The 144,179-nt window shown below is 41.2% G+C and overlaps 4 protein-coding genes across 8 annotated transcripts; all 4 read right to left on the reverse strand.

Annotated features, from left to right (window-relative positions):
• Positions 1–13,752: 13,752 nt before the first annotated feature.
• LOC121345313 (regucalcin-like) lies at positions 13,753–19,610 on the reverse strand. Its single transcript, XM_041422093.1, has 6 exons — positions 19,445–19,610; positions 18,813–18,995; positions 17,393–17,608; positions 15,796–15,927; positions 15,000–15,154; positions 13,753–13,803 (listed from the first exon to the last, which is right to left on the reverse strand). The coding sequence occupies exons 1-6, from the start codon at positions 19,608–19,610 to the stop codon at positions 13,753–13,755; spliced, it is 903 nt and encodes a 300-aa protein (XP_041278027.1).
• An 8,195-nt stretch (positions 19,611–27,805) lies between these two features.
• On the reverse strand, positions 27,806–39,532 carry LOC121345314 (regucalcin). Of its 3 annotated transcripts, none has more exons than XM_041422095.1 (7): positions 39,084–39,532; positions 38,589–38,784; positions 35,908–36,090; positions 34,429–34,644; positions 32,837–32,968; positions 28,942–29,096; positions 27,806–28,210 (listed from the first exon to the last, which is right to left on the reverse strand). In XM_041422095.1, the coding sequence occupies exons 2-7, from the start codon at positions 38,749–38,751 to the stop codon at positions 28,160–28,162; spliced, it is 900 nt and encodes a 299-aa protein (XP_041278029.1). In that variant the 5' UTR covers positions 38,752–38,784; positions 39,084–39,532; the 3' UTR covers positions 27,806–28,159. The 3 variants fall into 3 exon arrangements, with proteins under 3 accessions (XP_041278029.1, XP_041278030.1, XP_041278028.1); XM_041422096.1 differs by lacking the exon at positions 39,084–39,532 and adding an exon at positions 39,044–39,071; XM_041422094.1 differs by lacking the exon at positions 39,084–39,532 and adding an exon at positions 38,993–39,068.
• Positions 39,533–47,591: 8,059 nt separating this feature from the next.
• Positions 47,592–110,147, reverse strand: JADE3 (jade family PHD finger 3). Of its 3 annotated transcripts, none has more exons than XM_041422144.1 (11): positions 109,801–110,147; positions 78,424–78,483; positions 77,209–77,291; positions 66,650–66,807; positions 64,625–64,815; positions 62,112–62,323; positions 59,316–59,483; positions 53,922–54,038; positions 53,000–53,473; positions 51,161–51,278; positions 47,592–49,685 (listed from the first exon to the last, which is right to left on the reverse strand). In XM_041422144.1, exons 2-11 carry the CDS (start codon positions 78,470–78,472, stop codon positions 48,799–48,801), a joined length of 2,457 nt encoding a protein of 818 aa, XP_041278078.1. In that variant the 5' UTR covers positions 78,473–78,483; positions 109,801–110,147; the 3' UTR covers positions 47,592–48,798. The 3 variants fall into 3 exon arrangements, with proteins under 3 accessions (XP_041278078.1, XP_041278079.1, XP_041278080.1); XM_041422145.1 differs by lacking the exon at positions 109,801–110,147 and adding an exon at positions 92,609–92,648; XM_041422146.1 differs by lacking the exons at positions 66,650–66,807; positions 77,209–77,291; positions 78,424–78,483; positions 109,801–110,147 and adding an exon at positions 65,644–65,762.
• A 9,632-nt stretch (positions 110,148–119,779) lies between these two features.
• RP2 (RP2 activator of ARL3 GTPase) lies at positions 119,780–133,830 on the reverse strand. The gene is made up of 5 exons (XM_041422136.1): positions 133,669–133,830; positions 124,256–124,921; positions 122,506–122,620; positions 121,223–121,308; positions 119,780–119,915 (listed from the first exon to the last, which is right to left on the reverse strand). The coding sequence occupies exons 1-5, from the start codon at positions 133,804–133,806 to the stop codon at positions 119,832–119,834; spliced, it is 1,089 nt and encodes a 362-aa protein (XP_041278070.1). The 5' UTR covers positions 133,807–133,830; the 3' UTR covers positions 119,780–119,831.
• Between the last annotated feature and the right edge of the window lie 10,349 nt (positions 133,831–144,179).

Genomic DNA, 144,179 nt, shown 5'->3' on the forward strand with positions numbered 1-144,179 from the left:
TGTATTTTACCCACTAGGTGTACTTCTGAGAAAGGAAAGTGCTGGTGCCACATTCCTAGTATTGCAGCTTGAAAAGAGATGGTGAGATTATTTAGTTAAAGCTAACAAATCACTGCAGGGCTGGGTGAAGGGGAAAACAATGGTTCTAAAAGGATAAAAGTTTTCCTGAGAGCATATCCATAAGGCATCAAAACATGTGAAACTTGCTCTTCACCCAGCAGACCTCAGCTGTTGTGTAAGCAAAAAATCCCCAAATGATTTCAGGCTTGTAACTATTAGCACGAGGTTGAGAAATGCAAGTTTGTTTGCTCTTATGGTCTCAACTCCCTTTGCTCTCACAGAGTTTAGGAGAGGGTAATTTAAAGGAAATATAGGATACAACTGTACAAGACCATTTATGCAGAAGTCTATGTTCTTTTTCATTGCCTTGCTTACTGGAGTGTAAGAGAACCAAAACCAGTGATATGCTTGTGTCAAAATGCTGGTGTACAGCAGGAGAGTGGTGTGCTTGCAGCTTACCTGTGCTCAGTGTGGGCTCTCTGTACCACCCAGATTCACCCTGATGCCAAGCATTGGTGGTCAGGATGTGGTTCTTCCCTCAGGTCCTCCTGTGTGGGCTTTCTATCAGTGTTTTCAAAAAAACCCAAGAAACAGTGAGGCAGACAGACAGACAGACATACAGAGCTGCTATCTTAATGTCACGCGTTAGAGTAACCACCCCAGCTGCAGAAGTCCCCAGCTTGTGCAAGACCTTGGCATGATAATTGTGGCTAAGAGAAGTATTTGCACAATCTCCAGTTACTATTTAATCCAACACCTAGGGCAAAATGTCAGGCTATTGTCTTGCAAAAGTGCAGAGTGATGTCAAGGGCTGTAAAATTTCTTGTACAAGCTTTCTCAATTCAGGCTCAGAAAAATACAAATAAAAACATGACTCATATTCTGACAGAGCAGCTGAGGCTCAACCTCCTCTTTGAGCAGCACCTGAGCAGGCATGTCCCTTCATATTCCTGTCCCTCTCAGCTCAAATAGGCAGGTCTCCTTCCAAAACAAAAGCCAACCATTTTGCTCACTATGTAAGAAACAAGGGCTGGGGAACTTGTTTCTTTCTCCACTCTGCTTTAAAACTTATTTCCAAAGGTTAGCCCACAGGGAACAGGCATAGCTTCACTTTGAAACAGACTGACAGGAGTACTAACAAAATATGGATTCATAGATTTTCCTACAGTTATTCAGTAAGCCTAGAAGTCTCTAGGGAATGTCTTAAATACACAAGTCGTGCAGGTGCCCCCAGGCAACTGGAAAGGAGTACAGATGTCTCCTAGACTGTAAATTCTGAGGTATTTAGTCCTTGTGTGGGCAAACAGTAAAGGAAAGCTCCTGGTACTAGGACAGCCATAGTTCACATAATCATGTCCCACTGTTATTCCTCCCTGCACACAGTCTTCAGTTTCCCGAGAGTATTATGCTCCTTAGCAGCGTTTTGATTGCTTTACCCATCAGTTCTTTGTATCACCTGGAGTTTCATCTGAACCAAACCTGGCTTGCACCTGGAAGTCATTCCCATCAGAGGAGGATCAGAGCCAGAGAGCAGGGGCTAGAGAGCAATTTCTAGAGAGTAAGTCATTGCATCCCAAACCAAAATCAGAGGGACTACAGCCTTGAAATTGCCATTTCTCTCCACCAGCTTCCTTTAATGCTTCTGGCAACTAGCACCCCATCTCCAGGAGAGATGCAGCTCTAATGGGAGCTACTTGGTCACTGTTGCTTCAGGGGTTGCAGAGAAAGTCGCTGTCACAGGCCAACAGTGTGTGAGCAGATGTGCCTGATGCTTCCTGTTGGCTCAGGGTGTTGTGGCAGTACAGAGCAGGCTGGAGTCAGGCAGGGGCATACTCTCCATCACCAGCCAGAGCATCTGACAGAGACATTGCACACACTTTTTCTTTACATCTCAGCCTTATGTTGCCACAAAAGGACAGACAGCCAATACCTGGTCCAACTCAGAGCCTGCTGGTACAAAAGAAATCATCCAGCTCTTACAGCATATTTAAAACGTAAGATTGAGAGTTTCTTTAGGAAATCAACACTGTTTGTCATTATGCCCAAGAACTGTGGATTGGTTAAAGAGTCATAGTGCTAGATTCAATGTAGCATTAGAATGTGGCTTCATCATGAACTGATTCTGCCTCAGGTCTTGTCCCAGATGTATCATCTATTTTCTGGAGTATCAAATTCAGTATTTAAAAGGAGTTTCAGTAAGAAAGGATGATGCCAGCAGAGGTCAGTGCATCACTGTTCTCAACCTCTTTTATCTTATCTGGTAAAAAAAGTTCAATTTGCAGATTATGAAGCTTCTTTAAGGGGGAAGTGTTTTAAAAAATATTTATAAGTAACATGTTTGAAGAGGAATCATTCTAGTTGCTAGCTCATCCTGAGAATTATGATAGAGGAAGAATGAACAACAAAAACTCTCTACTTTAAAAAAAAAGAAAGAACATTTATGAATCTAGCACTTACTGACATCAGTTTTTCCTTCACCCCTTAACTACACAAACATTTAAAGCAGATGCTGAAAATATATTAGAAGTTTATAAAATTATCCTATGTGGTTTTAAGTATAAGAGAAGTTACTAACATTACAGGAAATCTCCCTTATGAACTACAGTTCACCCTAAGACACTGTCTTTGCATAAACAATCAACTGTACATGGAAATAAGCGGTTAAAATTAATAAAACCAATTGTTAAAGAGGTTTGCTATCTGCTCTATTGGGAAGTCCCTAGTGACAGATTGTAGAAAATAGCTACTCGTTCTCAATGACCTACTTCTTATGGAAAACCAAGAGCAAATTCCTAGGATAGCCACCCTAAAACCACCCTTGCAGCTTTGATGCCTGCATGCCAAGCAGAGATCATGTACACTGAAGAAGTGGTAAGGAGCTGACTCATGTTACTCCCACTCACTCTTGTGAAAGTGGATGCAAGCAGACCTCATTGGCATTGGCAGAGATGGGGAGAGTGCAGCAACATCAGCAGCAGCCCGAGCAGGAAGGATGGAGTCTGAAGGCTTGCTATCAGCTTTCCTGGGCACTAACCTTTACCGTCCCCTCTCTCAGCAGTTACTCCCCCTAATTCCAATTACTGCAGACCCCATGTCACCAAAACCCACCAGGTGTTAGTAAAGTAGGAGGCAGCATATGGGGCTCGGCTGGGGCTCTTCAAATCTGCTAAAGGGATCTTAAACAATCTGGTGTGTGCATCAGTTACTCAAGAGTGTTGAGATGATAATGTTGATGTCTCTCCAGCTCTTCCAGGAAGATGGTCCTTGTGTATGTGTACAAAGTTTTGTCTAAAAGGCTATGCTCAGGGAAGTTGTGATGATAGCACAAGGAGTAAGGGGTACAAATTTAAAGAGGGGAAAATTAGGTTAGATATTAAGAAGGAATTCTTTACCATGAGCGTGGTGAGACACTGGAACAGGTTGCTCTCGGAGGCTGTGAATGCCCCGACACTGTCAGTGCTCAAGTCCAGGTTGGATAAAGCCTTGGGCAACCTGGTCTAGTGGAAGGTGTCCCTGCCCATGGCAGGAGGGGGCCAGATTAGATGAGTTTTATAGTCCCTTCCAGCCATTAACATTCTGTGGTTCTGTGATAAGTTGTAGGTACCCCATCCGTCACAGTGTTCAAGGCCAGGCTGGGTGTGACTTGGAGTAACCTGATCGACTGGGAAGTGTCCCTTCTCACGGCAGACGAGGTGGAATGAGATGATCTTTAAGGTCCTTTTCAACCCAAACCCGGAGGTGTAATGAGATGATCTTTAAGGTCCTTTTCAACCCAAACCCTTTAATGATCCTCTTATCAAGTGTCCTTGGTATCCTTTACACCCCACTCTCATGCCAGCAGTGCAATGGATATAACAAGCTGCAGAGAGGGTTATTAATTGGGAAAAAGAAAGCTCTTATCAAATGAGGGGAAACAAATTGAGCCATGTCAGGCTCCATCATCCCTTAACAGAGATGATTCCTATGCCAAACTACATAAATTTCCTTCTGAGAACTGAGCTTGGAAAAGCCTTCCAGGCACTGGGAAGGTAGAAGTGACTACTGCCACTACACAGCCTCACCACCCAAAGGCACAAGCCTATGACATCACTCAATGAGCTCCCAGGTAACATTTTCACCTTTTGATCAGTGCTACCAACATTTGAGGGACAAGTCCAGGTCACCAGAACACAGAAGGAGGATTCAACTCAATAAGCTTCACAGATACCTGCAGCAGAGACATCTACTGATGCACTACCCAGCTAAGCACAACACAGCTAAGACTCCTTTTGCAATCAAAGAGAGTAATTAATCAAAAGTGTGCAGTTCATCAGCCTCTAAAATGAGTCTGCTGAGTTAAACCCTAAAGCTGCCTGTTTCTCTTGACCACATAGTGAAGAATTTGTTGGTTTCAAAGCAATAACCTTTTATTGAAGGTTATCGAGATTTGGAATTGTGTCTTCCAGTGAAAAGAGCTCTGGCCCAGGCTGAAGATTGGCAGAGTCTTCAACAAGAGCACACTGCTGTGGGTAGTCACCCCAGGAGTAATGTCTGCAAAGTATTTGTCTGCAAAGTATTAAGAGATCCCAGACTGGAAGACACAATTCCAGATGCCAAATTGTTCCAGGCCAGCAAATATACAAGATAGCGCAGTCAAGTGTGTCCATAGTACTCTTTTTTAAAGCCAAAGTCAGTCTGTCTGTTCCCTGCTGTGCAGAATCTGGCAAAGCATTTGGGAGGTAGCCCAAAACCCACCCACCCATACAGCTTGCATGAGTCTTGTTTTGGTGCAGGAGGAGAACACAACATCAACACCAACTGTTTCTTTGACTTTCAGGTTGTCAATACTGCAGCACACTACACAAACAAACTCCATAAACTGGTGCTTTATGCAGCTCAAACAAGCTATAATCTTAGATAAATTTAATCTGCAGCTCTTTCAAATGGTGCCCGCTGGGGATGAACAGGTCCATGGCAGAATAAAGAGGTAGCTGCCTTGCTGACATGACATGGCATGGCACAGTTTTTAGATCCAGTTCTGCTGCAGGAAGAAATCACATAGATTTGATAATTTCTTATAGGCTGCTGTTCACATCCTTGTTTTCTTTCAGTACTAACAAATAATTTGTTTTGTCAGTTTTTTAAACCTTTTCTGAATACAAAAAATTAAATTAATTTTTTAAATTAAGCTAGTGGCTGAATCATACCCTAATCTTCCTTTCTCCTTATTTAAAGACAATTGCTATCTTTTTCTTCCTGAACATTTCAAGACATTACCTGCCTATAACATGTTCTCAGGTAAAACATTATTATCCAATATTCCTTGTGAAGTTCTTCAATATCTTCATGAGGAAACTCATAATCACTTGTTGACTTGAAAAACTCTAAATTTTTATTTTCCCGTTCAAAGTTAACATCTTTACTTACATTGCTGGTATGGACTATAATATCCTTCAATTGAAATTGATCATTCTTCTAATGACAGAGGCAAAAAAATATTACAGAATTTTACCATCTGAGTATCATCTAGAAATATCTTTTCCTCTCTTCTGAACAGCTGACTAATCCATCCTTGCCTTCACCCCCCCCCTCTGTTACAACTGCACTTCTAAAATTACATTACTATACCTCTTGGTAGATGCATCTTGTTTTGAGCTTTTATTTTTTAAAAGTTTGTTCCTCTATCTTCATGTTATACTTATCACTCATCCTCAGTAGCCTGACCTAGTTTCTGCTTCCAGCTTGATCCTTTCTTGTGTTTAAGGTTCATGCACAGTTCATGCTTTAATCAAGCTGATCTCTTACTGCAATTTCTTTTTTCATGGTAGGGTAGTATATGCGTTTGGATGGATATTGTGTTATTGTGTGTATTTTCTGTAAAGCACTAACCCTTCAACAGCTTTTATTGAAGTCTGACTTGTGTCACTCAGCTGCTATTCCTCCATCTTGTACTGGAATAATCATGAATCAATTTTCTAATAGCCACTCTTCAATGGACCTTCCAGCCTCAAATTCTTGTCTATTCCTCACAATTGTCAATGAATACACAAAAATCTCTCCTTTACTCACTCACTTTACTTCTTGAATCAGAAATATTTTTCCAGATTAAATCAAAAATTTTCCAAGCAATCTACTGCATTTCTTTCCAAGCAAATATTCTTCATTATCCCCAGTAACCTTGTGCAACATATAACAATCTTTTTTTCCCCGCAATTCTTTTCTGTTTATGCCACAAACATTGGGAATAAGATGCAATTTGAAGGTCTATCTTGCATTCAAAAGCCAAATTTTGCGAAATTTATGGCTAGCACGTTTTGTTTGATAAGAACACAAAGGTCAATTTCAGGATAGCTTCAGTCATCAAGAGCACAACCCAGAGCACTTGAGATCTTGCAAGTAAAGTCATTTCATGTGCTACTGATGTGGCATCAGAGAATGAATATGTCTAGATATGCACTTGCATGCACTTGCTTCCAGTCAATCTGGGGTTTGCCTACAGGGTTGAAGGCTCTGAACACTGGAAATCAGTGTAAAGATTTAGGAGTATGCCTAGCTGCTGGCTGCTCATGTATGTCCTGTTTAAAGTTAACATCACTGAATTACAGGAAAGGGAGAATACTGATGAGACCTCTTGCATTAAAAGCATGCCTTTTCCAACACAGCTGGACATTCCCCTGAAAAAATGACATTTCTTTATATCAAATTCCCCAAATATACCAAATGTAGGTAATTAGTTTCAGTCCTATGAGCAGAAAGAACATTAAATATTTGTATATATATATACATGCCCACACAATGTAAAAATAAGGCAATTCTATAACACTAAATGCAAACTCCATTTTATTTAAACAAGCATGGAGTTTTTTATAGTTCATAAAAATACAGCATAAGAATAAAATAGTCATATCATGGTATTATATTTGTCATGTACCAGCACACAGGCCAAATGTCCATAGAAGAGGCAGATGTGGAATTCGTCATTTCAAATAATTACTAGTCAAACATAATGCAAATGATAAAACATAAAGCTTGCAAGCTGAAATTATATCCTAAGCAGACTTCAAGGTCCTAGGTGTTCTTCAGGCAGAACACAAGGAAGTGTTTCTTCCTTTCCCTACTGTATGTGTATCACAAATAGGCTTTATAGTAGAGCCCAGAAAGAAACCTTATTTTCTCTCAGATCATATATGGGGCTTGGGATCATACCTTAGCATTTCAGCTTTCATTCTACAACAAAGTGTTTAGGAATTCTGAATATTTGATATGTAAAATCAACATCTTTATTTCTGTCTGCATCTGTAAAGATCCAGAATGAAGAGATTTGAAAAGCACAAATTTGCCCCTGTGTCATTATAAGGTCTTCTTTTCAGGACTGGTAAATCCATTATTTTGACCTTCTAAGTTTAGACAGATTAACTGAAGAAGATTTTTAAGTTCTAGATACTGTGAGGGCCATAGAACTTATGAGCATATAGCCACCTGGTACCCATAAATCATGGAGGCCTCACCAGCTCACTCTTTAGGGTAAACACTTCTGTCAGGAAACAGAACAATGGGAAGGATGAGAGAGATGAGCTAGTGTTTTCCAGAAACTATTTAAACCAGCTCAATAACAGGTATCTGCTCTTGTCTTAGGGAAGTGAGATGGGCTTATTGCTAAAGGAATAGAACACTTCAAACTGAAATGGCTCCTTCTGTGCTGAACACAGAGAAACCTCTCCTTGCAAGTGCCATCAGGAACAAATTCATAAGAACTTAAGAGTTAGCTTAGACTTAACTAAGTTAGGTGAAGTTGTCTTCCATCAGTAAGAATCTCCTTCCTTTAATTGTGCTGATACCTTAAGTGTTGTGTTATTCTTCAGTTGCCTGCTGCATTGTGTGGCAAAGACTGTAGGTGCATTTTCACCTGCTGGGTCATGGACACTTGGTGTCTCTGCTGTTGATTTCTGATTCTCTAATGGCCACAGTGCAGGATCACTGTATTTATCAGAGTGGCTACTGGGAAATGACAGGTTTACAGAGACTATCTTTGCTGCATATGTGAGAGAAGTACACTACAAGAATGCAGTGCGACATAGCATAGGCAGATATATGGTACTGAGGTGGGGGTGGCTTTCCTGTCCTCGTGGAGTACCCCCTAGTCCTATAGTCAGGGGAGGTAATGCTTGTGAAACTGATGTCTTTACATCAAACAGGTAAGAAATCCTTCATCACAGTTTGAGGCCTCTTCTTTGTCACAAAGAATGGTGCTGGTTAGATCATTTAATCCAGTTTGGACTGAGGTGGGTCAAGAGATGCAAAACTTAGCAGAGGTGGCAGTTAAAACCCCTTTCTTTTAAAAAAGATGGAAAATGTCCACTAAAGTCTTATTATTCCCCTTACCAGGTTCTTATATCACAGATAACACAAACATTCAGCACACAGGTAGTACATGCAGTACAGAATGAAGGAATATTTTAGCACTGTCTGGGGATGGTTACCCTCAGGCAATGTATCACTGGAAAATCTTGTTGTCTGGCTAGTATTAAAAATTATATCAATAAACATTTTCTCCAGCCCTGTCTGACTATTGTATGCTGATCTCAGAGTTCTGCCTTTAAGGCACATAAGAAAGGTTTGAACTTATACCCTCCAGCATTACTTGAATCTTCTACTTGAATCATTGACCTGGTCTGGTCTTGTAGCTTAAAAAGAATCAAACGTTGCATAAGCAGAACACTTACAGGAGATCTTTGACCAATGCCAAGTTGATTTTAGTAGAGACGGTCAAAAGTATGTAATAAATATGGTTTGTATACCACACAGAGATGTAAAAATAAAGGAGCTGGCCCACATGCAAAGAATTCTGCCTTTGTTTTATTTGTGATTTGGGGTTTTGGTTGTGTCTAATGGTTCAGCATTTACCTGTTGGACCAGTCTTCCTCAGGTAAATGAATCAGCAATAAAAGGAAGAGGGTGTTTTGAAGATGTCAAAAAAGCTCCAATTTATCAAAAGTAAGCACTTAGTTATTGACATTACAACATTTAAAAATTCATTTCACTTGGAGTAGATTTCCCACTGGAGGCCTTCAAAAGCATCTAACATTTCTCCTACATCTAGGAAAAGAATTTATTTCTTTATTTATTATTAAAAATATATTTATTTATCTTTTTATTTATTTATTTGTATATAGAGAGTTACTGGGGGATTCACTAGGCATGCAGGATGAAGATACAAGTGCTCGAGCTATATAAATAGGTCTCCATGCACTAGCCTTCCTTTGGGAAAGCAGAATTAGGGAAAGGTTTTTAAGAGGAAACAAAAACAGCAAGCTAGCACCATTGCAGAACAAAATAATTTTCCATTATTCTATTTCTAAGCTTTCTTGTCACTAGAAATATTAGTAGGAAAGCAAAAAACTGAAGGTGAAATAAATATCTTTCCAATGTTAAAGACTAAAATTGAAATCCTTAATAAAGATTTTACATCTTCTTATTTACACATTCTTTATCTGAGGGCTTGCAAAAGCTCTCATTTCTTCTCTCATCTCCATGTAAGAAACAAAGCACCCTAAATTTTTCCTAATAGTTTCCCAAAGTTTTTTGTTAATGTTTGTGTGGGTTTTGTGTTAATGTTATAATACAAAAAAGAAAGACAACTATTTTGTCAGGCTAGTGTACATCAGCAAAGGAAGAGCTGACAAAAAACCACTAAGCCTTGAGGCAGTTTCTGTAGTGGAAAATAAATGCTTGGCCTGAACACAACTATAGAGATGTAATGCCAAAAATTAAGTAACTCCTCTCTTTAAAGCCCCGGAGAGTCATTGGAAAGCTTCCCCAAATTTCAGATTACACTGTAATTTAATTTATTCCTCTTTAAAGCCCCGGTCATTGGAAAGCTTCCCCAAATTTCAGATTACACTGTAATTTAATTTATTTTTCACTGATTCTGTGGCGGGTAAATCACTGAACTGCCATTGAGGAAATGGAGTTGGTTTCCTGCTCCTGACACAGATTATCTGCAAGACCCTGGATCAGTCACAGTGCAGTAGCCAAGAGCAGCCCTGCCAAGAAGGGCTTGAGGCTGCTGGTGAATGAAAGGCTGGACATGAGCTGGCAATGTGTTCTCACAGTCCAGAAAGCCAACTGTGGCTGCATCAAAGGCAGGCTGTCACAACCTGTACAAATCAAAAGCTTTAAGTTCCAAATTCTCTACATATTTTTATTCCAGATTGCTGCATTTTAAAAACAAAGTTAATTAATGCCTGGTTACTAAAAGGGAGCTCAGACCAGCTTTTGCTGCAATTAGGTAGAGAATTTTACAAAACCAGCCAGTCACCAGCACATTTTTTATATTCACAAGGTGAAGCATGGAATGGCTAACTTAAAATACTGTTAGTTTAATATCATCCAGTGTGGTATAGGTTAAATATAGATAAAACATGATAAACACTTATGAAAGGCAGGATGTACAGAGCAATCTCTTAAAATGGAAGCCAGCTCCCATCAGTTTGTGCCATATTGTTGACTAGCTTGTTTATTTTTTTTTCTGTAGGTTACCCCTGGGCAGGAGCATGTGGGGTAGGGCTGACCCTATGTAGGGCTGACCCTATGTAGGGCTAACCCAAGTTCTCAGCCACTGAGAAACCACCTCAGAGTGTGTCCTCAGCAAGGACTGTGGATACCATATTGTTCCCTATATGCACAAAAGGAACTAACCCACTCCTGTACCAGCTTCCTTCATGCCTTCATCCCTTGCCTCAAGGCAAAGGCCTTGGCCTCACTTTGGTGAATGGAGTTTGGAGAATAGCCCCAACATAGTTTTTAATTAGCACTGTCTTTTAGAAAGCAAAATCACAAAATGGCAACTTCTGAAATCTGAAGAGAAGCAAAGTAGTGGGCCTTTGGGGAGCAGAGAGAAACTCATCTATCTTCAAGCCTTTTTTGGTTTGAGAGGTTGTGCTACAAAGAGAGAGTTCCCAAAGCACCCAGACCTTGGAATCTGAGAGCAACATGCACCATGTCTCCCTTTAGAAATGGAGGAAGGAGTGGCTAGAGAATAACAAACCAGCAACTCCAGCTTGCATGCCTGGGAAAGCTCTAAAAAAAATACATTTCAGGGGTAATAAGCATTTCTCAAGTGTAAATTGTTTCAAAATTATCTACTTTGCTTTTCTGGAAGAGCAAAGGACCTACTAAGTAGGCAATTTTGCAAGTAACTGGGTATTTTTTGTTAAATAGAGTATCTGCACTCACTTCCTATTTTTTTTTTAATTAAAGGTTAGGACACTCGACTTGCCTCCAAACACCCTGCCGTCACATTCCTCTCCAGATGGGGTAAACAGGAAATCTTGCATAATTCTCCATGTTCCTTATACCAGTTTGGCATTGACATGGTGCCAAAGGGCATTTAGCACCTTTGCTCTTAAGAACCCCCAGCACTTTAATTACTATTGGAATTATGACTTAGGAAGAAAAACAACAGCCTATTTGTTGAGCAAACATGACAATAAGCTGAATGTTTTATTTCTCAATCAAGTTGTCTCTGTGCAGCTCCATGGGCTCACCTCCCTTCCAGGGCAAAAGGTAGGAGTGATAGGTCAAGCCCCTTCATCTTGTTATACAAATTATCTGATCCAGTAGCACAGGAGCAAAGTGCTTGCTAATGATGTAAAGTAACCATCTACAACAAGTGTCTGAAAAACACCTAAAATGGGTTTTAGAGTAGACTTCAGGTAACTGCATTGAAATAATGCCCTTTGGAAAATCCTGTTTGTGGCCAAGTATATTCAATAGTACTTAGGGTATAAAGCTCCCTTCCTAGTCCTCTGGATCTCAGATTTCTTTCTGGACTGTGGCCCAGTTCAACTGAGGGGTCAAATATACCACCTAACCTTCTCCTGTCACCTTTGAAATGGGCAGAACATTCTCCTAGGACATGTGGCTTGACCTACTCCATGACTGATCAGATCTCAGCACTAGATCTCTTTCTTTTCAGCAGGCCAGAAGGCTACCATGTAAGAGAGTTGGGCAATGTGGGTATTTTTAAAGGGAAAAATCAACCCAGTTTGGTTCTTTCAAAACTGTTGTGAGGGACCCCAGCTAGGAGAGGGGTGCTGGGTTTGGAGAAAACAGCTAATTTTAGAGGCAACCTGCATACAGCCCCATGGAAACTGTGTTTAATATTTCTGCATGGCTAACCACAGTTCCCCTGCTCCTCTGTGCATGGGTTATAGGGGGAGATTATCCTCATGAGGCACTGAGAACTTTCTTCCTACTCACACATAGTGTCTGAGGGCTTTGAATAGCAGGGGTGAAAAGGTCAAATACCTCAGAGGAAGACACTGAAACATCTGGTCTGGTAAATGATGCCTATTATTGCCTTCTATGCAACATTACAAAGTGTCAGCATTAAAGATCTGAAAATGTATTATGTGCTGTGTCTCTTTCCAGGCAGCAAAAAGACAGCAAACTCAATGCAAAGGCTAGATTTCACTGTGTATCTACAGGTCTCGAGTGTTCTGAAATCCTGAAAGGATCACAGTGTTTCAGTGAGTACAGGGTAGAGCTGGGTCGTTATTTAAAGAGCCTCTAAAAATACACCTTGATGTTGTACTTTCTGTAGGAGAAAGGAGGGGAGGATCTAAAGGGAAAAAGGAGAAAAATACTTGAAATGGGAGTGGTTGAGCACCAGAAGAAAGGGGAACAAGACAGTGAGGCTGTGGATACATTAAGGCTGTAAAGCAAAGGGAAGTTTGTGGTTTGCGTGCGTGTGTGTGTGTGTGTGTGTGTGTGTGTGTAAATATCACCCCTGAAAGGACAACTCCACCAAGCATCCCTGTTTGGTATTCCAGGCTGTCCTGGTGGCTCGCAGCCTGTGTGTGCACTGACTGTGTGTGGTCAGTCAGTGCTTTCAAGGTAACATCTTGAATGCAGAGAAAAAACATCTGTAAGCATTTCTTTAAATGTAGTTGCATAGTTTATTTTCAGCAGCCTAAGTGGTGTCCTAAAGACAGGACAGCCTGAAAAAGGCTAATGAGGATGTAAAAATGGAACCTGGATACTACAAATAGGTCTGATTATTTAAAAAAAAAAAACAAAAAAAAACCAAAACACAAAAACCAAACCAAAACAAAACAAAACAAAACAAAACAAAACAAAACAAAACAAAACAAAACAAAACAAAACAAAACAAAACAAAACAAAACAAAACAAAACAAAACAAAACAAAACAAAACAAAACAAAACAAAACAAAAAAAAAAAAAAAAAAAAAAAAAAAGCCAAACACCAAAAACAACCTCAGAGGAATCCTGCAGCAGAGGAACAGTCCAGTTCAAGACACCACTCTTTAAAATGTTTATTAAAATCTGCCATATCATTGCTGGTGCATCACTGTAACATGAGGAGTCAGATTCTGCTTTGGGATCTGCACAGACTTGAAAATCCAGAGCTGGTCATCAGAAAGTTCAGCAAAACTACGCTTGAGCATTTAAAGGTTTATGGAAAGTCACAAAAGCTATCAAGGTGTAACACAGATTAACTTCACCTCTCTAACCTATTGCATCAAGCCACAGGCCCACAGAGGAAGAAATATCTTCAACTCCAAAAAAGCACACTCACAAATGTGGGCTTAGAAATCTTCACACAAATAAATTCTGTAGTTCATTTGACTTCTTCCAGTCAGATTTACTACAAGATGGAAGCATTTCTTCTTTGCTCTTTAGTGTCAAGGTTCAAGCAGCATAGAAATTCTGTGGGATCCCTTTCACACCCAGGCCTGTTATCTGTTTTAAAAAAGTAAAAATTAAAAGATAAAAGAAAGGAAACAGATAAATCTCCAAGTGAGTATAATGAAAGCATTCAAACATTGCTGAACAAATATCATAGCAACAGACTACTACGTGAGGGTCCCCTGCTTCAAGAGAAGCCCAAAAGGAGTCATTACTTGGAGTTCTTCCAAACTCTTTAAGATCACTAAGATTATCAAGCACTACTCAATAATTTTGCTAATTTAAATGTTATCTGTGGCTCTTGCATGTAGTCCTCATCTTCAAAACAATTCATAGTAATTTTTAACATGCTTTGCCCACACAAGACAAATGTGAGTTTGGAAAACACCAATTCCCTTGTGGAACTGGAGAACTCGAGAACAAAACCAAAAAAGACACTTATTTAATCCTTCTGTAGGCTTCTAAAATGTGCTGCTTGAATATACCAGTTCTCAGCCATGAGATCTCTGCTCTAAGCACTGCTTTCAACAGGAGTGTCCCGGATCCCAGAATAGATCTGCATCCCTACTGTAACATGTCTTCATCCTGTGGCCAAACTGATAAAAGAGCTTGGTCTGGGTTGATGGCAATTGCTGAGTAAGAACTGCATTTTATTCTCCTGATGTGCTTTTTGCTAATGTAGTGAAAAAATGAAGAGAGAAACAAGTTTCAGATTCAAGAGCCCAAGACAAAAAAGTTTTTTAAAAAGCAGCAATCCTTTTTAACAGACAAAAAAAAATCCTAAAAGTTTTTGGATTGAGATGCAAAATTTTGCCCTGGTAAATTTAAACATTTTATTTTTAAAGGAGAAATATGTTCTGTAAGCATTTAGATTTCCTGGCACAATTAAAAACTGAGAAGTAAGAGAATGAAATTTGTAAAAGTGATTAAAGTATAGTAAGAGATAAAAGCAATTCCTTGCAGTGTATTACAGAACACGTTATCCATATGGCAGATCCATACCCACTCACAGCCTTCAGATCCTGACCAGCCAACTTTGGCCAACCCAGCCATCAACATTGTAACTTGTAATTTCTCCAAGTCTTCCTTCCAAGTGCATGAGCAGCTCTGCAAAAGCAGCTGGGCCTGGCTGGGGGACAAGCAATGCACCTGGAGCAGCTCATGAGGTGAGTGGGATGAGCAAAGGGGGCCGGGGCCAGAACATGAGGCTTGGCAGGTCTGATGTACACAAAGAAATAAAATCTGCTCACCTTGAAAATCTCTCCTGCATGAGGTTCCTTGGCTAAGGTGGCCTCATCCAGTCCATCGTATGCAGAAGTCACATACATTTCTGAGTAGTCTTTTCCACCAAAGCAGCAAGAGGTGATCCTTGGAGTAGGAAGCCTCACAGTTTGGATTCTTTTGCCTGGGAAAAATGTACAATTGTTTTCTAATATTCATTTTTTTAGGAAGTTTGTAATTATGAATGTACTGTCAGTACACATGGCACAGATGTGACATTTACTCAGAAGACACCTCACCTTCAGACAGAGACCACATCCTAAAGGACAGTTTGTGGGGAAATCAAATTATTTCATCTGCCTCATTTCTAACTATTTTTCAGGCTCTCCCCCACATCTTCAAGGCTTCATTTACTTTTCTCAAAACAAAGCAGTACTGTGTGTGAGGTCAGGAAGGGCAGGGACACCTGGCTTTGGATGGATGTTGTTCCTTAAAGCATTTTCCAGTTAAACATTTCAACACTAAGAAATTTTATACGCAGCATTTTGTGGTTTTGTGTTTTTTTTTTTTTTTTTGGACAGTGATAATATTAGGAAGAGTGCACAGTTCATCAGCAAACCATGGGAGCAGGAGTATCTGAGTATCTGACACTGGAGACAGCACAGGGAGCTGCATTCTTTACATGATCAGAGCCTGAGCCAGTGATGTCCTTGGCAATCCACAAGGCAGAAATGGACAATATTTTTCACCTTATCTCCCCTTCAAAGCATTCCTCCTGCTGCCATTCCCCTCACATTTATATGCACAAACTGGTGGAGGCCTTACCTGTCTCTGGGTCGATGCGAATGACTCTGCCGCCATCAATACAGGCCACCCAGAGCTTCCCTTCTACATCTATGCACATCCCGTCAGGCATTTGCTCCTCCTTTTCCAGATGGTACAAAAGCTTGGGGCAGGCTGCAGGAAGAGTTACAAAGCTGATGTTATGTGGGCTGCTACCCATTCTGTATCAGATCCCTGTCTAACCCCTTCCATGCTCTTGCAAACAGCTACGTTCATTTTCTGTGAGAAAGACATGACGTACATCACACCCACGTTCTGCAGATGTGTTGAAAGCCTAATTCAGCCTGGCAGAAACAAGTCCCCAGCACAGTCATTTCAGTCTGGCATTGTACCAAATTAGTGTTCCTGTTATTTTACCAAGAGAAGAGAACAAAATGCCCCCATTTCTCTTGTTAACCCACCTGTTGCCTGCCACAACACAACTGCTGCAAGTGCAATAACTTTTCCTGGATTTTATTGGTCATGGCAGCCTGGATATATCACATAAATAATTACCTGGGTTTAAACATTGGTGATAAGCAATCTCTCCTAGCTAAAGATCAAAAACTTTACTTTTTAATGGCCAACCAAGCAACCAGTTTTGGTTAAACCTGGATACCAACTCATGGTCAGGGATGCAGTGCAGATATGTTGGTGAGCAGTCAGGTCCATGGAGCAGGGCCCATGGGTCAGGGATCACCTGCTCTGACCCACCCAGCACCTTCTGGTCATTATGCAACCCAAGAATAGACAGCTGTGAACATAAAGCCAAGACTACAAATCTCAATAATGTTGCTTTTTTATATTTGCAGGGGGAAATGTTGCATTATATCCTCTTTTGAAATCTTATATCCTAAAATCTGTAGAAAGAGATATTCTCAACAAAATAAAATCTGAGTGAATGCAATTACTTTGTGTGATTTTCATCTGTGATTACCCAAAGTCTTCACTCTTTAAAGTACAAAGGCAGTTCAGCCATTTAAATTCCTGTGGAGTATATCAGGCCGATACAGCATGAAAATATTTCAAAGAGTCTTGAAATTAGGTTAGATTCATTTTGCTTACACTTAAATTTACTTCCTTACAGATGTAATAAAAAATGTTTATCCATAAAATGAATTTAAGTTAAATTTGAAAACATCTTAATTTCAGAAATTTGTTGGGAAAACTCTGTCACAGTGACAGCTTAATCCTCCAAATACCTTACTGTAAAATACATACATGCATGTTCTCCACTTGTATTTATGGAGCTAGTACAATCAAAGGAATTCCAGTAGATGGCACTCAAGAATAAATACCATCCTAAAAGCTGTTTCTCATTCTGCAGTGTAAATGGCTTCTTCCCTGCAACTCCTTGAACAGGTCTAAGTATGAGCCATCTCTCCAGATGAAAGAAAGCTGAAAGACTGTCAAAAGTTTGTTCACCAAATACACCTTGTGAGTAACCAAATTTGAGGAACACCACATGTTCCAGCCAGCTGACAAGCTGTAACCAGCAGATATGAGATCTGTCAAATAAATCGCTGGGTGTCACAGGCTCAGGTCTTGCTGCAGGCAGAGCAGTGGCACTACTTATCAGCAAATTTAAAAGCACGTGTACCAATCTTTCCAGTGTGCACATCATAGCTGAAGGCATGGACAGCGTATGACAGGCTGTCAATGTGGAAGAAGGTCCTGTGGTCCAGGGACCAATCCAGACCATTGGAGATGTCCAACTGGTCTAGCTGTTTTATTACTGAATGGTCAGGGAAGAGGGTGTAGAGAGCTCCTTGCTGCCTCGCTCGGACCCCTGGTGCTGTCTCTTCAGCCATCGTACCTGAAATGGAAGTGGGAGCACTGGTTAAAAAGTAGAAGTTTGCTCCTCGTGTTTGATCAAAAACCTTCTCTAATGTTACCAAGAGGTCCTAGGGAGAACCACAGGATTGTGATTTTTTATTTTCCTTTTCTTCCTAAAAAGAAAATATTTTTAGGAAGAAATTCTTTGCTGTGAGGGTGGTGAGGCACTGGTTGCAAAGAGAAGTTGTGGATGCCCCAGGCTTGAAAGGGTTCAAGGCTAGGCTGGATGGAGCTTTGAGTGATCTGGTCTCCCTGCCCACAGCAGAGAAGTTGGAACTAGATGGTCTTAAGGGTCCCTTCCAACCCAAACCATTCTATGATTCTACAATTCTGCAATCCTTTAGTGAAAGGGACTAATAGGTCCTGTCAGATTGATGAGAAAGAGCAAAAGGAGCAGATCAGGGGCAGCTGCCTCCCACAGAGCAGATCCTGGCTGTTTCTTCATTGCCATGATGTTTAAGTCATAGACATCAAAGACCCAAAGGGCCACCAGGACACGCCAGGGGGTTGAGTTTTTGCTCACAGCAAAAGTCAAGATGCAGGCAGGCATCAATCATATGCTGTTTCTGTTGTTGCTCTTTGTAGGCTACTTTCATAATTTAAATGGGCTGTGACCATTAAAATACAGGTGCACACCATGTGCCTGAGAGCATTGTTCTAACAGTTCTTGAACTCTGTCGGGCTTCATGCCATGACTGCTTCCCTGGGGAGCTTGTTCCAGTGCCTGACCACTCTGTGGGTGAAGACCTTTTACACAACCTAAACCTCCTTCTTGCCTTCAGGAGGCTGAGGATCTCCCCCCACATCCTTGTTTTTCACAGGCTAACCAAGAGAGGCTGCACATAATGGGTGCAAACTGCAGCTCATGTTCTGCTCTAGAATGTGCATCCTTCTCTACATCTGTAGAAAAAATTCCCCCTCCATGAGCCCTTCATTGGCTTTTCCATGAAGGCAGTTGTTTGAAAAACACCATCCACCAAGTATGAGAACCTTCCTGTCAGATGGCCTTGTCGACAGCATCTGTCCTCAGCTAGGTCAGAAGATGTAGAGTCCCCTGTCCTCCTCCACTGGGCAGTAACCAAGCAGAGCATTTACAAGACAGGGAATAAATAAAAATGCCTTATATAAAAAACACTACAATTAGTTTCCCTTTGCTCCAGGGGAAATCTCTGCTAGGAACTTACCAGCAAAAAACCTCCCTTTTGGATCCACTTTTCCATCATTGAACCTGTTGTTTGGTTTATCCTGCTCGAGCTCGAGGATGGTGGTGAGTGCCTGGGTGTCCCAGTCCAGGAAGGCAAACCTGGTCCCCAGGGCAATGACATAGCCCCCACACTGCCGTAGAGCCACCGAGCCGACACGGGCATCTGTGGGTGAGAGAGAACAGAAGATGGAGGGTAGCTCTGGGGCCATCACTCAGCCCTCACCGAGGGCATCTCGGCTTTACTGGGACATCGCTGGCCAAGAAAGGCTGAGCTGATGCTAAGGTCTTTCTGCCCTGGTATTGTTAGCACATCTCGCTGGCTCTATGTTCCATGGATTTTTCCACCTTCCAGGATGGCATAGCCATTAGGACTGTACCTTTTTCTCTGCAGGTCCCAAATGAAACATGCATTCCCATTTAGGCTTATCAGGGGCAACATGTGCATTCTGCTCGGCTGGCCTAGGCCACACTGTGCTGAGCGACACATTGTGGGAAGACAGGGAGTGTGGTCCCATGGAAAGTAAGACAGACCACAAACCTGCAGGACCCCTAGAAGGAGGAGTGGATGGGACAGACAGATGTCAGGATGAAGCAGTGAGTACAGACTCTTACCCACAGACACGCTCTGCACCTCATTGGTGACTGGGCTCCAGCGGCAAACTTTCTGTGAGTTGATGTCTACGTAGACAAGTGCATTCTCCCTTTCTTCCCAGACTGGGCATTCTCCCATCCGGTTCTTCTCCTTCACAACAGACTCAATTTTGATGGAGGAAGACATGGTCTGAGGGGAAGTTAATAACGCATGTAATTAAAAGCTCTCATGTGAATTTTTTCATCCCTACAATATTGAAAAGCAGAGATTGTAAATAGCAAAGCACTCAAAATCCCACATGACAAAGTAATTTAGGAGGTTCTTATGACATTTCCATGGCCTCATGGCTGGAACTGAGCTTGAGGTGCCAAAGCTTCTCCTTACCAAAATTTCTTAAACCACAGCTGTTGATGAGGCACCTGTCTCCAGGCACAGGAGTGCTGGGGCTATAGCCCTAAGCTGGAACCAAGCTGTTGTCTGGTGATCCATGATCCTAAGGGTCCCCCTGACCACAGGGAGGGATCAGAAGGCAGCAGCACCAATGAGTGGTGGATCAATCTTTTTGTGGAAAATCAAGGCTCTGCCCTATTAACACAAGTGAATTGATTTCCTCCACAGGAAGACATTTACACACCCACAGCACCGACTCCACTTCGCCACAGAGGCCACTGCACAACAAACGCCTGTTCCCACACCAAGTCAGTGAGAATATGCAAATACTGAGGAAGGCTCCTGCCTTTGAAATTCTACTGCTTTGTTTTCCCTCTAAGATTTCCCCTTCATCATCCCCCTCAGCGCTCCAACTTCATCTCCAACCCCTGCTGCACACTCGGAATTTTGCCCAGTGCCAGGCTGTGGGGTGCAATTACCCCAGTTGCTGCTTGGGGGGCCAAAGCCACCAGTGAAGCTCCCATTTCATATGCCTGCTTCTGCCAGAAGTTCATGCTCTGTCTACCCTGTCCCCATTGCAGCAGGGTGCTTGCAGGGACATCAGTCAATCAGCCACAGCTGGTTGACACCCACACATGGTGTACAACCCACCAGTTTTGTGTCCAATACCCACTGATGTACTCCAAAACACAGATCCTGTGACTGCCCTGACCTTGATGTGGGGTGGGAAATGAGCAACAACCTCCACCATTCAGGTCTTACAAAAGAAAGGGGCCCACTCACTGCCTCAGTCACCCCTGATGGAACTGCCTCCACTGCTGCACCCACTGGCCTCGGCACATTTTTTCCACAGATTGGAAGATAATTCTTGGGAGGCAGCCAATCCATGACATAACATCAGTCCTAGGGATTACTGTCTTCAAGTGGGTATTGTTTCCTAGTAGGTGAGCTGGCGATAAGGTGTACAAATAATTAATTAGCATTAATGCACTTCAAAATACGTGGGAAGAGCCAGTCAATCACTGTGAGTGGAAATGCCAGGGCTGAGGGACATGGGGTCTTTCCTGCAATGAGTCACACCACCAAGGTAAGGTTCAAACAACCCATCTATCAAATATATCCTTCTCCCTTCCAAAATACACTGGCCACAAGAGGCTGGGCAGCAAGATGTTCCACACAGGAAAATAGCATCTAAAGCATTAATGAAGATACACAGCAAGATGCCAAGTTTTAACCTCCAGAAACCTGTTAAACAGTGCTTGAGCTGGAGGAGTGAGTTTCTTGTGGGTTGAAGCTTTGTGTCATGTGGCTGCCATATGTGGCACCCGAGGCTTGGAGACACAATGCTGACTTTATTGTATCATGGTCTGGGAAGCACAGAGCTGTTCTCACCCCTGTGGTAAAACAAGAGTTTGGCTGCAGCCTGGCAGCAGTGTGGTTCCTGCAGAGGCAGAAAGCCTCCAGATCTGCAGCAGCCAGTGTGTATTTGTCTTGTCAGCTGTTTCATTGACCCAACCGAGCCTTATTAAACCTTTCTTTTCCCACCAGCTTCTGTTTCATTTACATCCCCCTTGTCAAACTTCTGCAACACCAGAACAGGGGCCTGGCAGATAAGCCGTGGTGAAATACTGATTCACAGACCCATCCCACACGTCACATGAGGAATACACAATCACACCACTGCCAGCTGTTTCACAAGGCATAGCCAGGGGAGAAACCATCCTGCCTGCACCAGCTGGCTGCTTGCCCCTCCCCTGTTCCCCCAGCGATGCTGCAGAGACCTGCCCTGTCCCATGGGCCTTCCCTGACTGCACATTCAGCCACAGCATCCTTCCCCTCTGCCAAAGAAATAACTCCCGTGTGTCACTCCATCTGTGGAGGTTTCCATACTGGTGAATATTGTGGCTCAAATCATCCTCACCCCTACCTGTTTCTAAGAAGAGAGCAATTAGAACGGAAAGTCTGTGTTTTGCTAGCTGAGGTTTCACTAATTTTTACAAGAAGCTGAAAATGGAGGCTTTTAACAGGAAGCACCATCCAACCCATCTTTTGCCCTCCAAAATAGTCCCCACAAGCTGGGAGGGATTCAGCTCTGGTCCTATCCAGACCATGTCCTTCCTCTGCTCAGTGCTCTGCTCATTTCCTGCCATGCCCTCCCTGCTGATACCCCACGGAACTATGCAGCAGTAACATTTCACCAAATACAACACCTCAGAGGGAAAAATGAGGGAATGACCCCCAAAAACCTGGTTCAAAATATCCCAGGATAATCACTCCCCAGGCATCCTGCCACCTGGGCACCTTTATCTGTGGCACCTTGCATCCTGCTAGGTACAGCACTGACCTGTCAGAGATGAGCATGCAAGGAAAGAGGAGAAATTCCACACAAAAAATCACCAAATACTTCTGTGTTCTCCCAAAGCAAAATCCTCGCAGAAAAAACCAACACATTCACCCTGCCTATACCCGCTTTCCAACATTTTGTTGGCTTTGCAGCCTCCTGAATTCATGCACAAGGTGCCACTGAAACATTTTCCACATTGAATTGTTACACTGTTTAACTGGTAAAATTTACCAGATTTTTGAGGCTATAAGAAAATTTTCCTGTTAGGAATAAAAAATTAATGTAAAAACATCCTGTCTTTCTAGACCTCTGTTCACATTCCTTTTCAATCATCTGTACAGAAGTTGGTCATTTCAGTACCCCTAAAAAGATACAGGTAAAATACAAATGAATGACTGGCCTTAAAAGCTTTTTATGCTGCTTCCCTCCCTCTCTCCCTCCCATGCAAACACATCTAATTCCATTTTAAACATCAAACTGAACCTTCAAATAAGCAGGCAGACAGCTAAAACTTTTCATATACAGTCAAGCAACCATCTGCATAAATCAGAGGATTTTAAGAACCCTTTTCCCCTCAGTCAAACAGCTGAATATCTTTACCAAGCTGGAGGACACTGCCAAACTCTGCAGTTCATCACACCAACGCACCTGCTGAGGAAAATAGTGCAAGACCTGGCTTGGTGACTCTTTTCCAGCACTGGTCCAATGAAACTGGCTGCTGTTTTCAGCACGGTTAAAAATGTGCACCAGTTGATGTTATCTGCATGGAGCAGGTAACCCTTTACATTTTGTATTCAGTCAGCAGTCACATGAATGATGAGGCAGGGACCAAAGCCTTTCTGAATGGTCTGGTTTGCAGTGCCAGCAGCAGGACATGTGATAGAGAAAAATCCTTGCTCAGTATTTTTCTCATGTCAGGAGAGCGCGAGAGGGAAACTGAGGCATTGCACCATTCAGTTGCCCAAGGGCTAGCCCAGTCTTCCAAAATTTAGGGTGCTGAAAAGGGAAGGTTAATGAAAGATGCGAGGGAGGGTTTTGTAGTACTCCGATAAGCGAAACAATATTGTTGTGATTAAGGCTTATTATTGTCTTTAAGACTTGGCTCCTACTCCCAGCTGTGCCACAACCTTCTTGTGTGTGAAGTCACAGGGCTCCTCACCTGGAGCATGCAAAGCCTGATCCCACTTTGGCAAAAAGCTCCAAGCTGCTGCCTGTAGCCCACAAAGGGAAGGACTTTTACCTGGCAGTTTCAGCAATTACCACGGATGCTGCAGGATGGGGGTGTCTTGCCTGGCTTTTATTTTCTTCCTTCTTGGGCGTTTGCCTTCTTTTTTTGTCTGTGGGAGGCAAAGGTGGAAGATGCCAGGTGCCTTCTCCCACCAGCCCTGCTCAGCAGAGGAAGGTGATGGCAGGGCCAGCAAGGTGGGGACAAGGCAGGCTTGCCATGGGGACAGAGACCAAGCTGGGCAGAGACCAGAGTGACCACCAGAGTTCTGGTGACAGGGCCACACTCAGCAAGGGCAGAAGCCACTTGGGAGAAATTGGCCCCAATCCAGCATGGAAGAACAATGTATTTCTTTATTCATGAAAGACTTGAATGAACTTTGTAATTTGATGTTCAAATGATTCACAGGATGAACATGCTTCCCTGATAAGCAAGTAGACAAGATAGATGTATTATCCTACCATAGTCACCATCAATCCACACTCAAGAGATTAAAAAATGACAGCCCTAAGATATAGACAAATTCAAACATTACTAGGGAAAAAGCCAGATATATTTCCAAGTCAAACTCCTTCCAAAATCACTGTATTACAGACAACGTGATTCTGGGTGCCTTGAGGACCCTTCTGAGATTTCCTTGGCCTCCAATGGCTCCATCTCATCTTGGCACAAACCCTCAGTCTCTGCTTGCTCTCAGAAAAAATATTATGTTACTCTCTGCTTTCTTTTTCATAACCTAGATGATAACTTTGAAGGGAGGTTCAAGTAGAACAATATGCATGTTTTTCACAGCATTTTCAGAGACGTATTCAAAAGGAAAATTCTGGATTATGATAATTTTCACTGAAAATTAATTTTCATCTGAAAAAAAAAAAAGCCTGAGAAATATAAGTTATCTTGTTTTCTGCAAAATATTTCCCAAAGCATTTTCTCTAAATGGATTTTGGAAGAGAAAACCACATTTTCCACACAGCTTTTCACTTCTGGTGACCCAAGTTCGCCATCGCAGGCTGCAGCAACATAAAACCAAGTGAGGCAGAGGGACAAAGGATTCACCTTGCTGCAAATGAAAACACCAAATGTGCAGCTTGCTGGGTGAGCAGCTTGGATGCTGGATCAGCGGTGGCACAGGAAGAACAGCAGCTGAGAAAATTATGCCAGAACACGTCTCTCTAATTTATTTACGTGGCTGCAAATGCTCTGGGGATGCCCCTGCCACACTTTGCACCATTTCTTATACCTACCCTGACCACTTCTAGGCTACCAACACAATTACCACATCTCCCACTCTGCCATTTCAACATCCCACATCTGCCTTTCCAGAAGTCAGTCACTTTAGGAAGAGACACCTCTCAAAGGTTTTGTGGTGTTGTTGATGAGTGGTGCAGCTCTGCAGTAGCAGGTGTGTGTATTTGCTAGCCAGCCAGCTTTTCTATTAATTGTTTCCACAACATAAAGAGCCTGGCCCTGCCATGCACTTTGTTTCCAGTGTTGCTGGGTTGCAAAGCAGAAGTTTCTAGTGGCCAAAGGCAGCCACGCGCCCCTGTACCCCTGGCTGACACCCAGCCACTTGTCTCCTTCTGGTGTGGTTTCCTCTCTCCTTTCCCACTGCTTTGCTGTCCTCTGGTGCAATTCTCACCCGCTGCTTTTTGTAGTCCCTACTTTTTATCAACATAGAGTAATCAGGAGAATATCAAGGCATTATCGCACCACATAATGTGGTATTTAAATAATTGTAATTGTCTTCTGTTCCCCACAGGCATGTGCTCAGACAACAGCTCAGAATTTGTTCTTGTGGCTTTGCAAACATTTAGTAAATCCATCACTTCCCTTTTTTTCCCCATAACTCTCCAAAATATACTTGTGTTACTTATTCCCCTTGAGGGTCCATCCCATCATTCATCGCTCTAGAAACTCAACTTTGCTTGTTATTTGGTTGTCCTAATCTCTTAAAAGTTTTTATGCACCTTTGCAGCTCTCGGAGGGAGAAGTCTCCCTCTAACAGGCAGAGTTAACAAAGACACTGGCATTAAAAACCCCGAGCAGGTACAGGTATAGCTACTCACCCCAGTGATATCCCACTTGATAGCGTGGTCCAAAAGTGAAGCCAAAGCTTATCTTTTCCTGGCTTCACCCTTTTGTAGGAAGGGCCTGGTCCCTCCCTTGTGCTCGAGATGGGAAGAACTGGAGCTCCCCAGGCAGTCAGTGCCGCCTGCTTTTATTTCAGCAGAGCTATTTTGCCAGCAAAGGATTACAAGAGCTTTCTCCAGCTTGGTTGCGAACAACTACGCTTCATCTATGACTATAGATTTTGGTCATGAGGGTGAAGAAACCCTTCAGGGCTCAGCAGCTGCTCCTCCTGATACAGCCTTTCCTGTCACTGGGCTCTTGCTCAACCCTAATTGAAATCAGTGCTGATCTGTGATCAAAGAGGTGAGCGCCATTAATAAGCAAGGGATTAAACAAAAGTCAGGAAGCCTTCCTAATTGAGGGAACCGGCAACGGCTCAGCTCCAGTTTGCCAGATCCGGCACTCTGTCATGGGACTCGAGTGAAAATACGCCGGCAGCACCAGTTTGGGCTCCCGGGGCTGGAAGCAGCTCCAGCCTCTGCACCGCAGGCTGCGCTGAGACGCGCTCCCAGGGCATTTTGGCAGTATTAAAAACACAACTCTCCTGGCAGAGTTGGCTCTTCCTGCTCATGTGAAGCCCAAGAAACCTGTGCAGCAAAGCCAAGTAGGTGCTTTTACTGAAGGGGGAGGTGGTATTCATTTGTAAAATGTCTGCAGCAGCTTGCTTTACCTGCCTCTGCTCTCACACTCCCAAAGCACAAAGAAGCGTGTTATTCAGACATCTGCCCAGTGCCACCCATGCACAGCATGGAGAAAGAGGGGCTCCAGCAGCCCTGTCCTCCTCCCTGTGTCTCATGGGTGCCTCCTGACTAACTCTGATAAACTAATCTTTGACCCAATTTTTCATGCCTGTACAAGCTATTGCTCTCACTTTTCTAATGCAGCAACAACATAAAAAAGATTGGCCTGTTTTTTTGTGTTGTTCTGGCAATCACCCTACTGCCAGGTGGTTTGAGGGTGAGCACAGGTACAACACCTCCACAGCAATGGCAGAGGGGGCTTATCTGTGCTTATGCCCACTTATTTTCTGCTGCATCTCTGGATCTCCATTAATGATCAACCACAGCAGCCCAACAGCATGGTTCCAGAGCTGCAGGTATCACCAGGTTTGTGACTTTAGTGAGATCAGAGCCCTAAATTTGCCACATTCACCATCTCCCTCAACTCAAGCTTTCTCAATACTGTGCCTTGAGTAGATTTTAGATTGCGCCTTTAGATTGCCTTGTAGCAGAAAATAAATGAAGGATGTGGACAGTCCAAAGAACAAGGCCCAGCTTCCTTCATTGCCTCACGCTCATCCACACTGAAGTGGGGCTGCTTAAATCTCCTTTTTTTTTTTTTTTTTTTTTTTTCCCAGCTGCCAAGACAGATCCCTGTATGATTTAAAGAGGAAAAACAGTGATGTGCACAAAATAATCTGAACCCTAGGATCAAAGCAGCACCGAGGCCTTGGTGGGCAGCTGAGTCACCCACTGCACACTCGAGGGCACAGCCAACACAAGATGATCCATCACAAACCAACTGCAGAAATGGCAAACCATTATGTGCTGACTCTTGGAGCTACCTGGAGAGAAAATGCACTGCCACAGGCAGTCACTTGGTGGGTTACCCTCACACAGCAGGATGGAGACACACAGCTATTCCACCTGCAGGTGTATGTGTACTAACAGGGGAACATGTAACATTCCAAGAGCAAAATTCTGCAGTGTAAAATCCAACTGAGATACATCACAGTTGTTGCAGCAGATAACAGGCCTGAAGTTAAAAGCAAAAATGCAATCCCATGAGTAAGCTTTCATTCACAACAGGTGGTGTGAAGAAATTGCAATAGATCTTCCCTTCACATTTGTAAAAGCAGTGGCTTTTTGGCCATATTGGCCTGCCTTGCCTCTCTGTGCTCTGGGGGAGGTTGGTTCTGGAGGAGGTAGGTGCAGGCTGTGCTTTATGCACAAATGGCCAAGAACGCCCAGTGTTTTCCTGTCATCATGGATGTCCTCAGAACAGGCCAAGATCTTCAAAGGATAGAAAAGGACATGGCTCTTGACTCCAAAATTTTGGGTTTATATTTAACAAAATGAGCAACATGGTAACAGGCACGAGGGAGAGAGTGATAAGTTTCAGCCAAAGTTAATTTAAGCACAGCCACAGGTGAGACCTGTCAGAAGGATGCTGCAAATGCAGTGAGAGGTATTAATGTTTCAGTTGTTGAGAACATCATAGGACAAACAGAGTTACAGTTAAAAGGGCATTTTATGAGGAACTTTGAAAATATGTAAAAGAGACAGTACAACTAGTTTAATCAGTAAAACAATATAGCATAAGTTGCAAATGAGACAGAAGAATACTCAATAAAACTATATTAAAATATTATTTAATCATAAAATATAATTACAACAGTAGCTTATTAGGATGAGAATCTTTTTAGCACAGGAGAAAAAGCATCATCATGTATTAAAAGTAAGTTTAAAGGGAGAAAAAAGATCAGTTTTAAAATATTCCATGTATTTCAGTAGTTTTTCATCCTTTCCTGATGAAATATTATAATGGTGTCATGGTTTCCAAGCAAAAGATGCTGAACACCAGGATAAGACCTTCCGACTTGTGTCGCTTACATCAGCCCTCTCCAATCCATTCTGAGGAATGTATTTAACCTGCAAATGGATACGGTGGGACTCCTTTCACCCCCAGTCCTGTTATCTGTTAAAACACAGAGAGAAAAAAAAATTAGAGTGATAATTCACCATTATTAGACCCTTGGTTTCCTTACATAACTAGACATGCTTTAACTTAGAAAAGGACTGCGTCCTCCAGCTTGACATCCTACCATATTTTGCACACATCAGCTCATCACAGACTGGAATTTCAATGCATGCTCTTTCTCTAAAGCTCAGTAATCACAGGCCAGAGTTCATTCCCCAAAAGCCTCTTCTCTTAGATACTGCTAAGCCTTAATTCTGCAGTTCACAATGTAACCTTCGGCATGCACACACAAAGAGCAGGGCTTTAAAACAAATCCTGGTGGAACAATTTTTTAAAGAGATAACTTCGTGATAATTAACTAGAAAGTAAATAAAAGCAGATGCTTTTATCTGCCACTGATTAAGACATGTAAGTATTTACCCATCCTTTTCATAAATAGAAAATGCAAACAGTGTTGGGAAAGGGAGAAGTATAAAGAGATGATTGCACAGAAAATTTGCACTATCAACATTAGTACAAAGTTTAAACCCCAAAATATCTTCAAATCTCTAAATGCATTTAACTTTCTGCAAGAGGAACAAAAAATACAAACAACAGCTTAACAAACATGACCAACATTCTAACAACTTTTTCCAGCTTCCCACCACTGCCAGCTGGAGTTCTGCTACCTGAAAAAATCAGGAGTGAAACAATAGTCTTCTAAAATGCAATTAGAAAGTATCATTCACCTTGAAAATCCCACCAGCCTGCGGTTGCCGTGAAAGCCACTCTTTATCCATCCCATCACTAGCAGAAGTCACAAACATTTCTGAATAATCCTTTCCTCCAAAACAGCAGGAAGTTGTTTTGTCTACGGGAAGTTTCACAGTCTGGAGTCTTTTTCCTGGAGGAAAACATGCATGATGTTCCCTGTTTGTCAACTTAGAACAAGAAATTTAAATAAATTATCGCAAATAACCATCGTAGAGCTAGATGCTCTGCAAAAGTGGGTACCATGTCTAGGGGAGGTCCCATCCTGACTGATGAGCACCATGACAGGGAGAAACCAGACTTCTGTGAACCCTGTTGCTGATGATGTATCATTTGGCAAGTTTCAGTTTCAGGTATCACCAACAAATCCCACTTCAATCCCAGCTTGTCCTCTAATTAAATGCTAACATCCACAGCACAAACACGTATCTGAGCTCATCATCTAAGCTGTCCATGGAGTCAATAGAAATGGAATAGAATTCCTCTCTAAAACAGGTCACATGAATCACGCCCTAGACCTGCTGACTTTTCTACTTTTAACTACAAAGGCAGCCTGGAGCGAGCAGACCTCGTGTGGCGTTACGGAGGCGTACCTCCTGCTACACCTCTACTGCCTGCGGTTAAGGAAGATTAATTCCTAGAAGTTTTTCCTGAAATTTCACCAGTCTTTCAAATCAAGCTTGCATAAAATACGGATCACGGGACATGTGAAATGTTTATAAAAAACCTAACGCTACCATAAATAATACTACATTTATTATGCCAACAAATAACGACAGTCTTAATGATGGTAGTGAACAGATCGCCTTTAGCCCTAACCAGAAGGCTGTGGAGACATCTTGCAGCAGATTTTTCCAAAATTTCTGCTAATCCTGGGCAACAACAGCCTATTCCCATTATGCTTATCTTATGTACCTACAAGTGAATTTCTCTTTCTAGAAATATGCACATGAATTTCCTTACAAAATGTGTTTACTTCTCTGTTCTCCCAATTCCATGTGCAAAGGGCTTGGTCCCCCTTACAGCACCTAACTTTAGTGATGTGTTGAAATAGCAGGAAAGTAACTTCAGTGCTGGGAACTCTAGAAATTGACTGACACCAAGTCTGGGAGGAAGGAATTCGGAAGGGCATACAAAAGGAAAAAACACAGACTGTAGGAAAAGAGGCATGAGCCCCAAAGACAAGGGGATAGGACCTGGTTGCACTGGTAGAGTGCTCTCAGTGGATAACAGCCTGAAAGATATCATTTACAAAGCTCTGAGGTGTCTCCCTGGAGGTTCAAGAAAATCTGCACCTGGATCCTCTACACTTTTTCTGGAGTATTACTCTGTGCTTGGTCTCTATAGAAGAGACAAATGTAGCAAATCTTTTTGACACTATAAAAATCAAAGGATATTAAAACTAATCATTAGGAAGAACTATAAAATTTTAATGGCAGTTTAGATTGGACAGTAGGAAAACTTTTTTCACTGAAAGGGTTGTCAAGCATTGGAACAGGCTGTCCAGGGAAGTGGTGGGATCATCATTCCTGGAAATATTTAAAAACTATGTAGATGTGGTACTTAAAGTCATGGTTTAGGGGTGGACTTGGCAGTGCTGGCTGATGGTTTGACTCCGTTATCTTGGAGGTCTTTTCCAGCTTTAATGGTTCTAGGATTCCAATTTAAAGAATAAAACTAGCAGGTCACTAGGTGACCAGAAGCTGTGACAAGACTCGGTAGCATGTACGCTGGACACCCCTTGAGTCCTTTGCAAACCCCATGGGATCAGCCATCAGCCTTTCCCTGTCACACATCCTCAATCTAAAGGCAGCAACCATCTCTGCTAAAGAAGCCTAAACCTGAAAAGCTGCTTCATCCTGAACCTCAAAACCTCCACTCAGGAAAGACGCCAAACAAACAAGTTTCCTGGTCCCATTGCCCTAAAAACAAAGTCCAGGCTTGGTTATCATTGAAACCTGAAAATCCCTCACGTGGTTGAGATGAGCCCTTATTGGTGGATGTATCTGCAACTGGCTGACAGCCATTCAAGCCACCCTTAATGGCTATTGTGCATTTAAAGAGGCTCTCATAGAATTCTCTTTAAACCTGACTGGTTTATCTCCCTAAGCAATTACAATCCATTCAGAATTCAACAAATTTCAGATTTTAGATATTACTTCAAAATGATAGCACGAGAGGGCAGGTAAGCATGAGATATTGACAAAAAAAGGTGGCTCTTTTCGACATGGACACTTACCCTATGAAACTTCACAACACTGTTCTCTGCAGGTGCTATGACATGGGTGAGGGGGAGACAGAACAGGTTCATGGAAGAGAAGTACACTGAGAAATTCACTACCAACACATCACTACCTCATCCATCTGTGAGCACAGTTAAAGACTGGGAGTGCATTAGGGATATGTACTCTGCCATCAATGTTCTTGCTATCCCTACACATCTGCTTATGGACACTATTGCTTCTAGCTTTCCCATGTGAAAACACCTCCAAAGGGAGAAGGAAAAGGAAAATAAGTGAAAAAATAAAGGAAAAAAAAAAGGTCAGGGAGAAAAAAAAAAGTCAGGCAGGAAAAAGGTAGAAACAGCGAACCACAGAGGAAAAATTATTGAACCTACTACCCCAGGAGGGTATTCAGAGGGCTGGTGGATGTCACCAAGGGTTGCTCTGCCCACCAGAGTGAGAGGATGTGGGTCCAGAAACAAGTCCCAGCATTGCTGGCATCTCCCAACTGGAGCTTCCTTCTCCTAGGGCTGGGGTGCAGACCCTGCAGAACTGGAGAAGTTCTACAGGTTGGCAAGATTTTGGATGGGCAAAAGATCAAAAGGTGAGGGGGAAAGCAACAGTGTCCTGTGGGACTTGTAATAAAATCCAGTAGGCTGCCCAAAATAATACACTAAGCTGAAGAAACAAGACTCAGAAATGGCAGAGGTTTCCAGCAGAGCCAGAAGCAAGGCTGGTGCACGTGTGCCAGGGTCTGCTACGTGCTGCACACAAGGCACTGGCGCCCCTGAATCCACAGTCCCACAAAACCCCAAGCCTTCTGCTAGGCTCCAGATGTATCCCAGTGCAGTTGCTCTTCTGCTACATGATGCAAACTCGTGCTGTCTGGGATCTGACAAAATCATGCTCTCATTCTCACCCAGCGGCCCCTTGCAGCCAGTGCGGTTCAGCTTCCCTTAAGTGCTTTACATGTGTTTTCCACCCAGAGTAAATCATCCCTGGCACATCACTAGAGTCCAAATGAGAGCAGCAATGAACAACAGACTCAGACAATGGGCACACCCAAGACATTACTGTGGGAATGATAAAATCCTGTGGAATTCATTAAACATTTTTTAATTATTTAATTGCAAAATTGATCATGCAAGTAACTTCCAACAATAAAAAAGATGTTGCTGGCATCAGTGTGCCATGGGACTTGTAATAAAATCCAGCAGGCTGCCCAAAATAAAACACTAAGCTGAAGAAACAAGACTCAAAAATGGTTTTAAGTCATCTTTCCCATTTATCAATGGGATAAACACTGGTCTTAATTTTGGAGGATGCAAGAGGATGCTAACTCAAACAATTCACAAGCAGAATGATGGTCTCCTTAGCAACTTTATCTTTTCCAACATGATTATGTCATGTGAACAGATGCTGGGAGCAAAGGAGACTTATTTACAAAGGTAATTTTTGAGAGCAGGAACATTAAATTGTTTGAAATAACAATTAAGAAAGAAAGAAAGAAAGAAAGAAAGAGCACAGAAAGAAAAAGATACACCATTTCTGTGAGGTGAGAAAAACCGCACCCCTCATTCCATGTTTTTATTTCTTCTTTTGTTTTGTTTTGTTTGACACAAAATTCCAGTCCACTTTTGTAAGGACTCACCTGTCTCAGGGTCAATGCGAATCACTCTCCCACCATCATAACAAGCCACCCAGAGTTTGCCTTCTGTGTCAATGCACATCCCATCAGGAATGCTCTCCTCTTTTTCCAGTTTGTATATACTCCTACGGTTGCCTGCAGCGTTAAAAAACCACAGAACTGAGTGAGACAGTTGTTAAAATTTTTATCAGTCACAGCCCAGCAGAGTTATTTGTACTATTATTTTCAAAAGCTGTGCTGAGGCCCTGAGTTTTTTTCCCATGAAAGAAACAGATTGTGTCTGCTGCCCTGTTTGTTTCCCCGAGACAGTTGTTTCTCAGCATGAAAGCCTGTGGACCAGTTTCTATCCATTGAAAGTATAATCCTTTCTGGCATTCATTTTCTAGTGCACCACTAATGCTCCCTACTTACAATATTAAATTAATAACTGAATAAATAAATGTTAGATATATTAATAAAATTAATTACTTGTTTTAAAAGCAGTTTGAATCATTTCAAGTATGGGTTGCTCCAGTTGGAGACTTTTCAAACTGTTTGCTGGAACGTGCCAATAATCACTGTTTCAACACAAAACTGACCTTCAGGTCTGTAAACAGAGCACTTACATAAACACAGAGTTCAGGGGTAAAGCATCAATTTCAAAGGCATGCTATTGACCAAAAAACAAACAACTCTATCTGAACTTTTATCCACTCTTAGTAAAGAAAATTCAACCCAACTTTCCAACATTATTTATTTTATGCTCTGACAACTTCAATGTTTCTCATATGCAGCAATATTTTTAATGAGTTTCCTTTTTGCTGCTGGGGATTGTCAGACTGCCCACAGAAAGAGCGAGCAAGAATGAGTGAGAGAGAAAAGTACCCTATTTCCTAGTGAAAAATTCAGTTGTAAGTCAAAGCAGAGAGACATTAGGACAAGGTGCTACATCCAAAATTACTTTAAATTCAGAGTTTTAAAACTAAACATCAAATTGGCTGGGCTCTTTTAAAGCAAAATACTGCAGCCCATGTACTCAAAATCAAATTACTAGTCCAAGTCACCGGAATTTTTCTTTTGCCCAAGCTTGTAGAAGCCCTTAAGGCTTTGTTGTGTTTTAAATTAACTAAGGAAGCTTTGAGTTTCTGCTACCATTGTTGCCTTGCTCTTTCTGCAGAATCTTCCTTTAGTATTGCTTGTATTTAAAAAACAAAACAGGGTGAAGAGCGAAAAAATATCTAGAGAAGCTGGCAGAGGTTTTGTGGAAGACTACAAGCTGCTGTCACTTTGTCTGTGCTGCCAGCAACAAGAAACACGCAGCCACAGGAAGAGACAGATGAGATACACTTTGTCCTTTTTACTGCAAGATCAGATACGCCTTGTGTTTAGTAACAGTAGTAGAGATTACTACTCAAACTGCCAATTTAAATAGTTTACAGCATTACCAAACGACCCTGACTGGTTTGAGCCAGGAGCCTACGCAGGCACAGACAGAGGTTAATGTGGCTTCTCTTCATCCCCCAAAGCTCTGATCATCTCTGTGTAATAACCAGAGCAGAAACAAACACCACAATCTTTAGGCACAAACAATTGCTTTAGAATACAACCATTCATACCGATTTTTCCACTTTGGAGGTCATAATCAAAGGCATCCACCGAGTAGGAGAGGCTGTCAATGTAAAAGAAGGTTCTGTGATCCAGCGACCAGTCCAGCCCATTGGAAATGTCCACCTGGTCAAAGTGCTTCACCACTGAGAGGTCGGGGAAGAGCGTGTACAGGGAGCCCTGGCGTCTCTCCAGCACGGCAGGACGAATCTCCTCTGCCATTGTACCTGTGCAGAGCCAAAGGGGAAAAAGCAGTTCAGAGCAAATGGGCTCTCCTCCAGCTTTGGGGGCAGCCTCTCACTGCAACGGTGATCACACTGCCAGCGCAGAAGCGGGGGGGCTTCTGAAATTTGAGGAAGAAACTGAGTTAAAAGAAAAGACTTCCAAAGTGCTTGCTTTTTGCAGAAGGTGGCAAAACACGGCCTTTGTTCTTTTGTTGAACATTTCTGCAGGAGAAATGGTGTGCAGCGTGATTCCTGCAAAATATTTTATTCAGTCACTCATATATTAAGACAGGTGTGGCCAGCATTTAACTTACAATAAATCTTAATGCCTTGTAGAGCTGAGAGAGTGGAAAAAAATTACCTCCTCCCTCAGAATGAGTCTTACACTAAAGCCTCTTTTAAAGCAAATCTCATCTTTACACGTTGAAGTTGGCAGCTGAGACTGGCTCTTGAGAGGCTGGGTAAATGCAGGTTAAGTTAGGTCTCTGGACTGAACAACACAGCAAAGCACAGAATGGTGTTTCAAAAATCAGGAGGACAGCATCACAGCTGAGGCTGGAGGGCACCTCTGGACATCACCCAGGATCACCCCCTGCTCAGAGGTGGGGTTTCCTCCCACCAGTGCTGAGCATTGAAGAGCTCCATGGATGAAGACTCCATACTCTCTCTGGACAACCTGTTCCACTGTCTGCTCATCCTCAGTAAAAGAGTTTTCTTATGTTCATACGAAATTGGCTGAGTTTCAGTTTGTGCCCACTCCTGCTCTTTCAGTGGGCATTACTGAGCAGAGCCTGGCCTCCATCTCTTTTACTCCCTCCTCAGTCAGGTACTCATACACACAGGTGGGATCCCCTGAGCCTTCTCATCTCCAGGATGAATAGTCCCTTAGTTTTTAGAAATAATATTCTGAGTTACAGAGAACAAACCACACAATATAATAAATTTCCCACTGGAAAAGTATTTTCTATTGGCACCCTTCCAGTAATCAAAACAAGCAGCTGACAGGAAAGAGGCAAGGCCAGTATCTTAAACTAGGCAGGCTCGGTGTAGTCAGCCTCTTTTTAACAAAACAGTCCAGATTAGATAGTGCCCAGGTGATATAAACAAATTTGTACACGGATTTAAGCTCTGTTTGAAGAAAACAAAACAAAAAAAAAATCCCCACCCTTTAACTATGAAGGAAAACTTGCTGCATCTACAAATGATCACTGCATCTTATCACCAAAACCAGCAAGCACCAGAGAAAAGAAAGAGACTGCAGCATACCTGCAAAATACCTCCCTGCAGGATCCACCTTCCCATCATTGAATCGGGTGTTTGCTTTATCCTTGTCCACTTGAGTAATGGTGGTTACCAGCTCCTCTTTCCATTTCAAAGCAGCAAACCTGGTTCCTAGGGTGATGACATAATCCCCAGACTTCCGGAGAGCCACGGAGCTCACAGGAGCATCTGGAAATGGGGTGAAATTGAAAAGTGAGACATTTCTTTCCTGCCCACTTTAGACATGCCAACTGAACTCAGCAAAACCACAGGCAAGAGAAACCACCCACTTTTCTACCAACAAAATTGATGTTTAAATACATAGAAACAGATTATGTCATGGAACTCGAGTATTACCACTGCTACCACGAGTTATAATCACCACCAGCACCTAGTTGTGCTAGGTGCTTTATTGAAAAAAGTAAGCATAAAAAGGGGACAGGAGCATATGCTTTGTACAATAGCTTACTGTGTGGGTTCTCCTCTCTCCAAGGGAAAAATCAATACCACAAGAGCTCTAGAGCAACGGTGTTTATTTAGCACAGCTCCTGTGTAAATGAGCTGTGAAGTGATGGAAGCAGAGTATCCCTGCACTGGGACAGGAGAGACACCCCCATACCACACTCTGCTGTGCTGCTCAACCTCCAGCAGCACCAAAAACACACCAAGGAGTGGGAGAGCTTCCCAAGAGCCAAAACAGAACAGAAAACTAGTTCACACTCACTTTCCATGATTAGCTTACACTCACTTGAGCTATTACGCACAAAACCTCAATTACAGGTTATTATAAAGGAATTAGTAAAAAAACCAGTGAGTGCAAAGACAACATTTCTGTAAAAGCCTACAATCAGATGCAATCTAAGGAACAATAACTTCAGGCAGGGCAAACAAGTCTAGCATATTTTCTATAAATGGGACTAATTACTAATTTTTTAATTTAAAACTGAAATATTTGTTGTATTTATGGCTTTGCAGGAGTATAATTAGGTAATACTTTCACAAACACTTATAACCACCAGCAGCCACCACTGGGTGACAAGAGGAACTGCTCCTTTCCAGCTGTTTGCTCAGGGCTCAGGATGCCCCTTCCCTTTGGAGCCCTGGCAGCAGTACCACCGTGACAGAAATCGGAATTTGTTCGCAGCACTGGAGATGAACACCCGACTGCAAGCTCAGCTCTAGCTGAAAATGCCTGGGCCCATGGCTTAGCAGAGTCCTTCCTCCTGGGCAGCGCCCAGGGCACTCCTCCCAGCCTGGGGGGAGCAGCCCCCAAGCACAGCTGTCCACCGGAGGTGCTGGACATCCAGGTGCCCCTGCAGCCACAAGAACGGCTCCACACCTTCCTGACATTGCACCCCAGAGGAAAGGGCTGCACGAGGACACAGCCACCCTGCTGCTGGCTGCACAAACCCAGCACGAGGAGTGCCTCAGCCCATGCACCCAGCTCAGTCTGCTGTGACCCCAGAGGGCATCTGCAGGAATTGATTGATTTGCAGCACCATCTTACGCCCAATATAAAACTGAACATAAGGTCTCCCCTCCAGGCCCAGTTATGCAGCTATAGTGTTCCCCCTGTAAAGTTATAAAGGGCATTTGAAGTTGTTTCTAAGCATGGCATTGTTATAATTCCCTTAATAAAAGCTTTAATAATTAATAATTTCTCTTAGTTTCCACTTTGGAAGCCCACTACTACAATATTATGGCATTCTTTGGTTGTTTGGGGGTTGTATTTTTTTCTTTTAATCATGGCATTTCCAAAGACACAGCTATTAATCATAACTATTTTATTACTAAAGAGAGGAAACAATTAAAAAAAAAAAAAATGGAGCTACTTCAGCTGCTGTCCCTTCCACCTCTCCAGAGAGGCCACAATTAAAAGACTACACCTTTGAGAGTAAATCAGTTTGGGGGAAAGGCAGGGAGAAACACACTCCCTCAGCTAAGCTAAGAGGAATAAGTTTAGGAAGCAACACTTCCAAAATCACTATCAGGCCTTCTCTCATCTTGAAATTGACAAGTACAGTAATTTGAAAGGCAGATAAACCCAGATCAGTTTCTAGTGAATAATCCGAACAGCTTATAGGTAGGCAAAATTGATTTTCACCAAGTGCTATTGAACTTGAGAAAATAATAAATTGTACTGAACCACTTAAGGAGCGGTCTCCCAACACAAATATTTACTCTATCACATCCAGCAGTAAATCTGCAACCCTTTTTTAATGTGAGTTAGCACATCTCTTCCTTTATGGAAAAAATACTTGAACCATTGAGACTCTAGCTGGTGACACCACTACCTTAAAGAAGTATCAACTTCTTAAAGCATTATTGGAAATCGTCTTTCAATACAGAAAATGTTATGAGCATTGATCATTCACATCAGAACTACTACAGACACCAACAGAAGAACTTTACCTCTGGGACAAAGTATGAATAAAAGAGAGCGAGCTGAGGACAACTTACAGGGAAAAGAAATGGATCAAACATAACCCAGTACTAAAATATGATAAGGAAAGACCCCAGAACTAGGGATGCTCTGTATCTAGTGTCTCCCAGTGTGCTGGCGCCCGAGGAAACCCAGGTTGTAGGGAAGGGTCTCCAGATCTGAGCGCCGTGCAGCTGCCGAGGGACACAGCCCGAGTCCCAGCACGCAGCTCCCGCACACAGAGGCTTTTCCAGCGGCTCCTTACCCACGGGAATGGCCTGTGCTTGCCGGGTGAGCGGGCTCCAGCGGCACACCTTCCTTCCCGTGATGTCCACGTAGAGCAGCGCGCCCTCCTTCTCGTCCCACACGGGCGACTCCCCGATCCTGCAGCGCTCCTTGGCCACGCACTCGATGCTGACGGATGACATGGCCTGTCGAGGGAATCGCCACTGCGTTACGGCCTGCGGGCAGGGAAAAAAAAAAAAAAAAAAAAAAAAAAAAAAGGGAGGGGGACTATTAAAAGAGAGGGGAGAAATGAAATGGGGTGCGGGCGGGCGCAGGCAGGCAAAGGCCGCTCCGCAGCCGCCCGCCCCGCATTCCCGGCTGCCGGGGCGCAGCGCGAGTGCCGCCGTGTCGCGTACCCAGCGGCGTGTGCCTGCACCCACCCACCTGCCGGGACCGCGGACAGACGAGGGGCAAGGATCAATACCAACAACTCACAACAACACGGAAGCGCGCCCCCAGCACGCCCCGGCCGTACCTATTCCCGGCAGGAGCGCTCCCGCCGCCGCTCTTATAGCGGGCTGGGAGCCGGGAAGCGCCGCGCCTTGGGTACCCCGGCAGGGGCGGGCTGGCCCGCCGGGCCCTGCGGGATCCTCCTCTCCCGCACGGCCAGCGCCAGGAGCTGCCGTGCCGCCTGTCCGAGCAACAGCGCCTCGGCACCCCTCCTCCAGGAGCTTCAGGGCTTCCAGGAGCTGCAGGGAGGGAAAAGAGGGAGAAGAGCTTTCTTTCCCACTACGGTGGCCAAGTTGCTCAGCCGCTGGAGAGGCTGATTCCCCCCTGCCTTCTTGCTCTGGTGTAGGTGGCCGCAGAGACCGGCCCCGACTTCCAGCACCAGGGATCCTTCACAGCTCCTGCAGCAGCACCTTGGTTATCCAGCTATCCCAGGCCCTCAGCGTGTCCTGTCCTCTTTTAGTCCCCGTTCTGTTTAGTCTCAAAAACTTCCAAAGGCAGGAGGCAAACAGCTGGCAACAAAATTTTCAGATAGAGTTGTCTGTTGCACGTGGTTATCTCTGTGCTATGGCCACTACAGCTCCCATGCCTCAAGTTTAAAGCAGTGGGTACTTTTTTTATCCCAGGTCTCCTCTTCAGCACCCCATGACATATTGCCTTTTGACTTGGAGTTGGTGATCCCCACAGGGATCAGTGACACCAACTGGCTTCAGTCCCACTGCTCCAAGGCCTGTGTGTCTCCACCTGGAAACTCAGGAGCACAAGGCAGGCGTGAGCTGGCTCGCCGCTGTATCCCACAAACCAGAATTAACTCGGCTGCTCCAAAGCTCGCCTCTTCCCCACGCAGACTCTGGTTTCCAGTTGGCTTCCCTTTACTCAAGGGGCACTGCACACCAGTGATCCCACAGCACCCAGCAGGGTCTTTCAGGAGAGAGAACCTACACAGCTCCTCTTACAGATTTTATGTTTTTTATCATACACCCTCCTTGCAGCAGTTATCTCCTGTTGAATGTTTTTATTTGATTATCTTTAAAGTAGGTGGTCACAGCCCAGGCTTCACTTGCTAACTTTTATTTCTATTACTGGTATCTTTGGAAACTTCATGGCTATATTACCTTACCAACATGTGTTTCATGTAGGCTTCTTCTGATGGAGTACTGATGTGATACTCATTAACTTATTGTCACCTTATCTGAGCAGTTAGACTTCTATTTTATAGGCTTCCATGGTATTCCTTCAGTGTTTAGCATTGAATTAATTTCTCGTTCTGTCCTACTGCTTCATGTACAACAAATAGCAGGATTTCATCAGACCCAAGGCAAGCAAATTATTAGCAACAAACAACAAAGAGAAACTTCCATAAAAAAAAGTGCCACATCTCTCTCCTTTTTTTCCATACACTTCACAACATGGAAAGAAGATTCAGAAATTAAAAAAAAAACAAACAAACAAACAAAAAAAAAAACAACAACAACAACAACAAAAAAAACAACAACAACAAAAAAAAAAACAAAAAAAAAAAACAAAAAAAACCAAAACAAACCCATATGCAAAGAATCAAGGAATTCATTAAGTACAATGAAGAACAATTATTGCTTCTTACAAAGCTTAGCCACATTTACTGCTCTCCCATTGTTTTTGCACACTAGAAGGCTATTTGGGATACAATGCAAGAGCTTACTGAATCCAGCAGCAAGAGGAGATACACCCTCAACCCACCTCAGCAGTCTCTGTTCCTTGCTGACTTAAGCATTTGCCAGCATGGTTTGGAGGCATCAAAACAAGCTGTGTGCTGGCACACACCTTGGGAGAAAATAAACAGCTTCTGTAAGCACTGGGTTACAACACAAACTCTGTGACATGTATTTGGAGCTTGGATCTCTAGTTAAAGCTGTCCCATGTGTCTTCTCTGTATTGGCTAATCCAAGCTTGTTGAAAGGTAGAGCAGGGAGGAATCCATGGTGGGGTGCCTTCACAGAGAGCATCAGATAAAGTCTTCTGCCAGTACAAGTTCACTGTGGGAGAGAAGAGCACAGAAGAGGTGGCTGCCAAAGATTGTACTGCCTTGTGCCTTCCCACTGGGAACTTCCCTCTATTGCACTGCAGCCAGAGAGTCTACTGTGTGGCCAAATCTGACTGATAGGGAGCTGACACAGCACCTCTGTGGCTTCCACAGGACACACTGGTAGCTTAGCATTTGTTCCACATGGTGGGAGGGAGCAGGGAAGTGGAATTCTTACTTATCTACAACTACGAAGAACACAAAGCGGAGATCTGTGATGTGGGAGGCCTTGTAGGGTGAAGTCACAGCTCTCTCCCAGCCTGCAGATTCCCTCAGCCTGCCAGAAGCCATCACATTTCTTGCCAGTCAGGAACGCTCAGCAGGTCTGGAGAACAGCCCAGAGCACCACAGCAATGGAAAAATCCCCCCACCCTTAACAACTGTAGGCAAGAAGAGGTGCTGGACTCTTTCAGGCACTATAGAGACTTGGTTTTACTTCTGCTCATTCCTGCAGTTGTTCTCGTCTTCTTTTATGAACCTGGTCCTGCTATTTCTTCATCTTTAGAGCAATCCTTGTCTTTTTTCCTTCCTTACTACTGTGAGGTCTCCTTCCTTATCCATGGCTGATATGAAGTGCAAATGCTGTGTATCAGCTGTCTGTACCCCAAGAGCTGCCTCTGAGTCTGTCAGGCCATCTTGGCAGAGGGGCAAGGTACAGCTGAGAGCGGGGACTGTGCCAAGGGCCGTGGAGCCCAAGGAGCCACCACCTCAGTGCAAGCCTGTTAAATCCATTAGGGCAGCCGGAGTGGGCATGTGGGAATTCTCCCCTAGCAGGTAATACTGCATTTGGGGGTGCACAGATGGAGGGACAAGGAAAAAGCACTGAACAAGAGCAAAGGTAGAAACATGAAATCACTCACTGCCATCAGTTCACTGGAAAGGAAGAGTTGGCACTGCCATGCACTTGTTTGCAGCCAAGTATAATTCTTGGAACTGGCTTGTGTATCCAGATCAAGTTTTATTTGTTAGCAAGCAACAAGTAACTCCAGGAGAGATCAAACTGCTGAGAAGTTTCAATTGTTTACTTGTCTGGATGATCACAGCTGCGTATTTAAACACATTAAAACGTTTGCCAAAGTACTCCATTTTCCTGTTTGCAGATGTCTGCCTGGGAGAAGGTGGCACCAGCAGATTTGTGCCCATTGACTAATTTATGTGTCTAACACCACTGTCACACAAGTTAATGCAGAATGGATTAAGAATCTCAGGGAATCTTTTCTACAAAGGATTGCACCAAATCACCAGGAAGTCATATTGAAGTATTTAGCCTTTAAAAACAGTTTTCACAAAAATGACAAGCATACCCGTTACTTATTACAGTTTATTACACAGACTTCTTTCAGCACAATTCCTTCTGTACAGGCCACAGGCCCATGAAAAAGCATCTCACTTAAGAATACAATGCTTAAGCAAATGTGTGACCCTTCCCACTGCAGCTAGTCTCCCCAGTGCTTCATGAACATCCTCACACTCTCACACCTCCAACTTCTTTGTCATGGGAGCACCAAGAACTGCAGGTTTCTGCTGCCTGGAGCTGCCTCACAAATCTGGAGTTCCCAGCCTGAGCCTCTCCACTTTGTACTGGGAGCAGTTGGGCAACAGGGTGCTTCAGAAAGCATTCTCCAGTGGAGCACAGCCAAGACACTTTTCATTAATGCCTTACTTTTCTGGTCTTTGCACCCCATGTGACCTGGATTTGCATTTTGATTGCCTCAGGATATTAAAAAAAGAGCATTGATATGTGCTACAGCAGCTGCAAAATTATAGTCACAACAGAGGTCATGCAACAGAGCCAGGACTTGAGGGAAAGGCAGCATCTTTCATTCAAATAACTGATCTAGCAACAGTGCTTCCAGTGTTTGCAGCTTACAGGCATGCAAATCCTTCTTCTGGCCAAATCAAAATTAAATTTCAAATTAACTGCAGATTTAGGGTGACTTCACAGAGCTTTAATTTAAGATGTTCAACCAGACAATTTGAGGAGTCTGGTTTATGTACCAGCTATTTGTAACGAGTGTAAATTACAACTTGCTTATTAGTATCTCCATCACCTGGCTCATCCAGCTTTTCAGCCTCTGTGCTTCCTTTAGCAAGGAGAGATGTCTGGTTTGTTGGATAATGATTAAATCAGGAAAAGGATGAAACAATGCCCTATCTTCATTTTAGAGGGGACAACAGAACAATAGCTGAGCCAGTTTTAAGGAGGGAAAGGGCTTTAATCAGCTTCCATTCAACCAGATGCAAATGGAGCCTAAAATGCCAGTGACAGGGGTTCCCAAACAACTCAGCACCACCCTTCTGAGATAAGGAACTACAAAGGAATGCAACCAGACACCACAGTTTCAGGTGAAGTGGGTGGGCTAGCTCAGAGGTGTTTTTCCCTCTCAGATGACCCATTCCCTCACCAGGGCCTGCATTTCCCAAGGTATAACCAGAGCCATTTTCCCAAGCGGCATGTAACACTTTTTACAGGTACTACTCTTGAAGTCTGTCATAAGCTCAAGAGCTCTCAGATGATCAGATTTCTTGACAGCACCTTCCTTTTATGTTGCTGTTGAGCTAAGTTCTAAATCCTTCTCAGAACACTGGCCCACCAGTTTCATGAGCAGAACACTGGAACTATCAAAATACAACTCGTGTCCTGCTCCCCAGTGCTTCTTCCTCAGGATGGGGTGGGTGGGGCAGCATCTGAGGAAAAATAACTGAAACTGGAAAAAAATGTCTTCAGGATGTTTAAGCCAAAAGAAACCATGAAGGTGCCATCACGGAACCTACCCAGAGATTTAAAACAATGTATATCAGATAAAGCAGCCAAGGTGAGGCAGATACCCAACTCCAAGTCTGCTGAGAAAGCAGTGGAAGGCAGGGAAGGTCTGCCCAACCTGAAACAAAAGAATCCCAGAGAAAGGGCAGGGCAAGGTGGATCCAGGAGGTTGTCCCAGACAAAAGAAGCCTACTGGAAAAAGAAAGATTATCTGGAAGTTGCATACACAGAGGCAGGGAAATTAATGCACAAATATGCGAGGCTGCTTCTCCTACAACCACATGGTCCCACAAATTTATCCAGGCTCTGCAGAGGGGTGAACTTGAGGAACAGAAATAGTCATGCACATCCGCTATTTTCAAACAACTTACCCAGCTGCCATGTAACCTTTTATTTCGGAAGTCTGTGCTTGCAGTCACTTTAATCCACCTGTCACATCCCACTAGATGCACTCACTTGGTTAGGAGCAGAGCCTGACAGCAGTTATCCCAGAATCATCTCTACAAGAGGTAAATACCACAGAGTTTCACCTCAGGAGTGGCAAAAGTGTTCAGCCATGAAGCTGGTGTAAAAGGAAGTTCAGAAGCAGCAGTAGCAAGGAATCTCATTAAACCAGAGCTCAGAAGTCTGTGTGTCTTCACTTCTTCCTAAGGAAGCTGCATTGAGGCACTCCATTGTTTTCCATCTCTGCCCTTCCCTGCATGCCAAGCTCCCCGGTTGTGCAAGCAGCTTTTGTTCCTTAATTCGCATGAAAAGCATATTTTCTTAATAGATGTGTCAATTCCCTGCAGTGCTAAACCTTTACAAGTTCTGGGATCATCCAAATTCCCAAGATCAGAATGAGTGGTTTCGCTGGATTATCTTCACAGCTCACAGAGGCAGGCTTTGGTTCCCTCCCAGGTCTCAGATCCACACCATGCAGTACAGCCTGTACATCCAGGCCAGGTCATCAGAGCGACCACATCCAATCAAGGGAATGCTTCAGGCTTACATTTAATAGCCAAACATTTGTAACTTCTTCAATCGTTTGGTTTTTCATGGTGCAAAGAAAACATTCCACAAGTGACAGACACAAGTTATAATTGAGAAACATTTCTTTTAGGGCAGAAACATAAATGCAGAGATGATGGTGCTCAGAACCACTGTGCAGCCCCTTTAGTCCTTGGCCCATGTTACCATCAACAAGTAAGCACACTTAGTTATTTGAAAAGACCCTACAAATAAATAGTAGCTGTTTCCAAATTAATGGGGACACCAATCTCCTTCCTTGGCCCTGTCTTTCCCACTTCTCAGCCACAAGCAGACTGGATGCGGAGAGGGAATTAGAAGCCACCAGTCAGAAAGTCACAACAAGGAAGTCTGTTACTGGTATCTGTTGCAAGATGCCTTTAGGGAAGAAAAAAATCCTGGTCCTGAATAACAACAAACAGTCCAACACTTACTGCTTCTTCCTAGTGCTGGCTTTTCTTCCCTTTGTCTGCACCTTTACTACCTTTTCCCCTTTTTTTTTTTTACCTCCTGTTTGCTTTTCAGCTGAGGATTTGGGCTCCATTTCACCCAAGCCTTCTCTAGCTGCAGTTCCAGCCTGCTTGGGGCCACCAGCTCAGTCACTCCAGTCCTTAAGCCAGTCCACAAGGGTGATGTTGGCTGCTCAGCTTTGACTCACTCTGCTGCTGCCAGAGCCATCTCAGGCAGGAGGGTCACTACACTCACATTGCAAACCCCATCCTTCTTGAAGGCTGCCAGCTGCAGAGCCAGTCAGAGCAGGAGGGATGCTGCGCCATCAGCCAGCCCAGCACCTGCCCCTCCACTGCCTCATTTCTCCTTCTTCGCTGCTCTAGGCCAGGCAGCAGCTCCTCTGTGCCAGCAAGAGGGCACAAGAACAGGATCAGACAGAAGGCCTGGCTACGGCTCTTCCTCTGCAACTCACTTTGTCCGAGCAGGGAAAAGCAGCCATACCACAGCATAAGCAAATACATTGAAAAGGGAGGCCATGGCAGCAAATGGTCTGTTACATTTGCTCAGCTAGGCAGAAACAAAAGCCAGGCTTGCACTATTTGCTATGCACAGCAAATGAGTGCTCAGCGGCTCTTTTTTGGGAGGCTGAAGGGGAAGGGTTTTCCCTGGATACTTAACTTGTTAAAGTATTGCCAAATCGGCAGAAATAATTTACTCCCGATGGACGCAGTACTGATGAGTTTTACAACCTGCCAGACACAGAGGGTAAAGCCCTGAATAAATCACAACAAATGAAAATATTGTTAGCAGTTTCATAATTTAATGAAAAAGTACTTGTAAAAAGGGGACATCTGAAAAAGACCGAGTCCATCTTGGAAAATTGAATATATATATATATTTATATATATAAAACAAAATGCAAAAACACAACAAAAAATTGACAAATAAGGTTAAGAGGTAATACTTCAAACAGTTAGCCACCGAACGCACAATAAAAACTAGCAAATGCACTTTGGGGACAATACTTGAGAACTACATAACCAAGGGCTCCTTCATATGTCTATTAAAATCATGTAAAAATTAGCAAAACCATTGCCCAGACTGGAAACAACTGAATTGATAACCCCAGAAGAGCAGAAATGCTGAGTTTTGCTGAAGCACCATTTTCCCTCTCTTCTGTCATATGCTTACAAAATAACATGAACACTTTGCTGACCGCCCAGATAAGTGTTCCCAATAAAAGCTTCATAAAATTTCATGGCCAGTGAGAGAGGATTACTAATAAATATTGAAGGAGAACTAAGAGAACCAGAACCAGAATACAAATGAACAGACATTTGTTTACTTATTCTGAATGACCCATGGCTTAGAACACAAAGCATTTCCCATAAAAATAAAATATGTGGAAACCTAAATTGCTACTGCATATTTACACCAAAAGAAATAATTTTGAAGATACAGCTTTAGAAAGATCAATTACACAAATATACATAAAATCAAGAAGTAAAAAAAAAAAAAAATTAAAAAAAAAATTAAGATGCATGAAGCAAACAGAGATTGGCCAAGTATACTTTTTTAAAAATTATTTCACTACTGAAGAGTCCTCCAGCCCCTGACCTGCTAGTCCTATTGCAACTAGGGAGATTTCAAAGTTTAAAACTAATCTGAAAATGTCGTTGCCATTTCCCAACCTAAAAGCAATAAATTAAAACTGGGAAGCGAAACCAAGCTGCTGTTCAGATCCTGCATAGCCATCTTCACGCTGTGGGGGGAACACTTTTTTGTTTGTAGACAAAATTGAACCCTCAACAGAGCTGTAGAACGTGCCCTACACAACCTGTGGGTCGTTTCAGCCAGTGATGTGGGGACAGAGGATGTTGTGTGTTAATGAAATGTACAGCATTTCAGACAAAAATAGTGCAGTAGCTTTGTTGATCAACACAACACCATCTGTAAAACAAGAAGTTAGTTTGCATTCCAACAAAAGTCCCCTGTTTGAAACAAACAGAAGGGGATTCATTCCCTTCCCTTCTCAACTCCTCAGCTGGTACTGGCTGAAATTTAATTGCTATTTAACAACTGCTGATTTTAAAGGACATACAAAAAATGTGTTAGACTGGGAAACAGCAACTGATCCAGAGGTTGAAAAGCAGTGTAATAAAATAGCAGATTTTCAGGAATTAAGAAAAAAAACAATCTTTAATTAAACCATCATACTCTAAATGATGACTGGCTAAAATTTTAGAATAGTAGATTTTCAGGAATTAAAAAAAAAACCCCATCTTTAATTAAACCATCATACTCTAAATGATGACTGGCTAAAATTTTACAGACCTAGATGCCAGAAGACTCCTATGCTTGTGTTCAGGCAACTAGGGTTGAAAATTTGCACCTGAAAAAAAAAATTCAGCTAAAATTATTTCTAATTCAGCAGACTTTAAAAATACCAGGTAAAAACACCTCTGGATATGAAATCTCAGTTTCAAGAGGAACCTGGCATCACCGGTGATTGCCTAAATGTAAGTGTCAAATAGCCTTTTTCTTTGAAGTAGTACATCTACTTTTGTAAACACTATCCACAAAATTAGCCATCTGTACTTGTTAGCTGGGTAAAATATTTACAAGTGCATCCCACAACAAGCATCTATGTACAGAGATTAAAAAACTGAAGTACTAGAAGTTGTATATTTACAAAATAAGCGAATTATTGTGAAGAGAAACACAACCTTCAGCAAAAGCAGGGAAGGGGGGGCACGTCTAGAGGTCAGCGAGTTTGGCAGCGCCAGCGACGCCTGCTTCCGCCCTCTGCAGGGAGCCTGCAAACGCCACTGCAGTTCAAAGCCTCCTGCAGAAGGGGATCATCACTTAGTAGTCACTTTGGGCCTGATCCAGCAGAGCACACCGGCATGTGCTCGGATAGCTGAGCACAAACGTTCCCGGGGGAAACCAGCAGGACTTTTCACGTGCTTAACTTCCTAACACATCCGTAAGTGCATTGCTGGATCAAAGCCATACTGCAGGTGCCATAACAACGCAGTTTCAGTGTCTCCGTTTGCAGTCTCTTGCAACACATTAGGGCAATGCAAGGACTTCTTCAAAACCTGCCCACCACCACAAGACTACCCCCACATGAACACGGTGCCTTGCCCTTCAGCTGGCAAGGGGGAAGCGGCTTCCTGAATTTTTGCACGATTAACCGCTTTGTGCTCTCCCAGATGTTACCCTCTGATAAAAGACACAATTTTCACATGACTTGGTGGATAACTGAGCTCACCTTGCAAAGACTGCAAACCAATTCACAGTTGAACAAAACTACTCTGATTTCTCTCCCCTCCCCCATCCCCTACTGCAGCTCTTTCTAAATAGGTCCTAGACTATTTTCTGGAACCTTTTGATGCTGAGCTTTGCACTGGTACACTGGAATACATAAAGGCTGAATTACCCCGTGGGGGCTTCTAATCACCTTTGTACCGAACTGTGAGATATCATATTCTTTTTGTTTCTATTGTGACAGTCTCTTCCAAAGTCCTTACTTGGGCTTTCTCTCTCTGAGCTACTTCGTCTTAACCTCACTTGTTCTTTGTTTTCATCACTTTCTGCTTCAGAGTCACTCAGCTCTAAGTCAGGACAGTACCCATCATTGTCCTGGTATGGAGCACCTTCAAGTGTCTGCTTGCTCCACAAGCGATCTTTTGTTGCGAGTCTTCTCGTTGGCTTTTCACAGCACCGGAGATCTTCCGTGGTCCTCACCAGACTGTTGGTAGCCTCTTTAAAGGACCGGCTGAAATGTTCTATGGTGGATTTTCGGAATCCACTCTGGCTGGCCAAGTGAGCTGTGAGCACGGACTCTTGTTCGTAGGACGTCTGGCTGGAGCTGTCTCTCTGGCTCACATCTCCCGCCCTGCTCATCAGACCATTGGATTTGGACACCAGCCTTGAGTTCTCCTGCTGCACCCGCCCATTCCCGATGGAAGACTGTCCATGCAAAGCAGCCTGGAGTGCTAAAGGCTTCCCGGAAGGCTGGCCCCGGTGAAACTCCATCAGCTGCGTGGGGCCAGAGTCCTTTGCCTCGCTCCGAGGCTTGCCGATCCCTGCCAGCAGCCCATTACTTCTGCTGTCGTGCTGATACCTGGCATAAGATTTTGCTTTAATTTCAAATGATTCCTTTGACACACTCCGTTTGCTGTAAACAGTGCTGCTGTTGTCAGGAGAAAGCGGTCTGTTGCCAGGCTTCAGCGAGTTATTTTTGCAGTCTCCCAGTGCTGATTTGGGCATTTTTAACTTCAGGGTGATCCTGGGAGGTGGGTAGAACAGTGTGTTCTCTAGTGCACTTGTCAGGGTATGGCCTACAGGAGAAAGAGGTGAGGAAGCAGAAGAAAAAGAAAAAAGGCTTTTTTAAAAAGCATAATTTCTTTTGCTATCCGTAACAACTTTTATAGACCATTATATGGTCATGCAACAGTAAGAAGCATTTGCAAATAATTAGCGTGAAATTATTTTAGGACACTAAGGAGAAGTTGGGATAACCAAACTGTTCCAAATTATCCACTGCTTTGGAATTTAGGTAAGCATTTAAATATTTCCATTAAAAACAACAATGTGCCCTTTTTACGAGGCTTTAAGCCAGTGAATTGAACCAGTTTTGAGATATGACTGAAGTTGTTCCAACAAAGCTGTAAAAAAGGTTCATATTCAGTTTTGGATGAAGAAAAAACAATGCTTCAAACTGAGTTTCAATTTGGATTTAGTTCAACTCTCTGCTTTGTATTATAACATTCTCTAAGCTTTAGAAGACTTTCTACCTCAACATAGGAGTTGTTTGTGGTAATACATGCATACAGCGCCCACTGCAAGTATCAAGCCATTATAATAAGTATTAAAAAATACACTTGTATTTGTAAAGATATTAAATAAACTTAGTAGACATTTCTAATAAAATGCATTTACAGAAAAGCAAGGAGCTTTAGAGTGCCACTGCTTCCATGAAGTACTAGTCTGATCTAAAACAGTAAAAAAAAGAAAACCTTATCAGTACTAACGAAACCTATCCATCAGGGCAGAGAAAAAAGCCACAAAGATTTCACCCTAAGCTGGTAAAGTATGTATTTAGAAAGACCAGCGAGATCTTAATTTCACACAAAAAATAGCTGCCTTTCCTATTAAAAAAAAATCCCAGTAACTACACTGGTACCATACACTCTTCCTCTTTCCAAATGCTGTGTTCCTTATTTTAAAAAGTTGCTGTAAATGCAAAGGGCAGAGTGGGGTTTGGCACCTCAGCATTCCCAACAGTTACTAGTCCCTATTAATACCCAGTGTACTTAAACTCTTTTGGAAGGAAGGAGAGCAAATGCAGATGTCAAACTAAGAAATCTGCGGTGCCCATGACGTGCACAAGGCACATGAGAACAGCAGCAATTCCCATCAGTCACTCTTTCCCTTGCCTGAAGGAACCAGCTGGTGACAGCAAGCAAAAAAGCCTTCTCAGCTGGAGAACCACCAGCGGGGTAGAGCTTGCTGTGGGGAACCAGTGCCACACCCCAGCAGCACAACGGTGCAAAACCTGGAGATCACCACCGGCTCACTTCTGCTATCTGGACGCCACAGTGGTAAGCAATAGGCATATACCAGAAACAGCCATAAAGTAAAGAAATATTCAACTAAATATTTTAAACGATTACAGAGTTCTTTCTGTGTTGCTACTTTGATTCTTAAAGGCATTTTTACATGTTAAAAGCACTAACCAGGAAGATAAAGAGAATACACTGCTTTAGTTTAAATACAGACAGGTTTTATAAATATTTTACATTTATGTGATTACCTGCAGCAATTTCCTGGTTAATGAGTTGGACTTGCAAGTTGAAGACCTGTTCATGTACTTTACTGTGGGACAACTTCAGTTTCTCCCTCCTGCTTACCATGTAGCAGAGATTTCTTACCTATGGAAGAGTAACAGAAGACTTAAAAGGCAATAAGAAAATAAACCCAGACATAGTTTTAAAAGACTATCCAACATTACATGCAAAATCCCTTGGTGAAGTTCTTGTGAATATTACTGAACGTACCTAACTATTAAAAAAAATAAAAGTTCAGCCTGGAAAAAAGAAGGCTCTGGAGAGATCTCACTGCAGTTTTTCCTTATATTAAAAAGGATTCTAAGAAAGACAGAGACCAGAGCCTGTAGTGATAGAAAAAGATGTAATGTTTTTGAACTGAAGGAGGGTAAGTTTACACTGGGCATCAGGAAGACATTGTTAACAGTGAGACACTGCAACAGGTTGCCCAGAGAAGTTGTGGAGGCCCCATCTCTGAAGTGTGGATGTGCCTTTGAGCAACCTGGTCTCGTGGAAGGTGTCCCTGTCCATGTCAGGAGTGCAGGAACTAGAGGGTCTTTAAAGTCCTTTCCAGCCCAAACCATTCTGATTCAGTTCCACATAATTCTACTTGTTTGAGTTAATAGCAAAATTTCCACCTAAGGCAATAGAGTAAAAAGAGACACTGGAAGTTCTTGATAAACACCTAAAAGTGCTTTTGAAACACAGAAACAACGTAGGGGCTGCTTGAAAGGTATCTGACAAACATACTTTCCCCAGCACTTAGTTCCATCGGTTCAGAACTGGAATCTCTTTACCTAGAAACAAAATTCCAAGATTCCCAAACTTCTATTTATCCCAAGATATAACAGAATAGAAAATCTTGTGGAAAATCTTTCTGAAGAAGTTCAGAAACTTGAAAACAGGCATTTCAAACTATGAATCACCTCTACTCAGAATAAATATATAAATTTCAACACTTTTTGGTGCAAACCAAACATTTATCAAACAAAAAGCTTACATGGTCTTTTGAAAAATCCCCACCCCCAAATACCGACCCACCATCTGAGGCATATTATGGGTTCTATATTTTTTCTCAAAGTCAGCTTCCATATTTAAAGCAGTCCTGGAAAGTATCTGGGATTGATTATGATAGATTAAAGACAACAGTTACACTGATAAGTGCAAATTTTGGCTCCAACAATCTTCCTGTATCTTCACGTTGTTCTCTTCCCAATATTGCTTCCCTATTACCTCTCTTCTGCTTTTACTTCTCTCCTCATCACATCTATTTTATTATATTACCTTTTATACATTCACTACCTACCTCTAAGCATTTGAAAATTGCAGGTGACTCCTACCCAACAGGCCAACCTAACGGGCAGTGGTAACAAGCCTTACTCTTATTTTTTGTTTAATAAAAGTAACATTTTTTCTCATTTAATTTGCACCACTAACTACTACTACAGCGGGTCAAATAAGTTTCTTCATTTTTTTAAACACTTACTCAACTGAAACTGAAGTCATAGAGTCAATTACCAAATATGTCCATTGTGCATAGAAATATGCATCTTTAAATACATAAAGGAATAACCTTTAAGCAAGTCAGGAAGCACTGCTTTCATCTTGGATTTTCCACTGGACTGAGAGAGGCAGCTCCCTAAAGTCTCTGCATCAGACAGTGCAGCATATCAAAAGACTGGTGCTGAAGGCCTTAGTTTTTATTTTTTTTCATTATTATTTTTCAAATCATCTCACTTTGCTTTCCTCATTCTCACTTTCATCCACAAAGAAAGACCTTGCTCACCTGCAAATAGTTTTTCAAAACTTTACAAGTTAATTCTTACCCTCTCTAGGTCCTGCCTTAAATGCATGAACATCCTCATGCGAGTATGTATGCTATCTTCTTTTGGCTGCACCAAGCCATTTTCTTCATCCTCCTTGGGAGGAAACAATGGTTTGTTAAAGTTACTTTTTCTCTTTAATTTCCAGTAATTGTAGATAAAGTCTACAGCAAGTTTAGGAAGGCCCAGCTCTGCTGCAACATCCTCCACTTTCACTAGTGAGTAAAACTCTTCTTCCAGCTCTCGGAGTTTTTGGGCTCGGAGGCTCGTTTTCTCACTCTCTGTTTGCTTCTGCTCTGGCACACTCTTGGGATGCTCCTCAACTTCAGGCAGCGAATTCTGTTTGTTCTTGCTGTGCTTTAGACAGTACGACTTGAACTTGACCTCATCCCCATCATCCAGGATAGTCTTCATCTCTAAACTATGCTCAAAGGCACAGGTGACATGAAAGGCAGTGATGCAGCTTTTCACAGAGCACTGCAGACAAAATAAAACAAAAAGCCTCATTTACTAACAGTAACAGCAAACTAGAAAAATAAGGACATAACTACCTCAACTACATGAAAACCCATCCCCACCAAAACCAATTTCCTACACATTCTTAAAAATACTGACCCCTCTGAAGTTGGTATTACCCAATATAGGATTTTCTTGTTTGCAGAGAGTTCAGTGAAAGTTTTCTGTTCACCTTTGATACAGACAGTAGTGGCTCTTAAACACCGCAGCCTTACTCAAAAGATGGCAACACAGACTAATTCTTCTGTCTAGTCAACTAATTTGATAGCAAATGGCTATGAAGCAGACATCTGTCCAACAGACAACTCCATTGTAAAGCATCTCTGAACACAGGAAGAACAAATACAAAACCAAAATTGCCCTTCTGACAGATTCACCCCTGCAGAGTCACTATGGGACAAGTACGTACCTGAATGCAAGCACCAGTTTTCAGTTTGCATAAACTACACACTAGAGCCCATCGACTTGGTGGAATGTGAGACACCTTTGTGATTGGCTCCATCCTTTCTGGGCAAGCAATACTAACCTGTAAAGAAAAAACAGCAGCGCAGAAAACAGTTATCAAAGGGAAAAACAAGCCAAGCTCTCCATTTATATCAGAAGAAGAAAGCCATCCATTCGTTTCTCTTCCAGCAAGATCTCCATGTACTCATACTTCTCAGAAAGGGACCCCAAAAGATCTCACACACAGACAATAGTGTGGAATACTATCAGTTTAACCTGGTGACTCAAAGTCACAATTATTCAAAACATTTGAGCCACCTACAGCACACCCTTATTATGAACCAACGTTCTGATTGCAGCCATGACAGGGTTAATTTCTGCAGTAGCCAAGAGGGAGCATGGCTAGGACCCAGAGCTTTATACCAGCTCCCATCATTTTCTGAGAGTAGGGGAAAGAGTTCTCTTCTGGTCAGGTAACTGTGGTGTGAAGCCAGTGGTAGGGTAGCACTGGCTCTGTTACTGATATTGTAGTTCTTACAGTTCGTTTTTCTTTGTTTTTCTTATTTCACTTGCTGCTTCCAATAAATAATTCTTTTCTCGATCCATGATCCTTACCGTTTGTGCCTCCAAATCCCCTCTCCAGCCTGGTGCAAGGAAGGAGGGAGTGGTGCATGTTCTGAAGTGCTTCAGTGGGAACACTAAATTGGGGAATACCATTCCTAAACCACTACTAGTTGAGAGACTGCAGCAAGTGTTACTCTAAGTTTATTTCCATTCCCTCATGGTTTTGGTTTTTTTTCACCTCTGTGCTGCTTTCACAGGTCTAACTTAAAAAATGCCAAAATACAAGCCCCTCAGAACAAAACACTTCCCTGAAAAGTCCATTCTATAAAATCACTAGATCGGCTACAGTATCTACTTCTATCAACTAATACTTGGGACAGAACCAGATCTATCAGTCAGCAGCCAGGAAAAGCCTTGCTTCCCAGCTCTACCTCTCCACTGAGCACTCCCACCACAAGAGATAATCCTAATACTCCTTCCTAACTATGGATTGTATCAAATATAATTTGAGAAAAAAAACAACTTTTGAGAAAAAAACTCTTATTACAAAGCAGGACATATGGTCTTATGCTAGTTTTCACAGACTTAGTCTGGATGATCAATTTGTCTCTAGTAGACCAGATTATAGATATTAATAAAAGAAAGGAAAAAACCCCCTCCATATATAGACAAAATAGTTTTTCCTATTCTTTGTTCTATAAACTCCCACATATCCATTGTGATAGAAGTTTCTCAGTTGCCTGTTGTCTGTATAGGGAAATGAGGACTTTCCTCTATGATTTGGGAACCAAAACAGATATATCTATATCTGTAGGCATCCCTAAGCCACTCCTGACAGGATTTATCCAAGCACAGAAACAAAAACTTGGCCAGCTCTGAATGACTAACATGCAGAACTGGGCCAGTATGAGAATGGCACACAACAGAATATTTCAGTGGGATAACTGCCCCAAAAACACCAGTCTCCAAAAGCTTGGATTTTGACACTTCTACAACACTTCTTGAATTCAGCAGTTGTGTGCCTTGGAGGGCTACCTGGCTGAACCAAAATCACAATGCTGATACTATGGTGATACTCTATACTTCCTAAAAACAATTCATCTGAATAGAGCAGACCTGCATTTCCTGTGGTGGGAATATGGGCTTCTTCTCAAAGGGGTCAAATATAAGAACTCAGAGAAAGGAGGTTCCTAGGTCATGCTCTGCGGCACTGTGAGGCCAGAAGAAAGCCGATGGCTAAAAAAAGCAGTTAAGGGTGAGATGTGAACAACAATTATTTTGTTTTTCTAGAAAACTTTAAGAGCACTACTTTATAGTAATTTTCATAGATTAAATCGACAGTAAGAGACACCCGGGAAAATCTGGGTTGGATGAATTAGTTTAACATGTGATAATTAAATTGGCAACTTTACAAGAGCCAGTAGACAAAGCTGAATTTTTTAGCTTCTCTTTGGAGGTACATCATCAATCATGTGATGCACATATTAATTTTAAAACCTGTTTAATCCCTAAGGATGAAAAGCCTTCCTTCAGCAGACCTCCTCAGTGAGGTAGACTTATGCAAAGATAGCAGTGCTAAGCCACAGTTGCTATGCTCAGAATATTTTTGCTACTCTCTCCATCATTTAAGTAGGTGGAAAGAACAGCTTTGCAAGAGATTACTTGGTTCATCATTTCCACATTAGAAAAAAAAAGTTGACCAATAGTTCATGAATTAATGACATAAATGGACTCAAATAAGATAATGTTTGTTACAGTACTTCTTTCTCTGATCTGCCAAGTGCAAGCCTACATCTTCTGGAATATACTGAGGTCAACCAGCTGCATGGCATTTCCACAAGTCTTCATTAGGAAGACACTGAGATGCTTCAGAAGGTTCAGGTTTTAAAGAAGAGTCAGGCAATACATGATGCACTCATGAGACAGATGTGACTAATAATTCAAACCTCTTGTGGCATTCCTATAAATTTGGGAAAAGCGACAAGACTGTCCCTGGAATGCCTGAGTAGTTCAACAAAATCATGGTCAGTGCTCTTCAGTACGATCAAATGTAGCTTTTTTGCTTCCAAAAGGAAGGACACTTTCATGAACCTAACTTGACCATGCTCAGAACAGCTGGTTACAAGTTGCACAGGTATTTCTGAAACAATATTGTACAAAGATTGTTACCCCTACGCTGAGAGACAAGACTTCCCTTAGGAATTAAGGGATTGTATTAATGTGTCAGGTTGTCTATATTCCTTTCAAAAACTAACCAGAATCTACAGTGACTTTTTTCTGGAGACTGAGTAATATCAGCTTTCCACTGGGCTTCCCAGCAGAAGCTGGGAATTGACACAGACCTCTTCCCTGTCCCTTTCTGCCCCCTTAAATATTCTCCCTGCTCCTTCCCCAGAGGAGACTCATAATGTCAGGAAACATTTATATTGGAAATACTGTTCATTCAGCTTGTAATGCTGACTGTTGATATTACCCCACTTTGTAAAAGCACAAAGAGGCACTTAAAGGGTCAGGTGCAATTTATTTATACTGGCCTTGTGCCACCTGCATGTTTCTGCAGAGAGGACGCAAGGCAAAGTCTGTTTGAACTTTGCTGCTCACAAGGGATCCAGAGAGCAGAAGCCAACCTTTTTCATCCCCCAAGAACTCCCATTCCAAGGCAGAAATGATCCATCTGCCATAACATGTAGTCATTTTCTCCATTTCTTCACTTTGCATCAGGTTACATCTTGACTGCTATACTCTGAAGAAGTTCTAGCAGTGGGAGAGAGTGAAGACAATGGGTTGTTGAAGCCTATTATCTGCTATGCACACGATCAACCACGCTGCTGTCCTCTGCTTCCCTGCTAACTGTGCCACCAGCAGCTGCACCAGGACACAAGGACCTGCATCAGTGGTTGGGAAGGGCAGCCCAGTGGCTTGAGCACAGCCACTCACAACAGCAAATTCTATCTTTCCTCTACAGCCGAGGGGGGGTGTAATCACTTTCTGCTTCAGCTAATACCACACTGACTGGCAGAAGACACACCTGTACTAGGTTATCTAAGGCAGAGCAACCTTGAATTTCAAAACACTCCATACAGGTTTTCTGGTATCAGTGTTTCCTTTTTTGATCTTTTTTTTTTTTTAATTTAGAAGAACACCTTTTAAAAAAACATGAAATAGACCACATATTTACGCTAAAGCAAAGCAAAGGCAGAAGAAAAAGAGGATATAAATCTATGAGTACGCTTTGGAAAGTAAAAACCTTCAATTGTCCCAATCACTCAAGGGAGCAAAAATAAAGCCTTTAAACAGCATTAACTCCCAAGAAAGGCAGGGAAGAAGAAAGATTTTAAGACAAGTGCTGAATGAATTAATGCAGAACACCTGGCACAATTGACTGCAACAGTGCTAGACTACACTTGGTGACTCATGAAGCCTCTTTGAGCCTTTTGCCACAAGACACAGATGTTTACAGCCCCTTCCTCCCTGCTTCCTGCCTTGCTTCACTTTGTTAGGGCCACAAGAAGAAATACCAGTGACTTTATAATTAATGTTTCTTTTAGGGAGCTCCAGCATGCTAGTATCTTGGAAGAAAAAAAACAGATACACGATAATACACATTCTCCACGAAAGCATCCATCCCTGGGTTTTCAAACTCTGTCTTTCTTGCCCCCTGCAGCACAGAAGGCCACTCCAGACAAGAACTGACCTGCCATTTTAGTAGAGATTTACCAAGGGTTTTCCTGGCTTCTCTGGTAACTGAATTATTTTACAAATAGATCCAAGAGGCATTTCCCATGCCTGCAGGCATGTGCCACCTCTTCAGCATGCCTGACACATTTGGCATTGGTGTTGAGAGGAGGAGGTGTCCAAAACCTGGAATCATTGAATGGGCTGTGGAAACAACTGGATTCAAGCTTTCCCACCCTGGGTGTCCCCCAGTAACTTCTCTTCCTCAGCCAGAGGGAGATAGGCAGGCAGGAAGTCACGGTGAGCTTCCTGCCCAGCCACCACCACATTCCCAAACCTCACCGTTCCTCTTCTGCTGATGAGAACAGCAAAGCAACCACATGCAGAACAGATCTCTTAGAAAAATCAGTCAGCTCAGAGCCAGGAGAGCTTCCAGGTAAGACACTTCATAAGCACAGGAGTAAAGTGATTTTTTTAAAAAATAAATATTTTTGGGTTTTTTCCTCAACTCCTCCCTCCTTAAAGATGAAAAGAGATAACAGAAACTACAAGTAGGCCTGAAAGGAAAAGTGCAGCTGCAAAGATAATCTCCTTAAGAAGCAGATATATATATGCCTGAGACAGCTAAGAATTACACATTATATCCGGTTACTAAGTCAAATTAAACCAAACCAAAATCTTAACATCTTCCTCAAAGCTGTGCACACATCACACCTGTCTGCACTTGGGAGCAGAACACTCAGAAAACACTGTATCCTTGATTTTATGGTGCTGACAGATCTGGCTACTGTCTCACATTAAACCACCCACCATAATGGATTTGTGAATCTTACCAGAAACAAAACACAAATATCCCAAGTGCAAAATTAAACACAAACTCCATCTATACCTAACAGAACTTTCTGTTTTATAGAACTACACTGTGATGCTAAACTTTATTGAAAATGGAGGAGGAAGTGTAAAACTTCATTATGAAACTCTCCATATATGTTATGCACAGATAAATCAAAAAAGCCTTTACTTATAAAGTGTATATAACATGGAGATAAAAATCATGAGAATGCAAAAAGGCAGAGGATGGAACAAGAAGAGAAAGACAGGAGAGAAATTATGGTTTTACCTCTGGAATCCAAAGAGCACAGCTCACATGTGCCCACTTGGTCCCTGTCCTGGTAGCTTTCATGGCACCTCCTCTTTTAGGACAGAGGAGGCACTGAGGATGTATTCCCAGGACACAGGTGCGACACAGCCAGCTCCCTTCAGGTACTTTTAAGATTCCATAGCAAGCCTTGGAGAAAAAGAGGTATTGGAATAATTGTGCTGAAATTATTTCACACACAAGCATTCATAATCACACAGAGCAAAGCTTTCAAAAAGTAAAGGCACAATCTGGCTTTCACTTAATCTTTCTGTGATTTCTTTACCTTAAAATGAGTCAATTAATCCAAGGACAAACAGCCTCAAAAAGCAATAGTTTTTACACCTAGTTATAAAACATATCCACTGGGACTGCACAACAGCACTAGCGTTACAAACCTTCACCTTTGCCTTTAGTGACTTTTAAACTTCTGAAGTAAACATGTATATTCCTTTAAATTAGATTTTGTATCTAATACTTTCTAAAATCACAATTTCCTACTGCTAAAAATGTAATGCTCTAACATAATTCTATTTAGGGATAGGGATGTGAGATGTTTGACTGAAAATCATTTCCTGCAATGTTTGGGGTTACAGTTCTGTGAACTTTTCTTTAAATAGTTATATAATATTGCAACAAATTATAAGATGCTGGGGTTTACACCTATTTCCCAAGTATTGTACTTAACCACATGGAAAACAAGAGATTTCTTAAGTTTTGCTAGGTTTGAGAATTAAAATAAAAAAGTAAAATAAATAGTTTAGTTTCCAGTTCCGATTCCTTGTGGTTCTTAATGGAGCCAATGGTGGATCCTGCTGTACATACACATCCCCCCTACCTCCATGAAGATGAGCGTATCTGAAATCACTGGCTGCCACCAAGGTCTAATTTCACTCAACCACTCCAAATAAAACTTATCAACAGGGTGGATATCACAGGAAATCTCATGATTTCTAACACTATCTCTGGTAATGATAACATTAGAAGACTCAAAAGAATGGGATCAATAGTTGAAAACACTCTTTCAGATTAAATCTAGTACAAAATTCCCACACTTGCCTTCCCAGACTTCTGCTTATAAGATTTCAGTAATTAATATTAAACAATATCATAAAACACTGCACATTTATGTCAAGGTTGTAGGGAGGGGGACTTCCCTGAATTTAATGTGGCAGGACTGACTAACCTAAATGGGTTTTTTTCATATGACAACTCCTGTAAAAGCCCAACAGGGGGAGCTGCAATCCAAATTTTACAAGTGTTCTTTTCCCCCTCTGTGGTATATTCCCACCAGAATTCTTTCTGTTACTAGACCAGAAGTGGCATTACATTTAAGATCATATCTAGGGTGTTGGAAATTGACTGAAACTATTTTCTAATTTTAACTGATAAGCAAAGGATGCCTAGACTACTAAAACAGTAATTTCACAATGTGTTTGAGCCAGCAGAACAGGGTACCAACGAAGGAGGAATTTTCTCACACTCCTCCTCCCCTCCACCTCCAAACTTGCGATGACAAACAGACCTGAGACTACTTGTTGAACCAAAATGATCCAGATTAAAAATGAAACAAGTTGTTGTTATAGTTAGGATTTGCTCTAGCCCTGTTATAGATAGGATTCACTCTAGCCCAGACACTCCAGTTTGTTTCAGGCAGATCCAGCACAGGGAAGAGTGAGGGGCAAGGAGGCAGCAGACCATCAACTCAAGCTCAGCTGTCAGGAGACAACCATGAGCCTTTGACTGCAAATCCATCATTACTCCTTAACAGGGAGAAGCAAGGACTGGAGCAGGCAGCCCAGCTGCCAGCCATGTTACTGTCACTGGCCACCTTACTGCCAACTCGGGCTCACAGGCTGCTTCACACGGGGACTCAGGTCAGGAAAGCAGCCAGGCTGGAAGCCAGCCCACTGTAAGCAGGGAGGTGACAGATCTTTTTTCAGTCAGATATGTTCTCCAAATATTACTTGCAATCAGTACAAAAATGCATTTAAAGAAAAAATAACTTTCTTGGTCCCTTTTTAAATTGTAGCAAAATTCTCTTCCAGAACAGGATGCACAAAAACTACAGGATTCACATCCCTTTTCTGATTATAAGGATATCTTTACCTGACTATGCTGAGCTCAGGCAGTGTAAAGTCTTGACTGCATCTGAAACACTACAAACATGAGCACCATTCAGACTGAGACCATGGTTTTTGCAGGTGCTGATGGTTTCTGAAAAAGATCACTCTATTAAGTGCCTACATACCATTCCAGATGGCTAAATTTGGGCAGTCTACGTCTGACTAAATAAGTAGTCAGTAAAGGAAAAAAAAAAAAAGCTCTGAAACAAATGATCTTTAGATTTCTCACAAACAGGCCAGCCAGTTATTTCCTGTCCTGTTTATCTTCAAAAGCAGATTTAGTAATAGGGGGAACAATTATTTACAGTCACAGAGGAAATACTTGCATGTCCCAAAAACACACTTTGCATTCCTGCTAGACTGTAGCTGTCCACTTAGAAACTATGCTAGGCCACTTAATCTACTGCAATTGTTATAGTCCAAAAATTCACCTCAGTATCGCACCACCCTTCATATGTGTGGCTAGTAATTGTGATTCCTTGTTACAAGCAATAAACGGAGAGTTAAAGTGTTCTCTCCCATGCCCTAGTACTTTCTGATTGCCTGAAAACCGCAAAGTCCTCCACTTAGCATTTAACTTCCATTCTAATTCCACATTTGCCTGGGTAAACTTAAACCACAGGAGAGTGTCAACGTTTCCGCAGGCACTAACCTGATGGACACAAATGTTACACTTGTCACAGAACACCATGTCATTCCCATCTTCGCTGTCCGGGGACCGGCACACATCACAGATGACGTCCTCATCGTATTCGATACCCAGCCCCTCCTCGGTCTCGATGGCGTGATTCATGTTCTCATGACAGTGCCGCTCCAGCACTTCAATTGTCTTTTCCATCGTGTTTTCATCCAGGAGCCCACATCCTACAACAGAGAAAGGGAAGGGTAATTAGAGGACAGTCAGATGCTTCTGAGTCAGAGAAGCAGGAAGAGAAAAAAGACAACTTCTAGCAACTAATGCAGTAGACACAGCATCTAAAAATAAAATAAAAATAGACAAGATTTTTCACTCACAGACTAATTATAACATTGTTTTATAAATACAAGCAGAACTACTACTTGAGTAAAAATTTTACACAAACCACAAGGCTGCACCTGGAAGAAAGCACTGCAGCATAAAAAACAGCAGTTGCTGTAACTGCTGGCTGCTCTCACACAACTCTTCCTGTACCCCTGTAATTTTACTAAACACTAATGAAATCCAAAAATCACACAGTGTGTTCTTCTGTAGACTAATGCCCTAGGAAATAAAACTTATCAAGAATACTTCTTATCTTGTAATGAAAGTTGCACCACCCAGTACCTCTAAGTCCATTGTGATCAAAACATGATGATGATGAAAACTGGTTTTATTTTTCTGATTTTTTTTTTTTTAATTCAAAAATCACAGTGTTCTTCTGTAGACTAATGCCCTAGGAAATAAAACTTATCAAGAATACTTCTTATCTTGTAATGAAAGTTGCACCACCCAGTACCTCTAAGTCCATTGTGATGAGGTGATCAAAACATGATGATGATGAAAACTGGTTTTATTTTTCTGATTTTTTTTTTTTTAAATAAGACAAGAGACAAATATACTCTTGTAATCCATGCTATCTCTGTTCACGTGAACACTACACATGCTATATGTACTCACCACTAATCAAACTCAACATAAGCAGGACCACTTTAAAAGTATTTGCCAAGAGATTGGCCCTCAGCCTGCAGCTTCAGCACATGCACTGAAACTCCATGATGTTCACAGCTACAAGATATCTCCAAATTGCATCTCATCAAAATCCTTGCTCAAAAATGATCATGATGTTCACAGCTTATGATTGACTCAGGCCTTCAGATGTTGGGATATTCACATTAACATTAATTGCAGAGGCTAATATTTTAACTAAGGCTACTAATTGTGATTCCTCGTTACAAACAATAAACAGGGAGAGTTAAAGTGTTCTCTCCCATGCCCTAATATTTCTCATTGCCTGAATTAAATGAATTCCTGAATCATTCAGGTGGGAAGGGTCCTACAGAGGGCTTCAGCCTCTGCCTGGGCTCCAAGCAGAGTCAATAGGAAGTCCACAAAGGCTGCTGCTTAGCAGATACGTGGAGTCATATCTTGAAAATCTCCATGGATGGAGATCTGCCCCCTTGAAAAGCTAACAGCTTTTGCCTACAGCATGCCTGTATGCCCAGGAAGTTATTTGTCCCTGCTTCTACTTATGTGCATCCTTTTGCACTGGAGCTCAGTCATGAACTCCCTCCTTCACCAAACCAGTCTCCCAACTACTCATTTTTCAGAATGCATAATTGAACTTTCTTGTGCTTGGAGGACAGTGTTCTTGAAGCCCTGCTAGCTCTCTTCAGTAACTCCACCCTTCAGAGCTGCCTCCCAGATCCCACCCTAAGTAGAAACATGCTGTCCTGAAGTCCAGGACCAGAAAAACTACTTCCCCTCCTCACTCCTCTCTGGATCTCAGTCACCACTATTTCACTGCTGTTACAGACAATGCGGCCATCGATTATCACTTCTCTATAGGTACTTCTTATTTTATTAACAGCAAATGCAGGAGATGCCAATGTGTCCTTCCTAAAGGACCTACCATGGAAGAATAGCCCATGGAAGAATAGCCACACAGGCTATTCCACCACAATTCAGTTATTCCAGTGATAATTCCAATATTTTCCATAGCTCACTCCTGCTCATAGATCTCTATACCCACAACTTGCATGGCAAAAGAAAGTTTACTTAGCTGATTTTGAATGGGCTAACATGTGTGAAACTTAATTACTCTGTTGAGAACCCAGCATGCAAGTTCCTCAGAACTCAGAATTTGCAGATATGTTCCAAGTTCAAGAAATGGAAACATCTGCCTTCCCTACATAAAATCTTTGACTTTTGAAGTCCTGAAATTAATTCCACCTGGTGTGGGCTTTTTCTCTCCTGCCTCATTCTGCAGAAGTTGCAGATGATTTTGGATATCAAGAAATTTTTAGGCACAACAAGTAAAACATAAAACATTAACAGATCAAGAAAGTAATTACTTTTTTAGCTCCTGTTTCTCTTAGCATTACCATTCAATTCTCATTCACCAATCTTTCAGAGACCTTATACAGCAGACAACCCCAACAGCAGAAATTAAGTGCAGTTTTTAAAATGAGAACATGTTGTGGAATTACCCATTTCTGTAAGCTCTTCATTTAGCTCCTGGAGCCAAAAGATGTCCATGTCATCCAAGTCATAGCGACACACAGACTCTGCTAGTTCCAAAATGTTGATGTAACCTGGTTCTGTGGGTTCTTGGCTGGAACAGTGGATGTATTTTCTGGGTCGTGTATACAGTACTTCTTTTACCTTTTCTGCTACAACCCTGTGAGTGAAAAGAAAAAAATAAATACTTACAGCTTTTTAAGACCCATCCTTGAAAGACATAAAATATTTGCTGTAAGTGCAAAGAAAGCTGGGGTTTCACAGATTTTAAACTAGCCAGCAAGTATAGTCAGCCTAGGGAGACAGGATTCTGTAAATGTCATTTTTTCACCCAAAATGTTCTAAGGTTTACTACATATACAGAACCCTTTTTAAAATGTAAGCCTGTCCATATGACTTCCGTTTAACAAATGCTACTGGTATGACAGAGCAACTGTTTCTGAAACCCACAAAGTATTATGCACAAAACCAATACAATCTATATTCTCCCTAAATGATATAAGGAAATCTTGCCAACTGATGTCTTGAAAACACCAGCTTTTCCATGAAAGCTTACTGTAGTAACTCTACTGTAGTGTCTGTGTGTGTGGGGGGGGGGGGGGGGGGGGCAAAATCCTTGCTCTCCATTTGGGATACTCAGTCAACGTTTATTTTGTAAATGACACCTTATCCACATTACAAATACATTATTTTTGTTATGCAAGAAACAATCTGATGCCAAGCAAAAATGTAAAGGGGAAAAGTAATCCAAGAAGCAATGGAGAAAAAGATTTGTGTTCCTTCTGTTGTTTCTTTCAAGTATTTTCAGAGATAAAACTCTGTGTTTAACTGGTTTGATTTTGGAATGGAAAGAATAATCTTAATTAGATAAAGTTCAATCTTTCTCTGAATTCAATGCAAAAAAGCCCTACATGAGGAAGGAAGCCAGAGACACACAGAATGGAACCGTGCCATGCATGAGCAGCTCTACATGCTTTCTGGAGCTCACCTTCCACAGGACAAGGAAAATATAAAAACTCTAGACAATAAGGCAGCAAAGAAGGAGGAGGCAGCTGTCAAGCTGTAGCCCACATAATTCTGACTGGACAATGTGGATTATCAATGTTAGCACAAACAATGTCCTTCTGCCATTCTTCATCCCCCTTTATCCTGCTCATTTTTTCCTCTAATTCTCTTGTGAGCTTTTCTTTTTTCTGGTCCTTTTTTTTTCCTCCAATATAATACTGCTGATCTGAGCTGCAATATACTTGTTTTTAATAACTTGTTAGTGACAACAGCATCAGTGGAAATTAAATTATGCTGACTCAGCACTTTCACCACACAATTAATTTATCTTAGTCTTGAACAGCATGCTGGCATTAACCTTTCTGTGTTCAAACGTGCTTTGTTTCCACCAGGAAGGGCTGCAGGACTACAGTGCTATGTTTCCCTAGCCTAAACACAGTGTGAGAGTCAGAATCTGAGATCACTGAACTTCCATAACGTTAAACAGCCAACTGTGGTGAGAGAAGGTAGAAAAAGCTAAAACATTGAGAATAACCAAAATTAGATTATATAAACAAATGTGCAATTTTATCAGGTATCAGTGATTACTGCATGTCTAGTGCTCTATATCATCATGCAGTGTAGGGAAACCTTTCAAGTAATATGCATAAGATATGGGTTTATTTTTAATTTATTCAACTCCCCATGCTCAAATAAAAAACAGCTTTTAATCCACAGCACCATGTGCCTGAGGAAAAAAGATCTCTTTACACTCGCAATGTAGATACTCTAACAGCGTGCAGACAGAATGAGATCTGGACTGAAGCACCACAGAAATGTTTTCCAAATTGGCACTTGTGTGGTTTAAGAACATGTCTGAAGGCTGCTACACTGAAGATTTAAACACACCAACAGAGAAAATCTGACTGCACTTAGACAATTTGCTTTTGAGAGACCATCTTCTCTGAGTTGCCATCTTGTACACGTGATCCATGTCTGATCACCAATACCTGAGAGAAGGCTGCGGAATAGTTTCTGGACTGGCTGGAACCTGAACCCCTTTCTCCCATTCTTGCTTCCATGTGTCCGCAAAGACGTAATACTCGTCAGGGTTGACATGGTGAGAATCTGGGAGTTTCATGGCACTAATGAGATCCTTGCGGAACACCTGCAGGAAACACAGAGTGCAAAGATGGATTTGAGAAAGAGCATTGTGTTAAAGAATGTGGCAGGTATTTTTCTTACCTACACTGAAACAGTGCATATGCATTGGTAATTTTTAACATAGTATCAACACAAATCAATCTGAAACTACCTAGATTATTATCTTTTAGTGCATTAGGTATAGTATGATAAGAAGTTGACACTAGTTCAAAACCACGCTGCTGCCCAAGGGCTAACCAGAAGGAAGAAAGTTTTTACAGGTAACCAGAGAGAGGAGAAAGGAAGCCTGCATCCTATTCAAGACTCCTCACCATATTTTTCAATCAGCTTATTGCCAGCCTGTAGGTTGTACTCTAACTTAGACACAAGGATATCCTTTTCCTTCACGCAGTGCAGCTACTTTAAACTGTCATATTCATCATGGGCTAAAAACAGTTGCCATGGCAAAACTGATGGATAGGCACTTGCTCATTTATTAAAACCACTTGAAGTTTTATTGGTTGGGACCTCTGAGATCAAAGATGAACAGCTGCCTTTGCTGGACCACAAGACCTGTGTTGCTCTGTGTGTAAGCCTCAGTATCTTTCAACAAACCTATACCATGAAACACCACCCTCATACAAAGCAAATCATGGCAGCAGATCCCCAGCCATTACACTTGCCTCCAGAGAGTTAAGTTTTTACAAGCATGTAAACATGATTATCAGTCATCTCAAAGCTTACTTAATGTCAATATCTGTCAACTACAGGTGCGTGCAATTTAAATAAAGGGCATATTCATCCTCTATGGGTTTTTTCCTCCACTGCTGCACTGCACCAGCTTAATGTTCAGTAAAGCAAACAGTAACTGTGACTTGGTTTTAGGGAGACATTGCAACTAATTAACTGTATTACTGTAATAAGAAACCAAATCCTCAAAGGGCCATAAAATGAAATAGAAAATATCCCTGCAGTAAGTTGTGACAGGTTGAATTCTCTTCTTACAAATTCAGTTTTATAACCAGAAGAGTAATAAACAATCTCAGAGCCCAATATCTTTGTGTACCCTTTTCAATTTGACAGTACCAGACCGGTTATGCCTACTGCAAAAATTCTTAGCTGTTCTTGGAAATCATCCAGTAAATATTAATTAAAAAGTCTCTGTGCTAAACAGGTATTGAAATAGCTGCTGGTGACCTGGAACATCAGTGTTACTTCATCATGTTCTACAACTGCATCTCATATGGGTGGCCAGGAGAGCAAGTTGACCGAGGGTACTCAAACCCACAGATTCAAGGGTCTTGTATTTGCTGTTAATGTGTCTTGGTTCAGAACAGACTGTTCACTGCTGCCTTCTGTATAGAACTCCTCAGGTACATAACAGGCCTGTATTAAAATCTGAATGTCAAGAGTGAAAGCATTGAGACTGCAAGCATCCTTTTTTTTTTTCAAGCACTATATGTACACACCAAAACAAAATGTAAAATTATTTATGCCACTTAAAAGGCATTTTAGTTTTATGTGTTACAGGTACAGAGCCAGAATTATGAGAAGCACTAACAGGGCACAATTCCAAAGAACAATGGAAGGGAAAAGTATGAAACAGGGGAAGTGCAATGACTGCTTTAATTACCAGAAAATATATTTCTCAAATCTTATCTGAGGTAAGTGCTTTACAAACTACTTTTTAAGCCACTGACAGAATGTAAAAGTGAAGTATTTCCAATCAAACCCACTACTTCTTAACCACTAGATGAAAAATGCTATTAAAGGCATCAGTATTCTAACTACACTGCTTAGCAGCAAGTCTTCTGATCATCCCTTATGTATGCGAACTGTATCTCTGTTTTTAGAGCACAAACCCCCTGGAGCATGAACTTATTCTGGGTTTCTTCTCACTGTTGTAAGTACTAACCACCCCATCACCATGCCACAACAAATTTCTCTGCTTCAGATTTCTACAGTTTACAGTACAGGTAAAGATTTAATCAATAAGAAGATAACTCTTGAAACCTCAAGGGACTCCAAAACTCAGCTAAGACTTCCGAAGAATTGCCTATCCATACTTGTGATTAACAGTGCAATTGAGGATTTCTTGCAGACACTTGGAATCATCACAATCTTTAGCTCTAAGTCATTCTTCATTTCTTCACGTGTGGCAAAGCAGGGTCTTACAACAGTAAAATACTCGCAGAGGGCAACATATGAGGATACTCAATCTGTATTTCTTTCATTGTAGAAAAAAGCTCAGGGGACACAAACAGTTTTCTGACAAATCAAGTAAATTCTACTTCAGCAGTCAGCCTTAAGGCTACGAACTAGGCCATCTACACAAAGAGCAGCACACATGCCTCCAGGGTTTAGATAGCCAGCTTCTCCTCATGGCCATCTCTTTCCAACATTTATTTGAAAAACAAATAAATGCTGCTCCTTTACTAACTGTGTCCAGAGAACAACACCTAGTTTGCTCCACAGCACACACTCACCCCTCTTGGCAAGAACCACCTGAATTTCCAGTTAGCCCATGAAGCAGAGTGGTCAATCTTTCCATCACCCCAAAGTAGCTCTACTTCTTACCTTATATAAAGGACAACCCTTCAACTTTATTTTAACATCACCTGTAATATCATACAAATTGAAAATAGCCCCAAAGTAGCTATCACCACAAAGTAGCTCTACTTCTTACCTTATATAAAGGACAACCCTTCAACTTTATTTTAACATCACCTGTAATAGCATACAAATTGAAAATACCTGAAAAATGAGCATGCCAAGGCTAGGCTTATAAGATATTCCCATCCAGAAACATCACTCCTCACAACCAGACTCACCTGGGCCAAGTGTCTTTAGCACACAAGGGAACAAGGCCTTGCAGAGCTGAGCTATAACCAAGTGCAGCTCCCAGAGCCACACAGAAGTGGGAAACTCCCCACCACTCAGAGCATTCCACAGTAGTTACTGTGTGACAGTGAGATTTATTAAAAATAATTTTTAGCAAAGAGAGCACAAAAGTACAAATGAGTTTTAGCCTTACCATGGTCAGACTGCTTGGTCTGAACTTAAAATTTCGTTTTGCTGCCGGAAATTTTTAGCTTCAACCACAAGCAGTACAGCACTTTGAGTAAATTACATCAATGAAATGTGTCTGTTTATGTCATCATTGTCTCAACCTAATCATTACCATTTCATTGAGAACATCTATTACATATTTCATGCTTTAGAAATGGGGCTTAAATCTGGAACAAAAGACCTTGTTCTTTAGTCATGTTGTGGTTTTAAGCCCAGCTGGAAATTAAACACTACTCAGCCACTTGCTCAACTCCTCCTCCCCTGTCTTCCCCCCCAAACCTGGTGGAATGGGGAGTAGAATCAAAGTAAAACTTGTATGTTGAGATAAGAACAGTTTAATAATTGAAAATAAATTGAAATACAATAATAATGGTAAATAATAGTAACACTAATGATAATATAAAGGAAAAACTCAAACAAGTGATGCACAATACAACTGCTCACCACCCACTGACCAGCTCCAGACCCTGCTTCCCAAACCCAGATCAGCTCCCTTTCTGGGTAACTCCCCCAGTTTATAAAACAATTCTATGGTGTGGAACATCCCTTTGGTCAGTTTGAGTCACCTGTCCCAGTTATGCTCCCCCCCAGTCTTTTTGGTTTTGTGGCTTGTTTATTTTTTATTGCATACCTCCTCCCTGACAGAGGATGAGACACATAAAAAGAGCTCAGCTCTGCAGACCCACTGCCATCTATAAAACCTTTAAAAGCTAAATTCTACAAAAAGTCTTGAGAAATATGGATGCTTTGCTCCCCCAAAGCACTAATACACCAAGAAACAATGATAGCAAAGATATAGTTTGCACATTATATTTGTTTTTCAGACTTCTGAGTCCTATTTGGAAATTATCTTAGAAGAGTATGTCCAAGAAAAATTAACCTCTCAGAATTTATTTTAAAATACTTCACCAAAAGCCTTCTATGATTTAAACCCAAACTCCTTCTGCGAGCACTCTATGGAAATGCAATATATGATCTTCCTCACTGAACCCTGTTGTGCTTACTCTAAATAAATCAGGCTCTGAAACAAAGAATATGATTTTGTATGAAGTATCCTTATCCATTAAAGATATCAGGAAGAATATAAGTAATGCTATAGAGACTCACAGTAAAATACTAGCACTGAAAACAGAGAATGGTCTTGACAAAAAAATGGCCTTCTACAAACCCCATCTTTGATGAACAATTCAAATATCAGATCTGCACAGACTGCCAAGCACCTTCTGTTCATGACCACTGGAAACTTAAAATCACATTAAGAAAAGAAAAAACAGAGTGAAATACCTTTTCCAATACCCCTCTGTAAGCTACTACCGAAGCCGACTGATGCCACTGCTCATTCACCATGTCTTGCCCAAATGCATATGTGTGAGGAAAAATAAATGGATTGTGTCATCTCTTAAAAACGAAATGTAAGCCAATACTTCTTGTGACACTCTCCATGCTTTCAGGCACTCTGATCAACTGCTTACAAACTCCCAACACAATTAAGTCGCTTGTCACAGGCATCTATGCCATGACTGGGAACCACACCTCCAAGGCTCAGGTAAATTATGGATTAACTGCTCTTGTTACAATCAAAGCCCACTTAATGCTGGATTGCATGTAACTGCTTCAGTCACGAGGCTTCCCCTGCACCCAGCAGAATTCCGCAGCTCAGGCTTTTCAGTTCACAACCATCTCTTGGGGAGTCAGAAGATGCATTGCACAGAAACACAGAGCTATGATTTTTTAAAAAGCAGGAGGGAACTACTATGTCCTGTCTTCCCTGCAAAAGTACATTAGATCTTTTACAGCAAACAGCACGGAATGAGGGCCAGCATCGTCTCTAACCAGACAACATCCAGCATTTTCCCAGATTTTTGGTGTCCCTCCCAATCCATCTCGAAGGCCAAGTTTGAAATTCTATTGTCAAACACTTGACTTTATGTGAAATGTAAATTACACACGAGTTTTTCCATCGTGTTGAGGGTAAAATAATCTTTCTTTATTCTCCTTTGAAAGGATCTAGTAACTTTTATTCCCACAAGCACCCCCAAGCATTAAGGCTTACTCTACTATTGTAGCTCTCAAATACAGGCCCTCAGCAAACACACTTACAAAGCAGCAGGTTTACACCTAAAATCACCTCATAAATAATAAAACAAAATTTAAATTCTAATGTTACTTATTACAAGTGTAATACAGTCAATAGTATCTGAGCATACTTTATCTTTGTATGGGTGTTTGACAGTATATGCAAAAGACTCCCCATTTACAGGGGATGAAGCTCCAAGAACAAACTTGGTGAGCTTATCCTGGAAAGGTAGAATTTTACCTCTTAATACATTGCAACCTGGGCAGGAAGTTGCTGAACTAAGAAACTTACCTTACAGAGACGTGTAGAAACTTAAGGCAGGTTTGCTTTGGCTTTTGGTTGGTTAGGTTTTTTTTGGCAGCAAAGTAAATAAAAGGCAACATAAATTTCAAATGGAAATGAAGCTACAGCTCCAGGCACATATACCAACTAGACTGAGAAACTTAAAATGTTAAAAATGCTGTGGTAGTCAGGAATATATGTAGAATTAAATCTGTAGTTTTCAAACATCCACACAATTTGGACAAGCAAGGCAGTAAATCCTAATGTTAAAACCCCTTATTCCCTAAAACTAGCTTAATGAATTATCCAGGACCCAAGTAAATTACATATTGTAATTTTCATTTAAGTAGCCATGACTCTTCCTAGCCTCCTTTTACAAGCATGTATAGGAAAAGCCAGGAAATTGGATACTAAATCAATGCTACCTAACATCATGTCTCTGACAGTATCTCATGAGCCACAAGAATGTGCAAGAACATGTCAAGTTTCCTTCTGGTTGCTAATCAGACATAAGCTTTGGATTTTGGGGTTAATCCTAACAATCAGTTTTTAAAGTGGCATTAATTTATACAGATATTTTTAAAAATCTGTACTTGTTATCATCTGTCCAATTCCTTTTTTAATCTTGTTTAATTCTGAGTCTCAACCACCTCCTGTAGCAGATGAGCTTCCCAGCCTAATTGCATGAAAAGGATATCCTTTTAATTGCTACAGATTTTCTAAGTTTTGGCCTCATTTTTCAATGCTCACGGCTGCCTTTTCTGTCCAGTTCTTCTATCACAAGGACAGGCAGGACTGAAGCACTCCAGTTCTGCTGTTTCCAACCCATTCATGCTTTACTGTTATGCCTGTTCATTCACTTCAAAGGTAAAACAGCTCAGCCTTTTCACAAGTAAGCTCTTCCACACCTTTCTGCATTTGGGCCACCTCTTCCTAAAGAGTTCAAATAGCTTGAGACAGTATCACAAAGGGGAAAAAAAAAATCATAGAAGTAACTGATGAGTTTGCACCTCCAGCCTTACATATTTTTTTAAATCAACTAACCCAACCAGGCTAAAAAGTAGCTCATGGATAACACATGCTTGCCAGAGGTCTTGGGAAGCCTGTACATGTCCCAGATAATTCAGAATTTTTTAAGGTTAGCATGCACATAAAAGTGGCAGTTTCTTATTACACATGGTGCATGCAAAGCAATATAGTTTAACCATGTTGCCCATTCACTCACAGAACAAAATAAAGCACTTTAAAACTGCAAAAAGAGTCCATTTGCTGCCAAGAGTCTAGTCTTACAGTCTTACAGTCTCAGGATCAAGACCTACGATTTATGTGGCAGTTGAATGCCACTAAAAAGAGTTTCATGTACCCAAGTAATGAATGCAGACCATTTACTTTTGGAAGGTAAGTTGCATTGTACATGATAATACAGCTGTCACAATCAGCAATGAGCGATTAAAAAAATTCTCCTGCTGTGAGATTCGAAACCCTATTTGCAAAGAGAAGTAAAATATTACCATGTTATATGGAAAGGGTTTAAAAAAAAAGCACAACACTAACTTAACTTCTTTGCACTTTCAAGGAGGAGACAGGATTGAAAAAACATATACATAAATTTGAGTGTCATAAAGATCTCTTAGGCTCTTTTGTGACCCCACAAGCACAAGGGAAAAGACATGGTCAGTCACACAGGCCAGTCCAGCTAATGCATTTTCCCTGCAAAAATTATTCCCACTACTCTGCCATCATTTTCTGCCTCAGCTTTCATGGAGACAGGAAACTGCCAAATACAGGCTTCATGCTGAGCCAGACATCCAAATGTCTCCTACCCTGCTGATCCCACACAGCCTACTGCAGAAGGTTGTGAGTCCCTCCTGTCTACGTTTAAATCCACTGAGGGGCAACACCACAAATGGTATGTGGCCAACATCATCATAAAAGTCCAAACCAGCTATGACTTTGAATTACTGGTGTGCCTCTAACATCAACACAGCTTATTTATTCACAGTAAATGGTAAAGCTAATTGGATAAAAGAATTTTTAAGCCACCATTTCAGTAGTTTGTGATAGACCGTAATCCAGAAGGTGAACAGCGAGAAAGAGACACAGCCCCGCTTTTGACGTTACCTACAGAAGCTCCACAGTCTGAAGAAAAATCATTACAGGCTTCCCTTGTTCTCATCTTCTTCTCCAAGGAGGAGACTGGAGTAAGTTGAAACCAGGTCCAACCCAGTAACAAATCAATCAATCAATCCATCCCTGCTGGTTTGATACAGGCTCTGGAAATGGGCTTTGACATCTGCACTGTTACACAACACCTCTTCGCCTGGCAGTAAGACCAGATGACCTGGCTCCACTGAGGCCATTCCCAAACCCACCTGGATTCTAAAGCACCTGGAAGGCAATTCAAGCAGTCCTCAGATGCAGCCAGTCATCACTTTTTACAGGCAACCTCAGAGGACACCAGCATATTTAGGTAAGTCCTGAACTGGACATATACTCACTACTTGCTTATTGGAGCACCAAACCCAAGCTTTTGTTTGGAGAGAACCCAGGTACTCAGGTTGGGCTGTTGATGGCAGAGAAAGGGGAAGAAAGCATATGTATTCATATGCAATTTATCTGAAAAACCAAGGCTTACTGGCATAAAAAAAATTTAATGTATGAAGACCATGAACAAAAATATTCCCAAACAACTATTTATAGCTTTGACCTTCTAGATTTTCTGCATCACTAACTCAAGAAACAGCCTGCTGCCTGGCAAGCAGAGGTGAATGAAAGGAGAGCAATGCAAACTTGTTACAGAGAGGCCTTGCTAAAGAGATGCTGTCAGCCTGAAAATTTAAATTTCTATCTAATAGATATTAGATGTGTAGTGGGGTCCCTTTTCAGTATTTGCTTTGCTTCCCTGTCACCACTTGATGCATAAATAATCAATTTCAATGCTCTGCTGACAAAAGCATTTTGTATACTACACTTCCCAGCATATGCTTTTAAAGGAGCTAGAGGAGCGTTTGCTTCTAGCAGAACAAACGCAAAACACAAACAATAGCCAAAAAAGTCCTGTGTACAAGAGGTACAGTACTACTGTCACCTTCCCTTCCACTCCCTTTCCAGGATAACTTTATTTGTTTCAGGGATCTTTTAAATATTATACTCAGGAAACTCCTTCCAAAGAGGATATGTTCTAAAGTTTGGGATTTCTTTCTTTTTTTTGTTTTCTTCTTTCTTTCCCCCCAGGAGCAGAATCTTAAGTCAAATATGACAAAGAGATTCCAGTATTACTAGAAGGATTACATTATGAAATAGACTTCTTAAATTTCAAGTGCATATTCCAGATTTTGTTCTTCAAAGTTTCATATTTCAAGCATTAAAGGAATCAAGATTTTGCCTCAGAACTGGTAAAAGGCAGCAAAGATGATCTGAAAAGGAGGAACTGAAAACACTGCTCGTTTTAATTCCTAGAAGTTAGGTAAACAGAAAACTTGCATGCTACATAGCTGGACCACATCTTCATAATTATTGTTTTGATGTACATATGCACATTGAGGAAAAATGGAGCAAACTCAAAGAAGGCTGTAATAGGGCAATCCCTAAGATGAAGAGATACAAGAATAAAACTGGACGGCTGGGCAGAAAGAAGGGATTGGTAAGGGACTAGCACCAACGTGTATCTGAAACAGCAACAAGCCTGGCAATATATGTGCTTCAGCTCCCATTTGCACAGCTTGACTGGTAACAAAGCTACTGCCTAGGCACACATGAGCAACACTTAAAAGACCTCAGTAGCCACAAGCTGCTTTAAGATTTAAATTCTTACAGAACCATAATCCTCATAACAACATCTTAAAGGCAAAAAGTTTAGTGAGTTTTTCTTAACCTTCTTGGTAGCTGCAAATAAAACAATAAAAATAAAACTAGCTAGCTAGTTCTAGCCCATTTTTTAAACTTGTTTGCATTTTCTTTTAGAATTGAGTCTTCTTGAATTGACTTGCAATCAGAATTAAGCTTCCAAAGAAATGACACATTCTGTATCATTTACAGTGTTCTTACCACACCAAACCCACCTAGTTAGCAGCATTTAGAAAAGAAGCATGAAGCATGTTTGCTGAATAGCTTAAGCTATAGGAGCACAACCTACATATTTCACACAACCTTGCACAGCAGTAACCACTCAGGTAAAAAGCTGCTGGTATAGTAAATAGCTTTGAATTCCACAGAAATAAAGTGGGGTTTGTCAGTCTTTTTTCAGCAGTTATACTAAAATTCTGGAGGACTCATTCAGAGGTAATGTGACAACAAGTAAGGGGAATGAGCAACAAGAAATATTTCTCCAATTTGCAGTTAGTATCTGACTTCAGACCTTAAGAAAACAAGCATAAAATCTGGAGAAGGCAGCCAACAAATCTTCCACTTAGAGGGGCTACCAATGGCATGGTTGACAGGATGGCTTTGGGCAGTGGATTGTGCATGAATGCCAATTTATTAAATAGGTCAGTACAGGTCCCGTGACAGTGAAGGTAAGTGTTGTGGTTCTAACAGGTGGAGATGGAAGAGTAAACAAAAAAGCTACATTGACAGTAAAAAGCCAAGAGTAACAAAGCAGCAAACACTGCATATAAATATCCTATCCACTTAAGTGTCCTACTGTTTCATCCTGAAGCAGAAAGACAGTATATCCTTCCTGAACACATACATATGTACCACTTTGAGTGCTATGCTCTCGAACTGTAACACCATACCAGCTTTTGCCAATTTCAAAATGGTATTAAAATTCCAGGTAAAGAACAGGCTACGTGCTGCCATCTGCAAATGCCATAAGTCATTGTGGTCCATCAAATATCAAAGTTCCTATAATACACAGTGAGGAAAATAAGGGTTCACAGAGAATTTGACAGGTGACAAAAGGACTCACCAGCACTAGATTCATAACTCACTTCTTCAAGGCTCAGAAACATGAAAACTGTATGAAAGAAAACTACCAGTGACCAACCCAGTTCTTACCTCAGCAGGCTTCTTTTGTTCATTTGCTGGTGTTTTTGACTTGCTCCTGTACTTAGAACAAGAAGAAAAGGAAGTGGAAGGACCTGTTAAAAAAAAGAAGAAATAAAAAAGGATCATTATGGCTCAGTTCAATTCATTTAATTTTTCCAGTGAAACACCAGGCCCTCCAATCTCTTGAATTACAATTTTTGACAAGATGTGGGCAAAAAAAACCTGTTAGGCAGTCTGTAGGCTTAATTTCAGCTCTTCCTGTTCCACTCGTTCTTTATAAAACCACAGCACACCAAGTTTATGGGTACACTCTGCTCTGCCCAATACAAGCATGAGTAAACAGAAATAAGCAGACAGACTGCTTTCCTTCATTTAGCTCCCTTCTAACAAAGTGGAAGGAAGAAAACAGAGCTTGAAAATGCTCAAAAAAACCCCCCTGAAGAATAAAGCAATGATACTAAAATGTGCTAAAGAGAGATGCAAAAAACCCATCGTGTGATATCTTAGATGTTTCTGGCAAAATGTTATTTCAGCAGAGGATACATCAATGACTTACAGTGAATAAGACAATGAATCATTATTACGTATAGAGCTACTAGATAGACACAGGCTTATAAGAAACAAACAAGACCCTGTCACACAGGGTTGTTCTGTTTTGGGTTTCTAGCAGATAGAATTGAAAGATATTCAGGCAGATGTCTGCCAAGAAACACTTGAAGTGTGACTTCATACTAAACTGTTGAACAGACTGAAGTGGAGTAGATCAAGAACTAGTATGAGATAACATAACAATCAATATACTGATTATAATTTTAACACATTAATGCTCAAGTAGCTTGTCACCCCCAACTATTTTAATGTTGAAGCTCTGCATACCACAAGACAACGGGATTCTTTTTTAAAAAATAATCACAGAATAGAACCCTGGGCAGTACAATTTCTCTTGATTTACAGATTTCTTCTTGCCAACCATGAATGAGAAAGATAGACAAGTTTCTCCTAAAATTCTAAGTATACTCAAAACTCCCCTTGTAAGATCCTTTGCCTTTTTTTTTCCTCCTATAACATGATTCAGAACACCAAAGACCACAAATGCAAAAAGAAATCAATCAAGAAACATATTTTTTTTTTCATTTTTAAGAGGTTAAACAGTTTGCCCTCAAACCACAGAGGGAAACCACAAGGGGGTGATAGACCAAAGAAAAACTAGCAGGTATTACTTACTCTCATTGTCTGAACTGTCACTGGTGCTTAGATGCCTGTGGCGTTTCATCCTGACGCATCCTAAAGAGAAAATAAACAAGCTGATGACAACTGTTCTACCAGAAAATCACTGGCTGCTGGCTGATGCCAAGTTCTTCAAACTAAAGGCAAAGCTCCTCTGAAGAGGTCTCAGGCATAGAAACAATCCCAGTTCAGTCACTATGTTTTATTTCTGCAAGCAACTATTAGATCACAATACTATTTGTGAAACTGAGCACCCTCAAAACCAGCATGCCTCTGCTGGGCAGAGCCTGCTTTTAATTTTGCAGAAAGAAGTGCAACCCGGCAGCTGATTCCCGGCAGGGCATGAGCGGTGCACTGCTCCACTCAGTGTCCCATCTGTTCAGCTGGAGGAAGAGTTGCCATGGTGGCAGTAGCTAGCTGAGAGACGGGTGGAGGCCAGGAAATAAGGTGGATGCACAGCAAGGCAAAGATTTAGAAATATAGCACACCTTAAAAAAACCTAAACAAACAAACACAAACTTTAAGGCATCAATGCAAAGCAAAAGGCAGATTTTAAATAGCGACAATCATAGAAAGCAGTGTCTGATGCCATTTAAGTCATCTGACCACCATTTATTTCATAAGCAATGTGGTTTCCAGAAGTTTGAGAAGTGATCAAGAGTATCACCTAGAAATACTTCAGTGGCACTGCACCAGTTGCATTAAAAAAAGGTTTTGAACTTTTTGAGATTCATTTTTCAACATGTAATGCTACAGAGAGAGAGGAAGAACTTTCTGCACCACTACTTAATAAAAGAAAAATCAAAACAGTTATCAGCTATATACTCTAAACAAGTGCCAAGAAAAATCCATATATATTCTTATTAGTCCCGCCACTCTATAATATTCCATGTCACATTTGTTAACTAAGGTTCAATAACAATTTACAATTAATAGCAGTAAATAAAATCACCCCTATGTCTTTAATGGATTGAGTGAAAAAATCAATACGGAAAATAAGTAAAAAGTAATTCTGCAGCAATATACAAGAACACTGTTTTGGGTTTTTTTCTGCTTCTTTTTAAGCAGAACATATGCTCAAGTAGATTACAGATAGCTGAACCTGAAATGTCTGAAGTACTCTAAGTGCCAGCTTGGCTACACCTGAAGTGTAAACAGCTTCACTGCTTAAACATAACCACATGCCATTAAAAAAAACAACACATCTGAATATCCTATTTGATAAGCACTCTACATTAGTTACTGTACAATGGGTCTTGAGATTATCCAAATACCACGGGATAAACAAGATCTCCAGATAAGAGAAGCCTGCCCAAAGGCTTTGAAGAGATTGAAATTGAATTGTTTGAGGCACAAGTGTTTAATTTAGTGGAAAATTTCAGCAGTCTTTGTATACAAGAGAGTGAGTTTACTGAATCTAAATGCAGTGATCACTCAAAGTTTAAATCAATCCTTTCAACCTGTTATATAAAAAGACATGGTCCACACTCCAGAAAGCTGACAAAGGAAGCAATGCTTCCAGTTATCAAGAAAGCAGATACAGAATTTCTGAGTCAGGTATTTAACCTGGGGGGAAGACAAAGACACAGGACAAAGGTCATTTGCATCATCACTTAAACAAGGTATAAAACTTCTTTACATAAGAAATAATTTCACATTAATTCACCTTCTCACAGATCAGGCAACATAGGGAGACAAGGTAGCCATGCTATATGTGCAGACCAGTGTCAAAACAGCACAGGGCTTTGCTTCCAGCAAGCAATGTAAGGTAGCTTGTACAGATGAAGAAACTTCCATGAAGTTCTTGGACAAAAGCTGTTTGACACGTAGAAGGCACTTGGGTCAGAAGGACGTGTCTTTGTACTTGTTTTGGGGGCACCAGACTTGAAGTTTGCTGCAGGGTACTGAAGGCAGGTCCAGAAGACTACTTTCATATTGCCAGCTTGTGAAATTTAAATAATTAGGTAGATTTTGATTTTAAGGATTAGATAGATTTTAATTTAAAGGATTTGATAGATTTTAAACAAGAGCAAATAAAACTTACTGCCCATTTGAGAGCTTGCACTCCAGGCCAAACACAGCCCCTTGGAGCATGCAAAGTTTCCCTAAAAATTGCAGGTTCTGCCCATGACAATTTATCTGCTGGCCGGTTCCATTTCCTGCCTTAAAGACCATCAGGTACATTAGAAGACCTTGGGAAACAACAAAAACAAGTGTCTAGGTGGGTTGAGCAGTATTCCTTACTCCCATTTCTTACCAAGTAGCAAGCACTTCCAGTTCTTAGCAAGAAATGGAAGTGCTTGCTACTTGCTTTGGTTTTATGTTCAGGTGAATTTTTTAACAATTGTTAAAAGGTGTTGAAAGCTTATGGCAGGCGATTCCCATCTCTTAGAGCCTATATAAATATGCAGCAATAAAATCTTTTCACTCTGTACTAAGGACAGCTATGTGCAAAGCATAACATGAGCATTCAATTAAAGTAGGGTCAAACATGAGGTTGAGAGGGACAACTACAGGACAGAACACCCAGGAAGCCTGGACTTCTGCCTGGGCGACTAGGAAAGAAGAGCAGAGATGCCTACACTTCAAAGACAGCTTACATAGAAATGGCAAGTGTAACAAAACCTTTAGAACAGAAAGCTCACCTCTGCAAAAACTCCATGAGAGTAGAAAAACAAACAAACACACACTAAACAAAAGTAACAAGCTGTTATTTGAGAACTGGGTTTGTAGCAGCTCAGGCAGAGATTTACACCTCCATGACAGCAGACAGAAACAGAAAAAGTAGTCACTGAGGGCAAAAAAGCCCTGAATAGTTATAGTACTGGATTCCTATCTGATTTTTTCAGCAATGTTAACCACATCAACAGTGTACAAAAATCCACAGTTGCAACAAATTACAGGTGTGCTGTTTGGTAAGTCATGTTATTTAAGTGCCTAACAGGCTACAAATTCACCCTATGTCTCCACATGATGCAGGAGGACCCAGAGCGTCAGCACCATTCAGCAGAGACCACCTCTACAGGGGATTTCACTTTTCTTTTTAACAGAGAACCACTTTGCTGTCCCCTTGTGTACACTGGGACTGCCACACAACTTCCAGCTCACTTACACCCCAAGGCATGAGGGTTCATCAGAAAGGCTCCCTGATAATGATGCTTCCATTCCCTAAACACTAGAGAGGGATCCCAAAGTGACATCCATTCAGTGGGAAAGCTCCTGCCTCACTTCACCTGCCTTTGAAGAATGGAGAAGAATCAGAAGCTGCTCAATTCAGAAATACTCCCCCCTGCCATGAAAATTGATGCCAACCTTTCCCAGCTTCAGTCCAAAACCCCCAAAGCAGACTGGCATCCTTCAGTTTGTCCAGGAATTTTGCCAATGGACATGATGAACTTCTTGATTGAACAGACTTAAGTTTTAGCATTGACACTCTCTAGCAGTTTCAGTGCACAAGCTAAGGGAGTGTAAAGCAACTCAAGACTGAAACATTGTTGCAGAGCAGAAGAGATTGTGGCTCTGCCCCCCTCCCCCCAAAACGCCTGGAGAAAATCCTTGTTTCTCAGTCACTAGATCATGATTCTCGCTACCTTAGAAAGTAAGTAGGGGTGATTCCACTGTGGACTTCAAGAGTTCACAGGCATTATAGGCAAGCACAGATTACCTCAAAAATTACCATTCAAAATACAAGTATAATATATTAAGTGGTTTTGCCCCTCTTTTTTTTTTTTTTCTTTTTTAATGCACAGAGGGACTAACATCTTATTAATCACTTGTATGACAACATACACAAATTCTAAACATGTTCACTTTCAGGGATCTTCTAAGTGAAAACTGAAAAACAGAAGCAGCAGTAGGAAATCATCACGTCACAAGGAAAAAAATGTTCAACTCTGCAGGCAATTACTACAATGAAACATTTGCTGGCATCATTTTTAATATTAATGAGCTATTCCTAAACTTGAACCATATTCTATACCTGTTGCACTTCTAACCTGCGAAACCATGGCTGCAGATTTACGCCCAATCTGTCTGAAACAGCTTAAGACACAAACTGCAACTTTAAAAAAGAGAAATCAGCATCACTGCCTGCTGTCACCTTAACAACTGAACACAGGTCAAGATGCCCTGAACCTTTCTGTGTGTTTAAGCAGAAAACAACCAGAAAAAACAGCCACAGACAGCAACACTGCACTGCCAGCTTTCCCTGGCTTCCACAAGTCTGCTGCACATATTGGAAATTTTGCCCTGGAGACAGAATCAATGCTTGCATCCAACACATCACTGTACTTTCAAGGAAAGCCAGGAAAAAGCCACCCTGAACACACCTGGCTGAAATTAAAACATGAATCCCAAACTAAGAGGAATCAACACCTCAGCCAGCATGTGCAAGAATCTTAAGATAGTAACACTGTTATCTCCAAAAATCTAAGGGATACGTTTTCAATTAATGATTTCTAAGTTACATTTGCTCCTTTTTGCTTGTTCACAAGTATTTGCATTGCTAAAGTGAACACGAAGCAGCCACTTGCCACCACCACCAGTCTCTCCCGCCCCTGAAGAGAATCAATGTATCACTGACTTAAGGCACTTCCCACTTTTCAAAAGCTAGTTACCATGGTTTAGTCAAAAAAAAAAATCACTCAAGCAGCACATGTAAGTGCAGACAGGTAACAAAATTTAGAGCCTTATCCAAAACAAAAACCCATATCAAATACCTGCTGAAACAAGACAAACAAGTATTTTTTTCATTTTCAATTTACATCAGAGTAAACAACTAAATCTACCAAATAAAGTATTACATTTAGCTTCTTTTTCTAATGCAGTCCTCCGGATAGTTCATCAGTAACAGCAGACACAAGGATGAGATATCACAGAGTCTGAATTTGTACAGCATATTAGGAAAGACATCAGTGACAAGCACACAAAATGAATCCTTACAGCCAGCCAAGATTTCTGAACAAAACAGTATCTCCAAGGAATAGCCGTGCTTCCTGGCTTCAGTTTGTTGCAGACAAAGGTTAAACACATCCATACACTACTCAGTACCTGTTAGGACCTATAAAGATGGAAAAGACAGAACCAGAAAATTCAAGAAACTGTTAAGCAAATATATCCTAGACCTGTGAGATTTTACTTCTTCACATCTTAAAATAGCCTGACAAAAATGGAATTGGCCACAACACTATGGAAATTTTCAAGTGGGACAAAAAGTAACCTACTTTATTTTATTAAAAAGAGATACAGCATCTATGTATGAAAACCAAAAGACAGGGTACATGCAGATTTCAGATTAAAATTCTGTACTTACATTTTTACAATATGGCTTGTCTACCAGAAAAAAAAAAAAAAAAAAAAAAAAAAAAAAAAAAAAAAAAAAAAAAAAAAAAAAAAAAAAAAAAAAAAAAAAAAAAAAAAAAAAAAAAAAAAAAGGCAGATGCAGTAGGTAGCAATTTCCAAGTCTCCAAAATGTGGTTTATGTAACTGTTAAATTTAGATTAGGAAGCAAATTATCTTGAAAGGTCTCCAGGAAATGTAGTACAGTAAAACCATTTAAATAGGTCAGATTTCATAGTCAACTGCCAGGGAAATTACGAAATATGAATAGAGTTAATACAACCTTTCAAATAACTAGAGGAAGAGAGATCACTCGTGTTTGGGTTTTTTATTATTATTTTTTAATATCCTATCCAATTTCACAAAAAGGCTATATAAACTGGAAAAAATAGTCAGAACCTGGCATAGCAATATTTGCTACACTGAAAAGGTTTGAAAGGTTAAACAATTCACAGAAGAGGATGATCAACAAACAAACTAACAACCTTAACAATTCTGTGATTGCTCTTTTATTTCACTCTAACCAGAAAATTCTTAAAAATTTGTAGTATACTCCTACTCTACTCAAGAAGTCCATAACAGAGTGACCACATCTATCCTAGTCTCCCCTAACTCTCAAAATAAAATAATGAATTATTTTGTGAAGATTGTTCTGGGCCTACCACAAAACAAAATTTTTCTTGCTACTATTCCATACTAAGTCTTGATAAACATAATAATCTGTAATTCAACAAAGGAGGAATGCAGCAGATTTTAGAAGCAGCAGTACCAGCAACAGCCAATTCCTTTGTCATTAGGCAGTAAGTAATTGTAGCAAGCAAGGAAGTGCACATTACAGCAATCTGGCTAATAACATGGGTCTATATGAAATGCAGTAGCAATAACACATAGTCTCAAACTCTGTCTTCCTTGTATGCTGCATCTTTATATAAAGCAATTCAGGAGCTGCCTCAAAGGTACTGAAGGTTTAGAAAGCAGAAGGAAAAAAGAAGTCCAAAATATCATATTCCAACATGACTTATCCCCTGAAATTGTTAAATTCTGAACTGGACTGAAGTAATCTGATAGATCATAAAACTAGGATGAAGAAACCCCAAATATAATCACACACACACATTTATTGTGGATTATGGGCCAAAAGGGAACCCTGACATCATTTCATGTGCCCTTCTATCATGACGATCCACCATTCAGGCTAGTGCAAAGTACTTAGTGATGATCACTTTGCCTTCCAAGTATAAAAAGAGGGTAAGTGATGCTACTTCACATTAATAATGTGCTTTGATGACACAATAAAATACAGCATGCTCCAAGTACCTTTCCTACCTTGAAAAGAGAAGTACATTTTTAATTTCTGGTACCACATCCATGCACTGACCCACTGCAAGGGCAGGGGAGCAGATTTACAACGGAGGCCTTCTAAATTGCTTCACACCAAGCAGCTTGTTGAAAACCAGAAATCCTCAGAAGAACAAATCACCAGCAAAACATGCAGCGCCACCTTACTCAGCAGAAACTCTCTAGGAGGCTACAAAGAAATTACACTGCACTGATGTCCCAGTGTTCTCCTGACACCCAGCAGCGACTGAGCAGCCTTATTTTCATCTTTGAGACAAGCTACACATGTTGGCCTGTACACAGAACAGCCAGGTGAGCCAGGCTTAGATGGAAATATTTCTGTCCATTAAACATGCAGTTCTAGCATTAGCATCCTGAAGACAATACTGATCTGGGCAGTCAATTAGAACAAAACTAAACAACATCAGACTGTCATTAACTCAAGCAAATACACCACTGTGTACTTGCTACTCTCTGCTTCAGTCCTCATTATCAGTTTTCTACTCCTACCACTGTGTACGTGGTTCTGAGCTACTCTCTGCTTCAGTCCTCATTATCAGTTTTCTACTCCTGAACACAACATTGGTTTTATACCAGCTGTTTATTAACAGGACTATTATTTTCTTAAAACAGCAGCAGAGATTTGGACACACAAAATTATTTCCTTCAAAATACCGTATTGCATTTAAATGCAAGTCTGCTTTTAATATAAAGGAAAAAAAACCCAAATCCCTTCCTTCCCTAGAACCACAACCAGTCTGGTGCTGCCTGGCATCACCACGCTTACATGCCTGAAGTGTGTCTGCGTGGCTGCAGCCCGGTGAACACTCCTCACACCCACCTCCAGCTCCTCTGGCATCAATCCCAGGCAGGGAAAAGGCTAAAATGAGGGTACATCCCTCAGAAAAGGGAGTCACAGCCCTCAGAAGGGTACTGTGCCTGCCCACCCCAGCCAGGTCCATCTCATTGCTGTAGATCCCTCCCTGGGGGAGCAAGGAAGTCCCCAGCATGATGAAACAAGGAACAAGTTCCCAATGGGAAAGTCACAATGGGAAGCAGTGGTGCTTGTTTGATACTGAACAAACAAGCACCACCACCTGCTGAGGTGACCAGCATGACATTGTCAACAGAGGGATGCCACTACAGCTCTCACTTCCTCTGCTCAGCATCACATAAACTGTCTCTTGTCAGGCTGTTGGAAACAACACAGCAGCTAATCGATCCCTGAAGGAAATGCCCAGGAGGCAGGGCCAGCACACATACAGCCCTGTAAGTGCACCTGCACCAAGTGCCATGGAATAGCACCTACCCCAGCTCCTCATGATCTGGAAGCTCATCCACTCAGAAGAGCCCTCATCTGGGGAGACACAGTTATTGAACATGTTCTGTCTGCTTTACAGGGCTTCCTTGGAAGAAAACTCATACCTGACTTAACACTAAGACATTCAAGAACCAAGGGACAAAAGAAGAAAAGAAAACCCCACAAAGCTCATGTACTAAACGAAGGACAACATCTGCTTTGAAGAAAGGCAGATGTGGATGCACTGCTACTAAAAATGGACCAGAAGAAGTCATCACACCCTATGCTAAACCAGGCAAACAAGGGGCTGACCACCCAAGGGGTTCAACACCCAAAGACAGCCACGTGCCCTGTATCTACAAGGAGACTGCAGCCACGGGCATGCCAAGCACTGGTGAGAAACAGGAGCAGCACACGCTTCACCAATATGACTGAGCAGAAAAACCTCTCAGCGCTTAGCTGGGCTTTCTATTTTAAGAACTGGTATGATTCACGTTACCTTGGCTCTAAGTGTTTTTCAGTCCTCACCATATCTACCCTCATGATAAGCTCATATTAAGCAAGCACTAAAAGCCCTGACATTTCAGAGCTGCAGAGCAGCCATACATCACGCTGGAGCCTCCAGCATCAGCAAGCAGCTGCGTCCAGGTCTCCCAAGTGCATATTCTGTGACCTTGCCACTCACTGCCCTTCCTGTGCTGATGCACATGTGGAAAAAAACAGCAGAAAAATCCTTGTGATGCACTAAGTATTGTTCTGCTGTTGCACAATGATGAAACTGCAGGGAGAGAGGAGATGGGGACAAAAGGAACCCCATAGAAGTATCCCTACTTAATTGAAAATTAAGCAATAACCAGTATTAGACTAGTTCAAGTGAAGCTCCACTTTGCCCCATCTGCCTGATGCTGCCAGCAGTTGCCCACTTGTATCTTTTTCTTCAGCTGTACTAATGCATGCTTTCATGACAAAATACGGTACTAGTATTGCAGCTAGGATCACAGGCAGGAAATATTACCAAAGAAGGAAGGATCTAGAAATGTATGTGCTATTTGGGATTATGAAAAACAACTTTTCTATTAATAGCATAGGCAACAGTTCTTATATCCTACAAAACACTTGCTTAAAATAATAATTTTTTTTGTACTTGCTAATAAATATATTAAAGTAGGTTTCACTGTTCTTGTTTTGTTCTTTTCAAATCTCAAATAAAAGAACCAACAACAGCAGCCTGCACTAAATATTTTATCTGTTGCAACTGATTTTTTTTCTTACTTATAATGCTTTGAAGAGGCTAACCACTTCACTGCAAAATTTTGCATCACCAACAAAACCTGAAGGAAGGATTGTAAAAGGCACAAAACATCAATATGCATCTTTATACCCGACACAAAGAAAGTAAGAACACAATTATTTTCCTGCAGGAAACATTAGGTTGATAATTTCTTTCCTTATCTGACAAGAAATGACTGTTATTTACAAGTTGAAATAAATTTGAACGCTAAAGTTTTCCTCAAGTAAAAAGAGTGCACTGAGGGGATCATTTGATAGGAACAATTAAAGTACATGTACTGCTACAGCCAGAACTCTAAATAGTATTTGAAGTACTTCAAACCTCTGGTTGAATACTTATATTCTTCTACATTTTCATTTCACACAACATGTATATATGCAATTGCATTATTATTTTGGTTCTCCATGTCAAAACATCACAGCATGAGAAAACACTTCTATAAAGTTTTTTAAAATACTTTTTAGTTTAGTTTTTTTTTTTTTTTTTAAACCTAAGAAGAGAAAAAATCTGTTTCGGTAACTAATGATTTAAAATTAATTTTAATGTCTGGTTAATTAAATCAATGTTATGCATTACAATTTGTAATATATAACACATCAGAGGACACAGAGCGTCTTTCAGTCAAAGATTTAAAATAGATTTATAAAAATAAATACCATTTCAGGTTTCTCTATATCACCAAACTGAGGTGGGGAAAAAACATTATGAAAGATGTACTGTGGCCAACTGATGTTTATCCATTTTTATCTACAAAGTAGAGGCAGAAATAAGTATTTTTCTCTGTCATAACATGAGCTGCAGCAATGACTAAATAAGTAACACACTTGTTCACGGGGGTGATGCTACCCTGAAAAGAGGAAAGGACAATTCTATTTGCCCAAGGTTTCAAAAATGCTACATCTTGTTTGGGAAAGCAGTCAAGAGATGCATCCTGAAAACCACATCAGGTTCCATTTCTCATCAAATGGCCAAGTTGAAGCCAAAGTACTTTAATATTTTTAGAGAGGGGACACACTCATCAGGACTGACCATTAACAGTCCTCTAAATTCCTCTTTCCTCTTCTGTTCTGTGGAAATAAGTAAGATTTCAACAACTAAGACTAGATCAACACCATTCTACTGTTCCTCGTAGAAAACATGTCCTTCTCAAGCTGTGCTGAAGCTGAGCTGATGCACGTGGCTTTTTTGGCACAGGAGAAAAGGTGCCAACCCACAGGGTGGATCACAAAGAACATGGGGACTTGAATGGGGGGACTCAAAGTAAAGGAGAACACTCTCCATCCCCTGAGGATAAGGAACTATTCACAGCTGACCTTCCAAAGCTGCCAAGGTGTGAGGACATGAGTCTGCCTCCAAAGCAGGTTTCTTGTCTTCACTCCTGTACTGGCAAGAATGGAAATGCCTACAAGCCATGGAAGTAGGAAGGTGTTTCACTACATGTTTACTCATATAGTAAGAGCTACAAGATGCTGCAGCTGCTGCAACTGAATCCCATGCTGTCAAGAGCAGTACTAAAATCTTTGCTGAGAAACAGGAAAAGAGGTTCCAACTGAAAGTACAACTATGAAACTGAACAAAACAAACAAAGCCACCTTTACAGCAGCATCACTCTTAAGACTCCATGATGCAATGCAAAACCTGCAGCTGGTATGTTTTGTACGTGCAACTCCACCTGGTCAGGGAGGTTTTCATAAACCTGTAAAGAAGCTGCCTTCTCTGCAGGCTCTTACCTCGCCCAGCTGCAGGACAAGGGGCAGACTGCAGCTGTACCAGTTACCAGGGGCTCTGCAAAGGAGAGAAGGCACAATCAAGCCTGCACTTGGACTGGGGCAGAATAAAACCACCCCAGCCTCCAGCCATCCACCTCCCAAGCTCTGCAACACCAAAAGTGACTGGCTGTTCACAGAGAAGCAGCGATAAGGTACCAGATCACAAATCAGGCACATGCAGCTGCTCCCTCAGCCATCTCTGCCAGTGAGGCAGAGTGCTGGTGGCCCATCCTAACACTGACTACGGTTTCTAGTTAAAACATACACAGCCACACCACAGCACCTGTGGGACACTTCCAGGTCTGAAGAAGATGAACACATACACATTAATTGAATGTCTTTAAAAATACAGTACTTGGACACTCCCAAATCACCTGTAGCAAACTACTGTAGGAGGAGAGCAGCACATTGATGCAAGAGAGGCATTCTTCTGTGGAGGCCCAAGAGCAGCAGCAACAAGCACCAACACAAGCCTGTCTGGTTTCATTTGCTACACCCACTCAGTGACACAGAGAAAGCTTTATGGATGAGCAACATTAGTGGATCGCTCATTCAGGCTAAGTGCAAGGCAGTATCTTGTGGTGTTGCCACAACACCATTGGAGAAGTACTTTGTAAAATGTGAACCCCCAACTGCAGCTCTAAGGAAAGTTCACCATGGCTTTAGGGTAACAGATGAAACAGACTATCTGTGAAAGGAGGATGCAGAAGAGGGGAGATCTGTTTTAAGTGGCAAAGAGAAGAAACACAATGAAGAGACTACTCACAGCTTCCCATGGCCCAGTAGACAAGGAAAACAAAGTTACAGAAGAAACTTCAAGGGAAAGTAACTAAATGAAGGAAATAAAAGTCATAATGTACAAAATGACTTTGAGAAACTCCATACTATGGCATATTGAAGAGGTTGAAAAGCAAACAGACTGAAGAAAATTACGCAAAATGGAGAACAAGGGCTATTAAACACAATGTCATGTCAATCTGCTGGAAATCCCAAAATCAAAATTTTACAAGAAGCAGAGTCAATAGAACTTTATAATGCTTTCTTTCCCAAGGTGTCCGCTGCTGACCATTATCAGAGACAGCAACTGGCCTAATTGAGTAAGGTAAATCATCTGAAACTACACATACTCATAACCCATTAATTCCTCTTGTGCTATGGATTTCACTGTTTCGTAATTCATCACTTTCTAACCTGACCTCCATGGACTACAGATCAGATGGGTGTCTAGAAGGCTGATAAATATTGAAATGAGTATGTTTATCAGATAAGATTTTGATTATGATGAGCACAATCAGCAGAGATTCTGACACCTGACATAAAATTTATCGATTACTGTTCACAGAACTATTCTGGTCAAAATTATTAAGTAAAAGATTAGATCATTCCCAGTGTACTTGAGTTGTTGATTTTTAGTTTTTCTTTTTTAAGGAGAAATCAAATAAACAGTTGTACAAATACAGCCTATACCTTAGGGCCCTATCCACTTGGGATTTTCTTTTGGGTTCTCTTCTATTCTGCAGAGATTCAATCCCTTTAATAACTAGACTTCCAATTCCATGTCTCAAGTTTAAGAATCCACTACACTTTCATTTTCTTACGTTTTTCCAAATCTGGATAGCTAATAGGTTCTCATGTGATTCTTACAGGTTTATTATCTCAAACCTTTCCAAGATACACATCTGAAGTTATTCTGCCTCTCTCCTCCCTCATAAGGAAATAACTCAAAACCTCCAGCCAGCACTGTATCGCTGCACGCTTGAATTCTGCAAGCTAAATGCTTAAAAACCCACCTAAACTACTTAGAAAAAATGCAACCATGCTTAAACTTTGCCTGTAAAGCCCAAACATGATAGTGATCCATCAATTTCATTGGTGAAATCTATCTGAGGTTGTCTTTTCCAACTGCAATGGCAAAGCACAATGCATCACAGCCCTGCTAACAGCACAGAATCAGGTGGGAGGAGAGGCTGATGTTGGTTTTGTGTAGAAAAGAATTGCTAAGCCCTGACCCCTCGAAGACAAAGCGATGGTGCAAGAGTAGTCAAGGCCAAAGCTCTATTTGCAGAAAATCAATGGGTTATGCACAATAGCAGCTGCACTCAGATGTTCACAGCTCAGCTGGAGTCTGTAGATCTGGTCTCTAAATTCACAGTATTTGACATCAAAAACTAGAAAAAAAATCCCAAAAAACAGTCCTCCCCTCCCCCCATTTAAAAAAAAAATTAAACTGTCGTAACAGAAGCAAGCTTTGATCTAAAATTCTTGAAATTGAGATGAGTGAATCCCTTCTCTTTGCCACTCCTTATAATCTTTGGTAGCCAGCCAAATGGCTCGGCTTAGCTTTACTTTCCACATCAGTCCAAAAGTTGAATAAGTAATAAAACTTGCATGAGGAGAGGGCTTTATAATCACATTAGAGACATGCAAGGGAGACTGGTTACCTCGGTTCACCGGACAGCTTGAACAAGGCTTCATAATGAGGGACAGGTGTTGGCACCAATTAGGAACACTCAGCTCACCGCTGACATTGGCCCCTCAAAGCATTGACTGCAATTTAATCCTCTAAACCACATAAAAGAAAAGCAGAGTGGGCAGACAAAAAAAAAAAATCTAAAAATGCCTCTGCAGAGGATTGAAATATTTTTGCTTACTTAAGGGAATAAAATAGAGTCACAAAGCTGCAGAAAGTTCACTATGAAGTATCTTGAATATATACAGAATCTAAATCTTCTGTACCAGCAGAGTATTTAATTTTAGGAAGGGTATCACCATGCATTCATCACAACTATCAGAATTTACATCCAGAAAAGAATCACAGAACAAAAAGGAACAGAAGCAGCACGTGTAAATACTGAAGATAAAATTATTCCATCTATGCCTACTAGCATTTCAAACATTATGGGATACATGAGACAGATTTTAACTGAGATTATTAAGGAGTCCTGCAGGCTGAAATGTTACTGTTAACAGCTTCTTTTATTACTTCCTCCCCTTTAAAAGACTTTATATTCCTTTAAAATGCAGAAAGCTTTCATTCAAAAGGTGATATCTGAAAGTTGAAGGTATATAGATTCAATTTACACATTGTAAACACCAACACACACATTTATTTATTTATTTTTAAGTGTCAGTTCCTCCTTCACTTACATGCCAGGTCATGAGGTAGATGTTTTCGCTTCAGCTGATGACATCACAAGCTCCTAAAAAAATGAAAGGAGTGCTTTTAGGTAGTAGGAGTGACATCAGGCATTTCATGTTTGAGCTACAATTTAATTTTTGGCAAGTAAGTGAAGGTTGTATTAAATTTTTATTGCAACTTTCCCAAGCAAATTATATGCCCAGAATATAAAGCCTTAAATTCCACAATTCTCATCTGATATGTGGAAAAATGAAATACAACAGCTACATGTGCACATACTATGATAGAAATGCAATAAGTACTACAGCTAAAAACAAATTTATAAGAATATTCTCAAAGTTGATTTTGCCATCCTCTTAATATGAATGAGAACCAACTTTACCAATACCAACAAAATGAAATTTTAATTAGTACTTTCTCTACCCTGTTTAGGGAATAAAACCACTTCAACAAACACATTCAGATGGATGCACACATTCAGCTGGCTTAAGGTAGTGATTTCTCCTTATACACGGATGCTTTCTTCATTCAAGAGGGTCTTCTATGAACCACACATGCTTAGAAATTCACAGGAGGGCAAACTAAATAAGCATAGAGGGAAAGCTCCATGTGGCTCCTGATTTAATTCCCCACGACATTCCTCCAGACCTCTCCTTGACAATCCCGAATAGCTTAGCTTCCCTGGCAGGGATTCTGCTTACTCGCCCTTTTTAATCTAGTCCTGAGCCTTGAGCAATATTAAACATGGGAATAGGACGAATTTTTCCCTCTACCAAGTGCCCACATTCCCTCCTGCAAGATGATGCACATGTACGTTTTGTGCTCTATTGTAATGCACACGGCAAAGGCATTAAAGCTGTCACACCCAGCAGATGAGTCCCAGCACTCCTCAGAGATGTCAGCAGCCCGACCAAGGGCTGTCCTGGCAGGCAGTCTGCCCCATGCCTCAGAGCAAAAAGTTAACAAAAACAGGACAGCTATGAGCTGTGCAAGAAAGTATTAGAGAGCAAAGATGCAAGTAAAAACCAAGGAAGTGATAACTGCATACCCTGCCAGAAGAAAAAGAATTTTAAATGGGGATATGAAAATGTTTTTCTAACTGAAATAAGGCAGTTTCTGGCCGAAGTGTCAGCACCATACTCTAACATCTGCGCTCCTCCACCCATTTGGAGTACAAGAAAAAGATACAACCACCCATCCACTGAGGAGTGGCACAGATCCCATTACTTATTACAACTATTGTTGCTCAAGTTAGGCTGTGGCATCAAAAGAAAACATTTCCTTACAATCTGAGGGGGGCAGGATGGTGGGGAAGTGGAACACATAAAATATTACAGCTCCTGTCTGTTGACTATGCAAAATATGCAAAATTTTGAAGTTTTGGCTGTACTAATTCTCTTTGATTTAAAGTTTCACTTTTGGGCGTTTTTGGTGTTTGTGTTTGGTGTTTTGTTTTGGGTTTTTTTGTTGTGTTTTTTTTTTTTTTTTTTTGGGGGGGGGGGGGGGGGGGGGGGGCAGAGGTTCTTGGTTGGTCTGGGGATTTATCTCTTTTTTTTAAATCTTCCGAAGTTCCTCTTCCCATCTTCCTGACATTCTCTGGCTATACCCCACATTAAGCAATTAACTTTGAGCAACACAAGTAGATCAAAGCAGTACCAGAGCCAAGGTTGCTGAAACATGAATCACACTATGTGGGTCGGGTTTTTACCTTGAGATAAGCAGACACACTCAGCCACCACCGCCACCACACATGTGGCCCGAAGCAATCCACAGGTCCCTCCCAGCTCCATCCAGAGGGACCCAGCTCAGGGGCAGCAGGAACACCAGGCACTCAGGGAGTGGGGGTGACCAAAGGGGCTCGCTTTAACAGCCCACTGCTGCTCTGCTGGTACTACTCTGCCTCTACCCTCCAGCTAAGAAATGCCAAGAGCCTCACCCACAAAATGCGCTGGAGGAGGGAGAGCAAGTGAAGAAAATAAGTAAATAATTAATAAATGGCTGGCTAAGTTCTCCAAACATGACTTTGAATGAATTTTTCTTATGACATATTTCATTATGGGATAATTCTTTAATGTCCCGTTTGAACCCATTTAATGTAAGTTTTCCATAGAAACACAAGCAAAGTCCTGGCTGTAGCAACTCAAATGGCATCATTAAAATGCAACACAGCCTACAACTTCTAAGTGTGAACAAAACCACAGCTTTTGCCTCCCAGCTGAACCACAAAACTAATATATTTTTGAACTCTTCATTAAAAACACATTTATTTGCTCAGTCAAATGCCAAGATGAACTCTGAAATACTGGAAGGTTCAACTAAAAATTGTTTTCTTTCTCTAATCCTTACAGTATAGTCATAATCTTCAGTCCCAACTTTACTTATTTCACAACCATGAACAAATATACAAAATGGGATGAAAAATACAGTTGCTCCCACAAAATACTATTTCCCCCCCTCCTTGTTTTAAAAGCTTTAAAAGCTGTCTTAACATATTGATTAAGAAACACTAAATCAAGTCACCTCAAATTAATGATCAGGGGGTTCTTCCTCAACAGATTACAAAAAATGGAAGAATACCAACCTCCCCGTGAGCAGCAAATTCAGGAGCAAGGTAAAGAATGCACAGATGATCACCCTCCCTTCCACACAGACTGCCAACAGACTTAACTCCTACTCTCCAGATGCATTTGAAAAAGTAATGGGCCAGCAACAGAAACTGTGGCATGAAGAAACAGAAAAAAAAATATAGGAGCTAAAGGACAGTGTAGACACAGAAAACAAACTTAGAAATGCACACTAGCTTTTCATAAATACTGCCTGGAAACTAAGCGTCACCAGGGAAAAAAGCATCAGCAAGATTTATTTCCTAAAATACAACTTATAACAACAGAAGGCCACTTGGAACACAGATCTATTTTTGTAGTTATCACTACTGTTATACTATCACTCTCCCTGTAATTTACCACAGTGCTTACCAACAGCCAAGCCACCACAACAAGAACTGGACTGGATGAAAACAGAGCTTTGTGCTTTTCTCATCGACCACCCCACACACTGCACTGCCATTTGCAAAAACAGAGATGGTCACAGAACAAAGATCTGCCAGGGTCCTGAAAACGGGCAGCCAGGTAAGACCGAGAACTCAGACTCTGCATTTCATAGGCTCCTGAGTCTCTCCAGGGGAGCTCCTTCCGCACTGTGCGACCCTCACTGCCAGCAAGTTTGTCCCAGCACTTTAAGCACACCTTTCCCCATACTGCTCGAGCCTTTACCAGGTCTCTCCTAGCACTGGACCCTGATGATCTCACCTCTTTCTTCTTGACACAGTTTGAACACCAACTTAACTCTCTTGTCAGTAGGTCCTTGACTTCTCTCCAGACTAAATAAAACCCAGTTAGTTCTCCTACCCTCTATTTATAGGACATGTCTTCTACATGTCTGATTCTTCATCCGCCACCCTTTCCAGGGCTGGCACACAAAACTAGTATGAAGTTGTGATGTCCTCGACAAAGTTTCCCATCTGAATCCTTCCCTACACAAAAATGCTATTCTTTTTACAGAAAAATATCCTTTACTGTCATATGAGTTGAAGATAATAATCCAACATGTAAACTCCAGTGGATTTGCTTTTGCAACAGCCTGACTGTTGTCTCAAGTCCTGGCTGTGAGCAATTATTGCTGCTGGGGCTCATTGCTCCCAGCCTGCAGGCATGCAGCCAAACCTTTATGTCACAGAGCTGCCCCCTCCATGCCCTGCTCAGCCCCATCCAATCCCTCCTTCCAGACTCCATCCCCAATCAGTCAAAGTAACTCTGAGTTCAAAGCATCTTCTCAAGCAGACATGCAGCTCCACCCAGCTTGATTCAGGTATTGAATGAACAGAGGCCTCATTCCTTTACCCACATCATTAATTGCAAATATTAATTCACCTGTCTTGTTTGAAACTAATTAGCAATTATCCTCTCAGTTTCTCTCAGCAGCTACAAACATTCCTGTGAGCATTTCAGCTAATCCATGCTTCCTTAGGTAGCTTCTGATAATATGGATTGCCTGATAATTTGCATCATCTACTGTGCAATTCCTACCTCACAAATTACTTTCAAAACTGAATTAGAAAGCTGGTCTTGTGATGCTTCACATCTCCTCCATAAATAATCCCAGGGATATAACACTGCTTAAGTGGAAAAGGTATTAGAAAATTTTATCATTTCCTGGTTTTTTACAGACTGTTTCAGATATCCAGCCCATACAGACAGCCCCCCATGGACTACCAGTAAACATCACACAAACCCCTAACAAAAGGCAGGTCAAAAAATTAACACTACCAAGACAGCAAAATAAATAAAGCCAATAGTCTTTGAGGTTATAAATATAGTATGAAGCAGGGAGGTAACGGTACTCTTTCCCTTATAGTTCTGAAAACATGGTAACAGAACAAGTATCCAAATACCAAAACAGTACCCATCATATTTAACTGAAGAGCTATTTCCAGGCAATACTTATTCTACAGTGATTAGAGGTAGCAAAGAAAAAGTCAGTAAGCTTTAAGAAAAGTTTTGTAAAATCCCTACAAAGTCTTTGAAGAAAATAGTGTTGGATTTCTGCTTATAATAAACTGATTTGTTGTTTATTCTTCCTCTTCTTCACAAGCTTCTAAATAATCCTGACTACAGTGAGTACTCTGCAGCTTTGCGATTTTTATCCCCCCTTCCACACTGGCTTAGCCAACAAAGTAATTCAGCATAAATTCACAATTTCATTATAAAAATCTAAAGACAGTCCATCTCACCTTAAGGTAGATCAGAGACACTGAAAGCATTTAGTAAAGCCTGCAACTCTCTAGCACCTTCACTTCTTTCCACTGTCACAAAACTATTTTGTGACACCTTTATGCAGCAACAAGCCTATTCTTAATAACAGCCAGTGATTTAGTCATTCCCAGCAACCAATTAAAACTTGCTGGGAAAAAAATTTCCCACAGCGGCTTACCCCACCTTCAGACAAACAATGCAGCAGGATGTCTAGAAGGATAGGTTTCATAAGGCAACTAACAAGTAACATCAAGACATTTTATGAAATGCTCTGAAGTCCTGGGCCCCAGGCACTCAGATGGTGACCCAACACAGCAGTTATTTAGCTTGGGTGTAGTGCCAACCATTCTGCAAAACACTCAAAACATCTTATCGATTATTTGAAAATCATTGTTACACAACAAAAGTAACATACACATGCAAAAAACTGAGTCAGGCTGAAAAAGCTGCCCTTACAGGGAAACGCTACTAACATAAACAGACATAAACAGAACAGACACCTACTTTAAGATGCACAGTCATTTACATTCTTCATATACAGATAGGAGACTACAACTACTCAAACAAAAGCCTGCATCTGTAAGAGGTGAAATGTAATGGGATAAATTTAAGACAAAACCCGAAAGGTTTACACTTAGCATTAAGGAAACATCCTGAGAGTGAGAACTGCTGACCCACGTCCCCAGGGGGAGGATTGGAGGCTGCAGCTCTTGACGTTTAAACAAAGATTGGACAAGAGTCCTGGCTGCTGTGCTGCCAACACAACATGCTCCACAGAGCTCAGCTCTTCTCAACCCAGCCGGAGGGCAAGGCAACAATAAATGGGACTTGAGTGTAAAGAGCACTGCACAAAGTGGTTTGCTGGGACTGTCTGCACTGGGGGCTGCACCTCACCATGCAGACACGGAGCAGCAAATACTGTGCATCAGATACCCCACAGAACTGATGCGTATCGCTGCATGCTGGTGAGAGCAAAGCAATCCCAGGTAGCTATTCCACCATTCCATCTCTCTTCCCTACATCAGAGACTGAGGGATATAGCTAGCTATCTACAGATACCCCTGACAGATGCTACAGTGTACAACTGCATGCAAGGACAGTTAGTGCACAGCAGCTCAGATCCCCGCTCCTCTTTTGCGGGAAGAAATGTTATGGTGATGTGTTACTTCAGCCTGGTGCAGGATGTATTTCCCTCTGAAGAGCAGGTATTCCCTGCAGCAGGATGCACCTCAACACAGAGGAATATAGCAGAAAGAGAATATAAATGCACGGGCAGAAGGCTGCAGAACAAGATCTAAAATAAGATAAAAATATCAGAAACTGGCAGGAGGCTTCCTGATCCACAAAGCCTGGAATGGGGTACAGGCAGAAACAACAAAAGTATTTTGGCACTACCTGCTACCAGAAACTTGAAAACAGGCCTATGAGCCAAAGAGCAGCAAAACCAAGCTATTTATAAGGATATGAGCAAAACAAAATGGATGCAGTTCTTGAGGAAGGAGATCATTACATGTCCTGCTGTTAGCCACAGCCACATGCTGGCCAGTTGGATTTTAAGTATCAACCCACGTCATTCGACTTCTACCTCATGTACTAAACAGATGTGCTCGTGTGCATTTCCCGAAGCTGAATGATGGTAGTACTGTTCCATGCTATTTTCTGAAGGGTGGTTCAAACAAACATTTCAGAAACAATAATCTAGATGACCTAGAAGCATCTTTTTCCATAGCCAAATTCTATTATTTAATGCAACTATATTTGTACTTTAGTGGAAATCTTAAAATAAAAAATAAAAATTTAAGTGTGAGAACTTCTAAAGTATGGTAAGATAACAGATGTTATGTTTCTGATGGCACAGCTATGCAACTTCCATATTCCCCACAGCAAGTTCCATGACCTCATCACATACACAAGAGAGTCAAAAATGCTAAAAGCAGTATGTGAATCCTCCACACAATGACAATATTAAATGAAGGGACATATTTAAACTTTGGACCAAAGTAATACCAAACTGCATTTCAATGCACTCAAGCTAGAGCTCTGGAACACGAAACAGCAAACCCCACAAGGTTTTAACTCCCAGTGCAGCAAATGGAAAGTCTTGACAGTGAGATTCAAAGTGCCCAGCATGTTCAGGACAGCCAGCTCACACACCAAACAGGGAATGATGCCAGAACTCTCTCTTCTCACAGATTCAACTACTGATTTGCAGTCCTGTAAAGCATACCTTCAGGAATCAGACACATGCTTGGACCTTTCTTCCTCCTCTCCTCATATGCACTCTTCAGGCATCAAATTCAGCATCACATAAGGCGTCAGCAGTTGCCACACCTTCAAAGGCTGTCCTTAGTTTTCACCCCATCTTCCCAGTCCTCCTCTCTGGTCCACCAAGAATCTGCCCCACCACTCTCTGCCTTTTCCTCAAACCTTTTTCCATTGCACAACTCTGCTGCTGCCTACCTACAGCACTTAAGCACCTACGGTCATTCCCACCACTTCGCCAAAAGACCACTCTGTGCAAGCATTTCTTATCTATGTTGTGATATTTTGCTTCAACCATTTACTTGCAGGATGACCAACCACCACTTGCTAGGAAGTGTCAGGAGGAGCTCATGGCTCAAACCACCACCCGCTTTTACACAACAAATGAGCCTGCTGAGTCTCTGTTCCTATCCTAGTCAATGCAAATAGGAGAAAAAAAAAAAAAAAAAGAGGAAACTACAAGCAAAAAGACTGAGAATAATTTATGCCTGCATTACAGGAGGAAAGTTATCTCATAACTGGATGACAGCAAGAAGATTTTCTCCTTTTCTGGATACATTAAGTTGTGATGCTCACCAGTGTACAACACAGGGCTTCAGAAAGGCTACAGAGCACACTCTTTTGAGTTTCTTCAAATGCTCCAGCTGTGTCAAATTTGAGAAAAGAGCAGTGTAGATACTGAATATTCCTGGCCCTTAAGGGGGCCTCAGTGGCCACAGAAAAATAACCCTCATAAACAGCTCACCTCACATAAAACCATTTACTCAGTATTTAACTGAATGTCAGCTCCCAGAGGGGAAAAAAAAAGGGGCAAGAAAAACGTAACAGTGTTAACTTCACCTGATTATCACAGTGATTTAAAGTACTTCTGACATCCTTTATCAAACTTGGCACATTGGTATTTGTGATTTTTCATAAGGAAAGCCCCTCTGTTCCTTCATGGTCAGACATCACACCAGCACTTAAACTGTCACCTTCCCCTGCAAAGAAACTGCATAAATAAATAAAGCACCCAAGCTTTGCCCTTAGACCACAAAAACACAAGGCTTGGAACACAATCAAATGACGATTAATGAAGCAGCAGACACTAAAACACAGTAAACAAGACTTCATCACCTTCATCCTCTGCAGCTGCAAATCCCATAGCAGCAAGCAAATATGCCTTCTTCATTGAAGATGATCTTAAATGGTTGGAAAGGGTTCTGTTGTTTTTTTTTTTTTTAATGCTATGAAGGAGAAACTTGTGTCAATCCTTTTCCAAAGTCATTCCTACTCAGTTAGACAAAACACATGACAAACTCTGAGAAACAAGCAGGGAAGCTTTGGTCTTGGTGGAGTCAATGGGAATTAAAGCCAGTGCCAAAACAAAGCCAGAAATTAGCAAAACATTTATATGACAAATTTGTGATCAGAATTCCTAAATTACAAAACTGAGTTTATTTCTTCTTAAAATCTTCTGAGGCAAATATATTGGGGAAGGGTAGGGGATTGCAATACCAAGTTGTAAAGCAAGAAAACTATTCTTTTTTAAAGTACCCACTGTCAGAAAAACTTACTGTCAAAAGGAAAAACCTTTAACAAAATTGTCTAAAATATTTAGATCTTTCTCTTTTCTTGTAGTTTATTAATGTAAGACTTCCACTATACAAAGCTGTTGCCTTTATGGAGGCAAAACTTCTGATATTGTTTAGCAAGGGATAAAACTAGACTTGGATAGTCCCCCAGCCACATCATTATGGATGAGCTTCCACCAGGTCCAAGGACAGCAGGTAACACTGCCCTTCACAATACACTGGCATTCAAAAAAAAAAAAAAAGAGAAAACTTGTCTTAATAGGTTTGCTCCCTTAGAGTTTTACATTACTTCTGCTTACCTGAAGCACAAAAACATCAATAATCCTGCCAGACCTGGAAAGCTCAAAAGCAGAGGTAAACAAAGGAGCTGAGCTTTGTCTCCTTTGAGAATTGCCATCATGCAGTTAAATCCACAATTCTGACTGATTAAATCCCTGTGAACCTATAAGAGACCACAAACAGGCATAGAGGTGACATAGAGTACCCTAATATGACATTAAAACCTCTAAAAGATAGATCTAAAGACGCTTTGTTATGGCCAAAGAAATCTGGTACAGGAGTGAAGGTGGCTCAACTGGTACAGCCCTTGTGCAAAGTCTGACACTAATGCCACTCCAGAATTAGGTGTACATGACCAGTCGGATCATTGTAACAGAGTTACACCAGAGCAACACCTTCAAACTGTTACGAAAGCTGACTTCTTTGACAGAATGAGCTTAGGACAGATTCCCTGAAATTATTTAAGGGGGAAAGAAAAATAGCATTTTGACAAAAAAAATTATCTTAGGGTAGCAAATGGTTAAAAAAGGGTTTGATACAAGTAACCACGATGCATTAAAATGTTTTAAAAGTTATTCCCCTAAACCAACGCTTCGCCACTGTCTCACTTTTCTAGCAGTTCCTACCTATATAAAAGCAAGTTTGTTTTGAAACACTCTCATTATCTGTACCAAAGTAAATATAATTGCTGATGTGTGTTTAAGTCCAACATACAGACTTAACCTCCTTAACCAAGCAAAATTTACCTATGTACAGGCATAACACAGAAGGGTTTCTTGTTAAACACTAGCTAAATAGTCATCACACCAGTATCAGCATTCACCAGGAAAAAAGTTTAATATGACAAATACTTATTTTAATGAATTTTTAAAACCACTACTTGAATTTGCAGTGCACGATGCTTTTGTACATACACATATGTAAACCCCCACAAATGTACCAGCCACATAAAAAAAAAAAAAAAACCCTCACAAAAAAACACTGATGAAGGAAAAGGCCCCCTTTATCAGACTGAGCAAACTTACACAAAAAAAGAAAACCAAACCGACAAGTCTGCCAAAATACTTTCAGGTTGACTACAAATAATCTGGAAGTCCATACTGTCTGTAGTCTGGTATAGGAGACAAATTTAATTTTACCTAGATGATTTACAGGGTCTCAAGAAGACTGTGAGGCACTCACTGGAAACACTGTTTTCTCCAATAATAAGGAAAAAGTTGGAAAGTTAAGTCAAAAAGAAGAGGGGACAGCCAAAGGGAGACTACAAATGCATCAAAGACATGGATGGTTGAGAGAGGTAAGTAAGAACTACAAATCATGTTCAAGTTCTCATCTGAAATGGAGGCTTTACTTTTTTTTCTTAAGTTTCTTCAGACTTTTTTTTCCAATTCTTAACCGATTCCTACTTCAAAAATGGACTGATTCAAATGTAGAAGTCAAGCACACAGAAGTGAACACAGAAAAAAAAGTAGTTCAATAATCTTAGAGAATGAAATGGCACCTACAAAAGCTACTAGATTTCAGTACCCTAAATTAATGCACATCCCTGTTTGCTGTTACATATAGAGGCTTCTGAAAATCTAGAACAAGTACACAGAAGATGCCAAACAAAGGATCTAAGACAGCACTTAAGCCAGTTTAATCTATGTAATGGGAGTCACAGGGCTCCGACTGATACTGAGCTGACTGGCAGGAGTGTAAGCTTTCTAATAACTTATGTCCCACCTTCTGAAGTCTTATGGCATTTACAGAGGAAGAAAAATGAAAACATCATGCATCAGATCCATATGTATCCAGTTTTAAGCAACAGAGGAAAGACTACTAAGAATACTAAGAACTGAAACAAAGTTTAACCTCCTCTTTCTTGGAGCTCAGAGCAGAGTCCCATTTTCTACAGTATTATACCACAAATATTCTGTCTTTGTATAGGTGTACACAACCAAATAAGGCAAGTCAGATCTCCATCAAAACTGCAGAAACACACACGAATGTAACCTGCCAGTCACTGGCAAAATCCCATTCAGTTGCCATTTTAAGTAAACTCCTTGTACACTCACTATCTAAGTAAGTATTTGGATCAAAAATATGTTTACTACTAACTTGAGCAACTTAGGCATCTGAAAAATACCTGAATAAAGAACAGCTTTCACAATTTTCATAAAATATCACTGGAAATTTTAGTATGAATCATTAAAATTACAAAACTACAAGAATCAAAATGAAACCACCTGAATTTATGGATACCAGTTGCAAAGAGCAAACAAAACCATTTTGCATTATTTCTATAAAAATATGGAATTATTTCATCCCACAGGTTCTTTCATCTTCTTCTTCTTCGGCCCAAAAAAATGAACAAGCACTAACCAAAGAAAGTGTTATATAAAAATACGGAATTATTTCATCCCACAGGTTTTTTCATCTTCTTCTTCTTCGGCCCAAAAAAATGAACAAGCACTAACCAAAGAAAGTGAAAAAAAATAGTATCTGTTATACAGACACAGTATTTTCAAAATATCTTCCATAAAAGAATCAGTACCATAAGAAGTGAATTTTACTTCCTAGGTATGCCAACAGCCATTACAATATTGTTGTTCATAAACACGCATCTTATTAAGATCAACTTTTTGGTTCCTCCCTCACTCCTAGCACACTCTGTTGCTGAGCTGCAAGTTCAAATTTTTTGAGCAAAATGCTTCACTTCTCAAGATTGCTCATTTCATGCTACAATGGAAATTATTACATTGTTAACATAGGGAAGACTGCAACTTCATTATGAGGTTTAAGTATCTCCCTTGCAGTTACTTAAATGACAGGCAATTTGATTTTTGTAAAAGAACACAACTGCTCTTGAATTAGGCCGAAGCCGAAGAGTTGCTGGAACACCCCCAAACAAGGTTAATGATGTCAAAGCATAGCAGCAACGCTGACAAGCAGTACCCCTTCCTTTTTCAGTGCTCTGGTCAGCAGTTCTTGGGGAAAAAAAAAAAAGACTACCATAAAAAGCTGTTATCTGTGTTTGAAATGAGCATTTTTATCCTCCCTCCTATCAAACAACATCTAACAAGTTTACATTGCACTGCAGAGTAATCACTCGTTATCACTATTTCAGTCACTATTTTCCTGCTGGGAAAAGAGTCTATTAGTATGAAAACAGGAAGAAGAGCACCACTTTATTACTGCTCTTTCTATCCAAGTATTAATAAAAGTGGGAGAGGTATTAGTCCTATCTCTCTGCTGAGGCTCCTCCTGGCCAGATAATTGCTGAGCCTAACATTTTCCTGTGTGTCCCTAATGCACTCACATACTGAGTATTTCAGCTCCACAAGGTCCTCAGTTGGCTTGTTTTTTCATTAAAGCCAAAACGTGTACAGGACAAGGACACTATTTCCTATGATGAGTCCTCTACAGTCACTTTTATATCAAAGCTTGCAAATTAACACTGAAAAAATATTAAATAAGTACAAGCAGTTAAAAGCAGAACAAGTAAAGAGAATGAAACACTTGGAGTCCCACTAGGGACATTTGTTTCCTCCCTTGACAGGGTAGACATTTCTCCTATACACTTGTGTATCCAGCGGTTCAAGACATCAGGTTTTCTGACATGTCAGCAGACAGAAAATACTACCTTTTTATTCTGCTATACTTGATATGCAGGGGAAGATTTAAATATCTGCACACTAAAAGTAGTAATGTTCTCAATACCACCACAGTCTATAGAGGAATCATTATTTAAAAAACTGTCTGGTCTGTTAAACCAAGACTTACATTTTTAAGTATGAATGAAAGCTCATAGTTTAGTTATGGTTTTCAAGGGCTTGTGAACAGCCATGAGACTGTAGCTCTTGTCTAGCACTTGTAGTAAATCCATCATTTATCTACAGATTTAAAGAATTTCAGTCATTCAATATTACGTGATAAACTATATAGCACAATTAAAAGACAGCACCCAGGCAGAACTTCTCCCACGCGGTTCTCCTCTCATTATTCTGTCATCAACCCAACAGCATATTCCAAAACAAGAACTACCTGAAAATAAAAAACAGCTTGGAAAACTCTTCATAAGACAGTCAAACAAAATTACCTACTTCCAATAAATGTTCCTGGGTCAGTTGTTTCACTTTGCAGCTCCTGGTGTGTGGGGCATCACCCCTCCCCTTGGAGGATCTCAGGCATTCCAGCCGCTACTCACGCACTGCACTACCCTAACTATCAGAAGCTGCTGGACTTGCTGTGCACCAAAGCACTTGTGCAGGCATGAAACTGCTCTTTAAGACATGAGCAAGAGCCTGAGCCTTTCACCAGCAAAGGATTTCGACAGTCAGGAGCTTTAAGCAGGTAAGACAAACCCTCAGAAAATATTCAAAACTAACTTTTTAGAGCAAGGTGGGAAAAAAGGAAAGAGAGGGGGCTGGGGGAAGCCCAGAACAGTAGATTAGCAAAATAATAGATAATTCCCCCAAGACTGTGTGACAAGCATATTCAGTTTAGCAACCAGTCAGGCATGTGGCATAAACCTGTTTTTTAACATCTCCTAGAGCTCTAATTAAAACACAAAGAGACATTAATGACACGATTTGTTATGTTCACCATTCAATTCAATAATCAGGAAGCACAGCTCTTTAATCTAATGCTGTAACAGGTGTACTTTGAAGAAGAAACGCATTCCAAAGTTTTCAAACAAAGTTTAACAAGCTAAGGCAAGCATCCCAGTATTCAATCCAGGAGAAAGTTATAACAAATAGCATCAGCAGTCACGAGCTTATCCTCCCACCTTCTCCTGCTTCTCTGAAGAGGGCGACTAAGGAAGTGCCAGTGGAGCCTCCGCAGTCATGCTCACAGCTCAGGGTCTCTTCCATTCCTTTAAATCTCAGTAAAGCCTGTATTATTGCTCTAAAATGCAGGAGCTTTCCTTAGGTCCAAGATCACGCATCCCAGACTGTTCTAATCCCTAAATTCTTAGTCTCCTACACACTGAAATAAGATATTAAATGTTGGAAAAGTTCAGATGTCATCTAGAAAAGCGTAACTTGGAAGCAAATGAATAAGAAAGACTGAACAGCCCAGGGAAACAGGGAGGTGCTTGGTAATTACATCGGCATCATTCCACAGAAAGCACCATCCGGTTTGTCACATTACATTTCTGAAACTTATTTACCAGATATCTTCCTGTAGTCAAAATAAGTTGAAGTATCAATAAAAATAATACCTATAGACACAATTTTTAGGGGGGAGCCGTAGTTGTAGCTGGAAAACAGCATAAAGAAAAGTACTTTTAAAGTGACAGGTGTAATTGATTATTTAACATGAATAAATATAAAAGAAATCAATTCTCAAATCAAAACTCTGTTCTTTTTATTAGCAGCATTAGATTAAAATAAGCTATGTGCTAAAATGCAACATTTCATACAGTTATCTCACTTTTCAGAGGTGCCATCAAGCCCTCCAGATCTCCAGCATCTCCCACTCCCACCTGACCCAGCCTCCACCAGCATAAAACCTGCCAGGGCCTTGACATAACATTTTGTACATCAGCTCTTCAAGATGCAAATAGCATCTGTTGGCTTCCATTACATAAATACCCCCGATAAGAGCTATTATTAACTTGTTAGTTTCCATTTTAAGTAAAGTATGTAAAAATTGTATATATGTCTCCAATTACATGAAGCTTTGAGCGTTACAGGCACTTCAAATCTTCAGAAAAGAGAAACACCACACAGTTTCAGAGGTTCCCCTCCCTGAAGAATTCAAAAGCCCCCGAGCCCCCTTAGCTATAGCTCTCACAAAAATTGTGGGAGTGGAGAGATTAAGCAACGTGTGCAAATAGCAAGTTTTGGCTCAGTCCATTTCTGTCCATAATGAAAGAAGTCACCCACTAAAACATAACACTACCACTAATCTAGGCAAAACAGTAAATTTTTTTGTTAAAAAATACATTGAGAGAATGATACCTATACTGAACTGAATATTAACTTACATTTCATTTGAATACAACATTCTTTGCTATCAAATTGCCTGGTATTGTCTGTAGAGTGGTCACAACACTACACCATCAAACCCATTCAAGTAATAGCCCCCCAAAGCACTTACCAGCCTCTGGAGGAGACTTCCAGGGACTAAAGGAAGAAGACAAACCACAGAAACAGATGTTTACATGACATTTCCATCCATGGATGATAAAAGATGCACAACAGAAATGGGTGCACATTCCTCCTCCAGATGCATCCCATGTCTTGCCAAGCTAACCAAAAATATGCAGGCACCATGCCCCACTTTTCACCCACTGGGGCATGATAGTCAGGAATTAATTACAAAGATTGAAATAAGCTACCTAAATAGACCACAAGGAACACTGCAGGAGTGTTTCAAACTCAAGTCAGCTTGTACAGGGTTTAGCTTCACTTCTCCCCATCAGGTCTACCGAATCTACCCATTTTCACCATGATCTTAGACACTTGCCAACACACTAGCCAGGAATTTTGGTCACCAGTCAAGACATCCCCCAGGCCAGCTGCAGCAAGCTCTTGGGGAAAATGCTCTACAGCATTCAGCATGTGGAAACTACTACAGTGACCATACACACATCTCTGCCCATGTGTATATGCATATAAAACTGTACAGGTAAAAATAATATTCAGTTGTAGATAAGAAGGCATCATATAAATTCTTCTCCACAAGCGAATCATGCAGGTCTATGAAAAGTATGTATATTTTACAAATCAAAACAAAAAGCCCACAATAATCCCAGGTATCCCAATAAATCCCAAACACAAACTTCCTGATTTTCTGCTGCTGAGAGGAAGTGCACAGAACAGCACAGAAGAAAACAGCTGCATTTATTCCAACACTACACTGAGATCTATCTATCCGAGGCTCTTACATCCACAGAGGATTTTCATGGCTTTAATGAGATCCCAAATGAACATGCATCCTTGCCAATAAATGCCACTGCATATGTTCCTACACCAGTTCTAGCAAACCTCTGTGGATATCTCTGTGGACACCCCTCTGTGGGTATCCGCTACATGTACATAACAAAAATATAATAAAAAAAGACCTACTATCAGACCCAACTCAAAGGAATTTTTCCCTCTGGAGGAGGGAGGCTTGTTCTGTAAGAGGAACATAGAAAGAGGAAACATCAAAGGAGGAATAGGTAACAGAAACAGTTCTGCTATTTTGATTACTTTTACTGCATCTAAAGTCCAAGTTTTGCAAATAAAGCTTTCGAGTTCTCCTCCTCTGTGCAATAAAAACAGGGCATGTCATGTCTAGTCTGAAAAGAGGTCAGAAGTTCAGTCAAAAAACAACACAAACTTTAAATCCTAAAAGTACTAATTTGCTTTTACTTTGAAAAGGTCCATTCTTAACCAAAGAGACTTCAAACTGCATTTTCTCCCATTGGTAAGTGCAGGTAAAGACTTTTCTGATGTCTCCTTAAGGAACTCCGTGGCAAGCTGGAAAGTTATGCAAACATGCCTTCATCCAGGTCGACCTTTCCAGCCTAAGGCTCTCACACTCAAGCCAGCTCTCTAACCAACACTAAGATGCAGTCTCACTGTGTAGAGATGAGCAGGTGTGCTCGAGATGCTCTACAGAACAGCCCATAACAAGCACCAACCTGATGTAAAAAGTCAGCTGCTGATTAAGCATCTTGCAAGTACCAGGACAAAATACATTTCTCTTAATCTTTCAATTCTTTCACATTAACAGAGAAGCAGAACAGCTTTAAAGTATCTAGTGTGCAGTAACTGAAGATTTTCTAATCTTACTTGGATGTTGTCTTCAGCACCCCTTTTCTCCTGAACATGAAAAAAACCATTGGGCCTTGAAGCACAGCACAAATTTAGTGATATTTCAATAAAAATACATAGCTACCCATTATAACAATTTGCAAACAATAGCTGAACTCCTCAAGTAACTACAACTACTTTTTATAAAATAGTTCTAGTTAAAAGACAGAAAAAAAGTGGGGTTTATTTGCCTGGTAAGATGTGTTTTAGGGTGCCCTGTCCCAAATTCTCTCATTAATCATCCCATTATTATCTACAAGTATAAATACTTTTACTACATCCCCAGCCGCTAACCACACCGGTCGCGGTACATCCGTAGAACGCAGCCATGCCTTTGCAGAATTTGAGCAGCTATAGGCAAACACCATGCAAGGGAGGAAGGTTTGATCAGGAGAAGTGAAGCCGGGACCTTCCCGCTCCTCTGCCTGCAGGCACAGGGGGCACTGGGGGGCCATCCGCCCCCGCCGCTCAGGAAAAAACTTACCTTGGCGGCGCGGCCGGGCAGGCGGGAGGGCTGCGCTAGCGCTTCATTGTCAAACTCAGTTCTAGCAAGTTCCTCGACATACCGGCGGAGCGGTGCTCGGCGGCGGACAAGCGCCCGGCTGTCTGTCTGTCTGTCTGCCCGCCAGCCACGCCCAGCCGCGCTCCGCAGGGCCCCGCCGGCTCGGGCACCGCCGGGTCGCCGCCTCTCCGGGCTGCGGCGAACAAAAGGGCGCTTGGCCGGAGGTCGCCCGGCCCTCGCCGCCCGCCGCGGGTGCAGCGCCCGCCCGGCTCCGGAGCCGCCGCAACTTTTCCCTCCGGACGCGGCCGGGGCCGCAGCGCCCACACCGGACGGACTGCCCGCCGCGCCGCCCGCCCGCCGCCCCCGGCGCTCCCGCCCTGCGTGCCGGCTGCTCGGCGCGCCCGCAGCACGGCCCGCTCCTCCTCCGGCGGCGGCGGCCGCACAAGAGCCCTATTGTATTATTGACACTGCTGGGCTCCAGGCCCCGCCTCTTCCCCTTCCCTCCCTGCCCGCGCCGGGCCTTCCTGCCAGCTGCGCCGGCAGAGCCGCCCCCCGCCCGGAGAGCGAGCGGGAAGCGGACGGCAGGGGAGGAAGAAGGGCAGTGTGTCTGGTGGAGGTGTGGAGCGCATGTCCTGTGAGGAGCGGCTGAGGGAGCTGGGGCTGTTCAGCCTGGAGAAGTGGAGGCTCAGGGGTGACCTTATCACTCTCTACAACCACGAAAGGAGACTGTAGCCAGGTGGGGGTCGACCTCCTCTCCCAGGCAGCCAGCGACGGGACAAGAGGTCATAGTCTAAAACTATGACCGGAGTTTTAGCTCGGACACGAGGAAGAATTTTTCCACAGAAAAGGCGATTAGATATTGGAATGGGCTGCCCAGGGAGGTAGTGCAGTCACCATCCCTGGAGATGTTTAAGAAAAGACTAGACTTGGCACTCAGTGTCATGGTCTAGTTGACATGGTAGTGTTTGGTTATGGGTTGGACTCGATGCTCCAAGGGGTCTTTCCTACCTAATTCATTCTGTGATTCTGTGAAGGCTGGAAGGGAAGGCCACAGTCTCAGCCCTTCCAGTGGGCTGGGGGCTGGGCTGTCCGGGTGAGAGGCAGGAGCTGGCTCCTGCCACTCCCATGTGTTACTTTTCTCTTTGCCATTTCAGAAGATGAGCCAAGGGGCAATGCCTGGTCTGCATCCCTGAAGCCACTGGCTACCAAGACTCAACTTTGGACTGGGCAGCTGGTGGCAGCGACAGAGGTGGCCAGACACCTCACCACATCTCTTTTACCTTCCAGCAGCTTCTGAGTGCACCCACCTCAGCCCAGCCCAGCATTGAACTGAGAACTCAGTGGCACAATTTGAAAAATAAGGAGAATAAAGTTTGCCTTAAGGCAGCTTTTAGCCAGCTATCAGTGTTAATCATTCAGCCTATGACATTGAAACAACACTGGATAGAAACCACAGTAGGAAGCATCAGAATGAAGGAAAAAGTGGCAAAAATTCAGCAAACCTCCTCCGTTGTTACGCCCCACAGACACACTCATTTCCCATACTGCTATTACCAAGTATTGCTTGTGTCAAACCCTCTGGAAACCCCTTTTGCCTTCCTTACCAGAAGAACTGCTGCAAAGAGTCTTAGCTGGAGATCATCCTTCGGCTGCTGCAGCCCCGTTTCTCCATGCACACAGTAACTGAGGCATGGAAGGGCTATGGAGAGAAAGAAATGGAACCTGGGAACTCGGTACAGGCCTTCTGTTGAGGCCAGGCACAGAGAAGAAACAGCAAGATTATAATAAGGAGTACAAAGGAGAAAAAGGAAGAGATAAGCAGCAAGCATGAAACGGATAGTTTGGCGTGCCTGGGCTGCATTTCTACAGTGTTTTCTGACAGCAGCCGAAAGATGAAGAGAAACAGACCATAAGAAAGGAGGCACTGTTTCAGCCAAATGTTCCATACAGCTCAGCCTAGCCTCCCACCTGCTCTACCAAGTCACGGGCACCTCGCACTGACTTCCTCTTGGCCCATGTGGGCATCCACAGTAAGATACTTCCCCTGAGTACTCTCCAACTACTTTATCACATTTCCCAAGTAGTATGTGGAGCATCTGTTTAGTAACCCTCAACAAATCACTTCTCCAAGTACTTGTCCAAGTCAACTCTCACTGAATTCTTGTAGGCTTCTGACTGTAAATCACCGCTGGCAAGGACTTTCATGCATCTACTACCTGCTTCAAAACGGAAAAAAAAAATCTTTTTTCTTTGGAATAACTGGTTCATATTCCTGAGTGTAATATGAGGCATAGCTTTCTACAAATGCAGTTAGACCACAACTAAACAGCAATGCCAATGCTGACACGTATGACTTCCTTCACACACCAGCAATCACCTCATTTGCCTTCAGTTCATTTACCTGCCAGAAAAGCACTCTGAGCAGCTTCAGAAAACCACAAGATCGAGTAAAACACCAAGAATGCTGCCCCTACCACTGCCACTTGTAAAATCCTTTCTATGAAACCAGGTGGAGCAGGCAGCAGGGCAAGCAATATTGAATTTAAGACAAGAGATTTGAAGACCCAAATGAAGGGAATTCAGAGTGATAAAACCAAGTTCATGTACTAAAGGCCTGTTTTCTTGTCATAAAAGAAATAAAGTCTGATTGAGTTAAACAAAACAAAAACCATTTTCAAGTACCAATATTTTCACTAGGATTTCAAAGCAATTTATATTTTGTGTGTATCCATGAAACCTGCTTAGTAGAGTATACTCACAACACACACACACACATATAATGTTTAAAGTATCAATCATTCTGAAGGATCAAGAATGTGTATTCCCATCAGTGAAGGAAACATCCTTACAAGAAGTTTCCTGTCAGATTACTTTATATATGAGTGACCTCATCAGGAGCAGATGCAGCCCAACCCAGGAAAGGTGTTTAGCAGCTATCTTCATTTCCCATGTCTGGAATCACACACACCTCCCTACACTGGCTGTCACATGTCAAGAGAAAATGACATCCAAGCTTCTAATTCTATAGTAAATCCACAGCTCTACGTGGTGGGCTCATAGCCAAAAGCTAAGTGACATAGGAAAACTCATATCAGAAAGTCTGTGAGGCTACAAATTTTAATAAATGCTTTACATTCACTGTGTATTTCTATAGGAACACCAAGCAAGATGACTAAATAGGAAGTAGACTGTACACTTTTGTTCTTTTTGAAGACATGCAACACAGTTTCTACATTCACTCACAAAAAGATGAACTACAGATGCTCTTATGCACCTAGAGAATACAAGGAATTTACAAAGCCAGATGTTAACACATTGATAAAATGTAGCACAAACAGGAAGTCTTCCCAAAGGAAGAATGATCTGGAAACTAGAAGAGGTATAATCAGGGTAAAATAATGTATGCACATATACCATACCCAAGTTGAAGCAACTCCTAACTCAGCTGTACAAAAGCTGCCTGTGGTATATTAGGATATTAAGAAAGTTACACTGCAGTAGCATTTAACGTTTGAGAAGATGGTCACGCAGAGTTTGACATGGGTCTGAGCCACAAAAGAAGCACCTCTAACTGAAATACCTAGAAGTACTCCAGTGAATTTGAACAACAACAAGTATTTTTTATACTGCTATCACTGATCAGATGCCAGAGAAGAAAAAGACAACAAGTATGTCACAGAGGAATAGTCGGGGGAAATAAGCACTGGAAAGGCCTGGGAAGTTAATTCAAACCCCTTACCTCCAAGTCTTTGTGGCATTCCCAGCCTGCACGTAGAAGCCTCCATGGCCAGCAATTCTAATTGTCTCTGATAAAAGAAATACACAGATACCAAAGGCTGGTAATTCCTCTTTTCTTTAAAATGCATAGATGCTGCATAAAACTCCCATATCATTGAGCAGACACCATTGATGAAAACTTGATACAATGTCCTTGAAACCAGAGCAAGGATTGGCAGTTACTGGCAAGAGACAGAAAAGCTTAACTTCCTTATTTTCCTTTCACAGTGAGCAAAATTATTGAACTGTTACCATAAAGCAAAAACATGCACCTGCAAATGAGAGCATTAATTATGACTGTGGAGAAACTTTCATTCTTCTGTGTAAAAATGCAAATCAGAATCTCAAATAAGGATGGCTAGCCATCTCTAAACCCTTGTGACTAAAAATGTTTCTGATACTCACTAGTAGAAATAGAAGCAAAGAACACTCAGAGCTTCAAAAGACAGTCTTTAAACACTTAATCCAATCCTTTAGCACCTGTTGGGGCAGCTATCAAAGGATGCCCTCAGGTCATAGTACAGCCCTTCCATTTTATCTCCAAGACCCGATTAAAAAAGGCCCCTGAAGTGTTTGGTTTTTTTCTTGTAGAGGGACTTCAGAAATGGGGGGGAAGTTCTTCCTTCATAAAAAGATCAGCACATTCAGACAAAAAAAAAAAAAACAACTTTCACAATCGTGAACCATTTACTCTCTTAAGAGCAAAATGTGCCAGATTCACTTCCCAGGATCTGACAAGTTCAAAGTTCTGTGCTTAGGGAGATCTTTGATTTATCTTTCTCCTTCTAAGACAGTAGCACAGAATGGAGAGGGCTGCCAGTATCTTTCAAAACCAATTAGTATTATAGCTCTTTACCTTAAATGCATGGAAGTAAGTACCTAACAAAAAAAGAATCAAAGAATACATCTTATGCTTGTATTATTGAGGAAATAAAGTTGCTTAAAAGACCTGGAAAGTTAGCTGCCTCTCTGGTGATGTACATAATTTTGGGGGAAATCTCACCACAGCAGACAGCATCCTTTTAAGTAGGGGAAAGTAGGGCTGCTGCTCCCTTCAGTGCTCAGAAATCAGCTCTGTGGTGACCCCACATTTCCATATCCCCCAAAAGGTTTAATTTTTTTTATTTTTATTTTTGAGACATAAGTTTAATGGCTTAAGCAGAAAAATAAAAAGACAAACCAAAATAAAGAAACAAACCTAAGATTTCCAAGTTTTCTTCCCTAAGACAAAAGGTTCCTAAAAATTAAAGTGTAGATTCTCACATGACTCTGTGAACTGTGACTTCACTACCACAATACTTGTGCTAAAATGAAGTTGGAAAAGCAGAGAGGTACATACCACGGTCATCTAGACACAGAGTCCTTTGAGCTCCCAGTGCTGCAGAGGTGCTTTGCCTTAAATTTAGCCTCATCATTTGGGTAGACCTTATAATAGCACATTGCTTTCAGCCTTTGCAGTTTGGGAACATCAGACAAACACTCATTTAAACACTGTTCAAGAGCCTTTTAACATCACTGTAATTTCCTATCTATGAACTTTACCTGTTGTTTGAAGGACAAGCTTTCTATATATTTTTTAAGCAAAAAGATACAAGTAAAATCCACATGTATTTGAAAGATGTCCTAGACCCTTGCAGCCCTGGCAATTTTAAAGCCTTGAGCAATTGAAAAGAGGATGACTTGTCCTTGACAGATGCTAGCCACATTGCTTAATATACATTCTGGGAAAATACTCAGATACTCTGGCCATGAAATTGTCATAGCTGGGGATTATCACTAAATGCATCAAAAAAAAAAAAAAAAAAAAAAAGGATTGAGCAGTTGCACATTTTTCTTTATGTACTCAGAAAACTTCAGAGCTTTTTTAAAAGCTCTCACTTCCCCCTCCTTTTCTTCTCTCTTACTCAGAAGCAGCGATGACTACGTGTGCCTCAGGAAGGCTCTGACCACAAACATTACCAGCAATAGCCTTATGGCAACTGGGCATTCTGAAGAGATGAAAGCAGTAAAAAGCATTTTTCTATCAAATTGGACACCAAGATATTAATGTCTGGACTGTTAATGCTCCAAGACTCCCAGACATTCAGTTAATCCTCCTGCACATCTTGTTTCTAGCAGGTTAATGTTTGCAAGGTTTTGCCATATGTAGATGGTTGTGTTGAGAGACAGAGCTCAGAACAGACAGCTTTAAGAAAAACTCCAGGATGGCAATACAGCAAATGATTACCTTTCAGAAATTGTTTTCCTCAGCAAATGACTATAGCTCATACTGCAAACTGTGCAATCAAAGCCCAGGGAACAGGGTGGACTCCCAGAACTAGCTGCATTCCAAAATATACTGCAGCAAAATGCAGCACACAGCTTCAGGAAGCGCCACAGCCAGTTGCACCATCCCACTCAAATCCATGGATGCTAGAGACAATACTTGCAATTGGCACTTATTCACAGCTTCTGAAACTGTTGGACTAGAATTTACATGGTTCAGATCAGATTTAAACATGCCTTTGAAGAGCTGTTCCTGCAGACCTCCAAAGACTTATATCACCCTTGTGGCCTCAGGAGGCTTACTCATTAATTCAAAAAGAAATGGCACAAAGGTCCCAATGAGTCAACAAGAAACTTGATAGCAAAAGAGCTTAGGAAATAATCAGGCAGGCAAATGGGCTGCTCCTAAGTGTTAAAAGATTAATTTCACTATGTTCTGCATTAAATTTTTAGGAAAACAGCCTTTGAAATCGACATCTTTTAGAAGATACTATTGTCAACGCTGATTGAAATTTGTGGAGAACGCTCAAGTCTGTATTAATAAAACCTAAATACTTTAAAAACAGCATTTAAATAAGAAAATATTCACCTACAGATTTTTACTCATGCTTAAGTCAGTAAAACTTTTTTTCCCCTTATTAGTCAGAATGACTTAAGCAAGTGTTTTGTAATAAAAGGTTAAGGCTGCTTTATGGAATTGAAAAAAAATCTGTCCAAGTTATATAAGTGCACCCTGGTCTGTGGATTAAAGTCATGCAAAAGAATGCATGTATATTAGATATGACAAAAGAAATTGGGTGATCTTCTAACAACTGGGGCACAGATAGTTCTTCATGTTCATATTTGAAGATGTGATTAGTAAAAATGGTGAAAATACTTAAGGTCAGCTTTGCTATGAGTCAGACACATAAAAAAAAAAAAAAAGATTATCAGGCGACTTGGATCCAACTGGGGTAACAAGATGGTTTTCAAACTGTAAAATCGTACAATAATAGCTGAAGATAAACCAAAAGCTTTGCTACTTTAAAGCTTCACAATTTTACTCAATATATTCAAAAGACAATTGTATTGATACAGTACTTTATGTTCTTTCCAAACATTTATGCTTAGTGAGAGTTACCCTAGACCTTGGAAGAGTCACATTTCTGACCAGTTGAAAGCCATGTTTGGAAATGTATTAATTTTTTACCTATTTTCAGGAGGATTTTACTGGTTTTCAGATATTATATGGACCTGCTTTCTAAATTAACAATTTTACTACTATAAACACCACAATCTCTGACTGACGAAAAATCTCTGCTGTCAAAAAATCACCTTTTTCAGAGGATGAATGCCTAGAGAGTAAAAGTTTATTTTTGATTAGCTATTAATATCTACTTCAAGATAGATCCCTGTTTAATATCCCAGTTTTTATACCTAATATAATGTAACTATATTTTTCAATATACCATAATTTTAAGAAATCTTCAGAATCCTGAGTTCAAATGTTTATTATGAATCACATTCACAGTGTAATACAAATTACATTAAAAGCTACACAAGAAATGTACAAAGAATACATCAAACACGTACCATTCTGTAATGCAAAGAATTCCTGACTCTTAAGCTAGAAGTGTTAACACCTGTTAGCAAGAAATGGAAATCAAAAGATAGATAAATAATTGGATTGAGAAACTCCTTCATTATTTAGGGATTTTTTAATTACAAATTCTTGATGTCAGTAAATGGACCATCCATGTTTAAAAAAAAAAAAAAACACTGCTCTTTCCCAGCATGTAGAAAAGTTATTCCACTTTCAAGCCTAGATTAATTTTCAATTAATCTTCCTGTCCTCCAGCAAATGGAGTCACAAAAGTCCATTTAGCACTTTGTTTCCAGAGCAGGTTGATGATACAAAAAATAAGCTATAAACATACACACAATCATGTGTCAGCATGTAACTTTGGAAATGTTATATGTAGAAGTTTAGAGACCAAGACAGTACTGCTGATACAAGTCACACAATGACAGCTCTGAAGCACATGATACAATTTCAATTTCAATGTACTGTCCATACCGAGATAATACATTTACTGTAAATGTCTAGATTAATTCCTGTACATGTTGACTGATGAGTTGTGCTAGTACTTTGGAGAGCAAGATAAAATTTTTAGCTCTTTTTACAGGCTTCACCTCACACTTACCAAAAAAAAAAAAACAAAACCAAAAACAAAAAAACCAAAAAAAAAAAAACAACTAAGTGGTAATTTATGCTACCAGCTGAATTCTGGTGGTGGCTCGACTTTGTCAAATAAAAACACTTCAAAGAATTGGCAATTTTCTTACCTCCAGTACACCAATGGTTTAGTTTATTCAGGACATATTCTTCCTTATTTAATCTATGCATAACTATAACAAGAGGTCCTAAAGAATATTCCTGAGTTTAAACTAAAGGCAAGCATTTGCCCAGTAGCAACAAGATGACAGTTCAGAACCTCTCTTGGCCATTACAGAATTATGAATTTCAGGAGAAGAAATTCTTTCATGAGTCTTTCATTCTAATTCAAAAAAATTAGAGATGTTTTCAGCCACCCACTTTGGAGCTCCAGAGCTGTGAAACCGATGAGTCAAGACTCATCTTCAGTTAAAATTTGCAAGATCTTCCCTTTTGATGGACGACCATAATGAGGAAATGGCTTTAGCACCTCAACACAGCCCCAATCCTTTCAATGAATTGTAAAGGCTATGCAAACTGGCAAGCCATGTTTAATTATGAAATTTGGTTTTGTGTGTCTGCATGCACAATTGGTTCAAGTATTACAGAGGGCTTGTAAACCTGGACTGAAGCTTTAAGTTCGTGTAGAAAAATCAGTAAGGATGCAATATGCAAAAATAAATCAATCGTGTTTAATACCCATATAGATTTGCATTCTAATATGCATTATTTAGCAATAAGCATTATTACTGAGCACTATTCAAATGCATCTCACAAAAATGCTGGTAGTATTTCTTCAGTCTGTCTTTAGAATTAATACAAAATAAATCCTATGGCAGTGTGTAGCACTTTACAGCACTTTCTATATTACTTCTGCAAGTAAAAGCTTCTCATGGGGTCTAGGAAGGAAGAAGGGGTTTTTAATGCCAGAGTCCTTCTCTGACTACTGGCTATGTTCCTTCTAGCAAAAACCAATATGCCAGAGGTTTATTGTTCAAGTGCAAAGAAAGCTCAAATATATCCCATGTGTGAGCTGGCAATGCCAGAGGCAGCTGTATCACCAAAGAACCTGAGCAAACCTTAGAGTAGCTTCAGCAGAGCACTCATGCTCAGGATTCACCTCAAAGCAGAAAAGCCTGGCAAGTGCTCACTTACCAGAATGCTGTTGTGACAACTCTCACCACAAATGCTGCTGCAAACAACTTCATTCAGAAAGCATGCTGAAGCAGAGTGAGCCAAAGACACAAACCACTTTTGAAAGCATGCTACAAGGACAATTAACTTCAGACTAAGCTCTCAGAAAAAGTAAGTGACTACAGCTTCCTTCCTGGACCCCCAGTGAAGACAAATTTGCATGTGGGAAAATTTTGAAGGGCAAATTTCACATAAATACACTTTCTAAACAACGTGTCTGAGTGCAAGATAACAATTACTTCTGCATGAAACTTGGATCAGCATTGCACTTTTAAAATATGTATAATCATTAGACGTTGTCTAGAAACATTCAAGTGTCGATAGATGTTTAGAAATCACTGTTAAAAAGTTAGTAGAAAAGCTCAATTGTTTTTGAAATTAAGCTTAAGTTTCAAACACAATGCACATGGCTAGCTATGCAGTTTACTCCAGTTGAGATAATATGGTATTAAAAACCACCACTTGCTTTATAAAAGGGATATGTGAGAAATACAAAACTAAATTACAAAACTACTGCGATATTCAAGCCAAGTGACGTCCAAGTGCTAAGACAAACCATACTTGAGCATCTTTATGCTAAACTTCACATTCCCATCTGCATGTCAGCAAAATTGTAGAAATTGTCTACATCTTGAGATGCCGATGTTTTGCTTTCTGATACAAAAACCTGTTTTGATAAACAAGAAAAGAATTATGCATCAGTAAAAGCAGCCGTGCTCATTTGGAACCAGTAATGCTTATTTTTAGTTTTGCATTTCATGAGAGACACAACTCTGTTGGTTCCCACTGCGTGACAGAACAAATCCTAGTATTCTCTCAGCCCTGATGCATCCTTCATTTGTTATTGTCACCCTTTCCTAGCTCACATGCTGGCTGCATTAACCCTTGCCTTCAGGATCAGGAGCTTGGAGCTTCATTATTCAGGGGTCACAGCTTCAGTTAGTGTCTATTTAAACGTATTTTGATTGGTAAAGTCAACTCTCTCCAGGAGAGTGGAGCAAAAATAAATATATAAAATCCTTAGACTACTACATTCCTTTAACAGATAGGGAGAGTTTGTAAGATAGACTTCCTTGTACTATATTACCTTCAAAAAATCTTCATTGCTTCTCCAATAGATGACTATTTTTAAAAAAGTTACTTCAATTACTTTTTCATTTTTCAAAATTTATCAGTGTATGCAAAAAAAAAAGTCATCCAGCTACAAGATGTTTTTCTGTTTTCCAGAAACTGGGCAGCCTAGGTCCAAGAAAATCTTTTGAAAGGAAGTGAAAGACAGCAAGGAGCTGCATGGATGCTAGATGTCTTAAAGATATTCAAGTCTTCTTTGAACAACTGCCGGAAAGCAAAGGGTTTGTCACTCTCCTGTCATCAGGAGTGCTCTAAATGTTTCCATAAACTTTCTCAAAACCATTGGCATTTAGAGAAAGGGAACAGCAAGGAAAGTGGAGGTGTGGTGTAAGGAAGCTAAAGCAAAAGAAGCTGACAGAAGAAAAAAGAACACTGTCTTTGAAGGAAGGCATTCTGTGGTAACCTACACAGCAAAAGTAAACATGGAAAAAAGTTGAAATCCCATCACATTATCTTTGTCATGGTTTAATAGACAGGACACCACAAAGTCAAGTGACTAAATCCAAGACTTGAAGTGGAACATTTTGTACTACAATTGTAGAGCTTAATTTCGCTGTTATGTGAAATAACAGTTTTAAGTAGAAATTAAGTTTTAAGTGGAAATCTTGTATTCTTCAGTGGATATGAGGATTCAGAATTTTCTTTCCTAGGACACTTTTGTTGTCAGCAAAAAGTAACTCATGTTTTGAGTACAAAAAACCAAAACAACATCAAAAGGATATTCCAATTTTACTACCCATGAACTGAAAAAGATTGTGTAGTATGTCAACACTATATCTTAACCATGAAATAACTCAGACATTCTGTGATATTTTCTGTGAATAAAGCAATACACCAGCTTACCTTGGTTCCACTGAAAACTTCATTTACAGTGCTTTGACATTGTTCCACAGCACCATCTCCATTGAATTCCAAAGCAACCACTGGACCTAGAAAATAGTTCCATCTAAAATCAATAATACTTTCAAGCTTGGCATTGAAAGAGTAGATTTCTCAACCCATAGGGAATTGTGAAGCTTGCAAGAAGTATTTTATTTTTTTGCTTGAGCAGCACCATAACAGCAGATAAAGAATTAAAAAGACTTAAACATGTTACCAAAAAAAGTACAGTGTTATCTGCAATTTCATGCTCTTTTTTTTTTTTTTTTTTTTTTTTTTTTTTTTTTTTTTTTGACAGAGATTTGGGCAGGATTCCAGTTTTACTTCTTGAAAGGCAGCAATAGCACAAAAATGCTAAGGAGTGCAAGGCATCATGGAAATGAGTCAGACTATACTGCTCAAATAGTGAGCCATTTCACAGACATCTGGAGTGGGACTGAGTCATTCAAGCATTTTTGCTTCAGTCCCAAGATAGTGAATTGTCTCATTTTTAGACTTGTTCTCACTCACTTTTTGCAGATCTGCTTTCTCTGGTTTCATTCTGAACATGATATTTCTTCCTACATGACTGCCATATAGCCCATAAGCTGGACTAGCATCTTACAAGTGCAATGACTTTTGTCCTAGTCTTGCAATGAGCATCACAGATCTCTCATGTCACCATGAAAAACCCTACATGTTGCTCCTAAGTTTGGGAATGTGCAGTGAGCTTTAGCATGTAACATAAGATAACAAGATGTCAGTACTTCTGAAAGAAGAGACAAAACCCAGCTGCAGTCATTTCAATAGGAAGGCTTCTGAAATACTCTGACAGTACACCAGTTATAAATAAGAATTTTAAACATTCATCTGCTTTATGTACACCTATATTGATTTGCTTAAATAATTCATAGAGAAACACTGAACAGCTCAGTGGTTGAGCAGCACTGGTGGCAAGTCAGAAATAATCTAAAAGGATGAGATATTTTTGACCACTCCAGGCAGATCTGCATGTGCCACTGCTCCTGAACTATGCAGTTGGACCACTAGAGGGGGAGCAAAAACATAAAATACATGTGAAATAACTCTTTCTGATGCCTTCAGGAGTTTGGGCTGGTTTAGGGCCTCACTGAGGCTTCCAAAATTCATCTCAACAGGTTTTACAGTATGCCCTTGAAATAAAAATTTGTCCTTCATTCCTCTTTCTTCTCCAGAACTCTCTAGTGACAGATTTCTATATCAGGAGAAGAAAGAAAACACAAACTCACCTTTTTCCAGCAGTGGAATGAATTCTAATGCACTCTGCTGGAAAACTCTGTGAGCATCCTCTGCCTTCATTAAAACCTCTTTAGTTTGTACCAGCTGAAAGCCTTTGCTAGTCATCTGTTAACAGAGGAAGAATTCATGTTAAAAATGCTTCTAAGGTAGAGCTCAACTTGAGTATCCAGATTACACTGTAATAGACTCATTTTTCCCATACACATTAAGTCTCAGAGCAAAGGGACCCTTTTTGCTCTTTTCAGAGACCATTTGCTTTTTCTGCACTTCTGTTTATTTTCATTCCATTCATCCAGACTTTCTCCTCTGCCCTAGTGCACCTAGAGGAATAAATGTGAATGTTTTTGTTTTATATATTAGGGCCCAGGGTTATGTGTTTTTCCCCACAATCCCTCACATGCAGAAACTAATGGGAATTAAAGGCATTCAGCATCTGGAAACAAGCAGTCAGTTGTCTTTGGTCTGCAATAGTTCAGTCAAGCATTAGCTCAAACTCTCATCTATCCACTGCTAAGTTTTCAGTTTTGGAAAAATAGTTACCAAAGTTTGAAAACACATATATACATCCCACCCCCTCCTTTTTACTCCAAGTCTTTTATGAAACTAAAAACACGTGGTAAAGGAGCTAATACATTTTTACTTCCAAAACATCCATTAACCTACGGAGCAGTTAGATTGCCACAGAAACTCACTAACTAGTCCTTTAGCATCTTCTTAACTCTAACTTCTAAATAACTACTAACAGAGGAGAACACATCTATTACCCTCCTCCTGTAGCTATTCCTTCACCAGGAAAGAAACCACCCATAAGTATCATTATCTCCTTTCACTCACGTAACTCAGGACTCAGTCCCACAAAAGCCCAGTTGGGCAGTGGGGAGGCAAGGAGACACCTATAGCTTTCTGTCTTTGAGTTTTGCAGATAAAACCCAAGGGAAAGAGCTCCACCAGATGTTCAGTTGTTCATACAACACTGTGATCAGCAGCTTTTGAAGATACCATTCTCAGATGCTGTAGCCCATGGTTACTGGCTCTGCTCTGTGACATCCTTGGCACTTCAGGATAGTGAAAGCAGCCAGCCACTCCCAGGTTTTAGTCCCAGGAAAGTACAAACTCAGCCAAGCTTGGAAGCTGCTGTCTCACAGGAAAAAAAAAAAAATAAAAAAAGAAAGACCAATAAAAAAAAAAAAGCTATTTAAGTCATTGAAGACAGCTGACCAGCCATGATAAACACTCACTGCCCCTTTCAGAAAAAGAGTTCCAGTACTGGATGACATGGAGGATACATTTTTTTTCTTTTTAAGACTCTCTATTAGTACAGCAAAAACTCTCAGGACAGACTTTTGTTAGCTGAGACTTTCAGGACAATAAGCTAACAAGTTAATTACTTACATACCTTTCACAAGCATTGTCAATCACTCAGTCTATATTTGACCAAGTTAATCAAATCAACGACATATTTTCTTCAGAGCATCTCTTTGCTGTGCCATGATGGAAAAGTACACCAGAGCTGTTAGAGAGTAGATGTGCCACTCACAGGATGCCAACTGTAAAGCAACTGACTGACCAAATGAGATTCAGTCTCTTACCTTGCTTTGAAGTTTTAAACAATGCAGTTGATCAGTATGGTCAATAGACAAACAGAGACTCTATATTCTCCCTTCAGGGAGAATCAGAGGCTGTCCACAGGAATGCTGAATTAGGAATTGAAAAATCTGAATGAAGACAAAGGTTGCTTACCTCATCAATTAACTTCCTGGCATTTGCAGTTGTGTAGTCACCAGCAAAAAACACAGCCAAACACGATTCATCGCTGTTTTTCTGTCTCCGCCCTCGAGTTATGGGTATTATGCTCTTTGTAGCATCAGTGGAAACCCTGACAGCTTTCAGCTCCTCAGAGCTGGGCAGAGGAACATAATCTTGGACTACAGCAGTTTCAGGCAAAAGGCCCCAGTTATTTTCTCCAGACACAGGGGTATAGTCATGGATGTTGCTCCACGTGTTATTGAAGATACTCAAACCAGCATCTTTAAATTGTAAAGCAAGCTCGGGATAATAGTACTGGAAACATCCAAATTTCATACCTGTGGAGGACTCGATAATGGGCTGGGTGGCACAGCACAAGAACACCTCCAGCTTTCTGCAGTCCCGCGTGCGGAACTGTTGGCAGGCAACCACACACTTACAATCTTTGCAGTCACGGAAAAACACGCTGCCTTTTATCGGTCCCAAAAAGATTTGGCAATTTACACAGTCGTCAATCGTGATTGTAGCAGAATGGTCAAATATGTAGATTTTACAGTTCTCGCAGTCCTGAATGACAAATTGTTGCCCAGCTACTTTCCCAGGCAATCGACCCACAGTTTCATTCTTCAGTCCGGAAAAAGTGTAATCTTTGGGGTCAATCTGAAGGAGGAAGAAAATTTAAAAAAAGGTTAAAGTCTTCAATACAGAGAATATTAAAATGCTAAGTGCCCATTGACTTGCACTGATTGCAGTAGCACTGAATAGTACAGGATAAACTGGTTTTCAATGAGTGATGAAAGATCAGAAGCAACTCTTTCAGCTAAACTACTGGAACACATAGTATTGAGATACAACCAAGAAGTGAAACTACGCCTCTGAGAATCTCCAGGGGAACAAAAAAAAAGGCAACTCAGTTTGTCCTTTAATAAAGAAAGGGGCAAGGGGTGCTAGTGATAACTGTAGACTCTGAAATGTTTCAACAAGGATGATGGTTCTGGGCAGAGTAGTAACTGTAATAAATAAATTGTCCAACATACTTACAGATTCATAAAATTGGAGATACACAGTATTTTCTTGTTTGAGTAATTTTCTTGGCCATATTTTAGCTCAACACGTTGCAAGGAAACCTTGTTGCTGTCAAATAGTATCTTCTCTATTATGTTTGCAAACTACAGAGAGTTTTTTAATCTGTGCCACAGCATTGTCTTGTGCTAACAATCAACATTGTCTTGTGCTAACAAAACATACAGAGATTGTTTTAGCTATGTCCAAGAAGCAAAAACTGGCAGTGGTGTACTGGCAGCATGTTTGCAGATCTCCTCCACCCTCCAGCATCATCCCTCTGGCTGGGGCAGAACACTTGAAGGAGTCTGTGGCTGTCTCTGGCACTCTGCTTTAGGGAGCAGAAATTCACAAGCCACACAGCACCTAGGATGGATGCAATACAGGTGGAAAGCATGAATAATACAGCCCATGCTGTCCTAAAACCAGAGGAATCTGAGCTGGCTTATTTCTAGATATTAGTTAAGTCTCAAGCCAATTTCCTGGAGCAAATTCTACTCTGCCCTCTTGTGAAAGCTCATTAAAATAGCACTTAGAAGTGTACAAGTGAATGACTAACACAAGACCTCTTTACCAACCTGCTTTCTGATTATCAGCCTTGAGGCTCCTAAAATTTGCTGCACCATAATCAGTTATCATGCTTTACCAAAGTTTTGGTGTAGTTCAATTCCTAAAAATACTTCTTCCTAGCATGTCAAACATTGGCACAACATTTAGAGACCAGCAAAAGGCATCAACCAGAGCAGGCTAGCACCAGACATCCATTAAACCAGCCTTGATAGCTTTTGACTGGAACAGCCAAAGGAAGCTAAAAATCTCTACCAGATGATAAAATGTATTTCATTCTATGCAAGATATATGAACTTCAGACAGGAAAGGAGTTTTGCAGCTGATGAATCTTCCAAATAAAATGCAAGTTGAGACAATAAAGATGTCTTCCTAGAATTCTCTCCTCAATCATATTTAATACCACTGGTATACATCCAGAAAAGTTAGCTGGAAATGTTACAAATAAAATTGGGAGATTCAAAAGATAAGGGACACCTCATGGAGACTCAGTCACACAGTATGCTTTGGATTCAAACTCTCCAAGGTCTTTAGTCTCAAGTAATGTTACGTACCTGAATATACAAGTTACTTACCCTCATATTCCCTCTTACTTGAGAGCACAAATATTAAAATTGCTTTTGGACATATTCTTCCCAGGCATCTCCTAGAACATTTATGTATGCTTGTGTATATTTCTATGTTGGGTGTTGTTTGTTTTATTTTTTTTTTTTAATGACCATGGGAGACAGACCTACTGTTTTCCAAAGAGGCACAGAGGAATAGTTACTTCTTTCAGGAATGCGAAGTTCAGTGTTTCCAGAACTTACAGCATTTTTGAAATTTGGAACATAAGCACCTAAGCACACATCTTTCTGAATTGCTCTGCTCTACAAAGCCTGTGAAGCAGCACTAGCTCATCCCACCCAGTGGCCTTTGCAAGGATGTGTGAAACTTCACTTTGCAGGTTTTTTTAGGCCTAGGTGAAAAACACTGGTTAGTCAGCAAACTCACAGCTTATAGACAGTTTCAAATGAGAGGTTTTTTGATTAAGAACAGTAGTCAGGTTACAGACAAAAGTTCAGCTTATTATCAGATTCAGGAGCTCCTCTTTATTTGCCCATTTTCCAGAACTAAGAGTTCAACCCTGACACAGCTTTTGACCAGTTTGTTGACCATGCCAAGGAATTTGCACATTTCCTTTGATTTTGTTTTGCAGTTATCCTTTTAAAGCCTAAGGGTATTTGTTGATTAACACAGCAGTGCAGACTGGAGGGACTGCATGGAATAGATTTGGTACTCTCTTCCCCCACTGAGTTATTGTCCCTGAGAGGACGGGATATAAGACTTTAGCAGATATAAATATTTCACTTCTTCAGGGTAAAAGAAACATGCCAGAGAAACAAGCCTGAAGGCAAAACCATGACTATGAGGATGCATCCAACAGCACCTTATATGCCCATAGGATTATAGAATAGTTTAAATTGGAAAAGACCTCTAAGTCCATCAAGTGCAACCATTAACCTGACACTGCCAAGTCCACTACTAAACCATGTCCCCAGCTGCCACATCTACACATCTTCTAAATACCTCCAGAGATGGTGACTCAAATACTTCCCTGGGATGCCTGTTCCAGCTCTTTCCATGAAGAAATTTTTCCTAATGTCCAATCTAAGCCTCCACTGGAGCAGCCTGGGGCCATTTCATCTTATCCTATCACACTTGGGAGAAGACACCAACCCTGACCTCCTACAGCCTCCTTTCTGGTGGTTGTAGAGAGCAATAAGGTCTTCCCTGAGCTTCCTTTTCTTCCAACAGCCACTGCTCCCTCAGGTGCTTCTCATCACACCTGTGCTCCAGACCCTTCACCCACTCCATTGCCCTTCTCTGGACATGCCCCAGCACTTCAGTGTCTTTCTTGAAGTGAGGAATCCAGAACTGAAGGATTTCAGGTACAACCTCAACCGTGCCAAGTACAGGTCATGGCCCTGCTGGCCACACTCCTTTTGATACAAGCCAGGATGCCATCAGCCTTCTTGGTGCACATTCACCATCTCTGAAATCTTCAGGTATCATCAACAGGTTCATACTAAATCACTGCAATCACCTTCCTTCCCCTGACAGTGAACACCAACTGCCTCTTAAGCTCTGTCGTGGCAACATAGCAAAAAACCAAAAACGCAGGCTAGAAAAGCCAAAAGAAACAGAAGTAAAATCTTCAGTCTCATACAACCATAACCAGGGCTGTATACATTTCTCTGCCCATTCATGTGGTGCTCCACTGGCTATAAAATCTTAAGCACATGTCAGGTCAGGAAAACTCAACTATTTGATAACTCATCTACTTGTCCTATGTATTTGGATAAAGTTTCAAAAAACTTTGTCCAGATCCACCCATCTCAACAAGGCAGACTCTCCGGCCTTTAACAGGTTTTTTTAAACATGTTTTTTTGCCCAGGCGGATAAAAGTTCAAAAGGTGACAGTATTCACAGCAGTAGCTTTTAATATTTTCAACTGAATTGAAAGAGTTCTTAGAGTAGATAAGAGTCATACATTAATAGATATTGGCACAGCTCTGCAGTTGAAACCTTCTAACTGAAATGGCTATACACAGGTTCGGGAATTACTCCATAGAATAACCTAAAATAACCAGATGTCATGATGAAAAAGCCAGCCCTTCTTACAGGGCTAATATTTTTCCTTCTCCAGACAGGCACAGAAGCCTAATCTTTGATTCTTAGCAATTACAATGGTGAGAAGTCTTTTACAAAGTGTTAGAGGACAAATTGTAAGCAGCAAGGATTTTAAAGAACAAACAAAAGGAGAGAAGTGAAGGCAAACGAGTTAGTCATGGCTGCTTACAGCTCCAGGACATCCTGTTACAAGTGCAAGGTGCATTAAGCAGCTTTTCTTCCTGCAGACACTTGTCTTGCAAGAAGGTCAGAGGCTATGTGAAAGCTGCACATGAGTACATCTCTTCTGCCACCACTATCCAGTTCACTGGCACCAAAACTGGGCAGCTCCCATTTGGAGGAAGACGTGCAAGAACTAGACCTTCACAGCTGTTAGTGGTAAGTGTACCTAGAATCATAAAGGATCCCAGGATCTTGAAGTGTTTCTGGTATGAGGTCATATCTTAGCAAGACTTTTTCACAGGAACCATCAGGGAAGGATTTTCAGTGATACACTCCTACAAATATGAGAAGGTACTGCTGTTCTTAACAGGTTACAGTTCTCCTCTAGTTACCCATGTCAAAGCTGCTGAGCAACCAGTTTGTAAAGTATTTTTAAACCTCTTACACTAAGGTCTTCTCTTTTAAATATAATTCTCAAAAATTCATCCCCTATCTCTCTAAGTCACTACAGATGGCAGTTCAGAAATGAACTTCCAGCTGATAATATACAGAAGTTGGCTGCTGACCCAGTGACATTAAAAGCTGCACCTATAGTGTAGGCACATGAACTTAAGAAGCTTTAAGCACTATTTTTGTCAGCAGGGGAATTAACATTAGGGAAATAAGAAAAAAAAAAAAGTGCATTCCCAGGCCTAGACACTTCTGCATATTCACACTTGCATGGGTTTGGTGCCCTCAAGTAATGAGTTGCAACATCCTCTGGAGATTGCTTGTTGAAGTTACTCACCCAGTGGCAGATTTCAAGATTCTTGCACAACAAGAAAAGGTGGAAAGTGTAGAGAAGATTCCTGTCTCTAGCAAACAGTTTTTCATTTTGGAGCATCTCCTGCACACCCTAACTTCAGAAGTGGCCAATACAACAGACTGAATGCTCATTTCATTCTCTTCTTGGGAGTCTTCATGCTTTTCCATAATGCCCATAACAACATAAAACAGTCATTCACATTCAGCAAACCACCGCTAAACACTGCATACAGAAAAAGTGAAAGAAGAAAGGAAGCTACCACAGGCCTGTATTAGATCTAACTGGAAATACTGCTTAATATGAACCTTCTGACTCTTTCTCAGTTCATCAGACCACATTTTGAGAAAAACAGCAATAGCTCTTCTGGTGCACCAGGAAGCATAAGGGAGACACAATGAATTATTTCATCCTTAAATCCAATGTTTAGAGAAAAAAAAAATATTTTATTAATATTAAAAAATAAAGTACAAAATGGCCACCTAAACAAGATCTAGACAATTCAAGATACCCAAGTCAACTCAGACCATTCATGAAGAATCCTCAAATGTAAGGTAACTAACAAAAGACTATGACTTAGGCAAAAAGTGAAATTTCTTGAGGTTTTCTAACTGTTTAAATACAGCTACACAGCACAATAACAGTGAAGGCTGCATGTTTCCTATCAACTAAACGAGTTAAGTTGCAAGTCAGTTGACATAACACAAAACTTTACTTGTTCCTCTTAAAAGTTAAAAAAATAATCTGGGAAGGAAAGTTCCTCTAAGCTCTAAGTGCCACTGTGATCATAATTAATCTAATCCTACTTCTTTAAACATGAGACAAGAGCAAAAAAGATGATGCAGCTATTTGTGTTTCTTCTCCTGTGGAGGTCATGAGCGTATCTGCCATCACAAGACACGAAAGCCCCAGTTCCTGTCTGTACATACCCGCAGTCAGTTACTGCTGTTAGTCATGCAGTGGGAAAGGAAAGCAACCCAGGTGGAAAGCTAGCTGAAGAGGCTGGGAAGGGCTGAGCACCAACAAGTTCCTCTGCCACGCTTTGCCAGAAAGAGACTCTCATGGCAGCCCAAAGACATCAAGAGACATAGTAAGTCCTCAGGATGCAATGCAGTACCAACAGACTGGAGAATAAACTGTGCTCTACTTCCACTCATGGACTGAGAATCACAGAGCAGCAAGAAACTGAATACTCATCCTTCTCCTTTCTATTTTCAAGATAATCTGATCCTTTCGTTCTTCTACTGCACCATAAGTAATCTTCAGCCAGTTCTCTGAACCCAAGGCTCAGAAAGTGTTACAGAGATTCCAGCAGATTTACAATGCAATCTGAATTTGATTAAATTTTGCATACCTTAAAACTTCTGTCGTCACTTACTAAAGTCACACAGAAATCTGAAAAGGCTCCTCAAATTCATATACTTTCCTTAATTTCAATTCAACTATCAGCATCTTATAATATTTTCTATTTAGAATTTTCTACCACATGGTCAATTTCTTGGGACTATTACACAAGAGTTATATAGTCACTGGGATATCATCATATTTCTCTTTGTCTAAGGCTACAATAGCAGACAGTGTTGATACAATCAGCCTTTGCCATGAGAACATCATTAAAATAGGCTCAACTAGCAATGACGTCCTTCAGAAGCACAAGAAATAGTTTTGTTGGAGGAACCCCTCAGATTCATTCATCCCTCTACACATCCCTAATCACACAAATATGCACACAAGTGTGCCTACATTTTTCTGCCATGTCAGGGTGGCATTAGTTTACAGGAAGACAGCTGGAGTGTCTGGGCAGCAAGACATACTCACCTATATGGACATACAGAGCACAGTTTACAAAAACTACAGACAATTGCCAAACCTGGTTGTGAAACAGAACTGTATAACCACAGCTGCACCACTGAGTAGGAGAGCCTAAGATTAAAACACATCCCCAACCCAAATGGTGGAAATAAACATCAAGACAATATAGCACATCTGTTGACAGAGTTGAGGTTTTCAGGGTTTAGAATGCAATTGAATGCACCGGATGGATAAAAAGGAGTCTTGATGCCACAAGTTTTCCAACTGACTTCAATTTAACTTTGTGTACAAACACAAACTTGTGAAATAAGTATATGTAAAGCATCACAAATGAGAAAGCAATAGACAACAGGACAAGGTATCACAGACAACATTTAAAGCTTACATTAACACAGACAGGCTATCACAATACAAACTGGGATCAACAAGTTTAGTGCAGCAAGTGCTCAGTACTCCTTCACCTAAGATAAGGTGACTCCAGGTGCTTTCCTAGTTTAATGTATTAATCTTACATCCAAAAAGCCCAATGAAAAATAAGGCTGCAAAGAGCAAGAGAAATGAACTTAGACATTAAATAGCCATTCTTAGGCTGTACAGTACAAAATTAAGCAGTTAATTTGATGGGTTGCACAGTTCACTAGCACAGCCCAAACTCACTGGTTCTTCTAGTTTGTAAGAGTCTTTTACAGAAAAAGAGGAAGTTTTACGTGCAATACATGACCATGGTTTTTTTAGTCCACAGAGATAGATGTTGGTGCTGTAAGAGTTTCATATGTTAGCTGGAGCCTACTTCCAGCAAGTTAACAACAATCATCTCCTTAGCAACAAGGCCAGCTATTCTCTGAATCAAGTCTTTCTATATCCTGACTTTCCTTCTTTTAGTTTTCAAAGTTAGCTGTATATAAGTAGATGGGGTAAAAATTCTCATACCTGTTGAGTTTTAGCTGGTGAATTTGCTCTAAAATTTTAAAAAAAAAATACTATTCCAAAGGCTGATTTAGAAATTTACTTTTAGACCAAGTTTTGTTCTGTCACTAAAATATGGTTTCCCTGCAGCCCCTCCTGCTGTGAGAATAGTCTCCACACAAGTGACAGGCTGTTATCCTCTCCTTCTCCGTCTGCTCCCTAAATATCTGCTATCCAGTCAAAGCAATAAGCCCAACACAGATTGCTCATCTTTATCCTCAAGGAACCAATTCCTCCAGGCCACACGCACGCTCTCTAGCTCATCTCCATCTGAGCTTGTCTTAATCTACTCGGAAGACTTAAGGGACACCCTAGAGCACCTGGCCAAGTTTAAAAAACAAGCAAGCTAAACATTCAAATAAGTTCACACATTGTCTTTCCCATACGTGTAAAATATGGCCTAAAGGTTTGAGGATTTTATTTGTTGAAAACACATTAATTACGTTTTTTGCCTGCCTAGTTTCTGCTTCCCCCGCCCGAAGGCAGCTGGAGAGGAGAGGAAGAGAGGCCTACTAGGGCTACAATGTCATTATATATTTAGGAAGTGAAACATGAAATGAGGCTAGGAAGAAATACATTTTATCCAGCGTTTAAATGCTTTCCCGCTTGAGTCTTCATGACTGCCTCCGGGAGCTCGGGAAGCAGCATGGGAAAGGATTTGACTTCATCTGTCTTTTTAGGGGTAATAAGCTAGTTCTACTTCCTCAAAAAAAAAAAAAAGAAACAAACCCCACCCTCCAAAACCTTAAAAAAACCTCAAAACACCAACCAAACGAACAGCGCAAATACCCAATCAGGAAGAATCAATACAGACAGTCAGGACACACGGCACGAGTTTTATGCCTCCGCTCCAATGCCAGGTGCGGGGACCGACCCGGGCACAAGCAGCTCCCCAGCATTAATCCCGGTTTTCTGGAAACACTCGCCCAGGGAACTTTGCGCTGTATCAGGAATCCCGACGGCAGGCAGACACCCTGGGGACTGTCACAGCCAAGCTGCCTGCCCACAGGGCGCAGTCCCACCGGGAGGCAGCGCCAGCCCCCTCCGGAGCAGCCGCGCACCGGGACCGATGCTCGCACCCGGCAGCCGCGGCACCCAGCGCGCCGCCCTCTCCGCTTGCACAATTTGAGACTGCCTGGTAAAATCCTTAGGCTAAACGCTTTTTAATTGTTCAAATAAACGCACTGAACTGCGCGGAGCGAGCCGTAACTGTGGGACCGGGGAAGGCGTGCTCCCTGCCGGAGCACACATCCCGGAGGGCAGGAGAGAGAGAGATGCTGCCCACTGAGAGAGGCCATAGCCATAGCCATAGCCATAGCCATAGCCCAGCCCCATTCCCATCCCGCAGCCGCCGGGGCGGTACCTTGGCTCGCAGGTCCCAGCTGTACTGCGGCGCCTTCTGCTCGCCGGTGGCCGCTTCCTGCCCGGCTCCCGCTGGCTGCTGCAGCGGCGGCTGGCCGCCCTGGGCCGGCTTCCTGCGGCGGGAGAAGAAACACCCCATGGCGCTGCTGCTGCCGCCCGGCGGGGAGAGGCTGGCGGCGGGGAAGGGCTCGCCAGCGCCTCGCCGCCCCGCCCCGCCGGCTTCCGGTTTTCTCCCGTCTCCCGTAACGACCGCGACATTTCCCCCCGCCTTTCCCTTCCCCTTGCCCGCCCCGTCCCGCTCCAACCATCGCCTCCGGCCGGCGGACGCGCCTGGACGGGGCGGTGCCTGACAGCGGGAGAGGCGCCGCCGGAGGCAGCGCACCCGCGGGGCTGGGGGGCCGGGGGCGAGCGGGACGGTGAGGTCTGTCAGTGATCGCCATCGCTGCCCCGCCCCGGGGAGGGTTCCCCCCGCCCGTCCCGAAGGAGCGGCTCGGGAGAGGCGGCGGCTGCCCGTGAACCCAGCGCCCCAGAGAGGTGAAACCTGTGTTCCGCCCGGCGCCTGTGCGGGTTCAGCTGTGCAAGCTGGAGGCAAACCTCCCGGTACGGGGTGTAAATACAAACCGACTAATCCTGCATCACGTCATTTTCCTATGGATACACCGGCGCGGCTCCCTCGGGACGCGTGCCCCCGCCGTGCTCTCCTCCCTGGAAGCGCTGCCCGGAGCACCCGGCTGCTTGCAACTGTTTCAGAGCAGCACAAGCGGCAAGTGCCGGCACAAGAACCCCCAGCGTTCTGCCGCTTTGTGCCTCCCTTCGCAAATAGTCGGGCTTCCTATGTTGTGCTGTGGTTTGAGAGTTTGTTGTTTGGCTTGGTATGGTTTTCTTTGGCTGGTTTTTTCCCCCAGAGTAAAAACCCACACTTTTTTTTTTTTTTCAGACTGTCTGACCAGTTAAAAACATTTTCCCGAGATTTTACAGATTTTTTTTTTTTCCTGTGGTTGAGGTGAAATACTTCAAAGTTGTCTCTGATTCTTTGTTCTGAAGTTCCTTCAGAAAGTATCCATCTGCTCTGGTGTGGCGTCCCTCATGGGCCACACTGTGGATATTTGCACCCACTGTGGTCCTTTACACAGGCTACAGGGAAATCCTTGCTCCAGCACCTGCAGCACCTCCATCCCCTCTTTCTTTTTTGACCTTTCTGTTCACAATGGAATTCCCCACTTTTTTCTCCTCACTCCTCTCTCTCCCTCACTGGTACGTAGTGCTTTTGCCCTTCCTTAAATATATTTTCCCAGGAGTGCTACTGGTGTTAGTGATGGGGCTCAGCCATTCCCCATGGTGGGTCTGTTGGAGCTGTCTGGAAGTGGCTGTGCCCAGCATGGGACAGCCCTGTTTCCTCACCGAGACCACCCGTGCTGCCAGCACCTGGCCACCTACAGCCGGTCCATACCCACTAATGAAACTTCTGAGACATTCTGTGCTAAACAAAGGATGACATTTGTGCTGTAGGAACAGAAGAGATGAGAAGCCAGGAAATGTGACTGAAAGCTGAGCAGGCTGAAAGGCTTGTCCAGCTCAGGGCCCTGAGGACAGCAGAAAGGAGGAAGTGAAACCAACTGCTCATAAATTGTTGCGAAGAAGGAGGTGTGACTGACACTCTTTTGGCATCATCTGTACCATAAAACCATATGCCTGGGCAGTTGTGAAACCTGCTTGGAGCTTTTGAAGATGCAGTTCAGGTCAATAGCTACCCTCAATGCCACCAAGCACAGTTTTACGTCTCAGTTGAAAGGTGGATTTTCTCTATGCCATTTTCCTGGGTTTCTTGGGCACTGGTTTGCTGATCTTCATCTAATCCTCTGTGCCCTTGCTCCTTCCTCCCAAATTTTGTCTCTAACCAGGACACACAGTGTGTCCAGCTAGGACGGTTTGAGACGGTTTGCAAATGCAGGAGTCTGATACACCATCACCTCTTCTGAAGCCTAACAGCCTTCCCAGACCTCTGTATTTCATACAGATTAGCAAAGCTCTGCAGCATTTAGGCAACCAGGCCCCTCTTCATGTGCATCCATTAAAAATAAAAAAAATAGAAGGAATAAAAAGCAACATTTGATACCTTTTTGTTAAAACTAAAATATCATTTAATTAAGCTAAAACTAACAAAACCAAAAACTATGTTACGAGAACATTGTTATCTCACATCAATTATTGGATTACCTGTTGTGACAGAAAGCTTTGTGTGTGTAAAGAGACTTTCCCTGCTGAGATGCACTGAGCTCTCTAATGGAAATATCTCACCACTGCTGTAGTAATACTTCTAAAAGGTATTCAAATGCAAGAAAAATAAAGTTACTATTATTTCACTAATGAGAAGATGCAAGGCAAATGCAAGTTTCAGAGTTGGGGTTTTCCCATTTTGCCATGACCAATATACTTGTTCTGCCAAATTATCAGTCCCATAAAAATACAGGATTTATTAATCGCTGTGGCTGATCAGGAGAGGCCGTAGGTTTTATTCCTCTGGCATAACACAACTTCTCAAGCTCTAGGGTGTTTCCTGACACCAAAGCTCCAGAGTACTTATTCTTGAGCAAATTAATATGACTTGTGATTTATAACCACATAACTTCTTAAGAAATCACAAATGCATAGCTCAGTTCTTCATTCTCTATTCATCTGCCAGCCAGACCCAACCCTCTTGGCTTCTGAGATTTGATACAATCATAGCCTGAAGTGTAGTAATACAAGATTGCAATAGTATCATAGTCACTACCAACCATGACTACACTCACCTTAATTCCAACAAGCTGCTGTAATTAGTGATTTCCCTCATGGGGGTGTTGTGAAACATATCTAATTACAGTCTAATACAGAGTTTTGTGATCTCCAGAAGTGATACCTAGGTAACTGAAAAGTAAAACATTTTCTTTGCAAAGGTTATATTCTAAGGTATTTGGTGAAAGAGACTTGTTGTATCCATGACTTGTGGGTACACACAGCTCGCAAGGAGCCTTTCAGGTCTCTGCTGTCCTTCCCAGGGGGGCAGTGATGCCATCCTCAGGCAGATGGGCAAAGCACCTGCACGGGCTATGTCTCTGTGTGGATGCCTCTTATCCCCACACTGCTTGGAAGTGCTTGCATGCCACAGATAAGATTCTAACTGCCTTTCCTCCTATAGTTTGAGTCTCTCATGCATTGCCCAAAAGCACAGAGAGGGAGTTCTCAGTAAACTTCAGGACCTGGAAACCTGCCCAGGTCTTGGGCAGGTATCTTAAGGAAGCACGAGCTCACTGTGTGCACATCTGCACTTCTCCTATCACGGGCTAGAATCTGTCTGTCTTGGTGGTGTTGGAAGCCTGACAAAATGCACAAAGCCAACTCTCACAACCTTCTTCTTCATGAGATTCATTGTATTCTCTGTGTGTCTCTTAAAGCTCTTGTAATCATACCTTCGTGACAAAATTGAAGTGTGTTTTGTGTAAAGCAGGTTTTTAATCATGTTGGTTATAGAGAAGACCTTGAAAATGTAATTTCTAAGACATGAAAATAAAGAAAACAAAAGTTTAGATACTATCACTTTCTAAAAGCTCCTTTTGTGTTTTCTACCAGGAAAGATTATAAATCCTGTGTTTGGGATCCTAGCAACTAATCTAAAATTGATATAAAGCTTCATAAAGAGTTCCTAATTAAGATTAGATTAATCTATACTCATAGAAAATTGTGAATTACAGATGAATCCTTACACAGTATACAATTCTTTACATAGTATTCAACAGAAAGGAAGGAAAGGATACTTTCTTTACATCCCTTGCCTCCAGCAGCTAATTCAAATCCCCAACCACCTATTCAGTGGGACAGCACAAATATTTGTACAGACTTGCTAAATTGTGTTGGGAAACAGATGAATGTGTAAAACAACCATTTCAATCAGACATCCATGCATTTCAGTCTCATATACTTTTTTCCCTTTTTTTCTTTCTTTTTTGTTTGTTTTTTTTTTTTTTATTTTATTTTTCATAAGAAGGTGATTAATATACAGACAGAGTCATTACATACTACGAGATCATATTGGCCTTTTTTGGTCTCTTTAGCAGATTCTCTACTGCTGGAGATTCTTGCCAGACTGAACACCAAGAGAAGCTACTCTGCAACTTGAGAACAAGTAGGGCTGAACAAATAATATGGCTAATTTTGTGACAAGATGTACTAGAATCTTTTTTGCATTGCTAATGGTGACTTTGGAGTAATGTCCTCCCCATTTTCAAGCAATATATGGCTTTTCAGCATCTTCTTGCATACAGAAATTAGCCCTGGTCACCAGTAACTGTGCTGAATCACATTACTGCTGGTCAACAAGGAAATGCACTCTTTTTTTGTATTTTTTTGGGTAGCTGACCCTACCATAGAATCTGTGATATGCAGCTTTGATGTTGAGATTCTTTAAGTAGGAACAATGGATAGGTGTGCCTGTGCCCCAGGTGACTGTGAACTTACCTGATGGGACAAGGAAAAGCACAAACAGCACAAACTGAATAGTTAATGTTTGCTAAGCTGCTTGTTCAAAAATTACCTTCCACCTACTTCCAACAACAATTACCTTCCCTGTAAGAAATTACAGCTTGTCTACAGATCTTTTCCTGTCGCTGGTGTTCGGAACCAAGGTGAGCAGTGTTCTATGCAGTACATGAGATGCAGACAGACAGCGCAATATTTTAAATCATTATTAAAAGGCACCACATGGAACTACAAGTCATTTTAGATGTGTTTTTTACTGAAGATACAAATAGTCAATACTTTTTAAAAGGCATAAATAAAATATTATTTTCTGAAGGAATGAAAGACCATATCCTAATATTAGCGTAAAGGACAGCATAATGCACTCTGCAAACTCCACATTCATTTTGAATTTTGCTTCAAGCCACCTCTGAGACAGAAATTCTGCAGTTGGAAAGGTCACAACTGGTTTAAAGGCTGCTAATGTAGTGGGTGCAGTTACCCAACAGAGCACAATTGAGTTTTCAGCTATAAAGCATATTCTTATGCAACACTTACAGGTCAATAGATCTCACACAAGAGTCTATATCCAGGATCCAGTTTTGTGATACGAAGAGAGCTGCTGTAACGAGGATATTGCTCAACATTCAGATTGCCAGAAAGCCTTGTGTCCTGTCTGAGCTTCTAGCTGAAGCAGACAAACACTTCAGTTTAATGTTAAATGAAAATGCAATGTAGTTACATCAAAGTTTATTATTCATGATTAATAGGGCAACAATTCAGAAAACAAGCTGCAGTGCTGATTCAGCAAGGCATGTGTGCACGTGCTAAAACCTACAGATTTCAGTGGGATTTGAGGGAGTGTGAAGAGTTGGGCTCATAGTTTAACAGCTTGCTGTATCATAGCCCAGCAGCCCATAAATTTTTCCCAAGCTTAGAGTTTTCTTTTTTTTTTTGTGATAAAAGAGAGAGGTGCTTTGATTGACCATGTATCTGAGTTAAAATTTACAAAATCATTTCCCAGCATCTGTCTTCAGTTGTGTCTCTTTATCCTTTGTCCAGGTCTCTAGCATCTGACACTGGGGGGCTCAGGGGAGCATTGTTGCAAAGGTAGGGTCATAGAAAGTTTCCCTCTGTCATAGTCCTAATGCAGAAAAGTCCATAAAACACTTGGGTAAAAGTGGCTTGCTCTTATCGCTTGGCATTTTAGAGTCTTTTTGACTGTACATTCTGTTTCTTTGGGGGGGTTTTCTTGCTTAGTGTCTGACATAATGCCAATCCTCTTTCACTGCTGGTTTCAGCTGCTGCTGTGGAAAAAGGATTGCTGAGACCTGGGCTAGGGGCTGTCCTCCTAATTCTGCTGCAGCAGACCATGACAATTGGAAGTGGCAACTTGTTAATTTGTTATTGCACAATTCATCATAATTTGTCTATCTGAAGTTTCATTTTACATTGTTGCACATTTATTAGTGCTCTTCCAATCAGAAGCTCTTAACATTAGTTTTGTGGGATGTCTTTATCTATGGCGCCAACCTGCCATGCATATTGTTCTTGTGGGTGAGAACAGTGGCTGTCTGATGCTCCCAGTGAGACTGGAAAAAAGTGGGATCCTCAACAAAAATGTAGGCAAAAATCACTGATCTGAACCTTGTAATCCTGCCAAAATATGCTGAAAGGCTGCAGTAAGGCAGTAATCTGCCTACATTAACTTTAGGGAATTACACAGGAATTATAAGCCTGAGCAGCTCTCACACAGGTTGAGACTTTCTAAAATTTCATCAGCGTAGTAATGAGACAGTGATTCAGATCTAAACGGCACATTTAAATATTCAGTGTTAACTGTGAAAAAATCCTGCTGTTAAAGTAAACAAACACAGGGTTCTATTTGTTTTGCCTTTTTTCCCATTTCTGTCTTTCAGCAGGATGTGCAATTAACATTCTAGATAGTGTTTTTGGAAATAGTGCTATGTCACTGTAAGACTCTGAGGAATAAATTAGTTAAACTGTTGATAATACAAAATAGCAATGGATACTGCAGAGACAGCAGATGGAAAGAAAATACTGAAGTAATTATTACTGGGAAGAGATTAAACTCTAGAGCTTGCTTGGCTATTAGGAAGACTTACACTAGGACTGGTTTTCAAATAATGTATTTTGCACTGAAGGAGCAAAAATGTTCAGTATAGAAATCAGTAAATAAATTGTTCAGACACAGAGGAACTGAAGTGGAATGAAAGATACGTTCTTTTGCAAAATAGACTCATTCACTAGAGAGAAGTATAAATTCTAATATTGTAAGGTGAAGTCCCAAAGGAATCCTGTGATCATAAACAGGGTTAAGTACACTACACATGACCTGCATGTAGTTAGGCAAATTGGTCCAGAGTTAAAAGTGAAAAGAGGGGAAACACAGCCAAGTCATGAGAAACTGATGCAGGGCTGGTCACTAAGCAATGTGAAAATGGTGAATATCTTTGATTTAAGGCAAATTAAGTAATTCCTCATTCAACCTTCTGCTGTTTTGATGATTCTCATTCCTTCTATTTTTAGGAGCTCCAGGGTTATTCAAACTGCAGTAACCTCTCTAAAAATTTTCATCCAGCGAGGCATCAAGACAAAGCCAAATTAAAAAAAAAAAAGAACCAAAATCCAATAATAACAGCTGAGTTAGGGACTCACACTTTGCTCTGTTTCAGACCTATTAACCAGGACTTATGTACCCAGAACAAAAAATCTAATAATCTAATAGTTGTCTAATTATATAAGGAAAAATCTGTCTCTCCTGTACTTGTTAGTGGCTGAACAGGCGAGTGATCAAAAAGTGTATTTTTTTTTTTTTATTTTTCTGTTCACAGCTCCCTGGAATCCATTGCTGCCAAACAAGCTAGAGTTCTGGGTAGACTACCTCAGCCATAGTTTGGTAGGTCTATTAGTTGTCACCCAAAGCAATCTTTTTGTAGGCTGTGCAAAAACATGTGGGGGAGGCAATTAAACTTTGATAAGCACTTTTGGATGATAGCTAACCAGACCTATCTCAACTTACAAATTTTTTTCTTAGTAAAGCAAACAAAGAGCGATGAACACAGACATAGACACCAACATTTTAGGCAAGGCTGTTTTAGATTAATCACAGTTCTTATGCTCAATTTTTTGTCATTGATTATTTCCAGGAGTTCTCTCTAAGTTATAGGTGCTATACATATATGAAACCATAGTCCATGCCAGAAATGGCTTACATCTGGAAAGCAGCTAAGTCAAATCAGCTCACACACACAATAAAAGGTCAAATCAATTCACACATTAAAGACCTGCCTGCTATAACAACTCAACTTCAAGCAACCGGTTAAATTATACTCACTTGTTATTTATAAAGTTGACATATCTATTGAGATAAATATAGTCAGTAAATAACCCTGGATCATACCTGAAACAAATCCATTTAAGATCTTAATCAGGCATACAAAAAGATGTTAGAATTTAAATGACTTATGGTAAACACAATATTAATTTTCTGGATTAAACTGGCTTGAGGTCAATATTGCATTGTCTATTTAAAATTATTTCTTTTTAAAATAATTTATTTTGAAGTCCTTCTTTCTCTATTTACACACCAAAGGACTAGAGAGTAAATAATAGAAAGCAACAGGAATATAATTAGAAAACACCAAAATAGCCCAGCACCATGAATGTAAAAGAAGTGCACTAGAGAAAAACCCCAAACCAGAATGTGAGTGAAACCAAATTTAAGAGCAAATGAAACAAAATACGCCTTCCATAATGAGCACTTTACAAAAATGTGATAAATAAACACTTTACCAAAATGTGCATCTCTCTCAGTTATAGTAGAGCACTGAAATAATTTTGTTGGGTGGTGGTTGTTGGGGACTGACTCATTGCACACTCTGCATGTCTCATGGGGCACAGAGTATGATGTTTGAGAAGAGAAACCATGGGAACAGGCTCTATAGCTTTAAAGAACCTAACTTGTCTGTCTCAAGGTGTCCAGCAACCTCCTGTTTGTTGCACCTAGAGGCTGCATCATGAGAGAAGGCTTCCCCAACCAGTCCTGTGGGAAAGCCTGGCTTCCTAATCACACAGCTGATCAGGTTCAGGGTTCAGTGTCTTCCGCTGCCACACTTGTTGCCATTTCCACCTCACCTTCATGTCAATAGCTTCTTTCTGGCAGACCTGGTCCTGCCTTTCCCTGCTGCCAAAGCTGATATCCCAGGCAGTAGAAGCAGATAATTTCTACCTTCTTTTTCAAGGTGTGGGGATTCCAGACCCTCTGAGAGGATGTCAGCAATGGCGGCTGCACCTCTTCAATGAAATAGAACCCACAGAAACAGGGAATCAGAACATTATAGTTCTGCTGATCTTAACAGAAATCCTTACTCCTCTTTGACTTTCTGAGTCAGTGCACTGAGAAAGCACTACCAATTTTACCTCCTGGTTCTCATTGTCATTCCTTCTTGCACTGGTGTTTCCACATTCCTTATTTCTCTACATGAAGATACTAGCAGAGGGGCTGGTTTTGGCCAGGATAGAGGTAATTTTCTTCATAGTAGCTCGTGAAGGGCTGTGTTTTGCATTTGTGCTGGAAACAGTGTTGATAGCACAGGGATATTTTCCTTCTTGCTCCGCAGTGCTAGCACAGAATCAAGGCCTTTTCTGCTCCTCACCCCACCAGGGAGGAGGCTGGGGGTGCACAAGGAGTTGGGAGGTGACACAGCCAGGACAGCTGACCCCGGCTGGCCACAGGGAAATGCCACACCATACAGTTTCACGCTCAAGATGTAAAGCCGGGAGGAACTAAAAAAAGAGGGGGACATTCAGAGTGGTGGCATTTGTTCTCCCAAGTCACTGTTACGTGTGATGAAACCCAACTTCCCTGGAGATGACTAAACTACTGTCTCTGCATGGGAAGCAGTGAATTAACTCCTTGTTTTGTTTTGCATAGTCTTTGCTTTCCCTGTTGAACTGTCTGTTTCAACCCAAGAGTTTTTTCACTTTTACCATTTTGACTCTCTTCTCAACCCCACTCTGAAAGGAGTGAGCAAATGGCTGGGTCAGGCTGAGCTGCTGGCTGGGGTCGAACCATGACACCAGGAAAGATTAATGACAATATGTTATTAGCTGACAGTGAAAACATTGCTGCAAAACATTCGCTCTGCTGAGTGCTTGGAATTTTTGCTGAATTAAAAACTTTTCTCATTCTTATCCTGGCAATGGGCCAAAACTGGGGCTGGCATAAACCTGGCAGTAAGGTGGGGTACAGCAGCACAGAACTGTCACATATGTGATAGTTCCTCTGTGACCTTGGCTTTTCCCCAGCAGCATGAAACTGCTATGTGTGACTTTGACAGTGCCTTGGGCTTAATACCACTAGAGGTCATGCAATGTACTTATTATCTAAGCTGCTTTTGGAAAATGCTCTAATATCCACATCAAGTAGATGTATTTGTACTCACAATATCTGCAGACAGTGCTGTGGCCTCTAGATGTCCCAGCTTTGTATGCAAGTAGTAACTACACCACAACAGATCACCCCACCTATTCTACTGCCCAAACCTGGAATTTATCTTGACTAGCACACAACAGGGGAAGCATGAGGAACTGGGAATATGCAAATAATATTAAGATGAAAAACCTTCTTTACAGAATGAACTACTCTCTCTACTAAATAAGGAATAAGTGGGTAAAGACAGTGCAGTATAACAACAAATCGTTCCTTATGATACTGTAGGTGGCATCTGTTCCTACAACAACAATTGTGTCTGACCTGACTGCTGTGATGCTCATTCCACCAACAAATCTGTCTTGGATTTATCCTATCTTGGGGTTACAGCCTGCAATTATATTGATTGCACCTCGAAGCAGCTGAGAACTTCTCTCTGTCGTTTGATTTCAGTCTTTTCTATCTTTCACCTCTTTACCTTTGATCAGCAGCCTAGCAATCAAACAAACAAAAACCACCCCTATCTGCATCATCCACATGAAAGCTCCATGTCCAGTGTTTTA

This window comes from Onychostruthus taczanowskii, unplaced genomic scaffold (genome assembly GCF_017590055.1).
Source record: "Onychostruthus taczanowskii isolate IOZ18803 unplaced genomic scaffold, ASM1759005v1 scaffold71, whole genome shotgun sequence".
In the NCBI taxonomy this organism is placed as follows: Eukaryota; Metazoa; Chordata; class Aves; order Passeriformes; family Passeridae; genus Onychostruthus; species Onychostruthus taczanowskii.

What these genes read in the sequence shown, in the direction of transcription:
- LOC121345313 (XM_041422093.1), bottom strand. Translation starts at nt 19,610, where the DNA reads ATGTCTTCCTCCATCAAAATTGAGTCTGTTGTGAAGGAGAAGAACCGG. An exon ending in TGTGCACACTGGAAAGATTG is followed by an intron (nt 15,928 to 17,392) that starts GTACACGTGCTT and finishes CTCTTCCTGCAG; the next exon opens with CCTGCCCCAAGCTTTTGTAC. An exon ending in TCGCATCGACCCAGAGACAG is followed by an intron (nt 15,155 to 15,795) that starts GTAAGGCCTCCA and finishes CATTTTTCCCAG; the next exon opens with GCAAAAGAATCCAAACTGTG.
- LOC121345314 (XM_041422095.1), bottom strand. Translation starts at nt 38,751, where the DNA reads ATGTCATCCGTCAGCATCGAGTGCGTGGCCAAGGAGCGCTGCAGGATC. An exon ending in CCTCCAAAGTGGAAAAATCG is followed by an intron (nt 32,969 to 34,428) that starts GTATGAATGGTT and finishes TTAACGCTGCAG; the next exon opens with GCAACCGTAGGAGTATATAC. An exon ending in AGGCTGGTGGGATTTTCAAG is followed by an intron (nt 28,211 to 28,941) that starts GTGAATGATACT and finishes GTGTTTTAACAG; the next exon opens with ATAACAGGACTGGGGGTGAA.
- JADE3 (XM_041422144.1), bottom strand. Translation starts at nt 78,472, where the DNA reads ATGAAACGCCACAGGCATCTAAGCACCAGTGACAGTTCAGACAATGAG. An exon ending in TGAAGAGCTTACAGAAATGG is followed by an intron (nt 62,324 to 64,624) that starts GTAATTCCACAA and finishes TCTCTGTTGTAG; the next exon opens with GATGTGGGCTCCTGGATGAA. An exon ending in GTGCTCTTTGGATTCCAGAG is followed by an intron (nt 54,039 to 59,315) that starts GTAAAACCATAA and finishes TTTTCTTTACAG; the next exon opens with GTTAGTATTGCTTGCCCAGA.
- RP2 (XM_041422136.1), bottom strand. Translation starts at nt 133,806, where the DNA reads ATGGGGTGTTTCTTCTCCCGCCGCAGGAAGCCGGCCCAGGGCGGCCAG. An exon ending in GCTGGGACCTGCGAGCCAAG is followed by an intron (nt 124,922 to 133,668) that starts GTACCGCCCCGG and finishes TTCCTCCTTCAG; the next exon opens with ATTGACCCCAAAGATTACAC. An exon ending in CCAGGAAGTTAATTGATGAG is followed by an intron (nt 122,621 to 124,255) that starts GTAAGCAACCTT and finishes CTCTGTTAACAG; the next exon opens with ATGACTAGCAAAGGCTTTCA.